At 36.3% G+C, this 144,179-nt stretch overlaps 5 protein-coding genes across 12 annotated transcripts; 1 reads left to right on the top strand and 4 right to left on the bottom strand.

Annotated features, from left to right (window-relative positions):
• Nucleotides 1-17,570: 17,570 nt before the first annotated feature.
• rtn4a (reticulon 4a) lies at nt 17,571-36,720 on the bottom strand. Of its 3 annotated transcripts, none has more exons than XM_051896584.1 (7): nt 36,120-36,720; nt 29,178-29,385; nt 25,396-25,534; nt 20,413-20,482; nt 20,252-20,298; nt 20,033-20,091; nt 17,571-18,571 (listed from the first exon to the last, which is right to left on the bottom strand). In XM_051896584.1, the coding sequence occupies exons 1-7, from the start codon at nt 36,511-36,513 to the stop codon at nt 18,529-18,531; spliced, it is 960 nt and encodes a 319-aa protein (XP_051752544.1). In that variant the 5' UTR covers nt 36,514-36,720; the 3' UTR covers nt 17,571-18,528. The 3 variants fall into 3 exon arrangements, with proteins under 3 accessions (XP_051752544.1, XP_051752545.1, XP_051752546.1); XM_051896585.1 differs by lacking the exon at nt 36,120-36,720 and adding an exon at nt 33,953-34,120; XM_051896586.1 differs by lacking the exon at nt 36,120-36,720 and adding an exon at nt 31,697-31,860.
• Nucleotides 36,721-43,126: 6,406 nt separating this feature from the next.
• Nucleotides 43,127-46,192, top strand: rps27a (ribosomal protein S27a). Its single transcript, XM_051897131.1, has 6 exons — nt 43,127-43,214; nt 43,315-43,379; nt 45,377-45,431; nt 45,511-45,596; nt 45,736-45,867; nt 45,952-46,192. The coding sequence occupies exons 2-6, from the start codon at nt 43,332-43,334 to the stop codon at nt 46,099-46,101; spliced, it is 471 nt and encodes a 156-aa protein (XP_051753091.1). The 5' UTR covers nt 43,127-43,214; nt 43,315-43,331; the 3' UTR covers nt 46,102-46,192.
• Nucleotides 46,193-47,350: 1,158 nt separating this feature from the next.
• mtif2 (mitochondrial translational initiation factor 2) lies at nt 47,351-60,630 on the bottom strand. 2 transcript variants are annotated; one of them, XM_051897129.1, is made up of 14 exons: nt 60,464-60,630; nt 59,695-59,857; nt 59,393-59,525; nt 57,779-57,950; nt 57,519-57,679; nt 57,053-57,229; nt 56,651-56,790; nt 55,871-55,995; nt 55,265-55,469; nt 53,008-53,260; nt 51,699-51,839; nt 50,520-50,684; nt 47,889-48,029; nt 47,351-47,767 (listed from the first exon to the last, which is right to left on the bottom strand). In XM_051897129.1, exons 2-14 carry the CDS (start codon nt 59,833-59,835, stop codon nt 47,595-47,597), a joined length of 2,127 nt encoding a protein of 708 aa, XP_051753089.1. In that variant the 5' UTR covers nt 59,836-59,857; nt 60,464-60,630; the 3' UTR covers nt 47,351-47,594. The 2 variants fall into 2 exon arrangements, with proteins under 2 accessions (XP_051753089.1, XP_051753090.1); XM_051897130.1 differs by having other exon boundaries at nt 59,695-59,845; nt 60,464-60,623.
• Nucleotides 60,631-61,857: 1,227 nt separating this feature from the next.
• Nucleotides 61,858-99,361, bottom strand: ccdc88aa (coiled-coil domain containing 88Aa). 4 transcript variants are annotated; one of them, XM_051898180.1, is made up of 27 exons: nt 98,815-99,361; nt 96,636-96,736; nt 93,155-93,260; nt 90,736-90,805; nt 87,460-87,518; nt 87,200-87,283; nt 86,699-86,839; nt 86,281-86,447; nt 82,862-82,943; nt 79,689-79,847; nt 79,168-79,314; nt 78,896-79,043; nt 78,044-78,648; nt 77,830-77,957; nt 77,561-77,702; nt 75,472-75,624; nt 75,095-75,256; nt 74,381-74,658; nt 72,082-72,225; nt 70,127-70,313; nt 69,738-69,883; nt 68,319-68,411; nt 67,990-68,207; nt 66,779-66,862; nt 66,332-66,511; nt 64,157-64,222; nt 61,858-64,069 (listed from the first exon to the last, which is right to left on the bottom strand). In XM_051898180.1, exons 1-27 carry the CDS (start codon nt 98,872-98,874, stop codon nt 63,378-63,380), a joined length of 4,602 nt encoding a protein of 1,533 aa, XP_051754140.1. In that variant the 5' UTR covers nt 98,875-99,361; the 3' UTR covers nt 61,858-63,377. The 4 variants fall into 4 exon arrangements, with proteins under 4 accessions (XP_051754140.1, XP_051754141.1, XP_051754142.1 ...); XM_051898181.1 differs by lacking the exon at nt 66,332-66,511 and having other exon boundaries at nt 98,815-99,359; XM_051898182.1 differs by lacking the exons at nt 66,332-66,511; nt 66,779-66,862 and having other exon boundaries at nt 98,815-99,357.
• A 3,034-nt stretch (nt 99,362-102,395) lies between these two features.
• pld5 (phospholipase D family, member 5) lies at nt 102,396-136,096 on the bottom strand. 2 transcript variants are annotated; one of them, XM_051898016.1, is made up of 10 exons: nt 135,292-136,096; nt 114,232-114,368; nt 111,933-112,110; nt 111,333-111,441; nt 110,897-111,024; nt 110,509-110,706; nt 108,875-109,026; nt 106,549-106,714; nt 106,340-106,430; nt 102,396-103,754 (listed from the first exon to the last, which is right to left on the bottom strand). In XM_051898016.1, exons 1-10 carry the CDS (start codon nt 135,457-135,459, stop codon nt 103,504-103,506), a joined length of 1,578 nt encoding a protein of 525 aa, XP_051753976.1. In that variant the 5' UTR covers nt 135,460-136,096; the 3' UTR covers nt 102,396-103,503. The 2 variants fall into 2 exon arrangements, with proteins under 2 accessions (XP_051753976.1, XP_051753977.1); XM_051898017.1 differs by lacking the exon at nt 135,292-136,096 and adding an exon at nt 121,876-122,766.
• Between the last annotated feature and the right edge of the window lie 8,083 nt (nt 136,097-144,179).

The raw sequence follows: 144,179 nt of genomic DNA, 5'->3' as shown, positions 1-144,179 counted from the left end.
TTTGCTCATATGGGACATTTAGGGTGAGGCACCGTGGCTCAAGGCCTCCTCTTGCACATTTTATACAAAAATCCTTCAATCAAACAGGGCTTCTCATGACTTTGCTCTAAGAAGGTGCATGCACACACTCAGTTAATCATCCTTCTGGTGCAACAGAAGAGGAGGAGAGAGAAGCTAGGTCATTAGGGGAGGTTGGAGAGATGCAGGATGCATCTTAACGTGACACTCACACTGCTTGGTATGCCAGCCACATGAGGGACAGTGTTTTTTATTTAACACAAGCACACACACACTCTCTCTCTCAGTGAGGGTCCACGGTAATTTGATCAAAAGCGACCTTCAACAGGCGATCCCAAAAGGTTAGGCCTCACACCAAATAAAGTCATATGAGTAATCATGCTCGCTGTATCTGTGTAAATCAAGCTCGGTTAATCTTCTGTGAAGCCGTATTTCAAAGACCATAAAATGAAGGCATAATTTCCTGGCGAGTTATACATTTAAAAGGGAGATAAGAGTTTTAAAGAGACGAGGAAGAGACAAGATGAGACAAGGAAGGAAGGAAAAATGTTGAAGAGAAGAGAAGAGATGAGGAAGAGACGAAATAAGAAGCAGCAGAAAATGAGAGGATGTATACGACACTATAAAAAGGAAGCTCAGAAGAAACAAGATGAGAAAAAGAAGAGCTTAGGAAGAGCAAAGGAAAATTGAGAGGAGGAAGTGAAAGGATCGAAAAAAACTAGACAAAATGAGACAAAGGGATGGGACAGGATGAGAAGGCACAAAGGGAAGGGAAGGGGATAAATGAAGGGAAGAGAATTTGTATCAATGATACGAAAGGAAAGATCAGAAAAGGCAAAGTGAAAAGAGAAAAGATAAGGAAGAGAAAGGGTCAAACAAAACTAGAGGAAATGAGAAGGGAAGGGAAAGGAAGGGGAAGGGAAGGGAAGGGGATAAATGAGATGAAAGGATGAGACAAGATGAGTCGATGCAGAGGAAGTGATGATAGAAGGGATGATGCAAAAGACAGAGTGAAAAGAAAAAAGAAAAGAAAAAGAAACGATAAGGAAGAGAAAGGGTCAAAAGAAACTATAGAAAATTAGACGAAGATAAGGAAGAGAAAGGGTTGAAAGGAACTAGAGGAAATGAGACAAAGGAATGGGAAAAGTCAAGATGAGAAGACAGGAAGAGATGAAGAGAATGAGAGATGAGATGAATGGAAAGGAAATTATTGAAGATAAGGGATGACGAGAGAAGAGAAGAGATGAAGAGGAGAAAGGAAGAGAGGAGACAAAAGGATTAGACAAGACGAGAAGATGCAGAAAAAGAGATGGTATAGGAAAGTGAAGAAGGGAAGAACAGAAGAGATGAAACGAGAAAAATAAGAGATAGGGAAGAAAAGAGCACATATGACATAAGGAAAAGAAAGGACTGAAAGAAACTAGATTAAATTAGACAAAGGGATGGGACAAGGCCAGAAGACTTATAGATTACTATTCATCCTGAGTTTCATTCCAGCCTTTATCCTGTTATAAAAGCTTGACCAAACAAAAGCTTAAACTTTTGGACTTTGTCTTCTTAATTGTCTCAAGCAATTGATTCATTCTCTCCTTTTTTCCTCCTTGTGGGAAAAGCAGATGAATCATCTCTTAACTAAACCTGAAGAGAGGAACACATCTCCAAAATGCATTTGGGAGAGAAAAGGAAGAAAGAAAGGCACGACCTTGAATGGGTTAGTCTATTTCTCAAAAGATGTGCGTTGACCTTGTTTTGACAGGAGTCGCTGCGTTTTAATTTCAGGGTTTTAGAAGTATGGATTTTGTTTTATGCCTTTTTAATGGAAGCCTCGCCTTCTATTTTAGACCCGGTCCCGTTGACCTTTTTTCCTCCTTCGCTCTCTTCTTCCGTGATCTTCCTCTGTCACCCCCCTCCCCTTTCCCTGCTCTGTAATTTCAGATGGAGTTTGTGGAGGCAATAAATGTAATTAGTATCGTATTTCAGATGGACTAGACACAGTGAGGGAGGGAGAGACCCTCCCTTTACCTCTTACTTGTTCTGAGCGCACTCAGTCTCTCTCTCTTTCCATTGTTGTGCCAATGTCCCCTCTGTCCTGTCCTCTTAGTGGTGACAGTGTAGTGCTGGCTTGACTCTGTCTCTCTCCATTTATCCGCTCTGTTCTCCTTGCTCCACACTGGACGGACTCAGAAAGGTCACACAGACGAGAGTTGCTTATACACCAGAGAGAGCCGGTCACTCCCTGGACTGCAGTAGAGGAGAAAAGACACGTCGGAGCAGATGAGAAATGTGTCGTACATGAGACCCACTCAGATGCTGTGATGGGAATGAATTCAGACCACATATATGGGATCAACAAAAACTTACACACACACATTCATACACACAGGCAGGCGGTTCTAACATTAATGGACAGCCCTGAGAGGACTTAACTGCATCTGTGACCTATAAACAACCTTACACATAAGGTTAAAGCTGGAGAGTATAATCTTATTCTATATATGTCAGAAGACAAGACCAGACGAGAAGAGAAGAGAAGAGAAGAGAAGAGCTTTTAAAGGAACGACCTATAGGTTCAACCAGTTAAACGCAAATAAAAATAGCTTTGACTCATCCTTCATCCCATCAAAAAAAAAACAGCATGGTCATGTTGAGGCACTCATGAAGTATCATCTGTTTTTAGTTTTTAATAATTTGATACTGGAAAAACCATTTTTCCACCATCTCAATTTGAAATGTTTCTGAGATAGAAGCATCTCACCACCATCAGAAACGTCCCTTCTTCTGAAATGGAAAAGGACCTTGTCTGTGTGCTGTATATTAGTCAAATCAACAAGAAACTAAATTAAAATGTTCACAACCAATTGAAATATTCCATATTCAATAGGGGTGTAACGATACCGTCATGTCACGATTCGATACATATCGCGATACTGAACTCGATATGATATTATTGCGATACTCACATGGACACATGGTTAAAGGTTAACAAAAAAATTTACTGTTGTTTAAAATGCTAAATTTGGTATTACATTGGGGGTGGAAATGAATAGGCTTGGACTTGCTGGTAACCCAATATACAGGACAATGGTGACACCAGAATAAAAATATTCATGATTTTGAAGCTAAAAATACAGAATTATTTTAGACAAATATGCTTGCACTCTGTCACTGACTAGAACTATTTATAATGTATAAATAATGTAGGCCACATTTTACCGGTAACATAAGACATTTGGTATTATCACGACCCACAAATATTCCCCCATTGCATTATTATACATTATATTCAACATTATATATAGTACTTTAATGTAGTACTGACACTAAAACTCTGTCTGTAAAATTGAATGTTTCCTTACACTTTGAGTGAACTATACACAATACAGATTGTCACTATCCATGATACATATTGTTGTATTTTTGTATTGCGATAAATTGTGACATGATATATTGTTACACCCCTGATACTCAATGAGGAAAAGTGGTTGGGTTGAAAACTATGAAGGCTCTGTGACATCAGCCAAAAAGGAAAGTAGTTTTAAAGGTAGAGAAAATTATTGCTAAAGAATTGTTCACAATAAAACCAGGCATGTGTATAAAGAAAGTAAATAGTGGCAATTGTGAACAAATCAATGATCTCTTCCATTGAATTCTAACAGGATAATTGAGTTTAAAATGCTGTTCAGGTTAGTCTCCATTCATGCTCTTTGCTCTATCTCGGTTCTCATCAATCTCCCAGGAAGATCTTGACATGAAGTACCATCTGCAATCCCAATATCCTTTTCATCAAACAAACCTTCCACTGGGTAATTTCTGGATATTTACAGGCATTACAAGTTTTGAAATGCTATTTAAGAATAAATTTAACCCCTGTGATGCCACAGAGACAGTAAAAGACTTTTCTCTTGTTGTGAATCTGTGACAGGAAGAGAGTACAAATGAATTTCCTGCTGTCATTGAAGGGTGGTATTAGTAACTGTACCCCAGAGGTGGTCTCCTAATTAACTCCTGCCAAGTGACACTTCCTACAAGTCTCCCCTGGATTACAAAGTCAACCTTTGATCCACATTTTAATTTCCCAAGGAAGGAGAGGCTAACAAAAAAAAAAAAAAAAAAGAAAGAATGGAAGGGGGAAAAACATCATGTCTATTTTTAATAAATGAGAAAATGACTTGGACACTGTGGGGATTGGCTGTTTAGTGAGATGCAAACAAACATCAGACAGGCTGGTGAAATATGTGATAAAATAAAAGTCAAGAAATAAAATGTCATTACTTTGACATCACAATAGTGTTATCAGAGATACAGCCCTGTTTCATTTAGGTGATGTAAAGTCGATACAAATTGCTCTCGCCCCTTACAAAAATGGTATAAAAATGGTACCATGGTATAGTTTACAATTCGAGATTTTGATACTTTGTTACTTTACTAATTTCACTGTAACAATAATGATGTTTTAGTGGAAACTGTGTTTACCTCGGCCATTTTTTGTAAGGAACAGCTGTTTGATTCACAGTTCATCTAAGTCCTTCCTATTTCTCCCACCATTTCCATTCTCTGTTCAAATAAGAGTAAATTCACTACAAATAATACTCTCATCCGTCAGCGTACCAGACTGTATTTCTCTTTTTCTTTTGTCTGTCCTCTCACCACTGCACAGATCTGAAATGACAGGGTGGACCAGAGCGATGAAGCAGACACGCTCTCTTTAGCCCGGTGCGGTGAAGTGAGGTTTTCACCTGAGGTCCAGTCCTGAGGGAGCCAAGCCAACTGCCATTCAGAAAGCCTACGGTGCCACCTGCTGGAGAGTTGGATTTTTAATATATATATATATAAATATATATATATAAAAAATAGCATGCTGGTAACAGGGTTGAGTTTTAGAGTTTAATTTAAGATTAAAGGCTCAAAAATAGTGTTCTACACACTAGTGTTTCTTAGAAAGAGAATTAAATATTGTTATTTCTACAAATATCCCATTTTCTTTTTTTTTTTTTTCTTTTCTTTTTTTTAGTTATATTTATAGGCTTTTTGTACCTTTATTTGGAGAGGACAGTAGAGAGCAGACAGGAATGTATTGGGCAGAGAGAGGGGGGAAGGATCGGCAAAGGACCTCGAGGCGGGAATCGAACTCGGGTTGCCGTGAACGCATTTGCGCCATATGTCGCGCACTAACCACTAGGCTATCGGTGCAGACCAAATATCTCATTTTCAATTGTCAATTGTTTACTATATGAAATCATGGTAATAGGGATGACATTGGAAACATGGGCATGAGAAAATGTCAAAAAACATCCTCAAAAAAAAACAATAAATCACGAAATCAATAAAAAAATTCGATCACGTGGTCAAATAATTAATGTAACAATATAACTTTTATTTATTCTAGTGCATAGTTCACTCCTGTATTGGTGAACAGAAAAGTCTTGGTAAAGTTTGATGTCTGTCTGTACAGGTGTTTGGAATTGCAGGGTAGTTAACACCCCGGGGTAGAGGTGGAGGGGGTAATATTCACTGCTGGATATGAGAGTCTGCCACACATCCAGACAGCATCTGTGAAGGGTTAGCGGGAATGAGATTACAGCCCTGGATATAAAGACAGTCATACACTGCATGCACATACAGGTAAACACAGCATATGTTCAGAAAGCTTACTGCTGAATACTGTGCAGTATAACCAGTGTTATATAAAGTATCTAATCATTGTAAAGATACCTTGAGAAAATCAGAAAAATACTTAAAGCTGCAGTCCGTAAGTTTTGCCTCTTTGTCGCCATCTCTGTTTGAAACCTGCAATTGCAGTTATTTGCGGAATTATCATCTTTACGTGGGTTGTGCATCGGCAGGGCTCCTCAGCGGGGATGAATCTAATGTTTGCCGTCAGTCACCAGATTGGTGTGGATACTGTACTTCAGAATCACAGATTCTACATCTCGGAAGTATGACCAAAATAAGAATTTTCACAAGAAAATGTAATCTGAACAAGTAACATGTCTGCCACATTTGTTCTGACCAACTGAGAAAAAAAGCATTACAATAAATCGTGCTACCAATGGTGATTAACGATCGGTCAAACCGTGCAAATCATTATTATTGTTATACTTTGTTCTCAAATTGTTAACGTTAACAACATCAGCACTGCGTGACTATGTGTAGTGTGTATTAGCTTTACCTGTAGATTTCAATTTCTGTAGCCACTCCGCAGTCCGAAGTCTTTTGCTTTTGACTACGGGTTAATCTCCAGTTGTCACTGATGATTGTCATTTGGACCTTTCTGGATTACAATCCGCCATCAAAATGATAAGTTTAATTATAGCAGCTGCTGTGAGAAAAGGCTATAAATGATCCGCCGCCTGCAGCATCCTCCACATGCCATATAGCCTACTAGCTGGGACTCCTTCTTTATGTAAACAGACGTGACGTAATGACACAAAGACGAACGACTGCATGCTCAAATTTACCGCAGAAACCCACCAGTACCACCCAAATTAGAAAACATTATTACAAGCTTACCGTTGTGAATCAGGCTAAGGTAAAGAGTTTTGAACACTGGCTGGTTATGTACTTGCTCAAAAAGTTGTTTTGTATAAAAAAGTTACAGACTGCAGCTTTAAGTATTAAAGCAAATGGTATTAAAAGGGGTCATGGGGTAAATCTTTTTGACATAAGATGTTTTTGTATCATTAAAACATCCTGCAAGTTTCATAGCTTAAAGCGTCCTCCTCATTGTAAACAAAGCATTTATTTAATCAAGCTCCAAAAATGGTTCGTTTGGATATTGTGGGATTTGTGATGTCACACAGGCAAATGCATTTGCATATGCCTGCCTCCAGAGCAAGACATTGATGAATAGTTATACATCATCCCACTATAGGCTCCGTCCACTGGCATTCAGTCGCTTAACGGCTGACCCTTGCCTACACTGGATGTGAGTGTCGCGTCAAAAAAGCAAATAGAAGCCATTACAATCGCTCACGATGTCTACATACTAGATAAAGTATACAGATGCGCATCCGCTTTCTGACGCTCTCCAGGTGCTTGTCGACAATAGGACAAATGGAAGAGTGAAAGAACGTTCGCTCTGACGTGTCCATTTTAAACAGCTCATTTGCTCATTTCTGTAAAGACTTCAGAAGGATACCAGTGTCAGGAACAAGTGAATGATTACATGTTTGTTCTGAGAATTTGACTGCAGATTGTTTGATAGATGAGGCACAGCGTAATGGAGAGTTCGCAAATAAACTTTTGTTAGATGAAGCATCTAACTGTTCTTGATCTGATAGCAGCTGCATCACAAATTGGAAGTAAACAACTTCATAATGGTTTTACATGGAAAATTTTAGCAAGTGGGCGTTGACTGTTTCCTATGTAATGACGTAGCCAAACATAACAGGAGACGTTTTACTGACAAGTCTCTTAAAAACGAGTCATTTCACCGTGGATCGGAATAAGGGTTGAAAATAATCATTTTTCCACATAGGTCTATATATTTGTGTTTTGTGTCAAAAAGAAACACTGTATTGACATTATAATTGAACCTCAAGGAACATAATAAAATAATACAAAAGAGCAATGTCATGACCCCTTTAAATCTACTTAAGTATCAAAAGTACAAGTCAATTGTATATGTTCAACCATAGACTGTAAAAAAAGATGGATGATGCACCTTCACTCTCTTCCATTGTAGTAACTGAAGCCGCCAACAGGTGTCAGTATATTACCAAATATAACTGATGATGTGCGGTAAATTTCTACTTTACTGTATTAGTTCATATTGGCCCAGATTGTACGAGTTTCGGACAGAGAGAGTCTTCTTGATCGCTTTATTTTGTGCAGTATTGTGTGCGTTAAGTAATTAACTTAACTGTTAAATGCTTGAATATGATTATTTTGCTTGAAAGTGTATCATCGTTCTGACTAGTGCATGACTCACCGCAATAGTTCGGTGTGATATTGCTTATTAAAACTAATTTTGATGTCACTGTATAGTATTCTGTTTGCACCTTATTGTGTATCTTTAAGACGCCATTTTAATCATCGCAGTTTCAGTGTTCGTTTCACTCACTCAATGTATATTGATAAGAAACATGATTTATAGCCTATGTCATTTAATTCAGTGATAGTGTGTAACCTATTTTCTACATTTCTTTGTTGGAAACAACACACATACATAAACACTCTTCCCAAACAGCATCCCAAGATTGTTTTAGCCTATATCAACTGGATTAAAGTTTTGTTTTTTGGAAATCTGGAGTATTGCACCTCTTTTTAATGGAAACTGGAGGAAGACAGTTTAATGATATCACAGCCTATCCTACATGACGAATAAAAATAACAAACACATTATGTAATTTAAAATATAATATAAAAAAAAAAAAATAGTAATCAATGGCCGTTTAGGGCTTCCGTACTACGGAAGCTCAGAGAAGCTGTCAATCTCAGCTGTCAATTATGACGTCACACCCCGTTTTTATAACATCAAATAACTAACTAAAAACAAACTTTTTTAAAGAACGAACCCTTGAACTAACACCAGTGTGATTAAAAACTGCCTAAAATTACAGAAATAAAAATATTTTAAGTGTAATTTGATTGTTTAGTTTGTCTCATGTCCTATTACATATCATGGAGAGGGCAGGGTTTATGACCTATACTGCTTCCAGCCATCTGGGGGAGATGGTAGGATTTTCCCATTGGCTTTTGGATTATCGCAAAAAATATGTTCTGTGATCAACAAAAGTTTATGATACTTACATGTTTTGTCCATAAGATAATTTTCACAGATGAACACAACTAAACTAAAACTTATGAATATTGAAGCCTAAATGTAGTTGCCAGAAGCAAAAAGACATTTTGACTAGTGTAAACGGGGCTTAAACCCATTGCAAGGTTTCCACCAGTAGTGAGCACTCGTGCAACATAAGCAATGATGATGTACATCCAAGTGAATGAGACAGAGGGAAGTTAGCGAGGGAAGGGCATAAAAAAATTGGACTTAAAGGTGCAATATGTAATATTTTTGCAGTAAAATATCCAAAAACCACTAGGCCAGTGTTATATATTTTGTTCACTTGAGTACTTACAATATCCCAAATGTTTCCAACTATTTGTAAATCGTGAGAAAATTGCAATTTTAACCAAGGCTCCGGGACGTGTGAGGAGTCGCCTGTCAATTGCGTCATACCCGCGTTAACCCTCGATTTATTTTGTAGAAACCATGGAAACACCAAAGACGCTTTAATTTTTAATAGACAAGGGAACATCTGTTTTGATATATTTATAGACAGAAAACTAATTGTTGTTATATAGCTCAACACGTTTAGTCTTATTGATTAAATCTAATTTTCTTGATTTTTTGCGAGTACCATGCTTTACCATGCCTCAGAGAAAAACACTATTTTGTCAAGTAGCTAACATAGCATAATCAGATGCAGCTTTATGTTAAGTAACAGTAATACAGCATTTTCTCCATCATACAATACGTTTTAAAATGAATTGCATGCCATTTATCAACACAAGCCATCCAGCATTTAATATGATATTCAAAATCGATCTAGCTTACTGCAGTGTGTCTCAAACAAGTGTCTCACAGCAGCCACCGAGCGAATGCACAGAGTAACATTATAACATAATTTTCAACACTCTCAAATGTATCTAATATGATAAACAGCGCTGCGTTACCTCATACTCATCACCGGAAAAGCGGAAGCGGCGCCGGCGACTGTGGCATAATAAAAGTTCCGCTGCTCGTGAGGCGTGTTGCGCAATCGCTCCAGCGGCCTCGTTCAGCTCCAACAACACTCGGTCCTGCTCTGCTTAATACTACAATAACGTTAATAATCGCATCCATAAACATGATTTCTTCCCGAGTCCTATTCCTATTCTTTTGCACCGTCCGTTGAGGTGAAGACCACATATCCCAAGATTCCACGCTCAAACTTGGCGTCATCAAGCTACGCCTTTGTTTTGAATAGGCCTCTAGCGACCTCTAGCGGACAAAATTTGTACATATTGCACCTTTAAACACAGTCATTTTGATATTCCATGCATACAGAAAAATGTCATACTTGTGCACAGTGTACGTATAGCCTAGGCCTAGTGCAGAAATAGTAAGTAGTATGCTAGTATGTTATTTCTAAATAATAAAAAAAAACACTCAAGTGTGACATCCCTTTTTCTTGAGAGCAGAGGTTCAACATGACACAAAGTGTATGTATGTGTGTGCGAGTCTATTACCTTAGCGTCATTTTCAATTATCTGTCAGCATTGTCACAGGGAAATTAAAAGAACCCAATTTCCGCTCCAAATGCACAGCCTTAATCTACTCCTCTCTCCATGCCTGTCTGAAGCCCACACATCCAGAGAGCAGTGATGTGATGTTTCTGTTCTGCGCTTATTACATGAAGCAACCTTTTTGCAAGTGTAAGCCAAGACCAAAAGAAGTGGTAAATCTGGGGGTCTGGTTTCTGAAGCCTGTGACACAAATTCATTTAATTTATGTCTTGACGTTACTAGTTTTGGACACATTTATGCAGACACTGTTATTACAAGAATTATCAGTTAGTGGGGTGACTCTACTATGAAATCTTCAGTGCCTGTGTAAATATGCCATGGTTTTGCAAACGTACACAGCAAGAGTGTGTTTGCATGTTTTTGGGGGGATGCGGGGTGAGTTGGCTGCTGTCTGTATTCGTTTTATCATATTTGGAGAGACGCTAACCGGCTCTGACAGGGCCACATACAAGGGGTCGGTAAGGTCACATATTTGGAAAAGCACTATGGAAGAATTATTCAACATCATTTTGACAATTCTCTGTCAAAATCAACTTTGACAGCACATTGCTTTGCATCCTGTTTTTCTTTTGCTTTAGTTCCATTATTATTTCTTGCCTCAGGTCATAAAAAAACATCTCAGGAAAAACACTAGAAAAGCCAGAATACAAGATTATGTCCCATTTTTATTAGTCCTATATGAATGTTCTCCTTTAGCCCTCCTGGTATTTTTCATTTGATGTAACTTTCTAATTTATCCCTGAGTAAATAGCAATCGTAATGCGAATGGAATGAAGAGCAGGCATGAGGCGTGTGCCAATGAGAGGAAAGCGGCCCTCCATGCAGCAAATTATCTTCCCAGCACGGAAGCATCTGTGCTCAGCCGAGACGAGAGAAAAACAAGGCCTCTACTCTCCTCTCCTGCTCCCTAAAAAAACCCAGCAATCAATAGAAAGTTCATTTCAGAAAGGCAGTCTGGTAATCTGTTTGGCTGCACACGCACCTGTCCCTAATGATCTTTCCAGCACAACAGGATGACCTAATCTTCATTCAAATGAATCGCTGAACAACACGGACAATACTTTATCACTCTTTCTCTCCAATGCACTCACAGTGATGGAGGCGTGAGGGCCAGAGGAAAACTGATCAGAGTGAGTTAGAAACAGTTTAAGTGAACATGAATGACTTTATTTTAGAGTTAGAAAATAGGGATTATTTATATAAAAAAGGCCTTTGCTGTTTATCACTGCTCAAACTGATTGTCACAGTGGTTATATCTTACAGGTTCCACAAACTGGTAGAAATTTTGTCAGGTATTAAAGGATTAGTTCACTTTCAAATAAAAATTTCCTGATAATTTACTCACCCCCATGTCATCCAAGATGTCCATGTCCTTCTTTCTTCAGTCGAAAAGAAATTAAGGTTTTTGATGAAAACATTCCAGGATTTTTCTCCTTATAGTGGACTTCAATGGCCTCCAAACGGTTGAAGTTTCGCTGCAGCTTCAAAGGGCTTTAAACGATACCAGACGAGGAATAAGGGTCTTATCTAGCGAAACGATTGGTCATATTCTAAAAAAAAAAAAAAAAAAAAAAAGCTTACGCTGTTTGTCCTACGCCTTCCTTATTAAACTTACGGAACGAACGCAGCGCCAGTTCCGTTTTTTCCGTAAGTTGAATAGGGAAGGCGTAGGACATTCAGCGTAAGCTTTTTGAAGAATACGGAATCGCGTACTGGTGGAATCACTTGTGATGCGATAATTTGTGCCTATAAAGCATATACATTTTGTTTTTGTTTTTTTAAAATGACCGATCGTTTCGCTAGATAAGACCCTTATTCCTCGTCTGGTATCGTTTAAATCCCTTTGAAGCTGCACTGAAACTGTAATTTTGACCTTCAACCATTTGGAGACCATTGAAGTCCATTAGCCTATAAGGAGAATAGGCCTAATCCTGGAATGTTTTCATTAAAAACCTTAATTTCTTTTCGACTGAAGAAAGAAGGACATTTACATCTTGGATGACATGGGGGTGAGTAAATTATCAGGAAATTTTTATTTGAAAGTGAACTATTCCTTTAAACGAAATCCCACGTTTTAATTTTTTGTAGTGAGAATCATAACATACCATACAATCATAATAGAAAGGTAGTTTTAAATGCATCATGTCTAATATAGCCTATGACACACACACACACACACACACACACAGTGCGTGACGCATTAAATTGATAAAAAAGACAGTATAGACATTTATAATTTCAAATAAATTATTTTTAATTTTCTATTAATCAAAGAATCATGAAAAAAATTCGAAGCAGCACAAGTGTTTTTTAACATTAATAAGAAATGTTGGTTACACTTCTAACTTTCATTCATGGGGATAACATGGATAATTTGATATAGTGTAAAAAAAAATTGCCTATCTTTTGGAAAATGCCGTTTTAAAAGTAAAAAATTAAACTTTTACCAGTAGATGACTGCAGAGCTCCACTATTTGCTATTTGACTAACTGAAAGACATCTTTTCACAAGTCTTTTTCAATTGGATTCACATCTAAATATTATGAAATCACAATTATAACAATAACATTTTTTGTACTGAAAAAAAGAAAAAAAAAATATAATGTTACATGTTGTCTCCAGAGATCCCGCTTAGAAAATGGACAAAATTCTTCTTCAAAATCAGAAACAACACAGAACACACAAAGAAAAAAATGAAGTGGCACACTTTAAAACATCCACATTGCAAAATGATCATGCTCACACACACACGCACACACAGAATCCATGTGCTTTATTTGCTCATTTGTTATTGCTGTTCAGTTCATTGCATTTTGATGTTCATGTTGTGTATTTGTACTCAATATGTAATATAACTTAATTTCTATTAATTTTTGTTCTGTTTATTTAGTAACTGAAGTGTAGATTAAATTTGTAGAATTATATGAAAAATGTGTTATCATATGATGTTTGAAATAAATTATAAACTCTAAAGACTCCAACTTTTCTCTTTGTAACATCTTGTTCAGGTTTGATTCTAATCATAACATTATTGAAAACCTGATTTTTTTTAGTACAAAAAAATGCTAAACTTTGACAAAAAGTAATTTGTGATGTAGATATATGTAGATAAGGCTATATTTGAACAAAACCAGTAACACTTGTGGCGTGGAGGGATATATGTAGATAATACATGTTCATCAAGTACTGGTTTAGCTCGAGCTGCGACATTGAAATTAAGTCAAACTGATCGACACTATTATTCAACTGCTCACCAGAGGTGAGACAGATCCCACAAATATACCAGTGATTTCAAGTAGAGGTGACATGGTCAAACGTGTAGTAAAAATTATAAATCATCAAATGTGTGTATTAACAATATTAAGGTTCAGTTATCCTCTGTTACCCTTCCTGTTTTGAAATCTCTTCAATTAAAGTTAGCTCTTTTTAATGTCCGATCATTGTCTAATAAATCTTTTCTGATTAATTGTATGCTTTTAGTTGAAACGTAGCTAAATAACACTACTGGCCCAGCAACGCTAAATGAGGCTTGCCCTCCTAATTTTAAATTTTATCATTCTGCCAGACAAAACAAGAAGGGTGGCGGGTTAGCAGTTATTTTCTCTTCGCAATTTGTATGTAATGACATTGATCTGGGTGAGTTTGAAACATTTGAATATCTTGCTCTTGAGCTCAAAGGAGAATTATCAGTGCTCATCATTGTTTTATACCGGCCACCAAAACATGCTCCAGCATTTTTCCAGGAATTAACAGAGTTGATTTCATTTGGCATTACTAGATTTGATCAAATTATTTTGAGTGGAGACTTGAATGTTCATATCAATAGAGAGGATGACTCCAAAGCTAGAGAACTCATGAATCTATTGGACAGTTTTGAACTCACCCAACATATCAATGAAGCCACTCATCTGCATGATAACACATTAGACCTTGTAATAACGACAGGACTAAGTATTGAGGATATTTTTGTGTCTCAGTTACCCATCTCAGATCATTATTGTGTGTTCTTCAGTATTAATGCAACTTTAATACAGGCTAGAGAGGAATCAATGACTCAAAAGCGAATTTTAAATTAAGAGGCTGTGGTAAAATTTACCGATATGGTAAAATTGTTTGATCCTTATAGTAATGACTGCACTGAAGGTCAAAGTAAGGTCTTCTGTTAAAATTTCCCCATGGTTAACAGTTCATTATAATATATATATAGAAGCAATGGCTGTTTACAACAAAACACTATTTTTGTCAAGAAAGGATTATTTCTCCAAGATTATTGCAGAAAACTCTGGTAATCCCAGAACATTATTCTCTGTTATTGATCAGCTAGTAAACACTGCCCCCACTCCTCAACAGTTCTCTGCATCAAAATGTGAAGAATTTGCATTGTTTTTTAATAACAAAACATCAATAAGAACTAGTATTGTCACTGATGCAAATATAGTTGATAAATCTTATGACAGAGATGTAACTTTTGGAGAATTTTCTTGCACAACATTGACCGAGCTTCGTAAGATTGTCACCACTTGTAATTCCACTACCTCATGTATTGACCCGGTACAACATTTTTTAAACGGGTGTTTGACAGTGTCCCAAGTCATGTTTTGCATATTATAAATACATCTCTCCAAACTGGCTGCTTCCCTGATGCTTTTAAAACTGCTATCGTAAAACCAGTATTGAAGAAGCCTAATTTGGATAGTAGTATCTTGGCTAATTATAGACCTATAATTAATCTCCCATTTATGAGTAAAATACTTGAAAAGGTAGTTGCAGCACAAATAAACTCCTTTTTTGAAGAAAATCACATTATGGAGGAATTTCAATCTGGCTTTAGAGCATACCATAGCACTGAAACTGCTCTTACAAAAATAATTAGTGACCTCAGAATAAATTCAGATAGGTCTCAATTCTTGTTCTTTTAGACTCAAGTGCAGCATTTGATACGATCGACCATGATATTTTAATTAATCGTTTGGAAACGCTAGTAGGTCTTTCCGACTGTGTATTAAATTGGTTTAAAACATATATTAAAGGGAGACATTTTTATGTTAAACTTGGAGACCATATGTCTGAGAAACACAAAACCCATTTTGGAGTCCCACAAGGAAGCTGTCTTGGTCCTTTATTGTTTTCAAAGTACATGCTGCCACTGGGTGACATCTTCAGAGAAAACAATGTATGTTTTCATAGCTATTCTGACGACACGCAGCTGTATATTTCTGTCGAGCCAAACGACACTACGGCTATCAATTTGATTACCTGCCTTATGGCAGTAAATGACTGGATGAGGAATAACTGTCTGAAGGATAAGACTAACATTATATTAGTTGGTCCTAAAACTAAAAGAGAAACGTTGTTTCAGAATCTGGTTAATTTTACTCCTTGGGTTCGACCAGAGGTTACAAGTCTTGGTGTTATCATAGACTCAGATTTAAGTTTTAATTCCCATATTAAGGTGACAATATCTTCATTCTTTCACCTAAGAAACATAGCTAAAATTAGACCTTTTTTAAACCAGAAGGATGCAGAAAAACTAATCCATGCTCTAATCTTAAGTAGACTTGATTACTGTAATGCACTTTTTACTGGTCTCCCACAAAAATCAATTAATAGACTTCAGCTTATCCAAAACTCAGCAGCTCGGTTACTAACCAAAACTAAAAAACAACTCCAGTTTTAGCTGCCCTGCACTGGCTTCCTATAAAAATTAGAATCGATTTTAAAGTTCTCCTCATCACAAAGCTCGTAATGGAAAAGGACCTAACTATATTAGCAGTTCTCTCGTCAATTATATTCCACCAAGAACCTTAAGATCATCTAATGCAGGTTTATTGGAGGTTCCCAGCTATAGACGAAAGAAAACCGGTAAACAAAATTATGGAATACACTACCATCAGATATTAGAGAAGCTAGTACACTTATTTTTAAAAGAAAGTTAAAAACATATTTCTTTACTCTGGCATTTAATTAATTAGTAATCTGAATTGTGCTTATGAATTGCCTCTTATATGTTTTAGCTGTTTCTATTAATGTGTTGTAATTGACTACTTTTCCTTTTTTGGTTTGTTTCTCTTATGTATTACTATTTTATTTTCTATGTGTTATTTAATCTTTTTTTTTTTTTATCCTTTTCATTATGTTTGAATGCAATGCTGTTGTTGATATTTTACTATCATTTTTATGTAAAGCACTTTGAACTGCATCTTACGCATGAAAAGTGCTATATAAATAAAGCGTATTATTATTATTATCATATAAATCCAAATGCAAAAAAACTTGTGAAAAGATGTCTTTCAGTTAGTCAAATAGCAAATAGTGGAGCTCTGTAGCCATCTACTGGATAAAGTGATAATTTTATACTTTTAAAACTGCATTTTCCAAAAGATGGGCAAAAATCTTACACTAAACCATTTAAAATTATCCATGTTGTCCCCATGAATGGAAGTTAGAAATGTGGGTCTTTTATAAAGTGTGTATAGAAATATTTAAAGATGCCCCAAATTTTGCTAACAGGGATGAAAATAAAGAAATCTTATTTAAAATATGAAAAAACAGCACATGTAAAATTTACTTTAATATAAAAAGTGAACAATTTAATGATTTTTTTTTTTTTTTTACTTATAGAATCTGACTGTTGCACTCTTATGAGGGGGTTTTCTCATTTTTTTTCTCAGGATATTTTTTCATGCACATCAAGGGCCAGTTTCACAGACAGGGCTTAGGCCAAGCCAGGATTAAGCCTTATTTCAATTAGGGTATTTAAGTAGCTTTTATAAATATACCATTTAAAAAAAAAAAAAAAAAAAAAAACATTCCTGGTGTGCATCTTGAGACAAAACAATGGCTCTGACATATTTTAAGATATGTCAGTGCAAGTTGCTTTCAGTTAAAACAGCTCAAACATGCATTTTAGTCTAGGACTAGCTTAAGCCTTGTCTGTGAAACCGGGGGCAAGTCTATCAAATCTACTTTATATGCAAGGCACAATATGTTTTTGCATACCACTTTGAATAACTGCTGTTTCCTCTAAACATCATCTTACATTTGTTTTATTACTGATATTTTATTATAATCATTTACAGTATATTTGAGACTTGAAATACAATCAACATTGTTAATGACAGGAATAAGACTGATGCTCAAAATGACAAAATCATGGAAGATTCCACACTTCCTTACAGCACCACTGGATGGCGCCAAAGTCCATGCAACAAACTGCATCGTAAATATCACAAACAAACCTTCAAATTAAGCACAAAAGCAAATAGTTTGTCTACAAGCTTTATTGGTACTTTATTGGCTTATTTTTCACAAAGCATTCCACAGACAGTCTTCAGCATATTTTCCATCAAAACTGAATTATCTTTTACAAATGACCTGCATGAAGAAACAGTGCTTGATGTTTGCAAGTTTTTAAGAGCGTGTGCCGTTTCAGGTATTCGATCCACGATGGAGACGGCAAATTCTGCAAACATGTTGGTGATTTTTGACATGACAGGAAGGTGATAGGCTGACAGCATACGTTCTAGTTCACTTTATTTTTTTTACTTTTTCACTTAACGGCTAAAAACTATGAATAGTTGGGTGCAATATGCCGTAACAGATCCCTTTGAAGACAAGTGCGAAATAAAACTGCTCTTAAACTCTGCTACAGAAGACTAGAAGCCTCTTCACCTCTAACATGATCTAATTTCATCAACTTTAACACAGTTACACCACAACACCGCTGTGTTCTATCACGCCAAGTACGAACGAAATAGGAAGAAAAAAAAAATTGCTAAAATCAAAACACTTGTGAAGGAACTTCGTAACCAAAACAATTCACTCCCTTTATCATACTGAAATGAATCAAAATGACCTTCAAAAAAGGTTAACGCGTCACTGACCGAATAGTAAACGAAAAAAATCTCATCGATTCCTGCCTTCGCTGACATGAGTTCCTCGGACTACATTCTGTAATGGTGTTATGTAGCTGCGTTTAAACATAGATCTACTCTGAAAGACAGTGATGACGACTCTTGTGAGAGAAACTGATGGGAGGTTTAAAAAGGTTTCATTCTCAGTTACACTAACATTTCAAACACTGGGGGAGGGGGGGAATAAAGTTTACATTGCATCGTCTAAGGCCTTTTTCCAAACCAAACACGATTCTGTCCGTCTTGTTCTGATTCTTGTTCCATCATCACTTCTCGTGCACAGAATTAACACACAATCTAACTTTCTTCACTCAGTCTTTGGCTTTGCTCCGGGAATCTTGGCCTGGATCCTGTTGACACATAAACAAAAGGATATGACTACAGCCCATAAGGGACATGAAAACCATAGGTTTATACTAAATTATTAAAACAAACAAGTCGTAAAAAGTCTGTCACACTGTGTGTGAGTGAAACGTCTACAATAGGATTTAAAAAAAAATAAAAAAAATAATTCAGAACACAGATACTATTGAATGGCCTTAAATGGACAAACAAAAACACAATGTGAGTATCTACTAAAGCTGCATGATTAATCGTAAAAAGATCGCGATCTCGATTCAAGCACCCACGCGATCCTACTTTATTAATGACAACGATTCTCCCGCGTCTATTAAAGCTTTGACAAAATCAAACCGGAACGTTCAAATCTGTGTTCGTGCTGCCAGAGCCAGAGAGAGCCGTTTTGAATCACACGAGTTATTTCTGTGTTACAAATATTCACATTATCACAGAAGTACTGAGATATAAGTTTTAAGTTAGTATTTAAACACCGATATCTACGATAGCGATCAAAATAGAGCAAACTACCTTTTAAAACGAACTTGGCACGTCAAATAACGGTTGTATCAATTACATCTACTTCCACTAGGTGGCGACAACTGACTGTTAAAAAATGTATTTGTCATTGAATCGTTCATTCAAAAGATTCGTTCAAAAACACTGATTCATCAAGCAATTAAACAAGTATTTATTAATGAGTCATTGAATTCATTCAAAACCATTTTTTAAATAATTCATTCAAACATTTTCTAGCAATTAGAGTCAGCAATTTATATTTTGTCAGAACCTCTAGTAAATCACATGTTATTTTGTTTGGTTGTATATTCAGAATCGTGGGAGAATCGTGATCTCTATTTGAAACCAAAAAATCATGATTCTTATTTTATCCAGAATCGTGCAGCTCTAGTACCTACTGAATTATTCTGGAGTTTACTTTTAGTTATAAACCAAAATATAGATGCCATAAAAAGCCACAAGTGTCTAATTTTTATTTTATTCTTAAACTAGCAATGCTGTATCAAATGTTCCCATCTGAACATTTACAGATTTATATAGTCAGGGTTATTATAGTTTAACTAAAACAAACTATAAAAATAAATTAAATAAATAAAAGAAAAACTTGTTTTATTTCAGCTTGTTGCCAAGAAAACATTCATTTAGGGTTTTTAACATTTTTTTTTTTTTTTTTTTTACATAATATATATTTTTTAAATTAATAAAAACACTATATAAATAAAGTAAAAACTATACAGACAGATTAAAAAAAAACTAAAAAAAAAATTACTGAAACTTTACAATTAAATGAATGGAAAATATAAAAATAAAAACTATAATAATGCCTTAATGATACTACATTAACACAGCAATTGGTCTACAATTGTGTTCATCAAAACAAAATGATCATAAAACACTATTTGTTGGTTCATTGAGTAAAGCACCAGTCGCATATTTCACCATGTAAACAGACTTACTTTCCCACAACATCTTTGATTTGCTTGTTCACCAGTCCATAGTAATGGTCAATTTGTGCCTGTATTAGGAATAAGGAAGAATAATTACAGCATTCAGATATACATTATAGATTTATTATGCCGTTTATTGACACTGAAGACTCCAATAAACACTTAATATACAACGACAGCTGCCTGAGCCAGAGGTTATCATTGCATACACATGCCAAATAGACATACCTGATGCTTTTCATAGATCACTGGCCAACTGAAAGCACCTATGAGACCTAAAGAAAGAGCACATTTTGAACATCATGCCATATTCTGACAAGCAACAATTAACTGCAACAAATTACTATGCATCAATTTAAAAATAGGACTACATTCTAAAACAGACATACCCAAAATAAGAAGGGTGAGACCATTGAACAAGGCACCAACATAGGTCAAGATCCACATGAGAACTGCAAACTGAGAAGAGAAGAGTAGACCACATGTCAACATACAACCAGAGTACAACAGGTCAGAGGAAACACTTTAGAAACGTTAGGGCTCATATTTAAAAAAAGTAAGCTTCCTTCATCTTTTGAATACGAGTTTAATGTACTACGTAGACGTACTTAAGGTTTCAGAACTCAAACCTCTTCCTGAGCCTAAAATATAAAAACAGCTAGTTACAAAATAGTGTGATGTCTGATGCCAAAAAGTAATAAAACACTCACACAATGACAGTGTTACTCATTTCACATGTGAAGAGAGCATTTACATAAGAGTATTACTAACGTTTAAAAGTTGAGTGAGCATTTGTGTGGAAAATGAATACTTTTATTCAAAACAGATACATGATTAATCCATGCAATTGGATCAAAAGTGGCAGTATAGACTTTTTCAATGTTACAAAAATGCAAAGAATAAACTGTTCTTTGATACTTTCTATTTATCAAAAATACATAAACATGGTTTCCACAAAAACCAAAAAACAGCAGCACAACCAAATTGATCATAAAATGTTTCTTGAGCAGCAAATCAGCATATTAGAATTATTTCTGATGGATTATGTGACACTGAAGACTGGAGTAATGAGGCTTAAAATTCAGCTTTGCCATCATAGGAATAAATTACATTTTTAAATATTAATACACAAAATAGTTATTTTAAAATGTAATAATCTTTATTTACTGTATTTTTGACCACATAAACAGCCTTGGGGAGAAGACTTGTAGTTTGGGTGACCAACTTTAACTCTTAGAGTCAAAAAGAGATAATGAAAAATGCCTAATAACTGACCATTTTCATAAATTGACATTGAAAACATCAAATGCATTTCACTTGAACTCCGAATAAAAGAAAAAAAGCATGTTGACCCTTCAAACAGCACAAACTGTTCAAAAGCCACCGGCACATAAACTGTCGCTCGTAACTGGACACGTCACTCAATATAGCCGTCTGACCACAGAGAGACTGAATGCTGGGAGGGAATCTATCCGCCCAGCTGTAGAAGACCTCCAGAGCTCTGAAAGGGCAGTGGGGTCTGGCTGTAACTCTATCCATAGACCATAACCACCACCCCTTCACAGGGCAGTAAATCTCCTTACACGGATGCTTCCATCCACTGGACTACCCTGCGTTTGAGACGTGGGCAAATGCAGCGCCAAGAAAAGCCATGAGGTGCTGATTTAACATTAATGTTAGTGGTGCTTTTCCATTACGCCACAAACTTTGCTTAGAACGGGGCGTCACCTTAAAATGCCAGACATTTTTACATAAGATTAAAGGGGTCATGAACAGCGTAGTTTTATTGTTTTATAATGTTTCCTGGGGTGCACGGATAATGTTAGTATGCTTTTTGCATCCAAAATGGTCAATTTAGAAATAAAAGGCATTTTTGCTACCCTGATTTTAGCTCTCTTATTTGAACTCTGTTTTAAGGAGTGTGTCTGCTGTGAGACTTCAGTGTAAACGCCCACTGCTGTGATTGGCTAACATCTTTCCATTTGAAATAGCCAAGTATTACTCTTTCTTTTAGCAAGTTTCTACTATTACAGCTCTCAAAAGTTAACTAATCATGGAAAGTGTTGCATTACATTTCGATCTATGGCATTATATTTAGATTGTGGCATGAAAGGTTGCAGTGATGAAGATTGTAGCTGATCACAGACATGTTGTTGAGTGCATGAAAGCAGTGATCTCGTCATTGTAACTCAATTTCTGTACATTAACAAATGCTTTCATCATTGCTAACAGTGCAAACGCGATATAACAAAGATTCATTGAATAAAACGTGAGTTTTGGTGCAAGTCCAGAACTCAGTCACTGATAAACTCACTCTGTTTGATTGACAGCTCCAGCGATTTCAAAGGGAGCTTTCTTTGATGGCTTTCTTTATATAATTGAATCACCGTTTAAATAAGATTTTCATCCTACTAAGAGAAACAACTGAAGGTGACTGTTAGTCACTGGTTTGATTTACTGCAGACAAATGACATCTGACTGTTCATGAAACATATCAGATCAGGCATTAGAACAGTAGGAGTAACGCAGTTACTTACATGTTGCTGCATTACTGTCGAGTCCATATCGTAAAAGTTTGTTTGCAAAGCCTGCGCTGAAATGCGATTGATTTACCAAATTAAAAAATTCATAGTGAAATACCGAATATAAATAAATAAAGCTCAACTGAGACATTCACATTGTTGCAAATAAATAACCATATTCCTAGCATTAGGATCCTTTGAAAGGTAATGTTAGTTTTGTCCTGTTTTATCGCTATTCTCTCCTCATCTCACTAACATGCCAGTGGGCGGGGCTAACGTTGCAATGATGAAGTAAGCGTTGATTTCTTCTGCGGAGGCAGCGTTTCACCTATCCATGACAGGCACATTCCTGTCAATAAAAGCTTTTATTTGACTAACAAGGAAGTTTTCATTTCTGAAACTTACAGGATATTCTTATAGTACGATGACCTCTTATATATCAAAAGCTCAAGGAAAAGTTGATTTCTCAATTCATGACCCCTTTAAAGCGCTTATCCCAGGATCCAACATGTATTTAGTACACCATACTTAGTCCAAGCTGTGCTCTTATGACCTTAGTTCTGCTGTTAAACCATTTATGGCTTATAGGCACAGAGTCAATTTTCAGAAGTAATATTAATATTTTCACAGTTTTTATTTATTTAATTTATTATTCATAGTGATGCACCGAAATTTAGGCTACCAGAATTTTTGGGTCAAAATGGTTTTAAAGGGCCGAAGTCATTGACAGAAACGGTGATGTTTAAAGGTGCAGTAAGAGATTTCTGAGAAACTCTGTTGATATTTGAAATCAACCCAAACAAACACACCCCTCCCTTCATTGATCCGCTCCCAAAATGCACAAACTCGCAATGCAAGAGTGGATGTCTCTTGATCATAGCTGAAGCGAAGCAAAATAATGCTCCGCAAAAAATAAAGCAAAGAAGACGAAAGACAAAAAAAAAAAAAAAAAAAAAAAAAAAAAGTACACATACAGTACACAAGAGTAAATATAAGCAAGAGTTCAATGTCCATATTTTTCTAGTTAGCAAGAAAGAGGAAAAAAAAAAAAAAAAAAGCAGCATTTTGCTAAATATATGCACTGTATTACATATTATATTATTACTTAACCTGTTAGTAATGTCTTTATTTTTAATGCACGTTTGAATAAATCTGTCTTACATTATTATAGCCATTGTTTAAATATTTATAATTCACCAACAAACTGGAGTAGAAACCTAATTCTATTATTAAAGTTTATATAAAAACTGCCTCATGTGCAATTTAAATATTTGTACAACTCAGTTTTATTTGAGTGCTGATTATTAAATAAACTTTTGTTTTCCGAAAAACTTAATTTCGGTGTTTAGGTAAAATTCATGAAATTAATTAAAAATATTAAAATAAGTAAAACAAACAAATAAATTTGCATCCTCAATTTTTGGTTTCCGCCCAGAATTTATATTTCAGTGCACCACTTATTATTTTAATAAATCACCCATTTTTTAATTAATTTAAAAAACAAAAACTTATTTTGTTATATTTAAATTTGTTTTATATTAAAATTATACTGTCGTATTGTAATCAATTTCAGGTTTCAGACATTTCGATATATCACTAGACTTCATACGCCACACTAGCTGAACTAAATACACAAAATGCATTTGGAGCGCATAATGAATGGCCCACTCATCAGAACTAGAATGCCCTCAACATGGCAACGCGGGCATTGGAGCAACAATGCATAAGGAACTGGAAAGTGTACTCCAGCTATTCATTCAAGATTCAGCCCTGCAGCTAACCTTGTCATGTGACAGTCATCTAAAACAGAGCATCACATGACTAAAGACTGGCATTCCTCAATGCTACATCACAGCTGATGCTTTAACCCCCCCTCCCCCTCCTAATAAAAAGAGTTGCTGGCTGTGAAGAGAGAGACAGGTTAGTCTCTTTGGCACCATTTCTATCCCATCAGAGCTCAGTCCAAATCCCCTCAGCCTGATCAACAAAGGCTGCTTTGTGGAGCCGTTTACGACCCTCTCCTGCAAAACATGACCATACACCCCAGACCTGACCACCAACCCTCTCTATTAAAAACAAATGGGAGGCCATGTCTCCATGTCTCTTAGGATACAATTAATAATATGAATTAATGTTAGCTAATGAGATGTACACTACCGTTCAAACGTTTGGGGTTGGTAAGGACTTTCTTTTTTAAAGAAATTTCTCATGCTCACCAAGACTGCATTTATTTAATCAAGAATACAGTTAAAACCATAATATTATGATATAAGATTACCATTTAAAATAATCATTTTCTTTTTGAACATTTTAAAACAATTTATTTCTGTGATGGCAAAGCTGAATTTTCAGCATCACTACTCCAGTCTTCAGTGTCACATGATCCTTCAGAAATCATTCTAATATGGTTGATTTGGTGCTCAAAAAAATATCTTATTATTATCAATGTTGAAAACAGTACTGCTTAATATTTTTGTGGAAATCATTTTTTCATGCTTGCAGAACAGAAGTATAAATTTCTTTCCTCAAAAAAACAAATAAAAAGTAAGTAAAACTCTACTGACCCTAGACTTGAACAGTAGTGTACATACTCTCAATTCAATTAAAGCAGGTTTTGAAACTGCCATGCAAGCCTTATAATCTAAAAATATTCAAATATTGGCCAGACTATAATATAAATGTGAGGATTAGATTAACAGACACACAAGCAGAGCTGTGAAAAATCTTGATATCAAGACAACAAGATTTATTTTCCAATCTTTACCCTGAGAGCAGTTATTGAGACCCAAATCAAATAAAAGAGCATAAAGCTGAGAAAGCACGATCAGGATTTCATTTTCTAGAACAAACCTTGAGTGAGTCCACCAGATCCTCCACCAGGAAGAGTCGTCGCAGCTCTTTAACGACAGCGTTGATGTGCCCCAGAGCTGTGTCACTGTACTTATGAACCATCTCCGTAGGGATTGCGATATCCTTATCCAGATACATCCTGTACAGAGAGAAAAGGTTTACCGTGAGACTAAAGCGCCGTTCCATTAACCTAGTGAGCTAGCAAGACATTGAAAATTTCATGTTATAACACAAATTATGATTAATGACATTTATGATTAATGAGCTTTAGTTAGCCATCAAGTTCTGAAGACCATGACATTTAGGTAGTTTTACAATCCTTCCCTGTCTTAAAGGTAGAGCTGCACGATTAATTGTAAAAAAAACCTGCGATCTCAATTCAAACACAGACACAAAAATTATTCCTAAATGTCAACAATTCAGCAATGCCTATTAAACCTTTGAAAAGTACGAGCACATCGAAAGATTCAAATCTGCGTTGGTACTGCTGCTGACCCAGAGAGATCAGTTGTCATGCATAGGTATAAAACTTTTCACACCGTAACATTATTTCTGTCTTAATGTAAATTATTATATCACAGAAGTGCTAAGATAAACATTTATAGTTCGGATATAAACACTGACGTCTACAGTTGCGATCATAATAGAGCAAATCACCTTTTGAAACGTGATGCTTCAAGTAAAAATTGTATCAGTTATATCTTTACACCAGTAGGTGGAGACAAGTGACTGTTTAAAAAAAAAAATAATAATGTATTTGTCATTGAATTATTCATTTAAGAGATTTGTTCAAAAACACTAATTCATTCAGTAGGTGTAATGAAACAAGTGAAATCTTAAATGACTAAGTCATTGAATCATTCATTCAAACTGATTTTTTTTTTTTTTAAACACAAATTACAACATTTTTTATAGACTTTTTTTTTTAGTTGTCTATTCAGAATTGTAGGAGAATCTTGGTCTTTTTTTTTTTTTTTTTTTTTTTAATCGTGATTCTCAATACAGAATCGAGCAGCTCTACTTATGGGTATGAGAGTAAAGAGGTTTTAAAAGCATATACATTTAACTTAAAGTCAGCATGACATGGAAATTGTGACAGTCTTTTCTTCCCTATTGTGATGTATATCCAAGTGAAACTGCTTCTCGAACAAGGGAGGAGAAAAAAAAAAAAAAAAAGGTAGGGTGGGACTTGATTTGTCCATGGGTATTTGATTGGATGGTTATGGTTTACTATTTTGATCTCATGTGAGTGACAGGTTGCCCTGCCCTTGCGCCAGTAAACATCAGGAGAAGAGAAGAGAAGAGAAGAGAAGAGAAGAGAAGAGGGGAAGTTATTTTGATTAAAGTTTACAAGGGCGCATGAATTTAAAAAAAATAAAAAAAAAAATAATAATAATAATAATAATAATAATAATAATGTGCACAGTTAAAATCATTTATAAATACTGAAATTTCATAAAATAAGAAATGTCGATTTTAATTTCATGGTGACTTTAGATCAAGTAGAAAACACTGTTCAAGTTCAATTTGTTTCCATGAATCAATTCAAACTGAATCAGGTTTAAATCAAATAACTATGTACAGTGGGTACGGAAAGTATTCAGACCCCCTTAAATTTTTCACTCTTTGTTATATTGCAGCCATTTGCTAAAATCATTTAAGTTCTTTTTTTTTCCTCATTAATGTACACACAGCACCCCATATTGACAGAAAAACACAGAATTGTTGACATTTTTGCAGATTTATTAAAAAAGAAAAACTGAAATATCACATGGTCCTAAGTATTCAGACCCTTTGCTCAGTATTTAGTAGAAGCACCCTTTTGATCTAATACAGCCATGAGTCTTTTTGGGAAAGATGCAACAAGTTTTTCACACCTGGATTTGGGGATCCTCTGCCATTCCTCCTTGCAGATCCTCTCCAGTTCTGTCAGGTTGGATGGTAAACGTTGGTGGACAGCCATTTTTAGGTCTCTCCAGAGATGCTCAATTGGGTTTAAGTCAGGGCTCTGGCTGGGCCATTCAAGAACAGTCACGGAGTTGTTGTGAAGCCACTCCTTCGTTATTTTAGCTGTGTGCTTAGGGTCATTGTCTTGTTGGAAGGTAAACCTTCGGCCCAGTCTGAGGTCCTGAGCACTCTGGAGAAGGTTTTCGTCCAGGATATCCCTGTACTTGGCCGCATTCATCTTTCCCTCGATTGCAACCAGTCGTCCTGTCCCTGCAGCTGAAAAACACCCCCACAGCATGATGCTGCCACCACCATGCTTCACTGTTGGGACTGTATTGGACAGGTGATGAGCAGTGCCTGGTTTTCTCCACACATACCGCTTAGAATTAAGGCCAAAAAGTTCTATCTTGGTCTCATCAGACCAGAGAATCTTATTTCTCACCATCTTAGCAAACTCCATGCGGGCTTTCATGTGTCTTGCACTGAGGAGAGGCTTCCGTCGGACCACTCTGCCATAAAGCCCCGACTGGTGGAGGGCTGCAGTGATGGTTGACTTTCTACAACTTTCTCCCATCTCCCGACTGCATCTCTGGAGCTCAGCCACAGTGATCTTTGGGTTCTTCTTTACCTCTCTCACCAAGGCTCTTCTCCCCCAATAGCTCAGTTTGGCCGGACGGCCAGCTCTAAGAAGGGTTCTGGTCCTCCCAAACGTCTTCCATTTAAGGATTATGGAGGCCACTGTGCTCTTAGGAACCGTAAGTGCAGCAGAAATTTTTTTGTAACCTTGGCCAGATCTGTGCCTTGCCACAATTCTGTCTCTGAGCTCTTCAGGCAGTTCCTTTGACCTCATGATTCTCATTTGCTCTGACATGCACTGTGAGCTGTAAGGTCTTATATAGACAGGTGTGTGGCTTTCCTAATCAAGTCTAATCAGTATAATCAAACACAGCTGGACTCAAATGAAGGTGTAGAACCATCTCAAGGATGATCAGAAGAAATGGACAGCACCTGAGTTAAATATATGAGTGTCACAGCAAAGGGTCTGAATACTTAGGACCATGTGATATTTCAGTTTTTCTTTTTTAATAAATCTGCAAAAGTGTCAACAATTCTGTGTTTTTCTGTCAATATGGGGTGCTGTGTGTACATTAATGAGGAAAAAAAAATGAACTTAAATGATCTTAGCAAATGGCTGCAATATAACAAAGAGTGAAAAATTTAAGGGGGTCTGAATACTTTCCGTACCCACTGTATGTACCATTAAAAACATTTAAATAGAAATGTATTTTGCCATATTATTATGTTAAGCAGTTTATTATGTTACATTTCTGCAATGAATGTGAGAATTACAAATAATTATTTTTATAATTTAGAGAAAATCTGTATAGATGGATAGAAAGTAGCTGGCTACTCAGTAAACAAACAGCAAAGCATCTCACTAGGTTTTGGAACAGAGCCTAGCAGTTTGATTGAAATTAAGTAGATGAAAATCAAATAAACTTTCTGAGATACACAGATATTGCAACCACTTCACTTCCAAAACAACTTCAAGAATCTTTTAAGTGCTCCGATTTTTGTCCTTCCACTTCTATTTTACAGCCGAGGCTTAAAAATTTTGGCAGGGAGTCAAAACCAACAGCGTGTAACACCTCATGTAAGCCCAGAAGCTAAGCTCCACAGATCTGCCTCCTTACATAAACTGGAACACAAACTGATCAAAGCAGGATTATCCTAACAGTTTTACACTCAGGCGATGCAAAGTGAACAAAACATGGCATGGAAACACGTGAGCCTGATGCAGCCACAATATGCATGCAACATGTGTGCGTTCTCACTTGAAGGGGTGCCCATCCTCTGACTTCTGAACAGCCTGTAAAATGCCTTTGTATATCCTGAAGGAGATGGTGACAGACAGCAGGGCAAGGGCCACATAGGAGAGCACGCTGATAATACTGCACACGCTGAGGGACAGCAGCAGGAACAGACTGGCTCCAAACACCACCCCCGTCCTCTGCAGATCTCGCCAATACAGCAGGTCCACCACTGCCAACAGAAAGGAAGAGTTACATCAACTCTTAACAGCCAGATGATGCAACTTTCTGGTTTATCAAAAAGAAATGAACACTTTTACAAGCACGTTCTTATAAACACGTTAAACTAATTTCCATAAGCAAGAAATTGTCTCATGACCTTCATTTTTTAGATTGTGAAAGCATGCGAATGAGAATTAAGGAGCTGAATTACTGTGTAGCACACAAAAAAACAAATAGGTTTACAATAAGGTCTCATTAGTGAAAGCATTAAATAACAATGAGCCATACATTACAATATTCACTGACCTTTAACGTTAGTAAATTAAATACAACTGTTCATTGTTAGTTCATGTAAGCGCAGGTTCATTAAATATTAACAGATACAACTTTTGATTTAAATAATAAAAGGGTAAATGTTGAAGTTCTCTTTAACCAAGATTAAGAAATGCTTTAGAAGTTTCATTAGTTCATGTTAACTAATGCAGTTAAAGGGTTAGTTCACCCAAAAAATTAAATTCTGCCATTAATTACTCACCCTCATGTCATTCCAAACCTGTAAGACTTTCGTTCATCTTCAGAACATAAAAGATTTTTTTTTTTTTTTTTTTTATATAAAATCTGAGCCAGTTCTGTACTCTCTATTGACAGCCTATGCAACTACCGCTTTGACACTTCAAAAAGTTCAGAGAGATCGTAAAACTAATCCATATGAATTGAGTAGTTTAGTCCAAATTTTCTGAAGAGACTCGATCGCTTTATATGATGAACCGATTGAATTTAGGCTTTTACTCCCATAAACATTGATCAGCAAACATACACAGAAGCTCAACCAAACTTGAATGACGCACAAGAACAAACCTCTTCCACATGAGAATGAACCTCATTGGTTACGCAGCACGTTTGAGCTTCCGGAAGAGGTTTGTTCTCGTGCGTCATTCAAGTTCAGATGAGCTTCTGTGTATGCTCAATGATCAAGGTTTTTATGCGAGTAAAAGCCTAAATAAAATCTGTTCATCATAAAAAGCGATCAAGCCACTTCAGAAAATTTGGACTAAACCGCTTGATTCATATGGATTAGTTTTACGATCTCTTTATTAACTTTTTGAAGCGTCAAAGTTCTGGTTGCAAAGGCAGTCACTGGAGGAACTGACATCTCTCAGATTTCATCAAAAAGATCTTCATTTGTGTTCTGAAGATGAATGAAAGTCTTACCGGTTTGGAATGACACGAGGGTGAGTACTTAATGACAGAATTTTCACTTTTGGGGTGAACTATCCCTTTAAGTCAAATCAAACATTTATTTTGATAATATCAAAATTGTCAAATATTGATTAATTAATTAACACACCAAAATAAAGCTCTATCAATAACTAAAACTGTACATTGTTTATTTGGCTTATAGGTTGATTAAACAAAAATTGAAGTTGATTAAACTGGTTACGATCAGTAAAACTGATCATAATCAGAAAATGTGCATGTAAACATGGCCAGTGTTTCAGAAGTTGAAGAACAGGAAATAGGATAATTAAATGGGAAATCTGCTGATGGTGGCTTTGCAGTTGAGCACGTGGAACAAATCATTTTAATATACAAATGAACTGACCACTTTAACATCAAAACTCCATTCAGACACAGGAAAAAAATAAGGCACACACACTCATCAAGGACACAATGGCCTGTTTCATGGCGTGATCACGTTCAATTCTGACTTTACAGCAAACCTAGTGTGTTCGTGCTAGAGGGAAGATAAAAATAGGACAGAAACCTCACAGTCAGTCAAGGACCCTTCAATAATTAAACCTAATCTACAATATGTGCCAACATATCTGATCAGAGTTCATGACAAACTAGCATGCACGCGCTATCTTCTCTCACTGCTCTTCTAAAGACAAACAACACCCACCCAAAAAAGCCAAAGTATTTAATCAATAACTCAGAAGCACTTGGGTTGGTTCAGCAGAACATGCTGCCCTTCCTCTTGTACTCTTGCCAACAGACCGTTGCATAAGCTTAATCAAAACTGAACAGTTCACGAAGTATTAATGTGCCACATTTTCGAAGCTTAACACAATGCATGCATATCTGCTCATAAATACTAATATTAATGTGTACTATTATAATGCATGCGTGAAAAACACTAAGTCGTGCGGCCTTATCAAGACCCCCCAGAATAAAACCTGCATTTTATCATCATTATTTCATTCTAAATATCGACAGTGCTTGTAAACACACATTGCAATATAAATGCACATAAATCAACAGTGACACGTGGAGGAGGGACGCAATTACAGACCGTTTAACTGTCTAACTCACTAACTAACCTTGTTTGGAATCCATCTCGCTCATCTGCGATCAGACAGACAGGGCCAAGAACACACGAGAAGCACGCAACTCCAATGACAAATGGTAGTTCCGGTCGAACGGGATGATTTCAAAACAAAAGTCCCTCAGGATTCCAGTAAATAAAAGTCCACGAAATCTGAGTCATACGCATTGTTGGCTCAAATAAACAAAAATAATTAAATATCAGTGTATTTATCAGGAAACAAACATGTGACAAAGCGGAAAGTTTACCCTTTTTTTTTTTTTTTTTAAATCTTTATATATATATATATATATATATATATATATATTAGTAAAAAAAAAAAAAAAAAGTAAATATTTTTTTATTGTCCAACGCTATTATATGTACACTACATTTCAAAAGTCTGAAGTCGGTAATTTTTTTTTTTTTTTTTTTTTTTTTAATGTCGGCTGCATTTATTTGATCAAAATACAGTAAACACTTTAATACTGTGAAATATCACAACTTAAATTAAATTTTCTATTTGAATATTTTTTTAAATGTATCCTGTGATGCAAAGCTGAATTTTCAGCATCATTACTCCAGTCTTCAGTGTCACATGATCCTTCAGAAATCATTCTAATAAACTGATTTGGTGCTCAACAAACATTTCTCATTATCACCAATGCTGAAGACAGTTGTGCTGTGAAATAATTTTGTAGAAAAAATAACACTTTTTTATTTGATGAATGGAACGTTCAAAAGAACAGCATCTATATGAAATTGAAATCTTTTGTAACATTATAAAATGTCTTTACTGTCGCTTTTGATCAATTTAAAGGGTTAGTTCACCCAAAAATGAAATTTCCGTCATTAAGTACTCGCCCTCATGTCGTTCCAAATCTGTAAGATCTTCGTTCATCTTCAGAACACAAATTAAGATATTTTTGATGAAATCCGAAAGCTCTCTGACTCCTCCATTAGACAGCTATTTAATTAGGCCCAGAAAGGTACTAAAGACAACGTTAAAATAGTCCACGTGACTACAGTGGTTCAACCTTAATTTTATGAAATGACGAGAATAGTTTTTGTGCGCAAAAAAAAATAAAAAAAAATAACGACTTTATTCAACAATCTCTTCTCTTCCATCTCAGTCTCCTACGCAGTTGACGTAGTGAACGCAGTACAGTGCTTCCGTGTTTTACATCAGAATGCTGACTCACTATTGGCCGGCTCCTGCATCAGCATCACACGGGTGCGCCGTGCTGCTCACGTGTACAGTGTCGGCCAATACTGAGTGAAGATATGAAGATGAACAAAGGTCTTACAAGTTTTGAATGACATGAGGGAGTAATTAATGACAGAATTTTCATTTTTGTGTGAACTAACCCTTTAATGTGTTCTTGCTGAAGTTTTTTTTTTGTTTGTTTTTGTTTTTATCTTACCGACCCATTTTTTTTTTTTTTAACAGTAATGTATATTACATGTTTATCTTTAAATGTCATTACAGCTGAAATATCTAGAAGACAAAATGGTTGAGAGCCAGTTATTTGTTTTTCACTAAAAAGTGATTTTGAAACAAAATGTACAATGCAACTGACATAAGACAGAATGACAAATCTCATTTCAAAATGGCCAAATCATATCCTGTCACCATATTTCACAGGCCCTGAAGTCAGAAACAACGTATCTATCCAGGAAACCCATCCGCAAGACAACATTCACAAGGGTTTGCAAAAGTTTAGATCAGACGTCAGTCTTCATTACATGTTCCCAGCTTGATTTCATTGTCACAATCGGTGCCAACTTGCATAAACAATTTAAATAGCACTGCAGGCCCTCCTGAACATGAGAACAGCTAGAACACAATGACAAATTATACCAACACACTAAAATTATAAATAAAACTAATCAATTGTTGCTCAAAGCAGCAGTGATACTCTTCATGTTGTGGCAAATGGCTCATTTATTCTTCAACTTCTTTTGAAATGCCCTGAATTCACAATATGCAGTCAGTACAACATTTTGTGCAGCAAACAGGCAGTTTGCCAATAGCACTCTCTGGCAGAGGGATAAATGCTTGCCGTTGCAATATGCTTTGTAATCAAGACATCCCAGACCATTTACTCAGCGCAACTAGAACATTCTCTCCCACTAGCACCTTTGCAAGCAAGACCACAAAATCAAGCAAAACTTACAGCTTTACCTAATAACATTTATGGACAAGGCAAGCATACAAAAAATGATCTTTTTAGTTCATTTTCAGGCCAATTAGGGCAAAACAAGCATATACCCTGTTCTTTCCAGTGCTTTATCTCCATCCCCAGGGTTGTCATAGAGTTCGTGTTATCTGAATTGGCGTGCATCAGTCATACATTCCAGTCAAGGGTCTGCAGAAGAGGTGGTTGGGGGTGAGGAAGGAGGTACGAGTCTCTGGCTGGGGCAGGACAGGACTGAAGGGTAGAGAGAGACGCTACGGCTCTCCTAGCAGAGCTGCCTGATCACGTTCTGCAAAGGCCAGCACTGCTAAGGTCAGCTGACCACATTCAAAGGTGTTGAACGCGGTGTACTAGTAACATGAGGTTTCAGCACAACATCAGCTGGATCATACAAAATGGCCGCCATTTGGGTTCACATATGCACATCAGAAAATGACATCCAAAACTTTCGGATGTCATTTTTGGTCTGTCCCCAGTACCTCGTTTATTGGGGCAAATACACACATTCTGATGAGTATTTTTAGATTGAAGAGTAGGGCTGGGCATTGACACAAATTTTGACATTCGATAGATTCATTTGTGATATATCAGGTACACTATGTTAATTTTTCAAGGGAAAGAAATCTCTAAAATTAACAAGCAATTTGTATAAAAATGTTTAAATTGCAAATAAGGGAGTTATTACAATAATAACATTATAATATTAAATTTTTAATGACAATTATGTTTCTACAACTCTGCATTTTTAAAAAGTAAACATTTAAATGGTGGCTGTCATGAACACTTGTTTTTATGACGGATTTATTCAAACATACATTAAATACTGAAGAACAGGTTAAGTAAAAGTATAATAAATATTTAATATAGTGCATATATTTAGCAAAATGCTCTTCTGTAGGGTTAATTTTTCTAGCTATCAAGCTATGAAAATAAATAAAAAATAAAACTAAAATAATAATCCTAAAAACAGTCATGTTAAAAAAAAAAAAAACAATAAATATGACAAAGGCACATTAACAAAATGACTAAAAATTAAACAAAATTAAAGCGAAGACAGAATAAAAATTAAAAGCTAATTCAAAATATTAAAACTATAAGAAGCACCTTTTAGTTTCATGACCTGGAAGACATAACTTTGTGCCAATGTTGGGACAAATTATTTATTAACACTTCAACGCAATATTTATCTGATTAAATGGTTCAAACTTAAAATTACAAAAAACCTTGGAAAAGGCACATTTTCATAATGACAATGCAATAAAATAATCAAGCTGCCGTGTGCAATAATCTGGTATGGGCTCAAGAGAGTCTTGGTTTAGTCATGACATTAATTTGTAGAAAAATTGTTATTTTTACTATTATAGGTAACACATTGTTATTCAGACACAATCTGTCCTTTAGACTCTAAGGTTTATGACAGGATTTCATTCAAGCATCAATGTATAATAGATGATTTATGGAGCCCATTGTGACTATGGGTCATTGCGTTTTAATCAATGTCAGTGACACTTCTGAGTAAACTCGGTCACCGAACTAAACGACTTTTGCCCAGTCTGCTGTTCACAATAGGGAGGTGAACATTAAGTATGTGATGTTTACTTAAAAACATTTTGTTTTGGATTTTCACACAGATCTTATCATAGAATATAAATTAATTTTAATACATTTTATTTCAATAGAAATAGACCAACAGACACGAAATGCCGCAGTGTGTTTCAGTTACATAAAGAATCCACAAGATGGCAGTAAAGGGATGCAATCAAGATGACGTTGAAACTTTTGAAAATTTCTCAGTTTTCATCGTATCGTAATGCTGTCCACACGGTTCATACACGCACGCAGTACGTAACGTTAAAAAAAAAAAAAAAAGGCTATTTTTAACCACATTAGATAAGTCCGTATTCTATAATAATTTTACAACAGATTGTAACCCGTTCATAAAACATTTTGGTTTTATAAGCATCATTTTACATATACTTGTGGCAAACAAATCGGAGACTTAAATTTGATCAAAACCCTCAAGCTGTGTTAGTGCAGTAGACAAAATAGGTAAAAAGTCACTCAGTCTCTTGATTAATACATGTAACGTGAATTATTTAAACGGATCTGACGTCATGTCACTTGTTCCTGGTATAACATCTTGGGTGGATAACTTGGCTTAAAAGTTGATTACATTTTTTAGTTAGTGATAACACTTAGATCCCTGATTGAAAATCAAATCCACATGCATAATGTACTTACATGAACATGAAGATTTAGATTTAGATGGGGTAACTGTTGTCTTCTCTTCTGGTTTTGTCGGTTTTGTTGTTGCATCTCCAAATGCACTGATCAGTGCTGGCTTGACAGCTTCTGGCTCTGGTTTAGAGATGGATGATGGTTCTGGTTCTGCGAAGTCTAGCAGTGGCTCTTCGGTACGTGGCAGTGTGGACTTGTGCCTCTCGAGCGCATCTTTCGCTCCTCCGGCCAGATCTAAAATATCATCATCCTCTGGAACATCAGCCACTGCCTCTCTAATCGAGAAATCAGCTGCTTCATCCTGCAGCGAGTTCACGTGTTTGTCTGCTCGGTGTTCTTCTTCTTCATCATGCTGAAAGCCATATGAAGGTGTCGTGGAGCTTATTTGATCATCCATTGTTAACAATAATTTTACACCGCTATAACAAAAAAAAAAAGTAACTTATTCAAAAATAGTACTCGCGCAAGTTCTTCTGATTTAAGAAAATGTCTTTTCAAAACTTCTTCAGCACACCAACGAGAGTGCGTCAGGTTTAACCCGGGCCTAAATCGCAAAACGGGGCAACTGTTTGACTAGAGCAAGTGGAGACGCTTAGTTAGAGGAAGTGTATGCAAATTTGGGGAATTCTTTTATTGGCTGAACAGTGAAAAGGGGCGGTTCAGTGAAGGCCAAACACATCATTATGTGCCATACAGCGCTGTTAATTAGGGGCGGAGTATGCAAGTTTGCGGGTATTTTATTGGGTGAGCGGCGAAAGAAGCGACATAGCCGCGCCCATGCTTGTCTCTTCCTTCCTGAACAGAAAAGTATGTGGAAAATGGCCGAGTGATGCATTTTAAACAGCTTTAAAATTCAGTGTTTTGAAAATGTTTTGGTTGTATGTTCTTTATGTAAATTATAGGTAGATATATGTTCTCAATATCTGTACAATGTAGCAACTATTTAATAAAATCAGTAAAACATTTGATGCCATGCTTAAGCAACAATCTTGAACCTTGACAACATTCACAATATAACACGGTATCTCTTAACTTAGCTATCTCTTACTCTTAACTTTAGTATAATTATAAGAATGTACACCTTCAGGTTGTGTCTTTTTGCCGTAAAATCTGTAATGTTTTTTATAAAGTAAACATAAGAATAACGTTTATTTGTAGTACATATTTCAGTTAGCCTGTCATTGTATTGCATTATAGATGTTTTGCCCTCCATAAAAACTAAACGAGCTTTGATCATAAAACTAACCATTTAAAAATCATCTAAGACATATTACTGGGGAATATAGTGAGACAACTGCATGTTTATTTGCATATTAAGTAGGCCTAGTCTGCTAAACTGTTAGAAAGATCTCTTTGAATTACATCAAAAGCTATGAGAATTTTACCTTACTGTTTCATCATAAAAATATCAGCAACTGCACCAAATTGCATGTTTTTACTCATTTCAGGCCTTTGAATAAAACAGATTTTTTTTCTTCTGAGTACGAGCTCCATATTTTGCTATATTAAGCATAATAGCCTGATGTAAAGGTTTGATAAACCGTTCCATTACAAGAAAAAAAAAAATCGGACTATTATTTCATATGTACATTTTTTATAGGGTTTATGGTATTTTTTTATCTGTTCTGTTATGCTCAGAGAAGTGTGAACATTGTGTACTTGGAACACGATTACATATGGAATGTAAATGTTATCTTTGTCACAGTCAAATGATCGATCAACAAAGGAATCCAGGTGGATCCAGATACTGTGACCTGAGACAGATAATAAAATGACAAGAATTACTTGCAACATGTGTACCTTTGTGTATCTATGATATCCCGGTCCTAGATTAGTCTCGGTCTCTCCTTTAGTGAAAACTGTATGTCTGATTACTTGAAAAAATTAGTGCACTTGAAACTCCCTATAAGCAAACAGCAACAGGAATAGTGATGTAAGCCTTAGCAAGCACCACTATAATTATGGCTAAAAGTTGCATAATTTATGAGCTATAAATTGATCATCAGCTGTTTTTAGCACAATAAGTTGATTTTTTAAGGTCTTCCTGCAGATTCTGGTGAGTCAGTGCATGTCTGCTGGGCAGATGTCATTGTCTGTCCTCTGTGTGAAAAGGAGACAAAGGCAGATTTGAGGGATAGTTTGTCCTCTCCAGATACTGCAGTCTCCATTGTCATCCAGATGCCAGTGGGGAAGCAAAGTACCAAACTGGTTCTGCAGGGTCTTTGTGCTGCATTGGAGTCATGCCAGCGTGGGCTGACTATCGGCCCTTTGCCTCTATATCGATCGATGTTTGATGCACATCTTCTAATCTGGGTTCTTTAGTGTGTGCCAAAAGACAAGCCATAATCCATGTTAACTTCTGTAAAAGGAAGCAGGAATATATTTTTAGATCTTGGATTAAAAACTTTTTACACTTAAAAGATTAGCTTTAATCATCTCACTCATGTTGCTGATTCATGACAGTTATCTTGAAATCTATTGTAACGATGAGTCAGTGTACTTATTTCCCAGAACACAGAGCTCTATCATCTTAGTCATACTAAGTAGGGGGAAAAGGGAGTCTCCTAGACCTTCCTTTCTTAAACATTCACAGTCATCAACAAGATCTTTGATAATCTAAGGTTTGTAATTATATATATATATATATATATATATATATATATATATATATACAGTGCTCAGTGTAAATGAGTAAACCCCCTTTGAAAAGTAACATTTTAAACAATATCTCAATGAACACAAAAACAGCAGACAGTTGACTATAAAAGGGTGTTAAAAGCCCTTCCCATTTCATGCTGTCAGCAATGGCACCACATGGAAGAGAAATGTCAAAAAGAGAAAAGACCTGAGAAAGAAAATAATTTCTTTACACCAGAAAGGTGAAGGCTACAAGAAGGCTTATCAGTCAGAATACTGTAGCAAAAGTGGTAGAAAAATTTTAAAAAGATGGAACTGCAACCATCTCACAGAGACATCCAGGTCGTCCACAGAAGTTAACACCTCGACATGAGCATCTTCTGATGAGAAGGGTTGAAGAAAATTGGCTTGCAAGTTCACTGCAGTTATCTAAAGAAGTAGAAAGCCAAACTGGGGTGACTATTTCCCGTGACACAATACGGCGTACACTGCAGAGGAATGGCATGCATGGGTGCCGTCCACGAAAGAAGCCTTTCCTAAAGCCCAGGCACAAAAAAGCCCGCCTGGAGTTTGCCAGGGCCCATGCTGACTACTGGGACTCTATACTCTGGAGTGATGAGACCAAGATAAATGTTTTTTGAACTGATGGCTTCAAAACTGTATGGTGTCGCAAAGGTGAGGAATACAAAGAAAAATGCATGGTGTCTACAGTGAAACATGGTGGTGGCAGTGTCCTTGTGGGGCTGCATGAGTGCTGCTGGTGTCGGGGAGCTGCATTTCATTGATGGCATCATGAATTCACAGATGTACTGCTCTATACTGAAAGAGAAGATGCTACCATCACTCCGTGCCCTTGGTCGTCGTGCACTTTTCCAACATGACAATGATCCTAAACACATTTCTGAAGAAGAACAGGGTGAAAGTGATTCAGTGGCCAAGTATGTCTCCTGATCTGAACCCAATCGAACACCTATGGGGAATTCTGAAGAGGCAAGTTGAGCATCACTCTCCATCCAGCATCCAGTCTCTAAAAGAGGTCATTCTTGAAGATGTTGCAAAATGTCGCCAACTTGTTCAGTCCATGCCTAGAAGACTTGGTGCTGTCATTAAAAATTATGGAGGCCATACAAAGTACTAGATGTAGTAGTTTTTGTTGTGGGGTGTACTCATTTTTGCATCACCCTAATTTGAGTAAAACTGAAAAATGTGTAATCTAAGTTACATTATTAACCTTACTTTCATGTTATAAGTTAAACAGATGTTATATTAAACTTAGTCTTGTCAACATTTTGGAAATTGTTTTTCATTGAGTTCATTGAGATATTGTTTAAAATGTTACTTTTCATAGGGGGTGTACTCATTTACGCTGAGCACTGTGTGTGTATATATATATATAATTTGTTTGTTCTAATTTGTGTATGTTCTAATTAAGCAATCAAGGTCACTTATAGGCACTCAAGCTGTTTCAATCTACAATATAGCAACAGCCTATACATTGGTGATTAGATAATAAAAATATTAATTACAAAAATTTCCATGAAAACATTCTTTTATTATGCAAATCTATTAAATTTCATGTTTACTGAAATGTAAAATAAGATAGTACAGGGAGGAGGAGACGTCCCACTCATAGAAATCTGATCAGTTCAATAGTTGCACCCTCTCTCTGTCAAGATATTTCAGGTTTGTTTGGGAGTAAAATTAGTCTTCTTCTGTTCAGTGTGTTTTGTGGGTTTGCCATTCCAAATTTGGTAGAAGAATCTGGCTGGTATTTAAAAGTGAGGTTTGCAGGTCAATGAACTGTGATCATCACAGCATTAAACTCTCAGTCTCTCACTCACAGCAGGGGTGTGGCTTCACTTGGAAAGGAAAACAATCTCTTGATATCACACTGCACAAGCTTATCTTTTAAACTCCTTCAACTATTTCAACCTAATTAAGAGTACAGACAACCCAATCATAACATTTGTAATGGCTAAGGGGATATCTCCAGTAACTGGTTTGATGACAGAAATCAGACTCATTATAATTGCTGAGATGGTACTGCAGACAGCATGAAATGTTCATGCATCATATCATAAAAATAAAGAGAATAGACTTTCACACTGAAAAGTAAACAGAGTTTTAAAAGGGGAAAAATATGATTAAAAAGGAAACACACCTCCTGCTATTAATTACCCTTTTGCAGTGTTGTTATTGTTAACTAAAATGATTAAAATAATTTTTTAAAACTGAAATAAAGCTGAAATCAAATAAATTATATAAATATTACATGAAAAACTTCTGCTGAAACAAAATTTAAGTATTGAAATGACTAAAACTAAAAATGATATAAAAATATATTTAAGCTAAATAGAAATATATATAAAAACGACTAAAAACGCAGTATTATGCTGCCAGGCCAGTAGTTGGCGATGTCACTTTGTAAAGACACACTACTTGACTATAGACTGAACACATAATATACATGCGCATGACGTCACCGTTTTCACAAATTCGCATTTTTGTAGTTTACATGGAAACAGTGTATCATTTTCAAAAACTTGCAGTTTCCGTTTTCAGGCTGTTTTGACGTGAAATGAACTGCCAAAATGCATGAAAAGTTTTCAGTTTTTAGTTGAAAATGGCGTCGCGTAAACGGCCCTAAAGATTTTTTTTTTTAAGATTTTGTGTTGTAGGCTATGTAAAAAAATGACAGCACGTGTTTCGAACAACATTAGGTTGAATAAATAATGGCAGCATTTTCTTTTTTTCTTTTGGCAAACTATTCTTTTAAAGTGGTTAAATACTCAAATGAGTGTTTAATTAAATTCTTGGTTGCACTTTATTTTACAGTACGTGCACTTACATGTACTTACAGTTTACTTACCTAAGAAAGTACTGGGTAATATAAGGTAAGTACATCGGTTAAGCTTAGGTTTAAGGGCAGGTTCAGGGTTAGTACCTAGTTATTACCCAGTTATTACAATTACTATCATAAGTACATAGTAAGTACATGGGGAATAGGACTGTAAAATAAAGTGCTACCAAATTCTTTCCCAAAGTTATTTTTTCACCCTATACGCATGCCTCCTGTCATCAGTTTCAATGCCATTTGAGAGTAGTTTGTACATTTTTATCTACACTGAAAGTATGCAATGCATTCCATCTTGCTCACTGTAACTTTTATCTTGCGTTATAATTTGACTATACTATTCACACAAGCAGAGATACCTGATCTCATGGAGGCTGACATAGTGCATGCCCTCATGCTCTCTCATGTCAAATCTACACTGCTGTTTAGATCTGGCTCTACAGCTGTGTTCTGTATCTACTTGCTCTCTCCCCCTGAGCATTTAACACAGGTGGAGACAGTCCTGTTTTTTGGAACTATACGTGTTGTGACACACATGGTTTACAAGCTGCTTTCTTCATGGCACAACTCTATAACATCATGCAGAACCCAGGTGTCAACAGTAATCACTCATGCTGGGTCAGTTGTCTTACATCTAATAGCTGTTGCATGTTTGTTTGTAAAAATAAGTAGTAATGTGGTACATTCTTTTAAATGTTGTGCTGACAAATATATGAGAACATGCTGTTCAGAAACAGACCACTCAGATCTAAGTGCACAAATACAAAGAGCTCCATTTCCTCATTCTGCTTCAGCAGAGAAAATAATAGATTTTTGGCAATGAGAGATGAAGTAAGAGCCACGTTATGCACAGGCTGTTGCCTGTGGTTACAAAAACAAGATTGCACAATATTCACAGAAGTACTGACAGAGCAATGAGCATGTGGTAAATTAGCCAATGACCATTTGCTCAAACAAGGGCTGGAAAGGATGTATTATATAATACAACAAAGAGGTAGAAAAAATTGCATGTTTGTCAGATCTGACATAAGGAGGACTTTGTTGGACATTGCAAGCCCGTGAAAGTCCTTTGAGCACACCGAATGCATCAAGTTAGTATATCACTGACTGAACTGAATCCATTTTCATTTCTGGTGAGCAAATCTTAAATCCTCTTCTTTCAAAATGTAGTGCCAACACTTGTTATAGCGCCCCTGGTGGTGGACATACATTTCTCCCACATACGCTCACATTCACAAGGTATAAATTCTAAAATCTAAAAAAAAAAAAAAAAAAAAAAAATAGTGAGTTTTTTTTTTATTAATCTATGAGGCAAAACTGAGTAAACAGTGATGTGATGTTTCAGCAAGAGAAATAATCATTTATCGAACGATATATGTTTGTATCTGCAGACACTGTAAAAAAATCGATTAATAAAATGAAAACTCAATATGTTATAGTTCATAATTATATCTTAATAGTTAAATAAACGGCGTCTATACAACTTTAAAATGTTTTGTGGACATTTTTTAACCGTCAGGCAGTTTGTCGGGCAGCCTTACAGCGCTGAAGAGCACGTTTTACCGTTTGAAGGACCCTTTTCGATTTCCGCCATCTACGAGCTGGTGGTGAGTTACTGTTACGAACGAATAATAACGAAATAAATATGATATTCGTTAATATATGTGCTTAACTTTATCCAGAAACATTCATATGTTTTATACACAGGTGGATTGAACGCCAAGATGCAGATTTTCGTGAAAACCTTAACGGGGAAAACCATCACCCTCGAGGTGAGGCGCAGAAGAGCCGCCCGAGATAGTTCGATACCTTATTATTTGAGTTTATTGCAGCGTTTGACTATGTGATGGCAATTTTCTGGCATTGTAGGAACCTTTAAATATAATAGTATAGTATACGTACTGTAATAACATAAGCAAAGGCGATTTTTTTTATTGTTATACGGAAGCCCTAAACCATGCTAATGCTATGTCGTGGCTCAGCTGCATTCGTACAGTGAGGAGACTGGAAACAAATGTAAATTGTGTCTAAAATGTGTCTACAACTTGAGGAAATAATAATATTAGGAATATTTCAATTCAGTTACGCAGTTTTTACTTTAACTGCAATTGTCCCAATTTACAGCCACATCAATGTATGGGTAACACTTTTATTGTAATATTTCATTTATTAACATTAGTTAACTTCATTATTTAAAATGAACTACCAGTGAACAATACTTAAACAGCATTTATTAATCTTAGTTAATGTTAATCTGAACATTTACTCATACATTTAGGTCAAAAGTTGTATCTGTTAATATTAATGTATTGTGAACGAACATGAACATTTTTTACTAAAATTAACAAATTCTGTAAGAATATACTGCTCATTGTTAATGTTAGTGAATTAAAGGATTAGTTCACTTCTGAATGAAAATTTCCTGATATTTTACTCCCCCATGTCATCCAAGATGTTAATTTCTGTCTGTCTTCAGTCGAAAAGAAATTAAGGTTTTTGAGGAAAACATTCCAGTATTTTTGTCTATATAGTGGACTTCAGTGGGGTTCACCGGGTGGAAGGTCCAAATTGCAGTTTCAGTGCAGCTTCAAAGAACTCTACACTCTATATTAGAGAAGTGCAAGATGAGCATTTGTGGTTAAAAAGTATATAAATATTTATTTTTTAATTAGAAAATGACCGATCGTTTTGCTAGATAAGACCCTTATTCCTCGTCTGGGATCATGTAGAGCCCTTTGAAGCTGCACTGAAACTGCAATTTGGACCTTCCACCCAGTGAACCCCACTGAAGTCCACTATATGGACAAAAATATTGGAATGTTTTCCTCAAAAACCTTAATTTCTTTTCGACTGAAGAAAGATCTTGGTTGACATGGGGGTGAGTAAATTATCAGGAAATTTTAATCCTTTAATATTAACAAATGAGAATGTATTGCAAAGCATTTCCAATATATGATAGGTGTCTATTGCAGTCTAAGCGTTTGTCTTTATTTTATTTTTTTTTTTGTAACTTAACTATTTTACCTGTAAGTTGGTAGTTATCAGTTTAAATTCAAAGAGCTTTCAACAACAACAAAAAAAAAGCCAGACTTAGGCTATGTTCAGACTGTCAGCAAAAATCAATTTTTTTTTTTTTTTTTTGCATATCCAGATGGGTATTTGAAAGTCTGGACAGCAAAAAACAAAAACAATCTTATTTATTCATTTATTTTTTTTTAAATCTGATTCAAACCACATTTGGAGGTGGTTTGAAATGTGATTCAAATCAGATTTTTGCAGATGCGCTGGCTGCTCAAATTTGGATTTCAAATTGTCTTTGCATCACTCTTAATGCGAGACACAGCGATAACGTCAAAATCGATGACGGAAACACTGCATGGCAAAGCTGTCAGTGACTACAGCACAGAACATCCCAATATATACTAGTCTCCTCCGGATGCTGCTGAGTTTTTCTTGTGCGATGGAGGAGTTCTGCACCGCAACTCGACAGGTTGCTTATTTAGAGAGAGACGACCCATGCAGAGGGGATGGTTATGTCTGGACAGACAAATCTTATTTAATCACTTACAATTAATAGTGCAGACAGTCTGCCTGAGAAGAACTGATTTGAGGAAAAAATCCAATTTGCCTACAGTCTGAAAACAGCCTTAGACATAGCATAAAAGTTACAATTGCTGTTGGTCTCCTTTTCATTTGAATTGATTGAATAGCTGTTGCTTTAAGTGCAGTTTACTGTTAAGTAATTTCAATTGGAATCAATGTTTTATAGGTTGAGCCCTCTGATACTATTGAAAATGTCAAGGCAAAGATTCAAGACAAGGAAGGTAAGTTGTGTGTGCAATGCTGTGAACTACAAAAAAACATTAAGATAAAAGATTGACCGCTAAAATGTCTTGAATGCAGGAATCCCTCCTGATCAGCAGAGATTGATCTTTGCTGGTAAACAGCTGGAGGATGGACGCACCCTGTCTGACTACAACATTCAGAAGGTCAGTAGATAATGATCCAAGCTGAGTGATCATACAGATTTGAAGATTGTTTAATCATCATCATATTGCACCGCTCAAGTTTTCCAATAATGTAATAGACTCCAAAGCATCCAAATTAACGCTGCGCACATTCATCCAGGAGTCCACACTGCATCTCGTGCTGAGACTGCGTGGTGGTGCTAAGAAGAGGAAGAAGAAGTCCTACACCACCCCCAAGAAGAACAAGCATAAGAGAAAGAAGGTCAAGCTCGCTGTGCTTAAATATTACAAGGTAGGTTACCTGTCAGGCATGTATTCTGCGTTCGGCTTCGGGAGTTGTCAGTATGATCTTTAAGTTGGCCGTCTTGATCCTCAGGTTGATGAGAACGGCAAGATCCACCGGCTGCGCCGCGAGTGTCCCGCAGATGAGTGTGGAGCCGGGGTGTTCATGGCCAGCCACTTTGACCGTCATTACTGCGGGAAGTGCTGCCTGACTTACTGCTTCAACAAACCAGAGGACAAGTGAAGTACATTCCTGACGACATGCTCTGTGCAGCATTCTGATCTTGAGTTTGTACTTTGTAAATAAAGTTATGGTGTCCACATTTAAAAATTAATCTCGTCTCTTGATTAACACCACTTCTTGGGGGTTTAGACCTGTTACACTGACACGTTGGCTAAAATTATTGGTAAATGATCATGAATAAATAGAAATTTATGATTTTTGCTAACAGGACAGAATACTTTAGTAACAAGTATATTTTAGAGGTTATATTCCTTTTTGCATTGTAATATTCAGTCCCATTTTATATTAGGTGTCTTTGGCCTGGTTTCACAGACAGGGCTTAGTTCAATTAGGGTATTTAAGTAGCTTTTATAAACATACCCTAGAAAAAAAACATTACTGGTGTGCATCTTGAGACAAAACCATGGCTCTGACATACATAAAAATGTCAAATGAATGACTGTGAAGCTGGGGTTTCAACTACTATTTATTGATTCAATGCACTTATTGTGTATGTTTTTACATTGTACTTATATTTTTTAAAAAAATACCTGCATATAATTATGCCTATAATTACATTGTTGACTCTTAAACCTACCCATACCACCAAACCTGTCCCTAACCTTACCCATGTCCCACCTCAATAGCAGCAAAAGTGTTTTGCAATACAATATGAACACACATACATTGTACTTATTTTTTGATGCAAATACATAGGAGTTAAAGACACCTAATATTCTTCCTTACCTACATTAAATATGACACTGTGTGCAGTACTGGTCAAAAGTTTTGAATAAAATGTTTTAATTTTTTCTTTTATGTTTTTGAAAAGTCTTACGTTCACCAAAGCTGAATTCATTTTATATTAGAGTGATTTCAGAAGGATCAAGTGACACTGAAGACTGTAGTAATGCTGAAAATCTAGGAATAAATTACATTTAAAAAAAATATATTTAAATAAAAAAAAGTAATTTTAAATTGTAATATATTACTGTTTTACTGTATTTGATCAAATAAATGTAGCCTTGGTGAGCACAAGAAACTTATTTAAACTTAAATTTTAATGATTTCATTACTTTGTAACTGAAATTCATAACATGTACATTGTGTACATGTTTTACATATATAGTATATATATTTTTCCATCTTGATTTGATCCTTTTTAAGTATATATTTACTGGATTAAGGTACTGTTTAATGTATTATGAAAGCTCTTATGAGATAAAGGTTAAAATATATTTGTAAAGAAAAAACACCATGAAAATCATGATACCTTTCAAAGAACAATTTTTTGAAAACATGACTCTTCTTCATTTTTATTTACAATTTAAAATACATTATGTACACTTAGTTCAGTCCTGATCTGGGGAGTCAAAATAAAGACAATCAAACTTTACTGTTTTTTTATTATCTTTTGGTGATAGTGTAGGATTGCTATAGCAAATTTTGTTACAGCTTTTGCATACGCATGTATACTACATAGCATAGTATACTGATGCGTCAATCGCAGTCCTTTAAAATCCTGGATCCCAAGATATTTTCTGTTTGATCTCAGATTCACTGTAACAAACAATTTCATCCCCGGGTTTGTACTGTAGTTCCTCATTATCTAAAGAAAGACCACATTCCATGCCTGTCTTTACGGTCTGAACATCATCCTTCAGATGTTTCAGTGTTGTCAAGGATCCTGAAGGAGGAAACAAATGCATAAAATAATAAATTCAAACAGCATGCATTTAACATGTCAAACACCCAAGCATTAAAATGCGATAATCATAGCATTGATCAGTACTGATGCATTGGTTTACCTTCCCAGAGAATGTCTCTCCCTCGAATAAGTCTATATTTCAGCTTTTTGTCCAGTAGGCCCTTCTGAACTCTACAACCAGCCACTGGGATCTTCTTTTTCCCGACTGTCACATCAAATGTGGCCAGAACTGAGGCCTCACCTGAAGAATGAAGGGGGAAAGTAACATTCAAGGGCAAGAAAGACAAACCTCAAACAACCCTGTTTGTAGGACTCGCATCTCAATTTAACACATTTTACGATATTTTAATCTCATATAACAGATCAAAATCAGTGCAAGAAAATCTCTAGATTATATCTGAGCCTGGGCATCAGGGAAAAATGACTGGTGAAGTTCACCCACAAATGTTGGCTTGGTCATTTCATGAGCTAAAGAATGAACCTTCAACTCTCTGGTTGTGTTTCGGTCATTTTGACCCAGACAGGATATATGTTATCTCATTGGACTAAAACTTACTGACTTGCTGACACAGGGTATGTGTTGAAACCACCTCTATTGTATAACAAGGCCACAAGTCAAGGTCTGGGTAGCTTAGATGGTAAGCAAACAATCATATCTTGTAGAAAACATGTTGGATGCAGGAGAAATGGGCAGGAGTAAAGACCTGAGCGACTTTGACAAGGGCCAGATTTTTATGGTCAGACGACTGGGTCAGAGTATCTCTGACATGGCAAGGCTTGTGGGTTGCTCCCGGTCAGCAGTGGTGAGAATTAACCGACAGTGATCCGAGGAGGGATAAACCACAAACCGGTCAGGTCAATGGGCTCCCAACGGCAACGAAGGCAATCCCATCTGGACCAAACTGACAGAAGGCCTTCTGTGGCACAAGTCACGCAAAACTTTAATGATGGTTATGGGAGGAATGTGTCACAACAAAAAATGCATCACACTCTGCTGCGTATGGGGCTGTGCAGCCTTAGACCAATCAGAGTGCCTATGATGACCCCTGTCCACCGTCAAAAGCGCCTACAATCCGCGAGTGTCCGACTGGACCTTGGAGCAATGGAAGAAGGTCGTCTGGTTCGATGAGACCCATTTTCTTTTATATCACATGGATGGCTGTGTAAGTGTGTGCCGTGCGCGCCGTTTACCTGGGGAAGTGATGGCACCAGGATGCACTGTGGGACGACGACAAGTCGGAGGAGGGAGTTTGATGCTCTGGGCAATGTTCTGCTGGGTCCATGTGGACATCAATTTGACATGCTACCAACCTAAACATTGTTGCAGACCAGGTCCAGTGAGCATGGTGGTTGCAGACAGTTGTATTGCCTGATGGCAGTGGCCTCTTTCAGCAGGACAATGCACCCTGCCACACTGCACACATTGTTTAGGAATGCTTTGAGGAACATGATGAAGAGTTCACGGTGTTGCCCTGGCCTCCAAATTCCTTAGATCTCAATCTGATTGAACATGTGGGATGTACTGGGCAAACAAATCTAATCCATAGAGTGGTGCAGGTATGACGGCAGAATGCGGAAGTCTAATTCACCACTGGTTCCTTCAAGATTTTCCTATTGGGTTTTATAATGGGGTTTTTCGATTTATGAGTGAAAGGAAGCCTGTGGTAAACATAATTTGACTATACTTTGACATTTTGTTCTACAATGTACACTGCACACACTCACACCCCAAGCCGTCTTATCTATGTATGCTTTCAAAAATGAACATAACTGCTTCAAAATTTGCATTTTCACCATGGGTGTGTTTAATTTACATTGTAGAACAAAACGTCAAAGTTTAGCCAAGTTATGTTTACCACAAGCTTTATTGTACACATAAATTGGAAAACCTCTTAATAAAACAACATTGGAAAGTCTTGAAGGAACCATTGGCGAATTAGACTTCTGAGTTCTGACGTCATACCCGCACCACACCACTCTATTGCGGCTCCACCTTGGACATGAAGGATCTGCTGCTAATGCCTTGGGGTGTCAGATACCACAGGACACCTTCAGGGGTCTTGTAGAGTGCATTCCATGGTGGGTCGGTGCTGTTTTGGCAGCACGCGGATGACCAACAGCATATTTGGCAGGTGGTCAAAATATATATATTTCTCCATCTTTTTTAATTCGATTATGCTTTTCGCATTGCAATGCTTCATGGGACTGTTTCATGGGACTGTAGTTCCCTCACTAAAGTACACAGTCTTGAACCTTTGTATTTTTGTCAAATTTTCAAATACAAATAAAAGTTTGTAATGTTACGATTTACCTCGTAGCTGGTTGGCTTGGTTCATGGCTTATAATGCTTTAACAAAGACATGTTTAGTATTTCTTTTTGGAACCGATTGATCGTAGGCCTCTTTTTTTTTTTTTTATGCGAATAAGCCTGAGTGAACTTTATTCACTCAAACACTGAGGTGCATAAACTCAGATCAATGAGGCATATGTTCAATCAGTTTCAAAAGGAAATACAAAGCATGTCTCAATTAAAAGAAAACAAGTTGACAAAAAGATTAAATCCAGTATTTGGTGATAATAGTATCATAATGAGAGATTTACAAGCAATTTAAAAGGCAGGTAATTTTTGATGTACCCGGTAAAATTATATAAATGATTTTCAGCACAGCACAAGGGTTTAATAGAACGAAGAGTTTAAAATCAACATGTGTGATATTAAAGTTAAACTCACCAATTATATTTTCTTCTGTGGTTGGGGACAGTTTGCTGCTCAAGTCGTCTTTGAGTTCATCTATGAGTTTGTAGATGACTCTGTGTAATCTTAAGGGAATGTCCTTCTTAGCAGCCATCTGCTGAATCGATTTATTTGCTTCAACATTGAACCCATATATGATGCCTGACCAATGATGGAGATAAAGAGAGAATGCAAGAAAATGACCAAGTCTGACACTTTGAAAAACCAAACAAAAAATTAGTGGTTCTCAACCTTTTAGACTTCAAGGCCCACCAAAGGCAATAATTTCTGGTAAATGATCTGGTAAAGATTTCTGGTAAAAGCCGCTCATTTTCTTATTGTAATATTTTATGTGGCAATATTAAAAAATAAATAAATAAATTAAAATAATTATAAATAATTAAAATCTATAAGTTCAGACGTTTCAATAACTGAATGTTCTTCGGGATTTACTATGACTAGAAAAGTGTCATTTATGACTTTTCTAGTCATTTGTGATTTTTATTTTTATTTTTTTTTAACTCACAAACAGCAATTTCTACCCAATAAAATATTTTAGAGCTTGACAACTAGAAAAATTTACATTCATAATACTAATTTCCATTACTTTTCCAGGTCTTAAAAATCACACTTTTAAAATTCTGTCATATATCCAGGTTTTTCAAGATCGTGAGAACCTTGGATCATAAATAAAAATACAGTTGTTGAGGGAATGAATTAAAATAAGAAATATTATGCCAACTCATATCTTGATTTTTAACTGTTTTAGCTTATTTTAAAGTCTAGTGGGTCCCTGGTTGAGAATCACTAGGTGCATCCAAATTCACGCACTATTCCATGACGTTTTGTGAAAATAGTGTAAATAGTGTGGGTAGTGTGTTCACACTGAAAATTCCAAAAAGAAAAAGTGCACTTTAAATACCTGGATGATGCACTAAAGTGTGGAATGTTGGACACTTCATGCACTCAGCTGTTGCCGCTTTAATTACATAGCTGAGGGGGAGGGGCTATCAGACTCCAATGTTGAATGACAAAATAACCTTATAAAATTCATAATGGTTGAGTACATAGCGCATATAGTATAGTGCGTCATTTGGGACACAACTACTATTCTAAATGAATGACAGTTTAGCGGCCATTTTTTATTCCTTTCCAGTGGCTATCGTGGATTCCTACCTGAGAACGTCTCTGCCAAGTTAATGTCTCTTTCTGAGATGTCGCCCACACCAAAATGTACCACATCCAACTGACACTGGTCATCAGCATCGTAACTTTCCAGGATGTTCAAAATAGCCTCTACTGAGCCGTCAACATCACCTAAATAATAAGAAAAAGTGCAGCTGGTCACACACTATGTGTGAATTCTGATGTCCCATTTTTAAAATAATACAGGGAGGAACTTCATTTTGTCTATCATGATATAATATTACTAGTAAAGTCACAGTGAAATAAAAATTCACCATATCGGTTTTCTAAATGTATGTTATTGATCTTACTGAAACATTTTTTCTTCTTATTATTATTAACAAAAACACAAAAAACAGATGAGTGCAGATGGTCACATGATATATTCTTAGCATTCTAATGCCCCATTCTAAATAAAATAATATAGGAAGGAACTTAATTTTGTCCATCATGATATAATATTATTGTACATTTGTATTGTACATTTCACCATGAAATGTAAATTTACTGTATCTATTTTCTAAATGCATGTTGATCTTATTGTGAACAATTCAAAATGCTTGTTTCATTTTTAAAATTTTGTTTGAGCTTGTAATTTTGGTTACACTATTTCGATAGTCCACTTTAGACATTCTACTAACTATAAGTAACTTTGCAACTACATGTCAACTAACAGAGTATTAGTAGGGTTTGGTTAGGGTTTAGGTTAGAATAAGTTGACATGTAGCTGCAAAGTTACTTATAGTCAGTACTAGAATGTATGTTGGGGAGCATCAAATAAATTGTTTGCAGATATTAAGCAGTCTACTAATACTCTAATGACTGGTAGTTGACATGTAGTTGCAAAGTTACTTATAGTTAGTAGAATGTCTAAAGTGGACTTTCGAAATAAAGTGTTACTGTAATTTTTAATCAAAATGTCATATCTTCCAGTGAAACAACATATGCCGGTCTTCTATAATCATTTAGTCCACTTAAACCCTGCTACTTTCTTGCAATCAACCTCAAGTTCACATTCAGATCTGCCTCTACCCAAACAATGAAGTAAATCCTGCCCTACATTTTTTCATTTTCAACAATCCGTTTCACTTCCCAATATGGAAGATTCGTTTCAGAGACTGAGAAAGTTATTACATTTTTTAATGGAAATAATTTAGGCAAAATATGAATTGTGCACAATAAAGGTTATTTAGAATTTTTTTTTTTAAATATATTTTTTGACTTGAATTTACATGAGACTAAAAAAGCTCAATCTCTTATTGTCAACAGCCCTGGTGAAATGAAGGAAGCATCATCTCACCTTTGATGATCACGGGCAGCGTAAGTTCCTCCATCTCAGTTTTCTCACTGGTCCTGTGGATGAGTTTGTGTTTGTTGGCCCGGTACATGGCCGCCCTCCTCTGTCTCCAGGAGAGATGGGCCGTGCTCTCCCGCTCTTTCTTGTAGCTGTCCTGATGCTGCTTCTGCTTGGCTTCGATGGCCTGCTGGTCTTCTTTCAGCTTGTCCTGCTCTTCCATGTAGCTGCGCCACTCCACCACCTCACGGGCCCTTTGCTAAGAGAAAAAACTATGTGAACTATGGCAGCATGGAGGTTAGCCAGTCACAACATATATCATTTACAATACCAGTCACAAGTTCGGAATCATTAAGATTTTTTTTTATGTTTTTGAAAGGAGAGTCTTAAGGTCACCATGGCTGCATTATTTGATTAAAAATATAGTGAAACAGTAATATTGTGAAATATTATTACAATTTAAAATAACTGTTTCTATTTTAATGTTTTAAAATGTTATTTATTTCTGTGATGGCAAAGCTGAATTTTCAGCATCATTACCCCAGTCTTCAGTGTCACATGATCCTATAGAAATCATTCTAATATACCGATTTAGTGCTCAAGAAACATTATTATCAATGTTGAGTCATGCTGCTTAATATTTTTGAAGAAACTGTGATACACTACCATTCAAAGTTGGTGTAAGTAAAAAAAATAAAATAATAATCATTAAAGTTGCAAGCAGCGATGAAAGGGCCCTCGCACCCGGGCTCACCGCCACCTGTTGGTCTTAGGAAAACAGTGAACAGTGGGCGACATGCATGTAAGCGAATAAATACAGGGGAATTTTTCAAAGAAGTCATTTCAAAGTGCCACACTTCCTGCTGCCAACAGGTGGCGCTTTGACTGTAACTGAATATTGCCATGTAGATGTCTTCAGGCCAGAATTATTATCAAACGTGAAGTTTGGAGCAGATCGGACACTGTATGCCTGAGTTACAACAACTTCCTCATGGCGTTAATCGCATACTTTAGCAATTAGCCAAGTGTTGCATGATTTAACGTTTCTAGCATGTTTGGTACTTCATGGCATATACAAATGTGTTTCAGGAAGTGAATTACAGTGCAAAGCATGCCATTCCTGTTGCCAGGAGGTTGCGCTATGACTAAATGAATATTGGCATATAGATGGCTTTAGGCCAGGACTCTTATCACACATGTGAAGTTTGGGGCAGATCAGACACTTGATGTCTGAGTTACAACAGCTTCCTCTTTCATGGCGAAACATCAAACTTTGTCAGGCCGCCACAGACACTCCCTTCAGTGAAAACTCAAGATCTTTGAAATTTATCATTGCTAAGGTCTTAAGATTAGACTGACAACATATGATGTTGATCTGGTTAAATGTCTACGAGGAGTTAATCACCGTGTAAAACATGTAATTTCCTGTTGCCCGCAGGTGGCGCTTTGACTGTAACTGAATATTGCCACGTAGAAGTCTTTAGACCAGGACTCTAATAAAACATGTGAAGTTTGGGGCAGATCGGACATTGTATGCCCGAGTTACAACAGCTTCCTCTTTCATGGCGAAACATCAAAATTTGTCAGGCCGCTACGGACACGCCCTTCAACGAAAACTCAAGATCTTTGCAATTTAATGTTGCAAAGGCCTTTAGATTACTGAGCAATTACAATAGGCTCCTCACACCATCAGTGCTCGGGCCCTAATAATAATACTTGTATTGAGCAACAATGCATTAAACTAATCAAAAGTGACAGTAAAGGCATCTTTTTGATACAAAATTTCCATTTCAAAAAATGCTGTTCTTCTGAATTTTCTATTCATCAAATAATCCTGAAAAAAATGTATCAAGGTTTCCACAAAAATATTAAGCAGCACAACTGCTTTCAACATTGATAATGATAAAAAAAATTATTTCTCGAGCAGCAAATCAGCATATTAGAATCATTTCTGAAGGATCATGTGACACTGAAGACTGGTGCTGAAAGAATGATGCTGAAAATTCAGCTTTGACACAACAGATATAAATTAAATTTTAAAATGCAGTATATTAAAATAGAAAACAGGTCTTCTAAATTGTAATAATATTTCACAATATTACTGTTTTTACTATATTTTTGATCAAATAAATGAAGCCTTAGTGAGCATAATTTCTAAAACATTAAAAAAATCTTAATGATTCCAGTAGTGTATAACATATATGATAAAAAATGCTGCAAAAACGTAGAATATATCTCTTTAAAAACATAAGCTTAAGGATACCTCTGATTCCACCTCCAGGATCTCCTCACCAGCAGAGGGAAGATCTTTCCAACCCACGATCTCCACAGCGATGCTGGGCCCGGCCTCACTCACAGCCTGATCGTGCTCATCAAACATGAAGCGCACTTTAGCCCAGCACTTTCCTGCCACCAGCGTGCAGCCCTTCCTCAGAGTGCCACGCTGGATGATGGCCGTGGTAACAGGCCTGTGAAACACAACATGTGACTCTTATCATCCAATAAGAATCATCTGACTATCTTCTTTCAGACGAACATAATCAGAGATATATTTAAAAATATCCTGGCTCTTCCAAACTTTATAATGGTAGTGAATGGGGGGTGGGGGCGCGATTTTGAAGCCCAAAAAATGCATCCATCCATCATAAAAATAATCCATGTGGCTCCAGAGGGTTAATAAAGGCCTTCTAATGGGTTTTTGTAAGGAAAATATCCATATTTAATACTTTATAAACTAAAATAACTAGCTTCCAGCAGATGACCGTACACATCATATACACCTAGGATGGCTTGAGGTTAAGTAAATCATGGGGTAATTTTCATTTTTGGGTGAACTATCCCTTTAAGGATATGTATTGTTTACACTCACCCTTTGCCTTTGTCTGTCCGGCTCTCTATGACCGTCCCTTCTACCAGGCCTGTGGGGTCACCCTTCAGCTCCAGGACCTCTGCCAGTGCCACCGTGGCTTCGGCCAGCTCTAATAAATTGTCCCCCTGCAGAGAAATTACACTCTAACTGCTGCCATATTCATATATAATAATTCCATTATCATGTGGCGAGGTACTACTGTCACAAAACTACATACGTACTAAAGAGTGGGCAAATATATACCCTGACAAATCCCTGGACACCCCAAAAATATTTATAGACACCAAAGCCTCACCAAAAAAAGTATAAACGTTATTGCATTAGATGCTAAAATATATCAAAAGTGGCATTTATTTTGAAATAAATAAAGCACAAACACAATTTTCATGCAAGATGTTTCACAAGAGGAAGTTTTTTGGTTTTTACGTGATTAAAAAAAAAATGTATTTTTTTTAAAAAATGTATTAAATGTAAAAAATTTTGGACACTTTCTGGTTGTCACATGTTATATGAACAAGTCCATAATTAATTATAAACTACACCTGTGATTACTTTGCTAGAACTAACTTAATGCATTTACTAACAATCAACTTGACAGTTAACCGTCATTTCACAAATGGCAAAAAAAAGGAGAAAATAATTCTGAGAAAAGATTTCACAGCATTTGCTTAAGATGCTGCTTGGTTTGGTATTTTGATATTATGAGACTTTTTATTCAGTGACATTAAATATTTTTTAAGTGTGGCATAAGAGTTCAAATATTAGGCAGAACCACTGTACCTTTAACGCAGACACATGGATGGCCTGTATTTCCCCACCAAACTCCTCACAGACTACATCATGGCCTACAAGCTCCTCTTTCACACGGTGGGGGTCAGCCTGAGGTTTATCACATTTATTCACAGCGACAACAATCGGCACTGCAGATAAAAACAGAATCTTCATGACACACAATGAACAAAACAACTGTAGCTGGATCTCAAAATTATAATAATAATATATAAAATACATAAAAATGTTTGTGTATATATATATATATATATATATATATATATATATATATATATATAGTAAGAATGTATTGAGTCCAAGATAAATATAAATACATTAATATAAAAATCTGATCACACTTATTTTAATTCAAACTTTAATTTCATTCATCATTTTTAAATTGTCGTCTACCTTTGGCTTTTTTGGCATGCTGTATGGACTCAATTGTCTGTTTCATCACACCGTCATCAGCTGCAACCACAAGGATGACGATATCAGTGACCATGGCTCCACGCGCCCGCATAGCAGAGAACGCTGCATGGCCAGGTGTGTCCAGAAAAGTGATCTTTTCACCTGAGGGCAGCTGAACTGAACAGGAGACAGACAAATTTTATCACAAAACTCCTTTATAATGGCAATGCATGGAAACCACCTGTTTGAAGCTCAAAAAAGTGCATCCATCATAAACGTACTCCATATTTAACAAGTTATAAAGTAAAATAACTAGCTTCCGCCAGCCCGCCTTTCCCATCTATATTTAGTGAAAATTAGGTATTATTTAATTGCTTTATACAAACATTACAATTGTGCTATGCTGGGACTCTGAGAATAATCAAAAAAATCATAAATGGCACTGAAATGTTGAGGATGTCACTACCCCGGAATGCTCCGATGTGTTGTGTGATGCCCCCCGCCTCCTGAGCAGCGATCTGACTCTTCCTTAGACTGTCCAGCAGGGTGGTCTTTCCATGGTCTACATGACCCATGATGGTCACCACTGGAGCTCGAGGGACTAACTGAGCGGGATCTGGGGGAGGTCTGACATTTCAAACATGTTTTATGAATTACAGAAATAGACAAAATTATACATGTAGAAAATTATACAAAAGTCAGCTGTATTATTAAAATCGTCCTAACTGTCTCTGGATATCTTTGTTTTCTCTGACTTTGGTTTCCACCAGTTTGGCCCATTTGTGTTTCATTCCTGATCTCTTTACTGCCTCTTTTATCCATTTCTCCTCCAGCACTGTGTCAGGCTCCAACTCATCCAGATCGACATCTGTGTTGAGCAGGGCCTCACAGACGTGATCTAAAGAGGGGGAACAATACAGATGTACACTATTGTGATCACCATTTGAGGACTTTAAACTCTGGGGATTTTTTTAAAGAAATTAATCAACTCTGCTCAGAGTCCCTCTCTATATAGTGTTAAAGTAACACTGAAGCAGAGTTAAAGTTAATGAGATAATTAAGTGATTAAGTGATGTTTGAGCATTAGTGATGAACACCTGCTGTTAACAAGCAGAATCACTGAAGAGAAATACAAGAACTACAACTGACTTCCAGCCACAGCCTAAGATGAACTCAACTAAAGACAAAAGACAATAAATCTCTCAGGATCTGATTAAACAACTCCACAAACAGCATATTATCTCATTAACTTTAACTCTGCTTCAGTGTTATTTTAACTCTATGTAGAGAGGGACCATATGTTCTCTGAGCAGAGTTGAGGGCGGGACAACCTGTCTCTCATGTGAAATCCACCAACAGCAAACCACAAACATCAAACCATCCAATTAATTCCATATGGACAAAATCGAGTCCCATCCTACATTTGTTCTTGTGCTGAGTTCACGCAATTACCATAATTTTATGATGACAACACGTGATGTTCTACTCCGAGTTGTTACTCAGACTGGGAATTATGCATTTCTATAACACTATCAACGCCTAAATGAATCTTCAGCGGTCATGTGGTACAAGTTGAAGGTCACAGAAAACTCCCAGCATACAAGTGCAATTATGAGATCTATGAGGAAAAAAGAAATCTTGTAATTACATTAAATTCAACATGCCATGAACACACCTTTTTTTCCAGAAGTTTTTTCACTTGTATTACGTCACAATAGGGAAGAAAAGACTATCACAACTTCTGTTTCATGTTGACTTTAATACTTTTATTCAGTGAGGGTGTACTAAATTGATCAAAAGTGATAGTAAAGACATTTACATTGTTACAAAATATTTCTATTTCAAATGCTGTTCTTTTGAACTTCCTAGTCATCAAAGAGTCCTGTAAAAAATGCATCATGGTTTCCACAAAAATATTAAGCAGCACAACTGTTTTCAACATTGATAATAATTTAGAATGATTTCTGAAGTAATGATGCTGAAAATTCAGCTTTGCATCACAGGAATAAAGTACATTTTAAAATATATTCAAGTAGAAAACTGTTATTTGTATTAAAATTTCAGAGTATTATATTAATATTTTTATTTATTCAAATAAATGCAGCCTTGGTGATCATTCCAAACTTTTGACCTCCAGTGTATTAAAATAGAAAACAGTTCTTATAAATTGTAATATTTCACAATATCACTGTTTTTATTGTATTTTACAGGCTTGGTGAGCATAAGAGACTTATTTCAAAAACATTGATAATGTTGTCATGATGCATATAGCATGATGTCATATAGCAAGAAGAGACAGAAACTCCATCATAAGCTCATCTCATTTAGATCAACACTCACCAATGTCTTTATTCATGGCGTTGGCGAGTTCAGACACAGTCATCCTCTGTTTGATCTCCACCTCCTGCTTCTGTTGTTTCTCTAGTTTCACTGGTTTCGATTTGAACTTCTCACCTTTGAAATGACCCTTATTCTACAGCAGGACAAACATAAAACGTTCTGCTCACCACATGCACACAAGGCATCCAAACAATCTGGTTTGTACTGTAATCTGGAATCTTGAATTAATCTTGTGATCTGCATTGGACTGTTGTGACCCTTCTGATAAGCATTAGTGAAGGATTCAACATTTTGAGACTGACCTGTTTTGCAGCCAGGTGTCGGACCTGAAGACAGATGGACGGAGGTCCAGGGGCCCAGGCAGGTAGAGGGGGAAGACGTGGGCTCCCATGATGCCAACAGGACAACCCAGTTCTGCCAATCAAGGCTGCTATCCGCTTCATTGCAGATTTTCTAATAAAAAAGCTTAACAGTTCATATATGGACAATGAATATTAAATTATATCATTAATCCAGGACAAGGTCAGTACAATGACTACAGATATACTATTGCATTACATCTTAGAAGACAAAACGCTTTTAAAATTATAAAAGAGATGTATCATGAATAGCAGTATTATTTAAATAACTTGTTTAATGCAAATGATATGATAACAAACACAAATGAATCTAGTACTAAAGTTGATTACTCCCTTTGTACTTTGATAAAAAGATACACTAATGCTATAATACCATGGTAGTTTGATAAATGCAATGGTATGCATGATTACTATATTCATTTGCCATTGTATTTACTGTACATGGTAATCGAGCCAATTCAAAGAACACCATGGTATTACCATGGTACATGGCAAAAGACATATACCACAGTATATGTTCAAATAAAATAGTATTACCGTGCAAAATGTCATCACCATAACACACCAAAACATAGTAATACCAAGGCACATTTTGTATCTTTACACACATCTATAAAGCTGACATATTACAGTAGCTCAAGACAGATTACCAGCATGATTACTTTCCTGCATGTGAAAAACATACTTAGTAAACAAGAGAAAATACACTCACCGCTGAATTCATTCAGTATACAGACTTTAAAAGCAGAGACGCGAAGAAAAAATCAGCTTTTAAAAGCAAATAATATCTGAAGTCATATGTCATTTCTGCTGTGCGGGCGCCGCCATGACATATATCCCACAATGTATTGCGCAGACTGCAGTTCAAACACACAAACACGCGGTGGCGACAAAATTCACAAAGTCCAAAACACAGTCATATAGAAATAGAATAAAAAGTGACGTGACGTGTAGCCAAGTATGGTCTCATGCTCGGAATTTGTGCTCTGCATTTCACCCATCCAAGTGTACACACACACACACAGCAGTGTGTATTGAACACACACACACCGTCAACACACACCCGGAGCAGTGGACAGCCATTTTTACTGCGGCGCCCGGGGAGCGATTGGGGGTTAGGTGCCTTGCTCAAGGGCACCTCAGTTGTGGGTAATGAGAGTGGAAGAGAGCGCTGTTCATTCACTCTCCCCCACTGTAAAACATTTTCAGCTGGTTAAACTTAGAAATGTAAGTTCACCTGCTGCCCTAAAAATGTGAGTTAACTCAACTTGAAGATAAGCTTTGTTTCAACTCAAAAATAGTCAAGATAACGCATTACTTTAAGTTAAAATTTAAACTTAAAGTAATGCATTGTCTTGATTATTTGTGAGTTGAAACAAAGATTATCTTCAAGTTGAGTTAACTTATGTTTAGTTGAGTTAACTCACATTTTTAAGGCAGCAGGTGAACTTTCATTTCTAAGTTTAACCAGCTGAAAATGTTTTACTTACATTTCCTGCCAGTAACGTTACTGAAACTCGAACCCGCGACCTTCGGATTACAAGTCAGCATAAAATTAACTGTAAACATGCATAAAATGCTCAGAAACATTTGTGGTAAAACATGTGTAATACCCAAAACAGTATTAACATCTTTTTGTACATAAATATTTTGTATATTTCATATCTTCTCTATTGTGTAAATACATCTTGTTATTTGCCTAGGTGTGTTTATATGTTTTATTTATTTTTTCTGTGTACTGGACTCTTCACCAAGACAATTTTTTGTGTGTTAGCATACTACTTGGCAATCAACCTCATTCTCATTCTGAAACCATTGTATACTTTTTTTCCCCTCTAAATTCTCTAATTTAATGTTACCATTGCTTTGGCAATGTAAAGCCTTCTACCATGCCAAAAAATCATACTTGAATCTCGAATAAGCAAGTACTTGTTACTTTTCTCAGCGCTGCTCTGGACGAACCAATCACAGTCTTGTGGGATTATTGAAGAAAAAATACTTTGCAGATGTGGATTTCTATTTGTACTTCAGATACAAACAAAATGTGTCCAATATGACGTACTGACATTTAAATGAGGATTTCTGAGCTACCAAATCACATTTGTCTCATAGTAAAGTAATTTTTATTATGTCATCAAAAAATCGTACAATCTTTTTTTTTTTTAAATTATTTATGTTTCAAACACTTCTGCTAATAAATGTAGGAAACATGAGCACAAAGCACCACAATATGAGCAAACAAAGCTGCAGTTTTCTTAAGTTAGAAGGAAAACATTTTAAAATTAGATAAAAAGCAAGATACACAGGTACTCTGATACATTTACTGGTTTTAACAAATACAGGGTGCATTTCAGCTAAAAATAAACAACAAAAAAACACTCTCTGCTCTTCTATTCTGCAAAAAAGGAAAATGACTGTAATATACAGTAGTCAGAACAAATGAACCACAGCAGTTTTGATGCTACATGCACAGAGGGACTCCTACTTTTTATTTTTACTTTCATGCATATAATTAAAAAAAAAATAAAAGGGAACATTTAACACATGAAACACAAACAATACAAAATACATTAAAAAAAGAACAGAAACAAAATAAGGATTGATAAGGGAAAAAATAAATATTTCAACCAAACCAAGACATGTCAAGATAAACTAAGGGTCGTAGTTAAGGATTGTTCAAAGTCAAGGATTGTTTCTTGGCTGCTTCCTGACTGATTATGCCTAAATACACCTCAGATGGCATAATCATAGTGCATAAATTGCTGGCATAAATAAGTCACAACTGATTTCATCAGAAGTGTTTGCATACTGAAAACCTTTCCTAACTTCCAGCTAAAAGGGCATATTCTCAGAACTTTGGCTAATGTTCCGGCAAGGTTCTCTCAAAGTTATAAACAAACGTTCTTCCAGTAAAGTTAATAGAATATTTGTTCAAAGTTATATGGTCTTTAATAACGTTCTTGAAATGTTAGCACAAAAACATTATTTATAAACCTTGTGTCCCAGAGAAACAAGCGCACAGCCATCTTAAGAATTTTGTGTTTGAACTTAAATTTTTGCGGAAGCTCTGTATATTTCAATGGCATCACTGTCGAAGAGTAATTAGCTGGTGAAGTGGATTTATTGTAGAGTTGACGAATGTTATCATGAGCATTGTAATGTTTGAAGCGGGTGTCATAACAAATGTCAGTAGACCGGGAAGATTTTAAAACTGGCGGTTCATTCATAAATCTGTAAGATCTTACCTTCATGCTGTAGAAATATAAATCGGAAGACAGAACACAACGAGTGCAGTGCTGAAAAGGGGCGGAGCTACATATAAGGCCTATACATCATTTATGAAACATTTTTTCTTAAACATTTTAATTGGATGCTCATCTAACATTTGTTTAAATGTTACTACTTGTTTCAGAATGTTCAAAAAACATCCAAAAGTATCCTATAATGTTTGCAGAATGATAAAACGGAATCCTTCCTTAACGTTCACATATCCGAGAAAAAAATGTTTTTAAAACATTTAAAAAACTGGATGTTTTGAACATTCAGAGAACAATCAGATAAATAATGTTTTCAGAACTTAATATAAACATTGGCAAAACCTTCTTAGAACATATTTTTGTATCACCTTAAGTTGACTCGCTGAAAATTGTGTTTGTAAAGACTGAATCTATGGTGAATGCTGAATCAAAAAGGTGTTCCGGTTGGCGGTTATCCTCTTCCAAGACAGGGCTTCCTTTTAAAACCTCGTCACTGTGGTCAGGATGAGTCATATGAGGATCAGCGCCATTCTTACTTGACACCGATCCCACTGACTTTACTGACATAGTGCTATGGACACTGGCACGGCGACTGTTGCCCTCTGACGTGGAGATGACACAGCTGGCGCGGGGTAAAGTGGACAGAGCCTGGCCCGTTTTGGGGCTTCTCATTGGAGTGGCAAAGCAGTTCAAACACCCTGATACAGAGGAGGACTTCCCTTGTGTCTCGAGAGCAGGTTTAGGATCAGACTCTGTACTTTGCACGCTCTGAGTTTTATACAGTCCAATGCTTGCTTTGTCCAGCTTTTGTGCTGAACGATCTCCAGCAGATCTCCCACTGCTAGACCTCCGTACCGCACTCCCTGACGAGCAGTAACCCTGCCTGAGCTCCTCGTGGTTGGGCCGGGCTGGTGAAGGGGAGTTACTGAATCGGTGCCGGTTGGACGGGAATTGATCTGGAAGGGGGCTGCCATCACTGGACCAGGCCTCGTTCTCCAGGCTCACGCTGAACTCACCACTGCTCGCACTAGGAGCACGACTCGATTTGCCATTCAGGCCAGCTGAACATGTCAATTAGAGGAAGTTATAGTTCAACAAGATCATAAAACTCTCAGAAAGCTATTTTTGGTCTACCAATATATTCTTACCATGATTTTGGCTTTCTGCGCCAATTGCAAGACTTGGTGGAATTGTGTCTCCTTGAAAATCTTTACCTGAAGGGACAAATGCGTGAACACATTTAGAGGCCAAGTTGAAAAGTGACTTTTATTTTGCAAAACAGTGAAGCACCAAAGCAGTGAAATGGTACTCGGGTATTATTGGTTGCCAAAATGTTGCCAGGGTATTGCTATGCAGTGGTTTTTAGCATGTTGCTATGTAGATGCTATGATGTTCTGGGTTGCCAATGTGTTAATATGCAGTTGCTATGGTGTTTTGAGTGGTTTTAGCATGTTGCTATGTGGTACTAGGTGTTTTGGGTGGTTGCCAGAGCACTGCTATGCAGCTTCTAAAAGTGTTTTTTAGCATGTTGCAATGTGGCTGCTTCGGTGTTTGGGTGGTTGCTAGTTCATTGCTATGCAGTTGCTAAGGTGAGTGGTTTTAGGATATTGCTAGAATGTTTTGGTGGTTACCAGGGCATTGCTATGGAGTTGCTAAGGTGTTCTGAATTTTAGCAGGGTGTTGTTGTACAGTTGCTAAAGTGTTCTAAGTTGATGTTAGCATGTTGCTTTGGGGTTGCTATGGTGTTCTGGGTTGCCAAAGTGGTGATATGCAATTGCTAACACTGCATTCACACGTGACATCGGCGTCAACGCTTGACGGAGGGCGTGTCTGAAGCTTGCACTGACGCGACCGTCATAGTACAACAGCCAATCACATTACTTTCCGGTGTTGCATGAATGCAATTGGCTAGCGTCTGTGATCTGATTGGCTGATGCCTGAAAAGTTGAGAAATCTTAAACTTCTGCCGCATGCAACGCGAGTGAAGCGACGCGACGGAACCCACAATTCAGTTCGGCAACGCATGGCGTCACCCATTCAAAGTAAATGAGAAACGTTAACGCCGACGCACCGTGTGAATGCAGCGTAAGGGGTTCTGAGTGTTTTTTGCATGTTGATATGGTTTTCTGGCTTGCCAAGATGTTGCTTTGCAGTTACTATGGTGTTTATTGTCTTTTTTTTAATGTTGCTATGTGGTTGCTATGGTGTTTTGGTTGTTTCCATGGCAATGCTATGCCGTTTCTAAAGTGTTCTAAGTGTATGGTGTTCTGGGTTGCCAAGGTGTAGCTATGTTCTGAATGGTTTTTATCAAGCGCAATGTAGTTTTTATGGTGTTTTCGGCTGCTATGCAGTTACTAAAGTAGTCTTAAATGGTTTTTAACATGCTGCTTTGTGGTTGCTATGGTGTTCTGGTCTGCCAAGGTTTTGCTATGCTTTTGTTAAGCTGTTCTGAATGGTTTTTAGAAGGACTGCCAACTTTTGAGTTTAGTGAGAGTTATGGATAAGCTTGCCATTCAATTCTGATCTTGATTAAACATCGATTCATTTGGCTAAATATCAGGTACACAGAGCCTACATGTTAATTTTTCTCAAGGAAACAAATCTCTCTCAACTAATGCTGTAAACATAAAGGGAAACCTGTCAGCTGGTATTATTAAAGGTTAAAATTAACTCATTCTTACAATTAAAATAATGCTATTTTTATAATAATGTTATAACATTTTTTGAATAATATGAGTAAAACTATTATAAATATGTAATAAAGTGCATATATTTAGCAAAATGGTCCTCTCTAGAGTTCATTTTTCTAGCTAACATGGTCATTGAATGGCTTTACGTGACATATTGTTCACAAGCTGTTTTATTCACGTCTTTCCACGGTTGAAACAATCATTGAACGATTACATAAGACATGATACAATTCAGTAAGCTGTACTGTATCTTTCAACATACCTTATGATGTTCATTCATGTTTGTTTGGTGCTATAACTAGTAATAAAGAGGAACACAGATCCATTCATGTGCCAATTGAACTGAGGTGCTACAGCGATTGGACGGTCACGCCACACTGAAGAGCGCCAAAACGATATTTGTTTAAAATAAAATTGACAGGATTTGAAAGCTGAGACTTTGTTTCATATCAAAAGTAACCTGCTCTGTCTTGTCTGTCGGCGCATTGCCAGTCCTCTTTGCTCCGTGATATTTTTTCACCGTGTGAGAAAATGGTATGAGTATAGCAATATTAATAGTGATGCTTGTTACAAACACCATTAATGACAGATGAACTGCAAATATCTGTGATATGTACAGTTTTGACTTACTACCTTGATTACAGATTGCTGTATGATTGTCTATGGAAGAGTAGGGTTGAAATGATGATGATGATGTGGAGTGTTTTTTTGAAATGGCAATGGTATGCTGCATAATTTGCTCTTCTAGCTGATCTTCTTGCTGCCTGGAGTCCTCATCCAAACATCCCTCTGACTGCAGCAGGTCATTCATTGCTGAGATGAAACATGACAAGAGATGACGATGACATGAGATGACGTTTATGGGGCTGAATTCGAGGCAGCATTTGTCTTAAAGGGAGTCAAAGCATTTATCTTGCATTATCCTTTTCTCATTCTCTGAAGAATAAAAGGCCTTGATTTACTTTTAAAAGGCTTTGCTCATAGGCAAGCTATTATGATGTAAAGCATCATGTATAAAAAAAAAAAGCAATGACAGGGAAGGCACAGCCATTACAGGAAAGACACGATGTGAGGTCTTACACAGAGATCGGCGGAAGAGAGAGTTGACTTTGTCTTTATCCTTTGGTTTGTTACGCTTAACATGAAACATTTTCAGGGCGCAGACTTGATCACCACAACGGAAAACATAAAGACAAAAAACGAGGGAGGAAAAACATGACAATACAAATGTTTGTGAATGCTTTCATAGGAAAGAAGGAAATTATTTGAAATCACATAACCACAGACACATACCTACTTGGAATGTTAAGACATTTTGTTAAATACTCTGTGATTTTATGATTTTACGACATCTTTTCTTTCTTTCTTGTTTTAAAGAGGTAATTTCAATATTAAATTTTTTTTATTATACAATATTTCCACTTATGAAATTAGTTTTTTAATTGGAGCTTATTGACCTGCATTGTTTGGACAAAAACACTTCTTAAAACATCTTCATTTCTGTTCTACAGAAGAAAGAAACTCATACAGTTTTAGAACAACATGAGGGTGAGTAAATGACAGAATTTTATCCCTGGAAACATCCCTAATGGTTCAGGTTCTGACGTCAGAATTTTGAGTTCTTAAAATTAAAGTACATTATGTTCTCTCTCTTTTATCTCAAGCAACATTTAATTCCTCATGATATGACCCCCTTAAAAACACAAGAAATATTGGTAACACTTTACAATAAGGTTTTTTTTATTAACAGTACTTAACTACATTACAAGATCTAAAATGGTACGAGTTAACATTAGTGCACTGTAAACAAAATTTTTATTAACTAACATAATAAAGGTTAATAAATGCTGTAACTCATCACTGTTAGTTCATATTAGTGCATTAGCTAATGTTAATAAATGAGACATTATTGTAAAGTGTTACAGAAATATTTGTGTTGAACAGTGTGGAAAAGAATGGAGGACCAAAGACGTGACCCACAGACTTGAAATAAATCAGGAAACATACATCAAATAACTGCATAAATATTTAATTAGAGTAGCTGAACTCCTCTTGAAGTGCTCTGTGGCGCCAAGGGCTTGGGGAGCAGAAGTTGACGAGTTTTCTAATCAGCGGATTCTGGGGTGAGTTACTACACTTTACTTGGCTGCTCCATGCTATTCTGTTCTCACTCTCCTGACCTGGGGATGTTGGGATGAAGGGTTTGCGGTTTATTAAATGGCTTGTTTCTGGATGTTCCTGGCTGGAATGATTGGACTCTGACAATTTCATGTAACTGAGGTGATACTCACTGCTGCTCCTCTTGGGGGACAGGGTGTCACCATTAAGGGAGTTGGGAGCAGATTCCTCTGAGCCCTGAGAACCCACGAAGGAGCCGTTGTCATGGCAGCGCAGGTCATCCAGACCCTCGCATGACTCGGAGCGGAGAGTTGGAGAATGGACGTGCTCCTGATCACGAGCCCTCGTCTTCATCAACTTCCTCATCTTCAGGGTTATCCAGTTGCCTCGTCTTCATTGAGTAACAATTTGAGGAAAGACAGAAAACATGATAAATAAAAACATAATCTTGATTTTATTAATATATACAAGAAGCCTCTCTTAACATCACATTAGACAGTACCTGCGTGGAGGCGATGGGTCATAGAACTTGTACTGATCCATGATTTTCTCTTCCAGCTTTTCCTTCTGCCTTCTGAGTTCATTCAGTTTGTCTCTGTCAAAAATACAGTACAGTTAGTACAGCGCTTACATGCCATAAACTTCTGTACTGTGCTCTAAAGCAGTGCTTCTTAACCATTTTTGACTTTTGACACCTATTGTCCACAACAATATTCAATGGCCCTGTGAATTTTCCAGATTTTATTACTTTACATGACTATCCAAGGTCTACAAATCACACTTTTAAAATTGGGCTTGCTCATATATACAGGTTGTCCATGAATGTGAGAATCGGTGTTATTTTAGTATTACTATTATACTATTATATTTTTTAGACACTATTATAGTTTTTATTCATATTTTGTATTAGTTTTTATTTTATATTTTCTGTTTACATTTAAATTTTTTGTAAGTTTTAGTAATTTTGTTTTTTGTCATTTTTATTAGCTTTTTTTTTTTTTTATAAAGAATATGTCTACATAGTTTTCATTAATTTTTTATTTCAGTTTTAGTCATTTTATTACATCAACAAACTAAATGAAAATGAGAAATGTTCCCTTGGCAACTATCTGAAATCAAATGAGTTTTATTTCAGTTAAAGTTTATTATTATTTACAGTTTTAGTTTTGTTAACTAAAATAACGCTGGTTACCCAGCTGTTGATGGGTAAAAAGTAAAATAAGAAATATCTTGATTTTTAGTTGTTTTAACTTATTTTAATGCTTGTTTTGTTTTATTTTAAGTCATCCTGAGCCCTCTAATGGGCCCCAGTCCCCTGGTTGAGAACTGCTGCTCTAAAGTGATGGTTCCTAATAGGTTTTTCTTAAGTTCTCAGATTTTACATTTATGTTGTTTATTTAAGAAAAAGAATAATCAAATGTTTTTAAAACACTGCAATGTATTAATATCAGACCATGAACCATCAACATGGCATATGCTGAATAGGAATATTTACAATACTAGTTGCTAAATGTCTGTTAAATTTCGATGGGTTCATGCTCTTGGTAATTCACTGCACAAAATATATAGTGTTCATCACAAACCATGTTTATCTGCAAGTCAACCCATATTTATTGTCATCTGGGTTGTATTTTTTGACCTTGCATATTTTTGTTTATGGTTTTCTAGGATGAGGGAATGCCAAACAACCTTCCCATATTGGCATCTGCGTAATTTGGCTTCAACCAAGCGACAGACGAATTTGCGCTAAAATGCCAAAGACTTATATGTCAACAACAAAAATATGGGAATTGATTTGTCTTCGCATTAAAAAATTATTGGGTTATCCTAAGCATAAATAACTTTGGCCATTTGAGAATGACTGCTTGGCAGATTTGCACAGTTTTGTCTTTTACTCTTTTACTAAATAAATGTTTCTCACATATATTGCCTCTGTTCAACATGGAACAGGTCCTTGCTCTCCATAGTCTGATCTAGCAGGGTCCGGTTCTGCAGCATCAGGCTCTGGATCTGGTCCAGCAAGTGGCGGTTCTCTTCCTCCAAGTTCCCCTTCAGCTGGGTCAGCAACTGAACAGACACACAAAAGGAGGTGATTCATCATGGACTTAAAGTATTTAATAAGTAGCTTTGTTTAAGAAGCAACAAAGTTAGGGTGATGGCAAGACTTTGTCCAGTTGCTACTGGCACTAACCAGCATAAACCAGCCTGGACAATGATATGCTCTGCAGGTATGTAAAAATCTTTAGAAGTAAAATCTTCTAAAAACATTCTGCTCTGTTTGAATGACAATGCCTAAAGGGTGTTATATACCTCACACTGGTTGGTCAGTTTAATAGTGGCGATCTCCAGCTGCTGGTTCTGCTCTTTGAGTTTGGACAGCTCTGACTCCAGCTGTGTCTGCTCCAGTTTGCTTGAGTTCAACTGGCTCTTTATGCTCTTGTGCTCAACCTGAAGTCCCTCATTCTCTGCCAACAGCTTCTGGTAGATCTGATTCAGCCTGGGTAGAGGACAAAGCACAATGTTTGGTGCAAATAATAAAAGAAGACATGAATCTTCATTTATCACTACACGACCAGGGCTGGTGGAGTTTTCCAAAATGATAAAGCCATGTCACCATTGTCACGTTTTCATACGGTTTCTGTTCTTTTTTTTTAGTTTGTATGTTCTTGTTTCCTGAGTTTAGCTTCAGTTTCTTCTGTTACCTTGAGTGGGTCTCAATCAGCTCCCTATGCATATATGAATTCGAGCACTGGTAAGGACCCTGACACACTGGGACACTGATGGCTCTATTTCTGGCAACATCCTCGATGTACAACATCACTACTGGTATTTTATGAGCAACAGCAGAACTGATATCTTTCTGATGTTAATTATTTATGTTATTCAAAAGTATATTATGATAAATACTTTGATTTCTACATATCTCTGCAACATTTCAGCCATAACTTTATTATAAATGTTAGCTAAATTGTTCATTACCTGTCTAACGATGTATGTTTATGCCAAACTATGGTTTGTTTTTTAAAAAACATCTTGCGTGTCATTATGTGTGGTGAGTTGGCTTCAAAACTTCTGGTAAGGGAACACAGTGAGCATCGATGCTCTTTTCATTAAATATCTCTGGAATATTGGATGCTGATTTGTAAACTGCAGCATACTGCACTATTTTTTATTAATATATATATATATATATATATATATATATATACACACTATATTGTCAAAAGTATTGGGACACCCCTCCAAATCATTGAATTCAGGTGTTCCAATCACTTCCATGGCCACAGGTGTATAAAATCAAGAACCTAGGCATGCAGACTGCTTCTACAAACATTTGTGAAAGAATGGGTCACTCTCAGGAGCTCAGTGAATTCAAGCTTGGTACCGTGATAGGTTGCCACCTGTGCAATAAGTCCATTCATGAAATTTCCTCACTACTAAATATTCCACGGTCAACTGTCATAACAAAGTGGAAGCAATTGGGAACAACAGCAACTCAGCTACGAAGTGGTAGTCCATGTAAAATCACAGAGCGCATGCTGAGGAGCACAGTGCGCAGAAGTCGCCAATTTTCTGCAGAGTTAATAGCTACAGACCTCCAAACTTCGTGTGGCCTTCAGATTAGCTCAAGAACAGTGCGTAGAGAGCTTCATGAAATGGGTTTCCATGGCCGAGCAGCTGCATCCAAGCCTGCATCCAAGTGGTGTAAAGCACGCCGCCACTGGACTCTAGAGCAGTGGAGATGTGTTCTCTGGAGTGACAAATCACGCTTCTCTGTCTGGCAATCCGATGGACGAGTCTGGGTTTGGCGGTTGCCAGGAGAACGGTACTTGCCTGACTGCATTGTGCCAAGTGTAAAGTTTGGTGGAGGGGGGATTATGGTGTGGGGTTGTTTTTCAGGGGTTGGGCTTGGCCCCTTAGGTCCAGTGAAAGGAACTCTTAATGCTTCAGCATACCAAGTCATTTTGGACAATTTCAAATTAAGAATGGGATGTCATTAAAGTTCATGTGCACGTAAAGGCAGGTGTCCCAAAACCTTTGGCAATATATATATATATATATATAATTTTAACATTTATACATTTAAGCTAATTTTATAACTGTAGATTAACACTAATCTACTAAAATATAATGTTTGCCATTTTACATTTATTGTGACAGCTTTTTTCTGAACTTGGTGTACACCAAGGAACCAAGGAAACACACACACACACACACACACACACACACACACACACACACACACACACACACACAGCACTGACCAGTCTTTCTCGTCTCTGAGTCTTTGGCACTCTGTTGTTGTGTTCCTGTTTGTGCATATTTCATTCTGCATCTTCTGCTGTTCTTCTCTGAGAGCTCTCTCTAACCCCTCCAGCTGAGCACGCTGTTGAAGTAGCGTGTTATACCTGTAAATGTAAACATGTCATAATTTGATGGTGACTGGCACTTGCTTATCTAAAGCATACATATATACATATATATATATATATATATATATATACACACCACAAAAAGGGTTTGTCATGTACAAAAGTTTAATGCAGCACAGAGGCAATAATAATTGTATTAAATGCTTTTGTGTTATTATCCTCCTTATTTTGCAACATAGAACTAGAAGAGACTTTTGATTCATTAGCAGCTATAGGTACCCAGTTAACAAAAATATGTTCTAAGAATGTTTTGCTAAAGTTGCTAAAGAAAACGTTATTCCTTAGTGTTCTTCTTTGAACGTTCAAAATGTCATGTTTTTAAAAAAAATTTTCTTGGTTATTGCAAACGTTAAGGGAACATTTAATTTGATCATTTTACAAACATTATGGAAACATTACTTTTAAATGTTCTCTAAACATTCTTAAACAAGTAGTATCATTTAAATATGATGAACCTCTATCTAAAACAAACGTCTATCTAAAAAAAAAAAAAACGTTCCATGAACAATGCATAAATAATGTTTTTGCAATCTAGTTTTCCCAGGTAGTCTTCCTTCCAGGTACTGACCAGATTCATTCCTGCTTAGCTTCAGTGGGCAATCAGTCTTGGGTTACAGGGGGATATGGCTGTGATAATATCAAGCAGCATAATGGACTGTTTTTGTGTCTAAAATACCTGGAAGCAGTTGACACTGGAAACCTCGCACATTCAAGTTATCTTTATGCAGAATTTTGAGCCTTGTGAAAAAGAAGTTTATTCAAGTGTGCTATTAGTATACTTCTTTTAAACTAAAAATAAGAAAGTAACCTTTCAGTCTACTTTTTATATATTTCTCAGAAATATACTTTATGTACTTCTGAGAAATATACTTAAAATTGCACTTAAGTATACTTGACTTATACTGACAGAAAAGTCTAAGTATATTTGGCCTTACTTGGACTCAGTCTTTTGATCGAGATATACTTAAAAGTATATTTATAAAAGTATAGTATAAAAGTACATTGTTTGAAAATATTGATTTATAAAGAAAACAGATATATTCCTAATTCTGAATATCTGAATTTTTGTGTAGGCTAGTCCAATGGTAGTGTACATAGGAATTTACTTCAAATCTACTTCACTCTTTTCTCGCCATTGACTGAATTTTCAGGCTGTACGGTAGGGGGCGCTGTTACGCATCTTCTGAAAGAGTACAGAATCTCCAGATCAAAATGCAGGAGAAGAAGCTGAAACAAGCGATAGAAAACTCACGCAAATGTAAAATAAAGCGATCATCAAACATTAAACAGCATATAAATCAAAACTGCCTAATGTTACTGAATGAGGACTATGAAGCTTTGGGGGTGTTTATGGACTTGATCTACTCCACCTGTGTTTGATCATCGTTCTGAATTCCATCCGCACATAGTCTTTGACAAAAATGCAATTTTCTCAGCTTTTTGTTTAAAATGTTTCCTTTTTTAAAAAAATAAAACTTACCCACATTTAAGTGTTGATTTAAAAAAAAGCATTCATGAAGCTAGAATAAAATGTTTTTAAAATGGAAAGAGTTAAAGTACAGTTAAATGTATTTCAAGTATAAATAATACCTAAATAGGAACATAGTAGTATACTTAAAGTGCAAAAATAATATATAAAAAGTAAACTATAAGTGTAATGCCATGTTCACTTAAAGAAAACTAGTATACTAAACTGCACTAAACTAGTAGTTTACTGAGAGTATATTTCAAAGTGTACTTTCATATACTAAAAATGTACTACTAGTATTAACTTATAAGTAACTAGTATACTTATAAGTTCACTTGTAGTACAGATGCAGTACAAATGAGAAACGTAGCTGTGAACTAGTTGCGTACTTAAAGTTTACTACTGTTACACTTACAGTACACTTAAATGTATACTTCATTTGGGCCAATTTAGTCCCAAGCGGTATTAAAATAGTACACTTACAAGTTTACTACTAGTACATTGATACTAGTATACTTTCTACATAAAGTATACTTAAAAAATATACTTGAACTTTACTTAAGTATACTTGATAAAATAAACTTGAAGTATACTTCTTTTTCGTAAGGGGAATCAGTATCACAACCTGGCATTGTAAAGACAGCTTATGTTATGTGTACTAACCTGTCCTCCAGTGATCTGTGCTCTATCTCCAGTGTTCGGTGACTGTTCTCCATTGTTGAGTACCTGTGGGAGAGCACCTCCAACTCTGCTGCCTGTCTCTCATGCAGGACGCTCAATCTCTCGTGGTCCCGGAGAAGAAGTTCATTAACGGTGCGCAGGTCTTCTCTCTCCCGTACTGCACCCTCCCTCTCAGCCTCAGAACTCTGCCGTTCCCGCTGTAGCCGTTCATTATGGGCCATGAGAGAGGAATTCTGGGAAGATAAAGTGGACTTCTCTACCTAGGAGAGATTGAGGAGGACAAAGATAGGCCAATGACTGATTTGATCTAAAATGGTTTCCACTTAAACCAAAATACAATAAAGACAGTAATATTTTGAACTATTATTACAATTTAAAATAACTTTGTTTTTTATTTTAATATATTTTAAAATGTAATTTATTCCTGTGATGGCAAAGCTGTATTTTCAGCATCATTACTCCAGTCTTCAGTGTCACATAATCCTTCAGAAATTATTCTTGTATGCTGATTTGGTGATCAAGAAACATTTCTTATCATTATTCTTATTGCATTTCTTATTTATGCTGAAAACAATTGTGCTGCTTAATATTTTTGTGGAAACAGTGATCAATTTTTTCAGCAGTCTTTGATGAACAGAAAGTTTTATAATACCTATATTGCATATAAGGCAGGATTCCTAATTTAATGTGACTTACCTGCAGTTGTGCATTGTGTGTCTGCAGTGCTGTGTTGTTCTCCTGCAGGGAAGCCGTCTGCTGTTGCAATGCAATTATTTGTGCCTGCAACCCATCTGACTGCACCTGCAAGGTCTGCAGTTGTGTTTGCAATGCCTGTTTCTCAGCCTGTAATGTTGCATTCTGTACAAGACAAACCAAGGGAACATGTGTCCAGTTCCTGTAGCTCACCCAGTATAGCCTGATGCTTACAACAGCAATGTTGTGTGTTTGATTGTACTTAGCATCTTTAGGAATTAAACATTATTTCATGCTAAAATCCCCCCTCAAGTATTCAAACAGGTTGACTATGGGTCTGAGTTTGGTTTGGTGGACACTGCCTCCTTCATGAGACTCACATTTCTCTCCACCTCAATGAGTCGATCTTTGACCTTGAGCAATGCCCACGTGGCCTCCTGACTGTCTCTGTGCCATGCCCTCTCTGGTGGAGAGCATTGTCCTGCCTTTTCCTCCTCCTCCCTCTGAAGCAATGCCTCATAGTTCTGTTTGACCTGCAACAGTTCATCAGTCACAAATAATATTAGTGGAGACAGAATGTCTTGTTAAGTTCACCCAAAAATGAAAATTTGCTGTTAATTTACTCGCCCTCAGGCCATCCAAGATGTAAGTGTCTATTTTTCTTCAGTAGAACAGTAAAGAAGATTTTTAGCTGAAACCGTGGTCCTTGGTGATTCATATAACGCAAGTCAATGGCTACAGAGTCAAAAAAACATATACAGGCAAAACAAAATTATACCGTGGCTCCTGGCGATTCATTGAGGTCTTATGAAGCGAAGTGATCGGTCTGTGCAAGAAACTGAACATTATTTACAACATTATTGCTTGTAATCCACAGCCTCGGTAAACGGTCCTGAGCGCGTTCACAACAGTCTGCAGCGCGAGCTTTCTGTCGCATAGTGACGTGAAAATCTGTGAAAAGTCAATCTTCCTGATTGAGATTGCGCAAGCGAACTTAATCTTAATTTTTATATAGGTTGCAGCATCCAGGATAAGCATGAATAAGTACTGTTTGATGAACAATACAACCCATGCGTCTTCCCTTACGTCATTATGCGTCAGGAAGCTTGCACTGTAGACTGTCGTGAACATGCTTGGGACCGTTTGCTGAGGCTGTGAATTACAGGTAATAATGTTGTAAATAATGTTCAGTTTTGTATAGACCGATCGTTTCACTTCATAAGACCTCAATGTATCATCAGAAGCCACTGGTATTAATTTTGTTTTGCCTGTATGTTTTTTTGACTCTGAAAGTGACAGTATGGTAGCCATTGACCTGCATTATATGAATCACCAAGGACCACAATTTTAGCCTAAATTCTTCTTTACATTTCTACTTAAGAAAAAAAGACACCTACATCTTAGATGGCCTGAGGGTGAGTAAATTAACTGCAAATTTTCATTTTTGGGTAAACTATCCTTTTAAGGTGCGGTCACATTAGAGAAATTGGCAAAATGTGTGTGACCAACTTGAACCAGTTGTGAAATATGCATCTGGAAATCTTTCGCCTTGAGAAGGAGTTACTGATAGGATGGATTCCTATTAAAATTACTCTATTTCTCCCACAAAAAAATTTGCTGAACAATGGTAAATGTGACCTCAACTTTAGAGACAGATCAAACATGCATTCATGAGCTCAACATGGCGGTTTTTAGTTAGAGTCATAGCTTAGCAGTTAGCGCCCATGCTCTGACATGCTGCAATGCTAATATATTGGTTGAATGCAATGTAACGCTTTGGATAAAAATTAAAAGAGCCAATGACCATATTGGACCAACTTGAAAAAAAAAAATTTCTAGCCTGATTTAAGAGACCATTTTGGTCAGATTTGAATTGGTTTTAAATTTTGAATTGGTTTTAAAATATTTATTTTTATTTGTTTTAAAATAAGTGAAACATGAGTTTGGTAAATGGGTTTGGACTTTCCCAGCTAACAAAAATATGTTCTAAGAACGCTTTGCTAATGTTCCATTAAGTTATGAAAACATTATTTCTGAATGTTCCCTGAATGTTCAAAATGTCCAGTTTTTTAAATGTTTTGAAACAATTTTTTTTCTTGGTTATGTGAACAACAGGGGACATTCCATTTTGTAAACATCATGGGGATCTTACTGTTGAGTGTTCCCTGAACATTCTGAATCAAGTAGTAAAATTTAAAAATGTTAGTTGTCTATTAAAAAATAAAATGATTCAGAAAAAAAGTTTCATTAACGATGTATAGACAATGTTTTTGTGCTAATGTTTTGAGAACATTATTAAAGGCCAGATAACTTTGAACAAAGGTTTTATAAAAATTACTGGAAGAATGTTTGTTCATAACATTGCCAGACCGTTAGCCAAAGTTCTGAGAATGTTGCCTATTAGCTGGGTTCCCCATTCAAAATGGCTACCAAGTAAACTGTCTTGCTTTGGACTTGGCTTCGACTCACAGTTTTGAGATCCTGTCGTAGTTGCTGGTTTATCTTGGCCGATTCTTGCAGACGGGCCTCCAGGGCAGCCATTCTCTCTTTTTTAATCTTCAGGGATTTCATTAGAGAAGACTCCAGCTCTGACTCCAACTGCTTACACTGACTGAGAGTGGAAGAGAGAGTGATGGAGACAAAGACAAAGTTGGCCATTAGATATGTCTAAAAAGGAATCTGACATTTAAAAGTATTACCTTGGGTTTGACTGAATACATAAGTGAATGTCTGGATACCCCTGGTCTACAGCCTCGTGATCTCCCATTCGTTTCTCCTGGTTTAACTTCATCCTCTCCAGCTCATAATTCAATTTCTCAAGATCAGATTCTTTCTGTTGCAATTTCAGCCTCTGGTCCAGCAGTTCCTAGAGCAGAAAATAGAAAAATAAAGAAAAATAAGAAAACATTGACAAAGCATAATAATCAACAAAGCATTCATTGCAGTGGTAACCTCTCTTAATGTCATCAGCATCCTCTTGTCTACTCCAGCCTGTTGAATCAGCTCCTGGTTTTCCTTCTCCAGTTCTTTGTTCTTGGCACAGGCCTCACTTAGATAGGTAATCTTTTTAACCAGGGTACGGTTCTCCTTCTCTAGAACTGCCAACTTCAAACTGCTACTATTCAACGAGGCCTCCTGGATCTTCACTTGCTGCTGCAATCTCCGATTCGCCTTCTCCAGACAACTCCTATCTTGTCCCAGATGTCCATTTTCATGCACTAGACCTTTGTTTTCTATATCTACTTGACCTTGGTTTTGGTTTAAATTGACTTGAAGACTCTGGTTCTTCATCTCCAATTCATGGAGCTCTACTTCAAGACAATGAAGATTGCCGTTAGTATTTTCCAAGGATGCATGCAGATGTTCTGTGTCAAGGGACTGATTGTTGGTCCTCCCATTTTCCTCAATATGTTTAGATTTAGAAATAAACTCATCCAATGGGTGACTGGTTCCTTGAAGTTCTTCCAGGGACTTCAACAACCTCTGGTTCTCCTTCTCCAGTTTCAGCAACCTGCTACATGTCTTTTCAGTTACCTCCTGGCCCAAAGACTTCAGCTCTAAAACCATAAACACATTTTAGGTTTATTCATGTTTAAGTTTATTTATTACCTGTCAAATGATCAATGAGATGGTAGTGAAACCCATTTTTTCTACCATATGCGTCTATGTTTCTATCAAGATGTTGGTTTCAAAGCAAAGCTTGGAGTAACTTAGGGTGTCTTATTCAATGGAACAATGGTCCACGAGCATCACATTTTAATATGCCTTGATATGTTAAATTGCAGTGTTAATATATACATATACCTGTTCCTGTATTCTGTTGAGGATTCTTGGCGAGTTCTAGCTCCCAGCCCAAGCGTTGTGATTCCTCCAAACTACTTTTCTGAGAGAACTCCAATATAATGTTCCTTTCCAGCAGCTCCTCTATTTGTCTCCTGTCCACAGTTCTTTCCTAAAACAGATAAGACAGCCAAGTCGAGCAGATAAGAAAACAATTTGGAGTTTCAAAAAGAGAAAATGGTACATAGTAATATTGCAGCAGATCCTTTTAATGGGTACCATTTACTTTTCCTCACCTCTTCCATGTCATGAAGTTTTGCCTCTAGTAGGAGGTTGTGTTTCTCCAGGTGGTGCAGTTTGTCAGATCGTAATTTAATGCTCTGTAGCTGTTCCTCCAGCATGGCCTTACTTTCCATCAACACCTGATTATCTTCCTTTAGCTCCTGTCATTGCCAAAGAGAAAGTTAAGCTGATATTTCTCACTCATGCATATAACGCTACTGTTCAAAACAATTTTCAGTAAGATTTTAAATAAATGGTGTTCTTTTGAACTTAACATTCATTAAAGAATCCTGGAAAATCATTCATAATAATTTATGTGTTTTGAACACCAAATCAGCATGTATCAATAATTCAAAGATTTCTGAATTATTGATACTGAAGACTGGAGTAATTACTGCTGAAAATTCAGCCTTGCCATAGGAATAAATTACATTTTAAAATATATAAAAAATAAATTAAAAAAAAGTTATTTTCACAATATAACTGTTTTCAATGTATTTTTGATCAAATAAATGCACCCTTCTTCTATACACACCTCCAGTTTGGTTTTGTAAAAGTTCATGTTGTGAAGTTTATCTTTGTAGCGAGCCACTTCACTTTCCAGTTTGTCTGCTCTGATGGCTCTCTCTTTCATCGCATCTAGCTCGTCACGGTACATCCTGGCTGCTCGTGCATCTGTTAACAGCTGCATGTTCTGTCACAGAACAAAAGTAGACAGGATAGAGGCAGCAAGGGAAAAAAAAACGAACGTTAAAATAACGACCTTAGCAATATATAAACAAATATAGCACAACTAAATTGGACATTTTTTTTTATCTTATGAAATAAAAAAGTTTGGTGTACTAGAGTCTGCCCAGAGAATTATTATCAATTATAGTTTGCCAACTGTAAGTGACATTTACATCACCAGATGCAGAAGGAAGGAAACCTGTATTTTGAGGGACCTTGCCCAAACAGAAAATGGTTTGTTATTTACAGGCCTCCAAAATACTCTCCAGCCTTTGCTCAGAACCGTTATCAACAATTTCCTCAGAGTTTGATTGTTTTGCTATTACTGGGGCCTTAAATATCCACATAGATAAGGCAGAAATCAATATGGCAAAAGAAATCATAACTGTTTTGAATACTTTTGATCCAACTCAGCATGTACATGGACCCACAAACAATCGTGGACACTCTCTAGATTTACTTATCAGTAAGGGTCTAGACATATCATCCATTATTATTAAGGATGTAGCGCTATCTGATCATTTCAGTATTTCCTTTGATATATTGATCTCTCTGACTGTTGAAGCTAGATCTATCTCGGTCAAAAAGCGATGCTTAAATGAGAACACTAGTGTGTTGTTTATGAAGGCTATATCTTCACCACCAAGTATACCTGCAGACTCTTTTGATTTTCTCCTTGATTCTTTTAACTCAAAAGTCAAGAATTTTATTGATTACATTGCTCCTGTGAAAGTCGCCTTGGAGAAACTCAACAGCAGTGCAAAATGTGAAAAGACAGTGCTGAAAAGCTGAGCGCATGTGGTGAAAGACAAAACTTGAAATCCACTATAACATCTATAAAGATATCCTTCTTGCTTTCAATGTGGAATTAGGCAAAGTTAGACAGACCTTCTTCTCAAATATTATAAACAGCAACTTAAACAACAACCCCACTCTTTTTGCTACTGTAGAGAGACTAACAAACCCCCCAAGTCAGATTCCCAGTGAAATGCCAGACAGCAAATGCAGTGAGTTTGCTTCCTTCTTCTCTGAGAAAATCAATAATATCAGACAGGTGATCAGCACATCCTTGAGCTGCATTGGGGTCAAACAGAACACAAACTCAGAAAGTAGTTATTATGTCTGATTTCGAAGCAATTGATGGTAAAATTTTGGAACAAACAGTACAGCACCTTAAAAACATCATCATGTGCCCTTGACATACTTTGTGTGTTTAACTGTTTAGAAGCAGAATTCCTAGAAGTGGTAAACGCCTCACTTCTTTCTGGGACTTTTCCACACTCCCTGAAAACTGCAGTGGTTAAAGGATTAGTTCACTTCTGAATTAAAATTTCCTGATAATTTACTTACCCCCATGTCATCCAAGATGTTCATGTCTTTCTTTCTTCAGTCGAAAAGAAATTAAGGTTTTTGAGGAAAACATTCCAGTATTTTTATCCATATAGTGGACTTTAGTGGGGTTCACTGAGTGGAAGGTCCAAATTGCAGTTTCAGTGCAGCTACAAAGGGCTCGACACGATCCCGACGAGGAATAAGGGTCTTATCTAGCAAAATGATCAGTAATTTAAAAAAAAAAAAAAAAAAAAATTATATACTTTTTAATCACAAATGCTTGTCTTGCACTGCTCTGCAATGTGCCACACATTACATTGAAAGTTCCCACGTGACCTAGGTGGAAGTACTACGGTAGGGCGAAAAACATCATCTAATTTTCTCCTCCAACTTCAAAATTGTCCGATATCGTTGTTTTACCTTTTTTTGTAAAGGGTGTTTGGCTTAATCTTTGCACGTTCGCTTTGTAGACACTGAATCGGTACTTCTGCCTACATCACCCATGACCTTTGTAACGTGATTACATCATGCGTGCGGATCACAGAGCAGTGCAAGACAAGCATTTGTGGTTAAAAGGTATATACATTTTTACATTTTTATTTTTTTCTAGAAAATGGCCGATCGTTTTGCTAGATAAGACCTTAATCCTCGTCTGGGATCACGTAGAGCTCTTTGAAGCTGCACTGAAACTTGGAGAAGAATCCTGGTATGTTTTTCTCAAAAACTTAAATTTCTTTTCGACTGAAGAAATTATCAGGAAATTTTCATTCTGAAGTGAACTAATCCTTTAAGCCCCTCCTAAAAAGAGCAATCTAGATAGCACCATACTGAGCAACTACAGACCAATTTCAAATCTTCCTTTCATAGGCAAGATCATTGAAAAAGTTGTTTTCAGTCAGCTGAACAATTTCTTAAGCTCGAATGAATACTTCGACAGCTTTCAATCTGGTTTCCGACCGCATCACAGCACAGAGACAGCGCTCATAATGATAATAAATGATATTCACGTAAATACAGATACAAGTAAAATATCAGTGCTGGTACTACTTGATCTCAGTGCTGCATTTGACACTGTCGATCACAACATACTTCTTGACAGGCTGGAAAACTGGGTTGGGCTTTCTGGGATTGTCCTTAAATGGTTCAGGTCATACTTAGAAGGGAGAGGTTATTATGTGAGTATCGGTGACCATAAGTCTGAGTGGACATCCAAGACATGCGGGGTCCCTCAAGGCTCAATTCTTGCACCGCTCCTGTTCAACCCATACATGCTGCCACTGAGCCAAATAATGAGAAAGAACCAAATTGCATATCACAGCTATGCAGATGACACCCAGATTTACCTTGCCCTATCACCTAACGACAACAGCTCCATTGACTCCCTGTGCCAATGCATTGATAAAATTAAAAATTGGATGTCCCAAAACTACCTTCAGTTAAACAAAGACAAAACTGAAGCCATTGCATTTGGAAACAAAGATGAAGTTCTCAAAGTGAACGCATACCTTCACTCTAGGGGTCAAACAACTAAAAATGAAGTCAGGAATCTTGGTGTGATTTTGGAGTCAGACCTGAGTTTCAGTAGTCATGTAAAAGCAATAACTAAAAGTTCCTAATAGGAGCCTGAGATCATTTTCTTTTCAATACCTCTTGTTGGAGTCTTTTAAGCTCCGCCTCCACATTGTCCAGGTCCTGCCTGCAGTCTAAGAGCTGTTCACTTTTCTCCTCTCTGTTGGGACACAGGAAACAGATGTTTGAGAGATTTAAAGATTCAATACTCATACAGGTTCAGAGGAGTGATTAACATGTAAGAACTTAATCAGAGAAGAAAAAGGATGCACACAACCACACAACCAAATATGTGTGCACGTAAGCATTAGTACTCTTGCAAATATAACCACATGCAAGTGTGTACACAAATGCACATCTACTACAAGTACACCCCAGCCAACAAAGAGGCACAGCCATCCTATGATATATATATATATATATATATATATATATATATATATATATATATATATATATACACACACACACACACACACACATATATATATACTTATATATTTATATATATATGTATATATATATATATATATACATACATATACTGTATATACACACACACTCACTGGCCACTTTATTAGGTACAATTGCTTGTTAATGGCATGGCTGTTGATGCCAGACGGGCTGGTCTGAGTATTTCAGAAACTGCTGATCTACTGGGATTTTCACGCACAATCATCTCTAGGGTTTACAAAGAATGGTCAGAAAAAGAGAAAATATCCAGTGAGCAGCAGTTTTGTAGGCAAAAATGCCTTGTTGATGTCAGAGGACAACATGTCCAACCTTGAAGCAGATGGGCTACAGCAGCAGAAGACACACTGGGTGCCACTCCTGTCAGCTAAGAACAGGAAACCGAGGCTACAATTTGCACAGGCTCACCAAAATTGGACAATAGAAGACAGGAGAAATGTCTGACGGGTCTCGATTTCTGCTGCAACATTCAGATGAGTCAGAATTTGGCATAAACTACATGAAAAAATGGATCCATCCAGGATCCTTTTCTTAGCACACTTTGGGCCCCTTAGTACCTACTGAGCATCGTTTATATGCCACAGCCTATGCCTGAGTATTGTTGCTGACCATGTCTATCCCTTTATGACCACAGTGTACCAATCTTCTGATGGCTACTTCCAGCAGGATAACGTGCCATGTCACAAAGCTCAAACTGGTTTCTTGAACAGGATGATGAGTTCACTTTACTCAAATGGCCTCCACAATTACCAGATCTCAATCCAATAGAGCACCTTTGGGATGTGGTGGAACGGGAGATTCGCATCATGGATGTGCAGCCATCAAATCCGCAGCAACTGCGTGATGCTATCATGTCAATATGGACCAAAATCTCTGAGGAATGTTTCCAGCACCTCGTTGAATCTATGCCACAAAAAAATTAAGGCAGGTCTGAAGGCAAAAGGGCATAGCAAGAACCTAATGAAGTGGTCGCTAAGTGTGTGTATTTGCTACTTTAAGAAATCCAAAAACAGAAATTGAAAAACAGCACAATGTGATACTGAAAATACTTTTTGCACATATGCATTTGCATTTTCACAATAAAATATAGCCCTCATGAATACTGGTTCATTAATAAATAGCATTTCCCACTCTCGAACAGACTGCACACATGCATTTTTCTGTGCCATACATTTTTTACAGACAGTAGGGGTGTAAAAATGTATTGTTGATTAAAATGCTAAATTTGGTATTACATTGGAGGTGGAAATGTATAGGCTTGGACTTGGTGCTGGTAACCCAATGCACAGGACAATGGTGACAACTGAATAAAAATATTCATGATTCTAATGCTGAAACACAGATTTATTTTAGATGAATATGTTTGCACTCTGTCACTGACTATATATATTTAAAATAATGTAGGCCACTTTTTACTGGTGACATAAGACATTTGCCGTTATCAGGACCCACAAATATTCCCCCATTGCGTTATTATACATTATATTCAACATTATATATAATAGTTTAATGTAGTACTGACACTAAAACTCTGTAAACTTGAATTTTTTGCTGTACTGAACTATACACAATACAGATTGTCACTATCCATGATACGATATTGTGCATTTTTGTATTGCGATATAACATGACATTATATATTGTTACACCCCTAACAGACAGTGAGAGACAACTTACATCTCACGTTAACCAATTTAGGTTTGACGTGCTTTTAATAGCCACCGGAAATTAGTTATATTAAAATCATTGTGCTTTGTTTTATTTTTATATTAAAAAAAAAAAAAAAATTATATTATTTTGTTAGATAGATAGTCTGTCCATGTTGTGTCAGATGTCAATACTGCATTCATCACTAATGGAAGCATAAATATAGGTCTCCTCTCATGCTTATTGTGTAGATTATCTGAATATGTTCCTCTTAAACTTTGTTAAATAAACATCATATAATATTTGTAGCCTATATTATTGTAAGGTCACACTAAAAATGTAGTATAATCACCTAAAAATGATTATTTAATGAAAGTCTATCATTATTCCATAGCCCAGTGTGTCCAGAATTTTCATTTCAGGGCATGACTAAAAAAGATGTTGCATCAAAACATGAAATTGATCACTGTTGCTAAAATGAAGTTCACTTCCTTTGAATGGTGAATGAAACATCATATCTTCACTTTAAAACACTGATAAAGCTGTGCTGCTTTTTCCCATACATTAACACTCAAGTGCTGCTCCAGGATATACTCCAAAATAGAAGCTTAAGAATGCAGCAGTATTGTACACTGGGTTTGTGATGGATGGAAAACATTGATGGATAGAAGGACGGATGGGTGGAAATGAGGGGGGTTGACTGTCTGTAGCATTACACTAAGAGGATCAAAGTGGGTCAGCAGAATAAGGACGGACCCTGCACTGTGCCAGGGTATTTTTAATCTGCGGCAAGCTTCCTACAGACATCTTACCATAACCACAGAACCAGTTACTATAGATTAATCAGCGGACCTTTACTATCACATAAGTGAATCATAAAAGATAATGCAGGATTACCTTTAACTGGAACTTCGGGATAGTGCAAATGATGCATAATTGCATTAAAAGATCTATAACTATAAGAAATATAGTTATATTGTTGTGGACATCGAAAACTAATATTATAGGCTTTCAATATTACTTGAAACTTTTAAAATATATTTAAAATATAAAAAAAACTCCAAATCATAATAAAAATACACAAAAATAAACGAAATGTTGACCGATGCAGATATGGGTGCCAATATAGTGTCTATCACTAAGACCCCAGCAAATGGCTTGATAAGTGCAGCTTTTCAGTTTTCATGTGTTGACATATTTCCTATTGAAACAGGAAGTGACAGCCATGAACCATGATTTTCTACTTGCTAAAGGGATTACAATCATATACCCCCCATAAACATACAAGTCACTCTGGATTTGTTTCAGTCAACATGTTTGATGATTTGTCATGTCTGTGCATGTGTAGGTCAGTTTTGTGTGTGTGTGCATATGCTCACAGCTCCTGTCTGAGGCGTTTGATCTTGGCTTTAGCGTCCGTCAGCTCTAGTGCCAGATGCTGCTGGGATAAAGGGAGATGGCTGCTGGCGGACTCTGTGAGAGAGGAGTCATCACCAAACACTACAGACTTCATCGTCTCTTTCCCCTGCATCAGCTCCACGATGACCTACCAGCAGGATGAGAGGGGTCAGATGAGAGAATGAACTAGTTAACCGACTAAACTGCTCAGGCTTCACCTAATAGGCATTTAAAGTCACATGCATTGACTGGTTATCATTTTAAGCAACCAGCTACAAGTTATTTTCCTTCGTACTGCAGCCAACAAGCACAATAAACCTCTTTAAATTGAACTATTATCTTCCAGAAAGGTGGGGAGGGGAATGAATTTGGTTATTTCTAAATGACTTTTGAAGATACCTCAAATTGCCGGTCTCGCTGGTCCACTAACATTTTGAGATTAATATTCATACTTCTGCAGAGATTTTCCCATTCATCTGGACACACATCCTCCATCTCCAACCAATGCAGATCAAACACATTCTCCTGACAATGAGTCACCTGGAGTGCAACAACAAAAAAAAAAAAATTATACTATTTGCTGTTATATACATTATAACATTTTGTAGCATTTACCTACTGCTTAATTCAAAACACCCTTCTGGAAAGAAGGTGCATAATAGATAATAGAACTTGCATGTCATTCACAATATGAAAACAAAAGGGGTTCTGATGTATTATCTTCTTAAGATATTAAGACACACATTGTGCCTATAGGTGGCTTATTTCAGGCAGAGATTATTTAAATTAGTTCTCCCTGAGAAGTCCAATCAAATATAATTACTACATAATTATATAGATAATCAGCCATATGTGCCATATTTGCCAAGCAATAGTGTCTCATGTAGTATATTCCAGTACCTCTTGGATATGAGCTGCGATTGATGCTTTTGTGTCAAAATCAAGACATTGTATCTTCTCGATATACTCCTCTTTTCTTTCGCACTGTAAAACAACAACAGACAGTTTTAGGTCTACATACTGCTTTATTTTGATTATAAACTACTTTTTTGATTAAAATGACAGTCAATTTGACAGTCAGTTTGTACAATGAAAAGTTAACTGAATATTCAAGTGCTTGGTTTAATATAATCTATGTAGTGCACACAGTTACTTATTACCTGCACAGCACAGCCAAGCAACAGCAGCAGCAACTTCCTGATCTCTTCTAGACCTTCCTCTAGAAAAAAAGGTTTCATTTAAAACAGGAGTATCAAACTCAGCTCCTGTTTAGCTTCAACCTTAAAGGGTTAGTTCACCCAAAAATGAAAATTCTGTTATTAATTACTCACCCTCATGTTGTTCCACACCCATAAGACCTTTGTTCATCTTCGGAACACAAATTAAATTTTTTTTCATTAAATCTGATGGCTTAGTGAGGCCTGCATTGCCAGCAAAACAATTAACACTTTCAATGCCCAGAAAGCTACTAAAGATTTATTTAAAACCTTAATGTTATGAAGTGACGAGAATACTTTTTGTGTGCCAAAAAAACAAAACAAATAACGACTTTATTCAACAATATCTAGTGATGGGCGATTTCAAAACACTGCTTCATGAAGCTTCGAAGCTTTACGAATCTTTTGTTTCGAATCAGTGGTTTGAAGCGTGTATCAAACTGCCAAAGTCACGTGATTTCAGTAAATGAGGCTTCGTTACATCATAAGTGTTTCGAAATTTCAATGGTTCACCACTGGGGGGCGTGACTTCAGCAGTTTGATGCATTCTCCGAACCACTGATTCGAAACAAAAGATTCGTAAAGCTTCGAAGCTTCATGAAGCAGTGTTTTAAAATCACCCATCACTAGATATTGTTGAATAAAGTCGTTATTTGTTTTGTTTTTTTTGGCGCACAAAAAGCATTCTCGTCACTTCATTTCAAAACACTGCTTCATGAAGCTTCAAAGCTTTATGAATCTTTTGTCGAATCGGTGGTTCGGAGAATGCATCAAACTGCCGAAGTCACGCACCCCAGTGGTGAACCATTCAAATTTCGAAACACTCATTAACTGAAATCACGTGACTTTGGCAGTTTAATACATGCTCCGAACCACTGATTCGAAACAAAAGATTTGTAAAGCTTTGAAGCCCATCACTAGATATTGTTGAATAAAGTCGTTATTTGTTTTTTGGTGCACAAAAAGTATTCTCGTCACTTCATAACATTAAGGTTGAACCACTGTAGTCACACGAACTGTTTTAAATACGTCTTTAGTAGCTTTCTGGGCATCTGAAAGTGTTAATTATCTTGCTGGCAATGCAGGCCTCACTGAGCCATCGGATTTTATGAAAAAAATCTTAATTTTTTGTTCCGAAGATGAACGAAGGTCTTACGGGTGTGGAACGACATGAGGGTGAGTAATTAATGACAGAATTTTCATTTTTGGGTGAACTAACCCTTTAATTAAATGCACTTGATCCAGCTAATCAAGTCCTTTAGGCTTATTTGAAAACTACAGGGTATGTAGGTTGAAACTAAACTCTGCAGGACTGTGGCTCTCCAGGAACTGAGTTTGACACCCCTGATTTAAAACAATTAAGTGCTTTACAATGGAATGCAAATGAACCTGAATCTTGTGTACTCCAAGATGTACACTACCATTTCAAATGTTTTTAATTCGCTTAGAATCACTAAGGCTGCATTCATTACATCAAAAATACAGTAAAATAACTGTTTTCTATTTTAATATAGCTGCAAGCAGCGATTACGGGCCCAAGCCCCGGCGCCACCGCCACCCCGGTGGCTTTAAGGCAACTGTGCATGGTGGGCAATGTGCATTTAAAACGGGTAAATGTAAAAGAACTACGTCAAAATCATTTGAATATGCCACATTTGCTGCAGCCAGCCTGTGCCACTATGACCACGAACCACAACAGCCACATCCATGAGATCATTTAAATTTAGATGAATATCTTGTCATAGGATGTTATAGGTCACTTTCAAATGAGTGAGAAGTTATAATTTGCAGCTCAAAAGTCCATAATTATTTTTTTATATTTTCATTAACCTTATTATTACCTTATAATTAAACTAATTATATAAAACTGTGTTGTCAGTGCACTACAAATAAACTGGTTCTTGCATTTATTTTTCCATTCAAACTAATAGAATTCTTTTTTTTGCTTTAATGCAGGCAAAAGCACACAGCAATGAAAGGGTTAAACTTAGTCTATCCCCTTAAGGGATAGTTCTTAAAGGGATATTCAAATATATCCTTGGTCTCCAGGGGGTTAATAAAGGACTTCTGAAGCGAGGTGATGGGTTTTTGTAAGAAAAATATCAATATTTAAAACTTTATAATCTAAAATAACTAGCTTCCGTCAGACGACCGTACGCATACTGCGCAAGTCGACTTGCGCCAAATGAGTAACCCGTGACGCGATGTTTGACGCAGGATGTAGGAGTAGCTTAGACGCCTCTCGTGGTTCAAACAAATAGGGCTGTGCAACAAACTGAAGCTCCTCTTCTCTTATATCAAAATCCTCCGACATTTCTTTTTAAAATGCCTAGTTTTAGACTTCTAATTCGTGACCGGTGTTTTGTTTTGCTCTATCCTCTGAAGAGCCAGGATATTTTTTAAATATATCTCTGATTGTGTTCATCTGAAAGAAGATAGTCATATACACCTAGGATGGCTTGAGGGTGAGTAAATCATTGGATGATTTTCATTTTTGGGTGAACTAACCCTTTAACCATCAAGAGTGTAACTGACTTCTGTGATGGCAAAGCTGAATTTTCAGCATCATTACTCCAGTCTTTAGTGTCACCTGATCCATCAGAAATCATTCTAATATTCTGATTTGCTGCTCAAGAAACGTTTATTATTATTATGTATTATGTTGAAAACGGTTGTGCTGCTTAATATTTTTTTTGGAAATTGTGATACATTTTTTGCAGGTGTCTTTGATGACTAGAAAGTTCAAAAGAACAGCATTTATTTGAAATAAAAAAATCTTTTGTAGTATTATAAATGTTTTTACTGTCACTTTTGATCAATGTAATGCCACTTTGCTGGATAAAACTATACATTTATTTCTGGAATAAAAAACAATCTTACTGACCCCAAACTTTTGAAAGTGTAGTGTACTTAGATGAGGGAAATATTTGTCAATCAAAATGAATGCCTTCTGCTACCCACTATGTACACATATTACTCTGAACAAAGATATCATGGATCAAGATATTATATTATAATAACAACTTCTGAAACTATAAGTGTGAACAGGGGGACATGAAGGCGGTACTGGAAAGGGGAAAGTAAAACTAAAATTACACACAGTAGCTTTATGATTTATGTAAGAGTTCCTGATGTATTGTCCGTGTGTGCGTCATTAGATTCAAGCCTCTGGAACTATTCAGCACATTTTCAGAATCTGTTGTTCAACAGCTGACGTACCACAGAGCGGGTTCTTGCCCAGCAGCAGCACATTGGGAGGAGACATCATAATCAGCTGATGCAAGGTCTCCTACAGTAAATAGAATGCAAAATCAGAAACAGGAGACAGGAGAGATGAGATACATAGAATCTTGTTCAAAAATCAGCAGCTTTCAGTTTCATTAAAGAGCAAAAACAGACCCAGCTGCTATCAGTTTCATTGCATTCAACCGTTTTAAGCTGTAAATTACAGGCAGGACTGGGGTAATTGTTCAGAGACGTCTCAAAGAGTTCAGGAAACTTGTGTGCAGGCCCATGGGGGATGGTTTAAATCAAGACAATTATTAAACTTTGATGTGGTGCTTCAGATGAACTTAATTGTTGTGGTCACCCTTTTCTGCAATCTTATTCATGTCTAAAAAAAACACATTACAGGACCAATGCAGAGGTAATTCAAGAAGTTAGGTTGCACAGTACTCACTAAAAGACTTATTAGACCTTCTTAAAAAGCCACACAACCGGGGGGACCATTCATTACAGAGCATTTAAACTTAAATTAGCATGACAATATGTATTATTAATTATTAAACAGCTTTAACTAATAATGTCTCCTTGTGGCTAGCAGATGCCCCAGAATATCCAGGGCTTTTCGATGTGACAACACAAATCAACAAAAGTATGGTTGGGCTTTTCACTTTTCCATATGGGAATTTGTTAATGCAGATTCTTCTTGAGCTAGATCGTTTTAAGTTTCGCTGAATAAGCTAGATCAATGATTAAATGCTCTGAATTGCCTCAGGCTAGCAAAACTTAAGGGAAGTCAATGAAGTAAATCCCAACGATTCCAGAGTGCTTTTCATGAATGCTGCTGAGTATGAACAGCTCTGCTACATGTCACACTATTTTAAATGCGCTATGCACATTTATTTTCTCAGCTATGCTTTGCATTTAGATTTGCATTTCTTGAGCACTGAAAATGTGACAACTTAAGACAACACATGGTTCAACAAAGCCATAATCTCACTGACCAATTGAAAACCAGTGACAATTAAGCAACAGGAAATAATTCCGTTATTTGGCTTGTCTACATTTCAGGGTACTTTCATTACTTTGACCGCTTTACCCGGCACCATGAGAGACAGGTCTCATGGGATGTAAAATGGGTCATTTTCCAGCTTTGCTCCAGGCCACTGCTGTTTCCTAGCTACTGATTACACAGATGTTGGCTTGGCATGCTGATATCTAGGCCAGTCTCTTTGAGAGGAGCTTGTAGGTCTGGTGGCGAGACTATTTCCACATGGACAGATGTGCAGGATGAAGGGTGGGCTCTCTGTGAGGGGAAGGGGGTAGCAGGAACTTTAGGGTATGACTTCAAATCCTGCCCTTCCACCCAAAGGGCCTCAGTTTGGGAATATGCAGAATCCAGTAAAGAGGAACTTAACATTGAACTTATGCATGCAGCACAAAACATATGTGAAATAAGGACTTTGGTTATATATTAACTTTTTCAAAGAAGACAAGGCAGAAAAATGGGCATAGAGAGCAACTGTACTGCCCACTTTTTATTGGCCTTGGTTTGAGTAGTGTTTCTCTCATTCATTTTCTCAAAAGGAATACAATCATTTTTAAATATACAGCCTGTAACAAATCCAATCAGCTCAGAGATTCCAAGCAACAATGTAGCCTATTTGAAAAAAAGGTACAAGGCTGTGTATTATCTGACTGTGTTTTTATCTCTTTTATTGGCTGTATTCATTGATTGCAAGTATACAATACAATATGTTTGATGTTTATTGCAAAAAATTTACACAAATACAAACATAACTTATTTTTCATTGTAATGGCAACTTATCCTGATTTATCTTCAGTGATTATGGTTAGTGTAGTTCTTCACTAGAAATTCAGCAATAACAAAAAAAGGTAACACTTTACAATAAGGTTCATTAGTTAATGTTAGTTAACTACATTAGTTAACATGAACTAATAATGAACTGCACTTCTACAGCATTTATTAATCTTTGTTAATGTTACTTTCAACATTTACTAATACATTATTAAAATCTTGTTAGCATTAGTTAATGCACTGTGAACATGAACAAACAATGAACAACTGTATTTTCATTAACTAATGTTAACGAAGAGTATACAGTAACAAATGTATTGTTCATGGTTAGTTCTTGTTAGTTAATACATTAATGTTTAACCAATGAACCTTATTGTAAAGCGTTACCCCAAAAAAGATATATATTTTTTAATAATTTATTTTTTATGAACTTTTTATTATGTTTATTTGTATTTTTCTATTAAATTAATATGTTTGTGCATTATCAGTAAAATGTAATTTTTCCATAGGGAAAATGAATGTGATTTTTACTTCTGAAAACACTGTTGGGGTCTGTTTTTACTCCAAAAGCTACTTACATTTTTCTCTGTGCCTTACCTGGTAGTATGATTTGATGTGGTAAATGAGAACAGACAGGTTTTGAGCTCTCTGGCCGACATCATTGTACACTTTGTTTAAAACTTGAACAGTCCCTTTGGGATTTCTGCGGGGAAAAAGACAAACTTATTCCTGTAACATAAAATCAACTCAAGCAAGAAGCATCTAAAACGTCATGTTTCTGAAGAAGACCTGTTTAGTATATTAACCTAGACTAAGAGTAATAATAGCAACGACACACAATCCGTTCATTCATTCTGTTTTTTTTTTCTGTTATTTTTCACATGACTTCATTCCTCATCTAGCCAGCATTAAGGCAGACACAAACAGAGCCAAAGAGCAGCAGACTTCATTTCAGGTCAAGTCTTGACTGAGACTTTAACTCTCTAATTTCAGCAGCTCAAGGTTCGAGTACTGACACAGTGACCTGAAATGCTGCTGTCCCATGATGCACTTCTGTCTGGGATGTGGTCCACCATCCAAATAAAAAAAAAAAGTCTACAATCAAGCTTTAATCCATCATCCTCCCTGAATCCGTGGGATTACATTTTTCAGCTTCATACTGTACTGTTTACTACCACAGCATCTTTACAGATTAGTTTGCTTTTGAAAATACAAGGTCTTTGAATTAAAGGGTTAGTTCACCCAAAATTCTGTCATTAATTACTCACTCTCATGTTGTTCCACACCTGTAAGACCTTCGTTCATCTTCAGAACACAAATTGAGATATTTTTGATGAAATCCGAGATAGGGGTGTAATAAAATATCGATACACATGAATATCGCGATATTATGTTTGGCGATACTATATCGATTCTCAAAAACACTGTATCGATATTTATTTATTTACATCCAAGATTCGTGTCTTTGTGTTCAGTTTAAACCACAGACTGTATAAAACCCAACCGCTAGATGTCAGCGTTATCTCAGAACGTAAACTGACGCATAGCCGGAGAAGCGCAAGGTGCATCACTAGCGTTAGCATTAGCAAACCAAGCTCACAAGACGATAGAATTATTCCGCTCCCGCGGCATACAGAGCTGAAGTGTGTGGACTCATTTTGGCTTTAACTATAAAGAACCCACTAAGGAGATCGAGAAGAGTCAGTTGTTTGCAAAATAGGCCATGTTAAAATCCAAAACTCGGGAAACGCATTGAATCTGCCGATGCCATCCGCGCTGTTGAGAAAGGCGTTCGATAGAATATGTGATATGTACTGCACGTTTTCCTCTCAGTAACAAAATAAACACACAACAAAAAATGACAGCGGTGACAGCATAAAGAAAGCATCTGATCATAGCGATGTGGATATGGTTGCACCAGCTCTGTTCAGCACTTCAGTGAAGGCACGTTTATTTAAATAGCACTTTATACAATAGACTGCTTTAAAGCAAGCAGCTTTACAGTATTAAATATAAAACAAACAGACATTCAGTCATGAAATGGACTATGCACTAGTTGTTAAATAGTTTAGAAATTAAAAACTGCTATACTGTGAACCTTTAAAACATATACACCTAAAGAATCCTGCAGTCACTTTACTATTTTCGCTTAGATTGCACAAAATAGTGATTAGTGATATAAATGCAAATGATACTGTATTGATTAAATAAAATAAAGTTGTTTGTAAGGTTTTATGCATATGGTGGTGTGTTCTTTATGACCGTTTTTTTTTCTAAAATTACATCCTTTTTCTAAAAAACAAACAAGAAATATCGCAATATATCACCTTTCTTACAGTATTGCAATATATCACAATATATCGTATCGTAACCCCTGTATCGTGATACGTATCTTATCGCCAGATTCTTGGCAATACACAGCCCTAATCCGAGAGGTATATGAATCGTCTATAGACAGCAACATAATCAACACTTTCAAGGTCCAGAAAGGTACTAAAGACTGTTAAAACAGTTGACGTGACTATAGTGGTTCAGCCTTAATTTTATGAAGCGACGAGAATACTTTTTGTGCGGAAAAGTAAAACAAAAAATAACAACTTTATTCAACAATATCTTCTCTTCTGTGTCATTCTCATGCGTTGTTTATGTTCAGAACATCGACTTATTATTGGCCGGCTCCTGTGTCAGCATCACGCGCATGCGTCGTGCTGATTACGTGATCAGCTTTGGCCAATTCTGAGCCGGCATTCGGACATAAACACGGAAGCCTTCACTGTTTTTAATGCGTCACCTGCATAAGGATAATGATGAGGAAAAGAAGAGATTGTTGAATAAAGTCGTTATTTTTGTTTTGTTTTTGTGCACAAAAAGTATTCCTCGTCGCTTCATAAAATTAAGGTTGAACCACTGCAGTCACGTCGATTGTTTTCTTTAGTACCTTTCTGGACCTTGAAAGTGTTGATTATATTGCTGTCTAAGGACGAGTCACATACCTCTCGGATTTCATCAAAAATATCTTAATTTGTGTTTCGAAGATGAACAAAGGTCTTACGGGTGTGGAACGACATGAGGATGAATAATAAATGACAGAATTTTCATTTTTTGGGTAAACTAACCCTTTAACTATCTTTTAAATGGCAATGAGATATGCACGTTACCCTACAATGGCATGGATGGGTTTTAAACATTTAAATACAGCTATGGGTTTTTGTCTGAGAGATGAAAATAGAATTTGGGGCAAAAACAACTCACCCATATGCACCCATCCAAATTCTGTCCAGCTGAACAGTCTGAACGACTGACTACAAAGTGTTCCTTCATTGCCATGACAAAGCATACAGTGTTTTAGGTCTCCTGCATGGAATGAGTCATTTAAAAGCTGAAACACATGCCGTCTGCAATAAATGCCCGATATATTACACGCAAACAACACCAAAGGGTGGTGGTAACTTCACGTCTGGAAAGGGAGCACGAATTTGATCACAGACAACAGACAACCTGTGAACTGAAAAGTCACTGAGACCCCTTTCAACAATATGCCTTTAAGCAAAGCACTTAACTAAGTGTTTAATTGCTTTGGATGAATAATTTAGACTCAATAGCTGATTGAACGTGTGCTAAAAGTTTCCTTTGATGTACATACACTATCGTTTAAAGGTTTTGGGTCAGCAAGATTTTTCAAGATATTTTCATTGTGTTCATTGTTAGTTCATGTTAGTTAATACATTAACTAATGTTAACTAATGAAACCTTTTTATTGTAAAGTGTTACCAAATTCTCTTATACTCACCAAGGCTGCATTTATTTGTTCAAAAGTACAGTAATATTTATTTATAATATGTTTTCTATTCGATAAAAATAGATACTTTTGATCAATTAAATTCATCCTTTCTGAATAAACGTATTAATTTCTTTAAAAAAATATATATATTTATTGACCCCAACTTTTGACTTCTTTTTTTAAATAAGAAATTGAGATCAATAAAAACCTCAACTACATTCAAATGGAATGCTTACTACTGAGTTAAGTGCTCGGATAATATAACTGTGTGCAGATTTATGACATACACATACTTACATTTGATTCATGACCTTGTTCAAGAATATTCCATCCACTAATTCAGTGTATTCAGAGAGCATGTTCCCCTCTTTGTCACCTAGTTGACCAAATGTCTTAACCTTTGAAACAGACATAAATGGGTAGTTAAAGTGACGTCATGAAGTGCCAGCAGTGTCCTGAAGGGAGACATTCTCTATAAATGACAATTATCTAATTATACATCCAGTTTTGTGGCAGTCAAATTGAGAAATTACATGGTATATTTGTACTTTTAAACACACATTAGTCACACTGCAGGCCAGGGCAATTTAAGCAAACTGCAAAAATACAATAATCAGTGAAACCCATGGCTAGTTGTTACACTTCACTCCAGTGAATATTTCTCAGAGCATGTTTATGATCTATAATGAAAAGACCAGTGGTACAGACAGGTTAGTTCACCAAAAAATGAAAATTTTGTCAAACTTGTTCCAAACCTGTATGAGTTTATTTCTTCTGTGGAACACAAAATAAGATATTTTGAAGAATGTTGGCAATCAAACAGTTGACGGTAGCCATTGACTTCCATGGTAGGAAAAAAAAAGATAGTATGGAAGTCAATGACTACCGTCAAATGTCTGGTTACCAACATTCTTCAAAATATCTTATTTTGTGTTCAACAGAAGAAAGAACCTCATACATGTTTGGAATAACATGAGGGTGAGTAAATGATGACAAAATTTTCATTTTTGGGTGAACTATCCCTTTAAAGTCTTTGCTACACAAAAATGCCTATTATTAAACAGTATTCACTTTTTGTGACAACATGCCCCCATATAGGAGAGGAAGTTGTTCATAGTATATCGGGTAAGCTGTCACAATGGAACCTTCCACTGAACAGACTACTATTGCCTTTTTAGATACATTTAAAAATTATTATGAAAGACAAAGCAATTAATTAAACCACAAAATGTAAATATAGAACATATAGAAAGAGATACACTTATAAAAATACATAACAAAACAAATATATAGAACAAGATAACAATATATAGGCATTAGGCACACACACACACACATATGGGTCATTGACGAATAAGGTTTGTAAAAGTGTAAAAAAACATAATGGAGATATAATTTTGAAGTTTTATTAAGTGTTAACAATAAGATTATGTGGTTTTTATAATCAATTAAAACTGCTTTTGTCATTTTTTACAAGATGGACAAAATTTGTCACCAAAAAAGTCATTTGGTTAAACCAAAATTTCAGTTTTACCGAATGACACTTTTGGTTATACCGAATTATATTTTCAAACAATGCTAACAGGCTGATATCTAGCTAGCTAGTTAGTTAGCTTGCTAGCTAGCTAGCAAAAGGACAATCAAACATTTTATATTTAGTACAAGTTTGGCCTGATGTTTCGGGACATGTGTATGAGCAAGTGAAAAAATGAATTTTTCAAATAAGTTAAAAGAGAGTTAGTTAGGCCCTACTTTGCTTTATGACCATGTGGTCCTTTGCAGGTGTCTGAATGATGTCACCTCCTGTTACATGATATTGACCCCATGACTTGATCCAAAATGGTCCCTTTATATTGGTTACTCCGAATGACATCAATGAAATTCATTTCTTTCCGGATATTCTTTCTCATAAAAAAGCAACAGCTTCTACACAAAATTTTAATACCATTTTAATACCAATCACGCCAGAATAATATATATATATATATATATATATACATTTATCACATTTTAAGGTATTTTAATCACAATTGAAATGACTGTATTGGCTTTTGTATGGTTAAACCGAATGACATTTTGACACCTCAAAATCTTTAAAATACCTTTATATGTAGCAAAATATAATTAAAACCTTTTGGATTCAATAAAAGAGATCTAGTTGTACTACCTTACATACTTTGGATGTCATATCTTTGTTTTTTTTATTTTTATTATTAAGGCCTTTGGACAAAAAAAAAATGACGTCTTTGACCCATATATATTTTAAACATTTATAATACAAGCTCAACTCCACAAAATATTGTTGTTAGTTCACGTCCATTTTTGTCAGTCTATCAGAGTTTGTCAGTTGTCATAATGACAAACATACAGTTGATCTTCCACAGAGATAATTGTTATTACACAGATGCTCTGATAATCTAATACATTGTTTGCTATGTTTTGCACGTAACAAACAGGAAAAAAAACTGCAACTTACCCAAGTGACAAGAGAGCTGCTCATGAACTGCTCTAACATGACTGGAATGTCACCCTCCATATTAATATTACACGATCAGACAGATTTACTAGTCAGAAAAACACTTGGAAGACACATATAAAGCAATATAAATCCTGCAGGGATGGTTTAACCCACTCCATAGGCAGCTGAGCGGAGGAAATGTAGGTACATCATTGAACAGGAGAAAAAAAAATCTGCAATTCACACGGCTGCGACGCACGACTTCATATTCATGTAGCTCATTCCTCGTCAACAAACTGCTATCTGTTATTAGATTAAAAATAAACGCAGAATGTTGCCGTTTAAACGTTCCATCAGGACTGCAGCATCTTCCGGACCCACTCAGACATCAAGCCGAAACTGCAGTGCGCGTGAGGGGTGTTGACTACTGGAGGTCTAGCACTAGTGCATGTGAAGTTATCAAGTAAAGACCACCAGCAATTACAATCCAGATAACATAGGGTTTTAATAACTAAATTAAGTGTGAGACATCCAGAGTCATTTTATGCCTCCTTCAACAAAAAATCAAGCAGGTCTAAGTGAAAAAGTTTTAGTGGGTGTTTATGTTATTTTCCGTCCCAGCAGCATCAGTCTGATCTGGACAGCAGTAATTCCATGGCAACAGTGGTTTAGTACATCTCTGACCTTAATCTGTTACCATAACAACAGCCGTCAACCCCCAATCACCACCAGTTAAAATATCATAACAGGCTTATTGGGTGTAATCTCTCTTGGTCTGTGCTTGAACTCATCATTATGAAGCATAAAATGGCTATAATGACCACATTAACAAGTTCTGCGGAGGGGTGGAGTCAATTAAACTGTACTCGCAGAGCTATTTTAATTACCTGGAAAGGTAAGGTTCATTTGAATATATTTAGTTAGTCTGAGTCAATATCTCATAATATGAATGTAAAACCATTTTACTGGGCAATTTTTCATTAAATTATGTAATGCAAGGTTTTGGCGCCTTCTTGCGGAAGAGTTTTGAATTCCACTTTAGACTGCACACTGCAGATTCTTGACTAAATCAGCGGCTCCACTTGCACTAAAGAGGTGCTGTAAAGTAAGCGATGTTGTTAACCGACTTTAGCCACGCCTCCTCTTTCTATAACCTCGAGGGTTTTTGGCGTAATCACGGTAACTTAACTTAACTTCTCAGGCAAAAGTAAAGCAAGCTCGCATCTGTTTCAATCGCTTTGAGCTCTCAGCTCCCTCCAGCGATGAAAGACGTTATCGATTTGTCGCCTTGCTTCTTTTTGGTCCTCTCGCTTTTAGTCTATTTATTCTCCTCTGTCTTATTCTTTTTAGGCCGTTTGGCTTCGTAAAACGTTGACAGATAAAAATGATGAACATTTCACTGATTCTTATATGGGACAAAACTTGTTTTAGGAGTTAGTTTTTATTATTTAATAATACATTAGTTTTTAAACTGATATATTTATAGATAAAGGTCGCAGCTAATGAACCATGAACAGGTTTTTCTGAAAATGGTTTTTTTTTTTTTTTTTCTAAAAATGGACATTTATTCACTTCAACTCCGTCAGACGCATTAAAAAGCAAGCTATTTTAATTTGATCAATCCAACAACATTGTAAAGTCTTCAATTACGTGATAATGGTGTTCAGTGAAGGAGCTAAGTGAAAAAAATAAATTCTCTAAAAATGTTTCTTGGGTTATTATGAACAATCCAGTTCCTAAATTCCTTAATTCTCTACCCTCTTTTTTAATATTAAACATACATAACCAATGTTCTTAGGTAAATCATACATGATATCATGTAGTTCAGTTGATGTTTTAATATTTTAACACACACACAAAAAAAAAATTCTTTCAAAATTAACAAAAACCTTCACCTGACGGTTTTAAATACTGATGGATTTGACAAATACTGAAGGTGTTGACAAAGGTCCAGCTGGGGCCAAATATACAGTATGTAAATAGAATTGAAACAATATTAGAAGAATTCCCCATATGCAAAAAAACATTAAATCACATTAGACTTTTTGAGAGCACTTTGCCAACCAGACATAAAACCTGACGGAGTGGAAAACTGGACCTTTTCCACCTTAACCACGTGTTGTACGGTGGAGCAATTTTGTTTTCTTTCTCAGTTGTAGCTGTGTTAATAAACATATCAAAAATGCCAAGATTTATCACAACTATTTACAAAAACTATTACACCGGGATGACGGAGTTGACATGTTAAAGCTGTGACCTCAGAGACTTCAACATTGTTTGTATAAAATATAAAAAAATATAAAACTTCCAGGACTATGTGTCCTACTGTGAGATCCACAATGAGCAGCAAAAAGGAAAGGGGTCCTCAGAGTTGAAGATGACCATGACATTGACTGATTTATTCAGAATTATAAAAAATTCTGACGGAGTTGACTCAAAGTGAGGACACAACTTTGATAGGCATTTTTTTATATGGAAAATATAATTCAAGGCTTACTTTTTGTATTGTCTGATGTATTACAGATCTCTGCGTTTCAATTTAAATGTATATTTTTTCAATTTGTTGCATTTTTAAACACTTTATTTGGCAATTTTACAGTGTGACCTCATGCTGAGGGCTAAATTACATGTATTTTCCAAGTATAGAGCATGTATTTAAAATAATACTAACAAAATGATTTAAAAATAAAAGCAATGAATGTCCTGAGTATCCAGAATTCCTTTAGATGTAACTTTTTAAGTATTTTTATTTTGATTAATTTATTTATTTTTAACATAAAGAGGGCTTTTGTGTATAGTTTTGTCCCTTATCTCAAGAATCAGTGATTTCACACCCTCCAAACTCACCTAGCTCATCCTGCTTTAAGCTTCTGGTTTCCCTTATATGGACTGCCTACCGTGGACAGGCAAAATGATTGACAGACAGACAGCGCCTACAAATCATGCTGGGTAAATAGTGTAAAATGGTGTATCTCTTTTCAGGATGATTTTTTTTTTTTTTAACGGTTTACAGATTCTAGTGCTTTCAGAGATCGACCTACTATATCACGATGACAGCTATTTCAGGGAAATCTTTCAGAGAGCAGGACGATTTTCTACAATTCCATAAAAATGTCTTAATTATTTGTTATATAGGCCTATTGAATTTTAATTGCGTTAAAACAACCTATTGTATCACATAGCTTTCAGCATCTTCAGCTCTACCGGATCAATCTCAGCCCCACAAGTGATTTTTTTTCAGTATTATGTTGCAAAATTGAGATCAATTTTGGAACAATTAATTTTTTTCTATTGTAATTGACATCCCGTTTCTCATTAAAAATGTGTATGATTTGTATTCTTTATAGATTATGTTTAAAAAGAGCATGAACATTTGTCTGTGAGATTTCATGTGTGCACTGAGATGTACAGTATGAGAAGTATGAATGAATTCAAACAATCTGTTACTGCTTTGGCTGTGCCAAACAAATTTCTCCCCTGAGAGAGGCTTTAAATTGATTTGGTTCTGAGAAAGGTTTGTTGACAGTCTGACACAAATTACTAAACATCAACACAGTGAGAAATCAATGGGACATATGTTGCCTATTTACAACTGGCAGTCAATTTTTAATTAACTCTTTAATATTTAATTATAACAGTCGGTTAAGGTGCTATACATTTAATCACATCATAAATTGTTCATTCCATGTAAAAAAAAAACAGTATCTTATGCACATGGGACTATAATTTATTTCAATATATGACCCATGCTGCAGCAAGCAGTTTTATTATATATGTCTATATGTATACAGTATATCATAAGATGCATCATAAGAGGTAGTCATCCAGAAAGCAACAGCAGCTACAGTTTATGGCAGCATATATAAGGCAAAACATGCTAAAGCATCAGGCCACAAACTACTGAGAAATCAATGCAACATATATAGCCTGTATTATAAGATCAACAATCATGACTGTTTCATAAAAACATTACTGTTCCATTAAACAGTCAATTAAAGGATAATACAGTATATAAAGCTACATATAAAAGCTACTCTATAAAGCTACATTTAAAGGGTGTAAGCTTAACTTAGTATTCAATAAGAAAAACAGTCTCTTCTTGTGCGTACGATTGTACATTTCTTCAAGGCTGTGCATGCTGCATCATGTAAACATTTTGTATATATACACAGTGTAAGATGTGCCATAGTATCTAGTGGACCAGAAAGCAATGACAGTATGAGGCTGCGTATGTAATCAGCACACGTGTTGGCATATATGCAGATTTTTTCAAAATTTCTTTTACTAAAAATGTGCTTGATTTTAAAAAAAGATGGCTGATGAACATCTTGAGAAAAACACAATTAAAAAATTTTGTTAATGTCCTTTCTTGACAGTTTTCCATGAGCCTCGGAATATTTTGGTTTAAAATAAGAAAAGTTTGAATATTGGAGTAAATAATTTCAACAGTTCTGCTCATCTAAATAGGCATGCATTATATAAAGATTTAGTGAAAGAGTAATCTGTTTCTCACTGAAAGTGCTGTACTGTATAATGTTAAAAAGAAAGCACACAAAAATCTTTTCCTTCACAGAAGTCCTTCAGAGATTATAATTCAGTTCCATTGACAGCATTTGAAAACTCAAATGTTAAGAGTCATGGCGCAGATGTTCTGAGGCACAAAGTCCTTGGCTTATTGGTCCCGCTTCAGAGAGAAATTCCCGCCGCTCACTCATGCTCTCTGCTCTCTGCTTTTGTCTTCAGAGATTGCAGTTTCTGCCTCCCATGTTGGCTCTCCTGAAGGGTTGTGCTGCCAGATAGCAGGCTTATTGTGTAGGGTGAAAACCAGTCTCTTTCAAAAGCAGCAGTCAGCTGCTCTACAATTGAGTCCTGCCCTTTCCGCTGGTTCTCTGATTCCTGAATCACCAGCCCGGCTCCTGCGTTGAAGGCAAACTCACTGCCAACCCAGTCCAGATTCCCTTTTTTAAAGAAAGTTTGAATATTAATGTGAATACGCTAAATTGTATATGAAGTAAAGAGGACCTATTATGCCCTTTTACAATGTCTTGATTTTGTTTTTGGGGTCTACTAGAACAAGTATTCGTGCTTGAATGTTCAAAAAACACTGTACATTGTTGCAGCTCCTCTCTTCCCAGTCTGTCAGTAACGCTCTGTTTAGTTCCTGTTTCTATGAAGCCCCTCTTTCTGAAAAGCACAGTGTGCTCTGATTGGATGGATGGATCAGTGTGCTGTGATTGGTCAACCACTTTGTGCGTGTTTCGGAAATGTCACGCCCCTTACCATAACCATGTTTTCTGGGGTGGAAAAAACAGCATGTCTTGGACATGGCGACAACACACCACTAACGCAACTCAACCAGGCCCCACCCCTTTAATTTGCATATGCTTTGGCAGGAATTATTTAAATGAGGAATATTGTGACGTGTTCGTTCCTGGAAGAAAACTCAAGACTACAATTGAGGCATTTCAAGGAGTTCAGAAACAGTGTGCACTAATATAGAGAATAACTAATATAGAGATTAACAATTAGTTAACATGCACTAACAATGAACAATACTTCTACAGCATTTAATAATCTTTGTTAATGTTTTTTTGTTGTATCTGTTAATATCCCTTAAAGCACTGTGAACTAACATGAACAGACAAAGAATAGTGTTTTAATTAACCAGCATTAACAAAGATTAATAGATGCAGTAAAACTCATAGTTCAATGTTAGTTCATGTTAGCTAAACCTTACAAGTATATTTCAAGTTCATTTTATTAAAGTATACTTGAGTAAAGTTCAAGTATATTTTTAAGTATACTTCATGTAGTAAATAATATCAATGTACTAGAAGTATACTTGAAAGTGTACTGTTTCAATACTACTTGGACTAAATATTATACACTTTTTCAGTGTATAAACATACTTTTAAGTATACTTTAATTGTAACAGTATAAACTTTGAGTACACAACTAGTTTACAACTAAGTTTTTCATTTGTACTGCAACTATACTACAAGTGAATTTATAGGTATACTGATAGTTTACTAGTCAAATACTTGTAGCACATTTTTTAGTTTATGAAAGTACACTTTGATTTATAGTCTCAGTAAACTACTAGTTTAGTAGCTTTATACTGCAAGTATACTAAATTTTTCTTTAAGTGAACATAACATCATACTTATAGTTCACTAAGTATAGTTTCATGTTCCTATTTTGGTATTTTTATACTTGAAATATACCTTTAACAGTACTTTAACTCTTTCCTTTTAAAAATCATTTTATTCTAGCTCCATGCATCCTTTTTTATCAACACTTGAATGTGGGTAAATAAAAAGCAACATTTTAAACAAAAAGCTGAGAAAATCGCATTGTCAAAGACTACATCCAGATCAGATTCAGAATGATGATCAAAACATAGATGGAGTAGATCACGTCCATCAACACCCCAAAGCTTCACAGTGGTTAACGCTTCCTGGGTCGACATTTTGTTCGGTAACGTTAGAAAGTTTTGAACTTATATGCTGTTTAATGTTTGATGATCGTGTTATTTTACATTTGCGTAAGCAATCTTCTATCACTTGTTTCTGCTTCTTCACCTGTGTTTTGATCCAGAAATTCTGTACTATTTCAAAAGATGCATAATAGTGCCTCCTACTACCGTATAACAGTGAAAACATGGATAGCTGGAAAAATTCAGTCAATGGCAGAGAAAGAGTACAGTAGATTTGAAGTAAATTCCTATGTACACTACCAGTGGACTAGCCTACACAAAAATACAGATACTCAGAATTAGGAACATATCTGTTTTCTTTATAAATTAATATTTTCAAACAATGTAAGTTCATAAGACATTATGTAAAACTATGTGAAAAAGTATTTAATAGGCTACTCAATCAAAAAAGTAAACACAACTAAGCCAAGTATATTTAGAATACTTAATTATACTTTTAAATATATCTCGATCAAAAGATTGAGTACAAGTATATAGGCCAAATATACTTAGACTTTTCTGTCAGTATAAGTCAAGTATACTTAAGTGCAATTTTAAGTATTTTTCTGAGAAGTAGGGAATGCATTAACTAATGTTAACAAATGACACCCTACTGTAAAGTGTTACTGTTTATTTTATTTGGTAATAGGTCTTTTTTTACCCATTTGAACCTTTGTTATTTTACTTATTAATACTTACAGGCCTGGTTTCACAGACAGGGCTTAGCCTAAGCCAGGATTAGGCCTCAGTTCAATTAGGATATAAGAATCTTTTATAAACTTACACTAGAAAAACACATTACTGGTGTACATCTTAAGACAAAACAATGGCACTGACATATTTTAATATATGTCAGTATAAGTTGCATTCAGTTAAAACAGCTCAAACATGCATTTTAGTCTAGGACTATCTTAAGCCTTGTCTGTGAAACTGGGGGATAGTTATTTTATTTTACTTATTTTAAACTGCTTCTGCAATGTACAATATCTGTGAGTTTATGTCATGCCAGTAAACCACACTAAATTTAGTGTGTGTGTGTGTGTGTATGAGAGAGAGAGAGAGTCTTACCAATGTATCCTGCGTTGTCTGTCACCATAAATTTATTCTCATTTATTCTGTGCTGAAATCCTCCCATCTGCTCCTTGCCTCTGTAAAATCTCTGAATCAAAACAAACACGCATATATAAAATACAGCCTATTGTAAAATAGATTTAAATATATGTTTGGGTGTATGCGCATGTATATCAACAGATCAATAAAGTAGATTCTTTCCTCACCACCTCTATAGAGCAGACTGGCAGTCCTGTGCATAGAGCTTGCATTGATGTCATAAAGTTAAAGGTCAGTGGATGTGTACGTGTCCAGAGACTGATTAAGAGACGAACTTTGACCTCTCTCAATACTACAGCCTCCCTGAGCATCTCGTCTATTGGCGACCAGTATCTGAACCAAAAAATAATAAAAGTTATAAATTTTCAAAATAACATTTTTGTCCATTTATAAATAGCTCTGAAGAGTTACACTTCAAAAAATCTATTCTTAGTATCCTTGTTTTGTTTTCCAGTGAAAATACCTAAACATCCTTCAAGACAAATTCACCTGAGAAGCAAAAAGAACCTTTCTTGAGATAAATTATATCTTTCTTGATAAAATCTTTATTATTTAGATAAATAAACTTCACAAAAAAAAAAAAAAAAAAAAAAATTCAGTATCTCAATATTTAATTTTCTTGAGGGGGGGATTTTAAATAATTCATATTTTTTTTAAAAATAGAGCAAGACTTGATTTAGGCAACTTGAAATGTGGTCATTTGATTAAAATTTCACATTGAATATCAAATTAAATGATCAATTTTTGTAAAATGGCAAAAAGACAGACATAATTACAATAAACATGTTGCTCATCTTCATGCTGATTTTAAATTTTAAAAATAAAAAAAATAAAAAGTTGATTAATATAAAATTATAGGTAAAAATACAAAAATTAAAAGCATAAAATATAACATGAATATCTTAGCTTAACACTACACACACAAAAAATTAAAAGTTAAACCTTTCAGAGATTTTCTAAATAATTTCAATGTCTTTATTTTGAAATGTGTATTGTCTTAAAGGTGCAACATGTAGAATTTTCTGTCCGCTAGAGGTTGCTAGAGGCCTATTCAAAACAAAGGCGTAGCTTGATGAAGCCAAGTTTGAGTGCGGAATCTTGGGACATGTGGTCTTCACCTCACAGCCGGTTGAAAAGAATCAGGATAGGACTCAGGAAGAAATCATGTTCATGGATGCGATTGTTGAGGATTAAATGATGTTATAACGTTACTCTGTGCGTTCGCTCGGCGGCTGCTGTGAGACACTTGTTGCACACTGCAGTAAGATAGATCGATTTTAGAATATCATATTAAATGCTGGATGGCTTGTGTTGATAAATGGCATGCGATTAATTTTAAAACAAATTATATGATGGAGAAAATTCTGTATTACTGTTACTAAAAATAAAGCTGCATCTGATTATGCTATGTTAGCTACTTGACAAAATAGTGTTTTTCTCTGAGGCATGGTAAAGCATGGTACTCACAAAAAAAAATCAAGAAAATTAGAATAAGACTAAACGTGTTGAGCTATAAAACAATAATTAGTTTTCTGTCTATAAATATATCAAAACAGTTGTTCCGAGGATAACGCGGGTATGACGCAATTGACAGGCGACTCCTCACACGTCCCGGAGCCTTGGTTAAAATTGCAATTTTCTCACGATTTACAAATAGTTGCAAACATTTGGGATATTGTAAGTACTCAAGTGAACAAAATATATAACACTGGCCTAGTGATTTTTGGATATTTTGCTGCAAAATGCTTACATATTGCACCTTTAAGTTATGCCCCTTTTTACAAGATGTAATATAAGTCTCAGGTGTCCAAAGAATGTGTCTGTGAAGTTTCTGCTCAAAATACCCCACAGATCATTTATGATACCATGTTGTAAATATCATGTTGTACATTTTTTTTTGTGCATGTATCTTTAAATGCAAATGAGCTGCTGCTCCCCGAGAAATGTTGAGAAATGGCCACTGTTTCATATTTATGGGGAAAATAACAAATAGAGTAAATGGATTTTTACTACAATAGGGTGGTTGTGTACACACACTGCGGACACATAATTATGTTCAAAAACAATATAAAGGTGAATTTTGCTCCCCTTTAAGAAATGGGTTTTTCATTTGGCAGGTTTTTTTTAACTTATTTTATCAATATACATTATATTTTCCTAGTGTTAGTCCCGCTCATTTGCAGGGTCCGCTACATCAGAATCATCCGCACACGCACATTGGATCTGGCAAAGGTTTTACACCGGATGCCCTTCCCACACTCACACATACTCCTACAGCCAATTTGGCATATCCAGTCCACCTAACGTGCATGTCTTTGGACTGTGTGGAGGAAACCAGAGCACCCGGAGGAAACCCACGCTGACACAGGGGGAACATGCAAACTCCTCGAACTGAGGACCTACTTGCTGTGAGGTGACAGTGCTATTCACAGAGTCACATGTCCTTTTAAACAGATGTTGTTAGTGCTGAAATGTAAAAATGACCAGCATTACCTTATAATTGGTGATCCTCTGAAGCTGCGGTTGACTAAGGGCAGGTAATCAGTTACAGAGATGTAGATGAATCTCTTTGCTTCTCGAATCACATGTCGTATAGCATCTATATCTCTGCTTCGACCCTTGGGGCAAAACAGATCTGGAGACGTCTATGAAGAAAAATAGGGGGGAAAAGATAAAACAGCAGTTTTCTTTTTAAATTTTTTTTTCAGCTTTAATTCGTCTGGCCGGCACACCAGAGCAAGGTAATGAGATGGCCGTCTGTGTACATACATCACTGTCAGGAGAATGTTATCACTGAGCTAGAAATGTCTCCCTACAGCCTATAACATTACAGCACTATTCATTTGAATAGGATGATGGATTTCTCAAACGTGTCGAGTAAACATCCTGTTGCTGGAAGGGAGTCAAGATTCATTACACTCAAATTAGAATCCAATGACCAGTGTCCTCACATGTGATGCAGCTGGGTGTGGAATAAAGTGTGGGATAAATTACCTGCAGAGTGAGTGATCTTTCCTTAATCAGATAATATACAGTGAAACCAATGAAAGAACAGTTTACATGCAAATCTTTGTAATTAGAATGGACATAGATGAAAAAATATTACAAACTGCATGGAACTGGGGAATTGATCATGACATGTTTGTGCAGTAAAATGTCAAATGTATTAGTAAGTCTTGTCATTAAAATGTTTCTGAATTTTTAAAAAAACATCACTTTATATGATGTATAAGCTGTTTTCTTCATGGAGATCAAAAAATGCCCCCACATGGACAAGGATTTTGGATATTGCCATCTTTGTGGGGACATTTTGTCTGCATAATGTAGGGTTTACCTAGACCACACACCAACACAGTCACACACGTTTACTTAGCTATATAAATGGGGACATTACATAGACTTCTACTGCTTTTTATGGAGCTAGTTTTAAATACTATAAGTAACCCTATGACAGTGTTATGTTTAGTTTCATTGTGTTTTTGTTCATGTGTTTTGGTTTCCTGTATATCCTTTCAGTTTAGAGTTCTCCTCTCCCTTGTTAGATTCCTTGGTTTCTCATGAGTTAATAATTACTTTCACCTGTTGTCTAATTAGGTACCTTGTTATCTCTGTGTATAATGCTGCCTTCACATGCTCTCAGAATTATCTTAAATACAAGTTTCCTAGGTAAAAATTGCACATGAACGCCCTCTGATGTCGTGTTTACCACTGGGAAGTTCGCTGCTCAAACTTCAAAAGCTTGGTCAGCACTTGCTGTAGCAGTTGCAGTGTGCACCTTCCTTCCACCTTCCCCAGCTCCACCTGTATAGATCTGTATGCTATTTTGTACAGCAGCAGCATGTCTTACTTGCTCACATTGGCAGTATAAGTCCCATAATTGCTCTGCAGCAGCAGCAGCAGCAATGTAGCAGATCTGTTCAAATATATCAACACTGTCATATCCATTACCATGCCATTGATGCCAAACACTCCGACAGCTGTCATAAGAGAAATGAGTTTCAGGATATTGAAGATAACAGAGTAAAATGCGTGGCAACTAGCCCCTTCTTTCCTTTGTACTTTAAAAATAGATGTACACTGGCAGATCACAGAGTCAGACAAAGAAGTGAGATATGTATTGATCTCACCGACACATAGGCAGAAGCGTCTGTATCGTTGAGTCTGAGCTGGAGTGGCTGGTCTCTGCTGAACACGGCCGTGACTCTTTTGGACCAGATTGAAGGGATGTAGTCTCTGTACTGCAGCTGCCAGTAGAAAGAAAAGATCCTGTGCAGGTCCAGAGCCAGACAACTACAGTCATACACTATCACCCCAAGCTCCTTCAGCTGAAACAAACAAAACAGGAACAAGAATCACAATATCTCTACATGAAATGTGAAATGTTCTACTTGTAAAGTGTGCTGGTGCTGTTTCTTCAAACTAAATGCTCCTAGGTTTCATATTTTGTTGTTTTGCAATAACATTCATACATCATCCAAGTGCTTTTCGAGGCCACTGTAAATCAAAATTCTTTACCTTGGACAGAGCCTTCCAGTTCATGCCAGCACTGCCAATGTAAATGTGCTTCCTGTCCACTACCCAAAAGCAGGAAAGCAGTCTACCTCTGGTGAGGGCCGTCATGTTGACATAGCGGACTTCTGCATCTGGGAGAGACAGACAGGGCAGTGTTTGGGGAACAGTTAAGCGCTCAACCTTGACGAGAGATCTGTCTGTCATTCAACTCTGGCATAAACAATATTGCACATTCGTGATGTTTTGACCTTGTGCGTAGCCTTGGGGGACTGGAGCTGAGAAAAGCCCAAGGAGCTATGCCAGGTTATGACAGATGGATGCCTGTGTGTGTGATCTTACAGCGTTTGCCTCGAGAGAACTGCTTTAGTACTTTATTCAGCACTTCAGCAGACAGAAATCAATGCATCACTAAACATAAGAGAGATTTGAGTTCACTTACAGCGGTCAGACATGCTTTTTAGCTCAATGGAGTTGGGCTGGTCACTGACAATCTTTAATTTGACACCTCGAGACTTCAGGTTTAATAATCTCTGAAACAAATACTGACCCTGGAAAACAGGAAAAGATTTTATAATATTAGTACCATACGCAATATATGCCAATGACAATAAATCTGACTTTTTAGACGTAGAATTTACCAGTACATGATCATAAGTTGGAAGTATATGCACAATATATCTGTACTACATTGGTTATATTATTGTTATTTAAATTTTTTTATTTCTGATAATTTGTGCATACTTATTTCCTCACTTATGATGGTAAAAATTTTGAGATGACAAAAAAAAATAATAATTTCAATGTTTTTGCATTCTCTCACAAAAGTATTACATTCCCCTGAGAAACTTTGCATTCTTTCGCATAATTTTTGCATTCCCCTGAGAAATGTTTTGTGTTCCCAGAGAAACAGCATTTAATCACAAAAGCTCTCTTCCAAAATGATTGCGCTTCCCCGAAAAATATATTTTTTCCTCCCATCTCATTTTTTTTTACCATCACCATGTCCTTTTATGGGCTCCATAAATGCAGGCTAACTAACCTGATAGGCAGAATAAAGCCGTGACCCCTGATCGGTGGAGGTCAGAGCCCAGTATGGGGACACTATCTCAACTGACAGTTTTGCTTGGTCCAAAAGGTGGTTGAGACCCACAGAAAGAGGGACATGGGTTGAACTATTGAATGACAGCTCCCCTGGGATGTTTTCCACAAGGACAATGCTAAAAGCACATTGATGTAAGAGATGTTAGTTTGCTGGATATATTCATAGTTTTATTATATAACTGTTATAACTGTTATATAACTGTTGGGCAAGCAGTTAAAGGGTTAGTTCACCCAAAAATGAAAATTATCCCATGATTTACTAACCCTCAAGCCATCCTAGGTGTATATGACTTTCTTCTTTCAGACGAACACAATCAGAGATATATTTAAAAATATCCTTAGTCCTCCAAGGTTTATAATAGTTGTGAATGGCAGCCCAAATTTTGAAGACAAAAAAATGCATCCATCTATAAAAAAAAAATGAATCGATATGACTCCAGGGGGTTAATAAAGGCCTTGTGAAGCAAATCGATGCGTTTGTGTACGACAAATATCCTTATTTAAAACTTTATAAAGTAAAATAATGAGCTTCCGGCGGGACAGGACAGCCATATGCATTCGACGTACTTCCAAAAAGTGAACTTCCGCGACGTAGTACACGATGACATGACGTTCTACACTGTGCCATGACGTACTACGCTAGTACGTCATGTCATTGTGTACTACGTCGTGGGAGTTAACGCTTTTTGGTCGTACGTCGAATGCGTATGGCTGTCCCGTCAGAAGCTCGTTATTTTACAAAACTATTTTATAATAGTTTTATATAATTTTATAAAACTTAATAAAGTTTTAAATAAGGATATTTGTCTTAAACGCATCGATTTACTTCAGATGGCCTTTATTAACCCCCTGGAGAAGTATGGATTCATTTTTTTTTTTATGGATGGATGCATTTTTTGTATTCGTATTCGTATTATATTTTTATTTGTAAATTTGGGCTGCCATTCACAACCATTATAAACCTTGGAGAACTAAGGATATTTTTTAAATATATCTCTAACTGTGTTCTTCTGAAAGAAGATAGTCATATACACCTAGGATGGCTCGAGGGTGAGTAAATCATGGGATAATTTTCATTTTTGGGTGAACTATCCCTTTAAGTGTTGAAGGAATGATAATGATTTACTCATCTACATCACATTGCAATTAGTCATTTAGCAGTTCTAAACCCATTTGAATTCCTTTCTACCATGAAACACTAAAGGTGAATTCTGGCAACTCTTTTTAATATTCATTATAGAAAATCAATGAGGAATGGGGCTGTTAAATTCCAAAATTACACAAAAAGCATCATAAAGCTAGTCCTCACGACAATATTTCAAGTCCTGCGTGAGGAACAGACCAAAACTGAACTTGATATTTAATGAAAATCTGCCCTATCTCTCCTTGGGATGTTCATGAGGGAAGCAGCGATGGCCAATTCATTAAAAAATTATTACTTTTAGTCAGATCTTTTCTTTCAATTGATCATTTCAGTTCACAATGGTCTAAATGATTTAATTATGGTCAACAGCTCACTGGAGGGCAGGGTTATTATTGTTAACTAAAAATAAACTGAAATAAGTTTAAGTTAAAAATCATTAACTGGAAATAATTAAAAACTAAAACTAAACAAAAACTGAAATAAAAATTAAACCTAAATAGCATTACTAAATAATAATAAGCACATAATGAAATTTCTAAAAATTAAAGTAAAATTAACATGAAAACTAAAAATATTAAAATAAAAGCTAATCCAAAATATTAATAAAACTATAATATAAATAAAATAAAAAGTAAAATAACACTGCTCGAAGGAACTTGAATTAAATTTCAGTCTGTTCCTCACACAAAGCTACTGTAGCAAGTCATATATATTTACTTGTATGATCATTTTATGAAAATGCTGTGCCCTTTTTTGAAGCTTGAAAGTTTGCACCTGCATCAAAAAGTGTGGTGTTGGCCTATAGTATGTTATTCAGAATTTCTTTTGTTCTATGGAATAAAAAAGTCATATGGGTTTGGAACAACATGAGGGTGAGTAAATGATGACAGAATTTTGTGTGAACTATACTTTTAAGTCAGCTGTAAAGTTTAAAACTGTTCCAAATGAAGATACACTGCCAAGATGCAATTAACTAGCTCATGTTGGCTGAAGATACAAAACACAGAAATTAATATGGTATACTTTTTGGGTCTTTTTAAATACTGCAGCAAATAACATCATCAGGGTATGATCTCTGAGGACTGCTTCTTACCGACAATTTTTGCTGCAGTTCTCCTCAGTGACACCATCCTCATCCTCTCCCCAGACATCCACAGCAGAGAAAATTAGAGCCACCAGAACAGCAAAGCAGCAAACCAGTGCAAACACAGCAATACACTTCTGCTGGGACTGAAGAAGAGATACAGAGAGAAGGTCTGCCAGTCACATCTTTCAGATATAAGGTTTATGATAAGGCAGAGGCTATTTGCACTAAGTATAAATAGCATCTAACAACTTTTTACACTTAGTGCAAAGAAAATACTGCTGTTTTTAATTTAGTGTAAATAGCATTGATTGCTATTTGTGCTTAGTGCATATAGCCTCTGCCTTACTGTATCTTAGTGTAAAGCATCTATCACTAAAAATACTGATATTTGCAGTTACTGTAAATAGTACTTAATGCTATTTGTACTTAGTGCAAATAGTGGTAGTAGATAGTATTTGCACCTCACTGTATTGTAGTACATTATAATGCAATAATGACGACATATTCAGTGTATATGATTACATTTATTAAAATCATAAATAAATGCCGCCTCAATGAGACATTACTTGTCCCTGTCCCTAAAGCCCACCCCTAACCCTACCCGTTAAACACTTTATTCCCACTATTTCTATACCTGTTAGTCACTTTATTTCTTTTTTTACATATCAGAAATCTTTATTCGATGATTTACTCACCCTCAAGCCACCCTAGGTGTATGACTATCTTCTTTCAGACGGGGGTCAAAGCATTTTGAAGACAAAAATAATGCATCCATCCATAAAAAAAGTAATACATACAAAAAGTGAAACGCGCAATATGGCGGAATAAGTCCTGCCTGCTTAATAAGAGCCAATCGCCGACTGGTAAAGTCACGCGTCACTGCAGCGGCCGTTAGAAGCACCGGTTTCTATAGAAACAGTCAGACGCGCGCCTCCGAAATGAGGCACAGGAGACGCGCATTTACGTCTGCGCATGCGCATTAGCTTGAGCCAGCCTAAAAAATACAGTTTTGTTTGTCATGATTCGAGCATTTGGAAAAAATTTATGAGACAGTTGTTATATTTGATTGGTGACTACAAATATGAAATTTAATCGAAAGCTTGGCAAACAGCTTTGGAGAATTTGATGTTTCCCCATTCAAAGAGATAGGAGTTGCACTTGCATGCCCGAGAGGCGTTTCAAAGATGGCCGCCGAGTGAAATGACTTGTCTTAAAGGGACTTTGACATTACTTGTCCCTGTCCCTAAAGCCCACCCCTAACCCTAACCATTAATAATAATAATAATAATAATACATTTATTTTGTATAGCGCCTTTAAATGTTGCTTTCTCAAAGCACTTTACAACTCAAGCAAACACAACAATGTAAAACACAAAATACAGCAACCCAAAAAAGGAAACAAAAAATAACACTGAATAAAATCGATCCTGAAATAAAAGGTTTTAGGATGTGATTTAAAGATGACTAATGAATTTGCTTCCCTGATGTCAGATGGGAGAGAATTCCACAATTTGGGGGCATAAGATGAGAAAGCCCTGTCACCCCTAGAGCGGAGTCGTGTCTAATAGCCCACTCTGAGAAGAACTCAGGTTGCGACTAGGTGTGTAAGGGGTTAAAAGCTCTGCCAAGTACTGAGGAGCCAGACCATGCAAGGCCTTACATGTTAACAAGAATTTTAAAATCAACACGGAATCTTACTGGTAGCCAATGCAACGATGCCAAAACAGGGGTTATATGGTCAACAGTCCTAGCCCCAGACAAAATTCTAGCTGCCGAGTTTTGCAAATATTGTAGTTTGTTAATACAAGTTTTGGAAACTCCAACAAGAAGGGCATTACAATAGTCTAACCATGAGAAAACGAATTAATTAATCAATCTTTCAGCAATAGAAAAAGACAGCATGGAACGTAGACGTGCAATATTTCTGAAATGAAAGAACAAGGTCTTAACAGTGTTCTGCACAAAAGGCTCAAACGACAAACTGGCATCAAAAATAACTCCAAGATTTTTTAATTTATTAAACACTTTATTCCCACTATTTGCTAGTCACTTTATTTCCACTTTTTTTAATATTTTCTTCAATTTTATTTAAAATAAATGCCTTTCCGAGCTGATATGCGAGAGAAGAGCTGATGAGAGAAGAAAGAGTTTGGAAAAAAGTGGATTCGAACTCAGGTTGGTCGCGTCAAAAGCTAATGCCGCCCACCTTATTCTTTACACTACTGCTGTTATCAGATGGGTTTCGTTTGCAATTTTGTCTAGCTCAACCAGGCATTGGTGGGCAGAGTTAGTGTAAATATCCTCTGCCGGCACTTGGTGTAAAAAAACACTCTGTTAAGATAACTTTGTCTTGACTTAAGTTATTAATATATGGTTTCTGATTTCAGGTAGTGACAGTTCAAATTTGCAGGGTCAAGATTTATGATATTTAAAATTCTACTTCTCTGCTCTGGAATCTGTTCCCAGTTATAATATTTTATGACTGAGAGAGAATGATAGAGCATCTCTGTCAAAATTTCCACCTGAATTCTATTATACAGAAGGATGGCTTTTTTAAAGAGAGCTTTCCTTGCATGCTTGGTGGATTTTTCTAAGGTATTAAGGTATTAATGTTAGTGAGTGTTCTCTCTATGCAGCATTCTCTCCAAACCACTGCTGTAAACAAGCATCAGCATGAAACCGAGGAAAGTGTCTATAAATATTGATGTGGTCAGTGGATAACGTGGTGTACTGTAGGGCGGTATTTTCATCTGGTGGGTTGCTGATGGTCATGGATAGCAGGGAAAGAACAATATGATTTTTTTTTTTATTTGAAAGAAATGAATACTTTTATTCGGCAAGGACGCATTCAATTGATCAAACATGACAGTAGAAACATTTATAATGTTACAAAAGATAGCAGTTTCAAATAAATGCTGTTCTTTTGAACTTTCTATTCATCAAAGCATCCTGGAAAAGTCACTGTTTTCACAAAAATATTAAAGGAGTCATGACATGGATTTTTTTTATATTATTTTAATATGTTCCTGGAGGTTCGCTTATAATGTTAATAAAGTTTTTGCACAAAAAACAAATGTGTCAGAAAAATGGCTGTTTTTATGATGATCATTTACAGACAAAGCATTATAAAATCATTTACTTATGGTTTTGTGATGCAGCTGCTGTCAGATCCAACACAGCTAACTGTTTCATTTGTCAACAAAAATTTCTTTGCAAACTCTCCATTACACTGTGCCTCGTTTACAAAACAATCTGCAGTCAAATTCTCTGAACAAACATATAATCCACCGTCGCGATCCAGGACATTAAAAATAAACCATCCACTTGTTCCTGATGCTGATATCCTTCTGACGTCTCCACAGAAATGAACAAATGAGCTGGTTAAACATGACATGCCAAAGCGAACATTCCTTTATGCATCTATTTACTCCTCCATTTGTCCTCTGTCAGTAGACCTAAGTGCGTGGAGTTAAGTGAATGGACTGCATTCTGTATACAGTGTAGACAGCATCAGTGATTATAATGGGTTCTATTTGCCATGACTCTCGCATCTGGTGTAGGCAAGTGTTAGACGTTAAAGGGATAGTTCACCCAAAAATGAAAATTATCCCATGATTTACTCACCCTCAAGCCATCCTTGGTGTATATGACTATTTTCTTTTAGATGAACACAATCGGAGATATATTTAAAAATATCCTTAGCCCTCCAAGGTTTATAATGGTTGTGAATGGGGGGCCGCGTTTTGAAGACAAAAATAATGCATCCATCCATAAAAAAAAAGTAATCCATACGTCTCCAGTGGGTTAATAAAGATCTTCTTAAGTGAAGCGATGTGTTTTTGTAAGAAAAATATTCATATTTAAAACTTTATAAATTCAAATAACTAGCTTCCGGCGGACGACCATACGCAGAATGTGCAAGTCGATTTGCGGCGGAAGAGTATCCTTTGACCTGACGCACAACGTAATGATGAACGGAGAGGCGCAGAAGATAGAACAAAACAAATCACTGGTCATGGATTATAAGTCTAAAATGATTTTTTTTAAAAGAGAAATGTTAGAGGATTTCGATAGAAGAGGAGCTTAAATTTGTTGCACAGCCCTTTTTGGGTGTCTAAGCTTACAATACTCCTACATCCTGCGTCATACATCGCGTCAGAGGATTACTCATTTGGCGCAATTTGACTTGCACATTCTGCGTACGGTCATCTGCCAGAAGCTACTTATTTGAATTTATAAAGTTGTAAATATGGATATTTTTCTTACAAAAATGCATCGCTTCACTTCAGAAGGCCTTTATTAACCCCCCGGAGTCATATGGATTCATTTTTTATGGATGGATGCATTATTTTTGTCTTCAAAACGCGGCCCCCCTATTCTCAACCATTATCAACCTCGGAGGACTAAGGATATTTTTTAAATATATCTCCGATTGTGTTCATCTGAAAGAAGATATTCATATACACCTAGGATGGCTTGAGGGTGAGTAAATCAAGGGATAATTTTCATTTTTAGGTGAACTATCCCTTTAAGTATGGCAAGCAGTTTTAGCCTCAAATACCTCTAGCTGTACTAGTCATAATTTAGTTGTGAATATTCAAAATTCCAATTCCAGACATCTATTCTTCAATTTTGACTCATCATAATTGGAATTAAGATATCTACAATGTTATTTTGACTAGTCATATTCTTCCATTGAGAGAGAAATTGTAGAAATTGTAGTAGAAATTGTAATTAAAGATATCTGTAATTGATTTGGTACTAAGCATAATTCTAATTAGAGATATCTCAAATTGAATTTCTTGCTAGTGCAGTTATAATTGCAGATATCTTTAATTATCATTCTGACTAGTCAAATTATAATTATGACTCGTCGAAATACATTTGTACCTATCTAAAATATATTTATGGATGGTCAAACCAAAGTTTTATATGCTAAAATGGCTTGCGATAATATGGCATCTGAATGCCAGTGGGTGAGGCCTATGGTGTGATGATGTAAAACTATTTGTCGATGTCTTGCTCCAGAGGCAGGCATATGCAAATACATTTACCTGTGTGATGCCACAAGTCCCCCAAACGAGTCATTTTTGGAGCTTGATTAAATGCTTTGTTTGTAAGAAGGATGTTTTAAGCTCTGAAACTTGCAGGGTGTTTTAATGGTACAAAAACCACTTGCATGTCATGACCCCTTTAAGCAGCACAACTGTTCACAACATTGATAGTAAGAAATTATTCTTGAGCTTATCCCCGTCCTCAGAAACAACGCAATGTAATAGAAAATATGACCTAGACTACACAAATACAGAACCTATAAAAACAGGTTGACTATTTTAAGTCATATTCAGTTATATGGACATTTTATATTCAGAAACATAACTACATTTCAATATTGTGTATTAAGGACATTTTTGATTACTTTTGTACAATAAAGAATTTTGGTACTGTGTTGTAAAATATGGATCCTGAAGCAATACTATTTGAGAACAACTGCTGTAATGAACACAGAACTTTTAATTTTCCCTCCACACTAGTGCACACTAGATTTTTGCTTAGCGCAGCACTTCCCTGAACATTTCTTCCCTGAGAGAGATTGTCTCCCTTCCCATCTGTTGGCCTCCATCAGAGTACCGGCTTTACAGCTGTCTGCTGAATGACATATACATCATATATCATTTTCCTCTGAAGGAGACATGCAAAGTGAAGTTTAATTAAAGAGCAGGGAGTACACCGCAAGTATTAACCTTCTTGCCGTCAAAGTGGATTTGGTCAATTAGTGTCCCTTTTTTACCCTTACACACTCAAGTACAGCCATGATTGACTTTACTTTATGTTTGGATTCCCACAGACCAAATGTTAGAACTTGGAGGAAATAAATAAATAAATAAAATTGACATTTAAGATGTTATTGAAGCTGTATCCTTTTTTCTCAAGGGTTTGAATATCAAGTTTGAATATCAAGTGGTTTAAAATCAGATCAGAAAAACATGTAACATGATTTTGCCAGGTAAGACATGTTCCAACATTCCTGTTCGAAAATTTAGTCCTAACCATATCCCTATGCTTAAACCTAAGCCTAACCATAAGTTATCCCTAAAATCAGAGGGAAATGATTGAATAACGAAGCGTAAACTTGACATAAACTGTAAACTTGTTCCTCAAATCTGATTGGTTGACTGGAATGTTGTACTTGGTGAAATCACATTCACCTACACTGAAGTGTCTAGTATGTTTTGCAAGACATGTTGAGCCATTCAAAAGCTCTTGGGGTCTCTCAGACCATAAGAGAATGTGATATTTTGAAATTAAATCAATCAGGAGTCAATTAGTGTTACAGTATTTAGATGCTAAGAGCATATACTGCAGTAATCAAAAGATATGTCAGATTTCTGCCACTGTAATAAAAATGAAATCCGTGTCTTGCCAGTGGCGATGGAAGGATTAAAGTTGTCTGTAAACAGAGTCTTTCTCTGCCTGAAGGGAAATCCTGTCAAATTACTGCTGTGTTTGCACTGAGCTGTCTGTGCTGACATTTTTGATTGACATGACGATGTGCTGCTCCTTCCAACCTTATCTGCTACTTTTCAGAGTTCAGTCTTGCCGAGTTAAGCGTTCTGACATACAATCAAAAATGCCTGACATGCAGCTTAGTCAGAATACTGTAAACCATGCTGTTGCGAATCAACGTGTGAGAGGAAAATGAATTTTTACAAAACATTTTCTCACAAAATTTAATTACACACATTGCATTTTCATATGTATTTAAAAAATGCATACAATGCCATCACTGAGGGTGGTAAAAAAAAAAAATATTTACATTAACATTTATTCATTTTGTAGATGCTTTTATCCAAATACAGCATTTGTCGTAAAGAGGCAAATAAACACAAGAGGTGCTCATGATACAAAGTTTCAGACATTGTTTAGAGTAGCATAAACTGGAATATGGAGGAATTAAGGGAAAGTGAAAGCATATCATTTTTCTATGATGAGGTTAAGTGCTCACAGAACAGACAAGATTTCAGCTGTCTTTTGAATATATTTATTAATATTATATTATATATATTTATTATTATCATTATTACCTGCTATTCATTCTATGTATCTGGTAATTATGAGTAATTGGGTAATTCTCACAAATAAATGTCCAGGTCATATTTCACATTATTATATTATATATTATTATATTACAAAAACTATTATAAAGAGCATTTTTACAGTTCTGCATTTTGACATTATTTTCATAAAACTAAGCATATTATCCCAAAAAATTGCCATTACTGTAACACAAATATCTCATTGTGTGTGCGTGCGTGCTTGCACATACATATATATGTACGTATATATATATATATATATATATATATATATATATATATATATACACTGGACGTTTATTAGTGAGAATTATTATTACTCATAATTACCAGATACGTAGTAAGATTAGCAGATTATAATAAGAATATATATATATTTGTTTTCGCCATTATTTTCTTTGGCAATTGATTGTGTATGAATATGCATATATATGTATAGAAAACAGAGAATATCTATACAAAATATCATTTAATTTCAATTTAAAACGCAGACACTTTCTACGGGAAAATTCTGATGGGGTTTTAAGAGCCTGAAGAGAAAGTTAACCCTCACCTTCATGATGTTCTCCTGAGTGGCAGAGCCTGGCATAACAGCATTTAAGTTCCTTCAGACTTCAGGAAACATGGAAAACGAGACGCTAGTGCATTTCATCATTGTAGTCTCCTTGGTAACGTGTCCCGCTCAGCCTCTCTCTTACGCTCATCACTGTAATGGAAGTGCATGTCCCCAGAATGATATAGTGGGTGATAGATAGTGTGCCTTTTGTTTTAGCACCCTGAGCTCATGCATGCTTCCACTGGCTGTGTGGTTTCCTCGCCTGAACTCCATAGTGATGGAGACAGAGAAAGAGAGAGGAGGAGAGAGAAAGACATGGTCCACTCCCTCTCTCGAAACATCCAATGCTGGGCTAACACAGAACAATCCCCCTCCCCTCTGCATCTTTCTCACCTGCCCTGTGAAGCAAAACTCTCCTGGCAGAGTGCAAATGGATTTGGCATCAGCAGAAGAAAGACCAGGGGAAAAAAAGACATGTTATAAAACACAACCTTCTGACTCCAAGTATCTCTAAGGTATTGTCTCTTTTCCTTCCAGCACGGCAGAGGGGAAGTTCAGCGCAAGCATAAATGAGCTTGACACGTTCCCTATAAATAATTCAGCATCGTTGCAACTGGCTGGTCGGCTCGTGAACTAATCTATCGAGTAAGTTGTTTATTAGAGTCACCGGTATGCGACTCAGGCAATCTGAGAATCTGAATAACCTTCCCTTAGGAAAGAAAAACCCCAGAGGAGATCTCTTTAATATCTGTCTTCTCTCAGACAGCAAATTACATTAAATGGAAAGCAAATGGAGACTTTTGCTTAAGTCTCCGGCTTCTCAGATTGTTCTCATGAGAAAAAGATCCCAGTGATCTCACAAGTCTCCAGAATTGTTCTAAAGCTGTGCTTAGGTTTGCCAAAGCACAAAAGTCTGCAATCAAAAGCACATTTGAACTCACATATTTCTCATTAAAGACCAACTATCCAGAGTCTACTTTCATTTTATAGCTCTATACTCATGCTGTAATGTCTCATTTGTGTCTAATGCCTGGCAAGCTTTTGAACTAATCGATCAAATTAAACTAGTAGGCTATATGAGATTCACCGGAATGCAACTGTTTCTTAGAAACAGAAAATTAGAACAATTTGGATAGGTTTCCTACTGATCTGAAAAGACTCTGCTTTACTTTCAGAAGAGATCTCAACAATGTCTCAAACTGTGCTCAGATTTACTGAGATCAAGTGAAAATGACATGACATGTAACCAAGTATGGTGTCCCATACTTGGAATTTGTGCTCTTCATTTTACCCATCCAAGTGTGCACACACACAGCAGTGAGTATTGAACACACACTCCGTGAACACACGCCCAGAGCAGTGGGCAGCCATTTTTCGCTGCGGCGCCTGAGGAGTGATTGGGGGTTAGGTGTTTTGCTCAAGGGCACCTCAGTTGTGGGTAATGAGAGTGGAAGAAAGTGCTGTTCATTCACTCCCCCCACATACATTTCCTGCTGGTACTGAGATGCGAACCCACGACCTCTGGGTTACAAGTCCGACTCTCTAACCATTAGGCCACAACTGCCTATTCAACTCAATATTATCTGAACTATGTTATCCACAATAATTGTAGCTCTAATACTCTATTTCAAAAATTGTCTAATTTTAGCAGAAAATGTTTGAGAAAGTGTTATTTTACTATTACCTATATATTACTATTAGGGGTGTAACGGTACACAAAAATGACGGTTCGGTACATACCTCGGTATTTTAGTCACGGTTCAGTACGGATTCGGTACAGCAAGAGGGAGAAAACTAAACATAAAATTGCTTTTTTCTTTTTTTATTAAACAGTAGTTTAACACATTGTGTCTGTCTTTAAATAAATTCAATCATTAAAACTCTGCTAATGCTGCGAACTACATATAGGGAGCACTTTCTTGCATATTATTATAATATTAAAGGTTACAATTAATAACAGAGCCCAAATTCTTAAATTAAGTTGCTATTTATTTTTAGATATAATAATCAACACACATTAAAACATGCATATAAGGCAGTTTTTGCATTAAACAGTTAGTTCACCCAAAAATGAAAATAATGTAATTTATTACTCACCCTCATGTCGTTCTACACCCGTACGACCTTCATTCATCTTTGGAACTCAAATTAAGATATTTTTGATTAAATCTGATGGCTCAGTGAGGCCTGCATTCACAGCAATGACATTTCCTCTCTCAAGATCCATAAAGGTACTAAAAACATATTTAAAACAGTTCATGCGAGTTCAGTAGTTCTACCTCAATATTATAAAGTGACGAGAATACTTTTGTGCGCCAAAAAAACAAAATAACGACTTTTCAACAATATAGCGATGGGCTAATTTCAAAACACTGCTTCGGAGCTTTGCGAATCGAATTAGTGACTCGGAGCAAAGTCACGTGATTTCAGCAGTTTAGCCATTTGATAGGAGATCCGAATCACTGATTCAATTCGTAAAGCTCCGAAGCAGTGTTTTGCAATCGGCCCATTGAATGCTTTGAATGCAGGCCTCACTGAGCCATCGGATTTAATCAAAAATATCTTAATTTGTGTTCCGAAGATGAATGAAGGTCTTACGGGTGTAGAACGACATGAGGGTGAGTAATTAATGACATTATTTTCATTTTTGGGTGAACTAACCCTTTAACTTCTAAATCTGTTTCTACTCCAGTCCAATTCAATGTTTAAATATATTCATTTACAAAGTGGCCGTCATAAATTGTTTTCATGACAGATTTATTTAAACATACATTTAACATATACATTAAATAATGAAGAAAGGTTAAAGGAACACTCCACTTTTTTTGAAAATAGGCTCATTTTCCAACTCCCCTAGAGTTAAACAGTTGAGTTTTACCGTTTTCGAATCCATTCAGCTGATCTCCGGGTCTGGCGGTACCACTTTTAGCATAGCTTAGCATAGTTCATTGAATCGGATTAGACCGTTAGCATCTCCTTAAAAAATGACCAAAGAGTTTCAATATTTTTCCTATTTAAAACTTGACTCTTCTGTAGTTATATCGTGTACTAAGACATTTGTGAGAGGCGCTGCGTAATATCATTGCGCCTGCTGCAGCCATGGTACGACAGCAAATTTCCTTGATTATTACGCCGGAATGAGAGTATAGTTCCTAGTCATATTGGCCTAGAAAATCGCAGCTTTTCATTTTCCGTCGGTCTTAGTACACGATGTAAATACAAAAGAGTCAAGTTTTAAATAGGAAAAATATCGAAACTCTTTGGTCATTTTTGAGCGAGATGCTAACGGTCTAATCAGATTCAATGAACTATGCTAAGCTATGCTAAAAGTGGTACCGCCAGACCCGGAGATCAGCTGAATGGATTCGAAAACGGTAAAACTCAACTGTTTAACTCTAGGGGAGTTGGAAAATGAGCCTATTTTCAAAAAAAGTGGAGTGTTCCTTTAAGTAAAATATAATGAATAAATAGGCTAATATAGTGCATATATGTAGCGAAAGAGTTAATTTCTTTAGCGAGCTAACAAGCTGTGCTGAATGGCATTCCTGAGGTAAATAATGCTACGTACCATAATCGTTTACAAGCTGTTTCATTGATGTCTTTCCGCGGTTGAAACACTGATTGAGCGATTACACGAGATACGTTTCAGTAAGTTGTGCTGTATCTTTCAACATACCTTCAGATGTTCATTTAAGTTTAGTCTGTAATTAAGTGGAAGAGATGATCGCGTTCACCCGCGCTCCGCGCTGCCGCTTTCAATGACGTGCCTGTACATCTGTCAAACCATATCAAAGAGCGACAAAACGGCATTTATTGTTTGAATTTCGTGATAAAATGGACAGAATTTGTTTCTTATCGAAAGTAACAAAACAGAGCTTATTGCGATTATTGGTGGTTAATGGTGGTTAAAAGTGGTTAATGGGCTATACAACTCTGTATTCGTCGGCACACATGTGTAAAAGACGCGAATGCTTATAATTTAATAATATTATAATTATACACAATTATTATATTTTGCATGCTGAGACAGCATGGGAAGAGGGAGTGCTGGTGGACCAGCTAAACCCAGCTCAGTTTTGTTGGAGAAAAGTATGACTATGCTGGATCACCAGGTAGAGCAGTACATACCAGTTCTAACCAGCATAAACCAGCCTGGACCAACAAGGTATTCATACTGGGTTTTGCTAGATTTTTCAATAGGATAGTTAGCTGGTTGGCTCACGTGGTGCATGATGTAAAATGGGCAAGTGCTTGAATTAATAAGTGCTTGAAGTTTTCTCTGGAATCGCTCCGCAGATGTTCCTGGCACACTATAGCCATGGAATGGAGCATATGCTGCATACAGCGGGAGACTCCTGCTGAATCTCACCTCACTTATGCTCTGTTAATTACTGTCTATACTCGTGAGATACAGACGACCTCCTTCACTGGGATTTGTATCATTGCTTAATGAGATTCTTCTCAGTTCTGTGATTACAGAGTGGAGTTTGTGGAGTAAGCGTATTTAAAAGCCTTCGTATTTTTCCCCTTCTTGACCACTTTAGAGACAGCAAAAGCCATCTGAATAAACGTGATGTTGACAGACCACGAGACTTGATCACATTTAAAGCATTTAATACATTGAGGAGAACTGGCAGGACATTGGACAGGAGATATATACACCTGTGTTTTGGGACATCCGTTGCATAACTTTTCAGTGAAGGAAAAAGAGAGCGAAACGAAATGGGAGTGAACCTTCCCATATACCCATAAGTTGGAATAGAGGTCACTGTCAGCATGACGTCTATTAGTTACAGCTGAGCCCTCACCTCAAAACGCCAAGCGCTCCATCACTGCACAGCAGCTGAACTTACATACAGTAGAACACAGAAGTACAGTGTTTGTTATGTTTTTGTTATTCAATAAGATAATATGGATGATGAATTATTAAATATTATTAAAAGGGGAGAGTTAGGCATTTTGTAGAAGTGTTGAGTGCTGCTGATGGGGTGCAAAAGAAGGTCAAATGGAAAGGAGAGGGGAAAAGAAAGAGAGATTGTTTGCATCTCTATTACTATAGCTTATACACTCTTAAAAATAAAGGTTTCTTATTGGCATCTATGGCTCCATAAAGAACTTTTTAACATCAGTGGAACCTTTCCATTCCACAAAAGCTACTTTATAGTGGAAAAAGGTTCTTTAGATTATTAAAATGTTCTTACTAAGAAAAAAGAAAAAACCTTTATTTTTAAGAGTCTACTTAGTGTTACAGATTTCAACAAACCCTCTACCCTAAATATTCAAATTCAACACGCAACACGTCCTGCACCATTTCTGCAATGGACCAAAAAAAAATAAATACTCATATACTGAAGGCAAAGGCCCATCTAAAGACCTGAAATTCATTGACATTAGGATTTTTTGACTTGGAACATTAAGCAACTCCCTAACAACCACCCAGAACACCTTAGCAACTGCATAGCACAAGCCTGGCAACCAGCACCAACACTTTAGTATTGTGGTGAAGCGTTTTACACAGGCTAATAGCAAAGAAAATGTAAAGAATATATTTAATAACTTTTCCTGTGTTAATTAAATACTTGTGGAAAAAATTTTTGAGCGATAAAATGTACTGGAAAACTGAGAGAGAAAAAAAAGAAAGAAAAAAAGGAGGCTGATGGCCCAGACAATGCTAGGTGAGTCATTTCTCCAGGGAGTGGTGGCGCAGACAGGATGTAATATATAAGAGAAACTTGACTGTCCTTCTCTGACAGAGGACCCTTATGGCCAGGAGGAAAACTTATTTTAGGACTTGGCACTGTATGAAATACTACACAAAAACAATACCCTTTCTCTAATAGTTTTTGAACCTAGCAGAAAGATCCACACATTTCTGAAGATCTGTCAAAATTGTAATCAAATTAATTTAATTAAATGCAATGAATCAAATATATCGATATTTTCTGAGAAAAGCCCCAAAATAGCCTAAAGACAATTCGAAGGCATTCCAATATTGTGGAAACTAAATTCACTTTTACACATTTACGCAACGCCTTGCATACTATGTAGTTGTTTCTGGCTTATAAATTGCAATAAGTGAGGTAAGTGTGTTTTGGAGAGATGTGTTGCTGTGTCTGCTCTAAATTCAAAACATGAATCTGATACTTACTCGCAAGAAGAAGAAGGTGGTAATTCACCACCAAAACACAAACACTACAACAAAGTCATAGCAGAACTGTCGCGCATCTTACACACACTCAGTGTTGAGCGAATGCTTCAGTTTCACTTGTTCAGTTCCTGAAAGAATCAGCTCTTTGAACAAATCGGTTGAATAGATGATTCAGTCTCACTCATCAAGACAACGGGCCCTATCATACACCCGGTGCAATGCGGCGCCAGGCACGCCGCAAGTGTTTTTTGCTAGTTTCAGCCTAACGCAGTTATCATTTTCGCGTCCAGTGCCACGTTGTTTAAATAGCGAATGCATTTGCGCCCATCTGTTCGCCCATGGGTGTGCTGGTCTGAAAACGAGGTGCATTGTTGGCGCGTTGCTATTTTGAGGAACTGAAATAGACTGCGCCATTGACCAACTGAAATCTGGCCTTAAGTCAATGTCGCAATATGTTTTTTGTTATTTAAAGAGTGCGTTAGTAATATGCGCCTACATGCAGGTGTACAACGTTCGTACACTCCACTTATTACACACACAGGGATGTGCAGCAGCACACAAACATGCCAAATATTAAAAATAAAAGGATTACAATGTAAAAGATTATTATTGTGTGCATAAAGATAAAAAATGCTTTGGTGGAATCCGGCTTTTCCCGTAGATGGTCTGCTTGCATGCTTTAACCTCGCGCACGAGCAGATCCATTTTCTCACTAGAGAAGCATTCAGTTTTTCCGCTTGCAAATTCCCCCACGTAAATAGCGAATCCGCCATACCATGAGTGCAACTGGCTTTTAAAGGGAATGGGAGATGAGACTCTGATTGGTTTATTGCACGTTACGCCCAAAACACACCCATTACTCATTAAGAGAATAAGGACAACCCTTTTAGACCATTTTTTTCCGTCGTTTAACTATCAAAAGGATTCAGACACGCCCTAAGTGCACTTGCGCCGTGCGCTTTAGACCATGCGCTTAGATTGTTAAAATAGGGCCCAATCACTTGGTGCCACCTACTGGCGGAACTTGCATAAAGAGTCACTGGAAAAATCGTCATCACTAATGCACAGACTGACAGTTTGCCTAGAAACAAACACACAAATATATATATATATATACATATTCAAATATACATACATACATATGGGCCTATATTTTTGTGTGTTTTATAGCATATAGTGCTGTTTATAATGCTTCAACAGCACATATATTTCTGTCATGACAACTCTCTGAGTGTTTGGCATGGTAATGGGTATGGCAATGTTGATATGTTTGGTCTTGGCAGAATGGATCTGCTATGCTGCTGCTGTTGGAGAACAAGGACAGGACTTACTACAGCCAATACATACACAACACATTGCTATGAGCAAGACATGCTGCTGCTTTACAATATAGCACACATGAATTACCCATAGTAGATCTATGCAGTTGGAGCTGTGGAAGGTGGTGTGTTTCTGAATGTGTGCTGCACTGCTAAGGCAAATGCTAACCAAGTATTTGAAGGTTGAGCAAGCGAGCTCATTGGCTACTGATACGGCAGGAACCATAACTTAGTTAAGGATCTATCAGCCTGTGCCATCTAGAGTTTCATGACAGAACTTTTTATGTGTTTCTACAGCGTTTTCACGATTCGCTATAGGCTATATAAGGATTTAAAGGATTTATATAAAGATGAGGATGAAGATTCCAAAATCTTTAATTCAACACAAGCAATTCAAACAGAGGGTAGCTTCAGCGTAACACAGACGAGACCGGACAACTTGAAATCACAGGAACTTAAATACACGCAAACGAGGTGACACAGCTGAACATGATGGCAAATCAAATCAGTAATCAAAGTGACTAACAAAGAAAGGGGAATGGTGCAAACGCAAACATCCTCCATCCACCGGTTTTTAGCATTTGTAAATGTCACGCTTAAAGACGCCGCTGTCGGCCGCTTCAGAGTTCCGAAAGTCTTCCTACTGCCGGTGCGAATGCAACCAGGAACATGGCCTGGGGGAGAAATTAGTTCTCGGGAACTATCCTAGTGGCTAGTTCCTATAACTGAGTTCCTAGAACTATTCAGTGCGAAAGCCCCTAAAGTCCAAACTGAACTGAAACTGTGACAAGAGTGCCTGATTACAAGGATAGTCCACCTGAAGTAACCTTGCGTTAAGCAACAATCCAATTAGCAGCCCTGAGCTTTAACCACTATCACACCATTATATAGTTTCCTCAACAGAGACCGTTTTTAAGATAACACCATCTTTCCCAATGAAAGCAGCTGTCAAAATCCAGGCAGGTCATATCCTCAGCATCCTTAGAATTTATCCAGGACAAAATCTTGGAGCTGAAGTATATAATCCACAGCAACACCTCTGGCAAAAGAGCATAATTAGGGGACAGAACTTAGACAATATTTCTCCCATAAGACTCATTAGGACATTTTACCTGCTCCAGTGACTGACCTCTCTGTCCACTGTGAGATGAGAGCTCCCACTGCATGATACTCAGTGTTCAGAAACCTGATCAGACTACAACAACACATGTTTCCATGCAATATGTACATTGGCTGTGATTTTCATAAGGGCCATTTTTGGGTGTCAGAAACACTCCTGTTCATATTCCTGACTCATTCACTCCTGCTGTGCATCTGTGTGCTTTAAGGTCAGTGAATGTGTGTGGGCGTCACACATACTGAGGGCCACATCAGTGTTTAGTGTGTATGCTGTGCTTCTGTCTGCAGGATATCACACTTTAAACCCCGGCGAACAGCACACTCAGGTTGACTTTGATGAAAGGGCAGAATTCACCCAGTAAGTTGCACAGGAAGATTTAGAATGAGCAAAAATTGATATAAATGGGGGGTTCCACATGAGAGACTCATAAAATCACTGTGCCTGTATTAAAAAAACAGACCCAGCTGAACAAGGTCTCATTATTTTTATATAAAAAACAGCTGGAACCTTTTCTTGGGTTATTTGGAGAGGGCAAGCAAGTACGTTTATTGCATCTTAGCTGGAAGATCTATTATTTTCTTTTTCTTTTTTATTGGATCATGATTTTGCTTTTAAGGAATATATTTGGCATACATGAATCACTAATGTTTCATTGGTTCTTGTTTTTATTAAACTTTGAAATCGGATTGAATGATCTGTTGTAAAGCTGTTGTAAAATGCTGATAAACATAAAGGGGAAGAAATGGAAAATTTTTGAAAATATTTATTTATTTATATGATTTATGTCATGTCAGCATCTAAGGCTATTTTCACAGCAATAACAGGGTCAATTCTATCTATCTATCTATCTATCTATCTATCTATCTATCTATCTAAAAGCATCATGTAATTTGCAATCAGTAACTGACTACAATTTGTAAGTAATCTACCCAGCACCCAGTTTGTTTTTGTGAATTGTGGGGACATTCCATAGGCGTAATGGTTTTTATACTACCGTATTTTCTATCGCCCTACACTACCCCTACGCCTTAACCTACCCATCACAGGAAACTGTGCACATTTTTACTTTCTCAAAAAAACTCATTCTGTATGATTTATAAGCCTTTTGAAAAATGGGGACATGGGGTAATGTCCTCATAAGTCACCCTCTCCTTGTAATACCTATGTCATATGTTATTATACAAATTTGTGTCCTGATATGTCACAAAAACGTACACCTAAAGGTACACCTATAGATTTCTAGATACAGATTCTATAGATATAGGTATAGGTATATACTTTGTTTGCAATTTCCGTTATGGAAAAGCAAAAGTAATTAATTCTTTTTACATTATAAGCGATTTATCTTAGATTATAGCCACTATGTTCAAAGTGTGTGTGTGTGTATGAGAGAGAGAGAGAGAGAGAGAGAGAGAGAGCGATCAGGCTGTGTAAGGACAAGATGTCCCTCCAGAGCAGAATACTTAAAACATCCAAAGCTTTATCTAAAAGATTTCAGTCTGAACCCAAAGGCTAAACAGAGCTCATTTAAACAGGAAGATCTATAGAGCCAGGAATGAAACCACTGCTTTGATCAAGCAGCACTACATTTTTACAACAGGCATAAGTGCTTAATTCACAGGTATAGTGGCCTGGTTATGTAACTGGCTTTTAAGGTTGAAGGAGAAGTCAAAGATTTGGCACATAGAGCATGATTTATATTTATGTGAGAGAAACACAGGGACAGTGGCAGAACAGAGAAGGTAATCAATTCTTATCGGGTAAGGCAGAGCACAGCACACTTCCCTCCCCACAACTCCCGAGTGGCTCATTTCACCAAGAAAGAGAAAGACATAGAGTGATAGAGAGAGACCCAGCAAGCCAAATGAGACTACCTGCTACAATACACAGTAACAGAGAACATGAAGAAATGCTGGCTTTCTGCAGGCTGGAAGCATCATCTAGATATATGTCAATCTCACAAAAACATGTTCAGGCCACATTTCACCCCAAATTCAAAAGTAAAAAAAAAAGAAAAAGAAAAAAGCCTATTTTTAGGACCATTCAGATTATTATTTTTTTTGATTCTCAGCAAATTCTAAGAAGATCCTCATTACAGTAATATAGTAAATCTGCATATTTTACAATTTAAATTAAAAACATTTAATGACTTTGTTTACAAGATCAGAGAAAAGTATAATGTTTTGACATTTTAAATTTGAGATAAATCAGAATAAAATGAGGATACCAAAATGGCACAGATGTACCCAAACCATTATCATCTTGACAAATCTCATTTCAGCACATTGATTGAATGGCTGTTTCATCTATACATCAACATGTATGACATTTGTTCTAACTGAACAGTATTGATGTTAAATGTTCAGAAATAATAAATAATTAATAATAATAAAAGCTGCAGAGTTTTGCCTCTTTGTCGCCATCTCTGTTTGAGGCCTGCATTTGCAGTTATTTGCGGAATTATCATCTTTGCGTGGTTTGTGCCTCGGCACGGCTCCTCAGCGCAGATGAATCTAATTTTTGCTGTCAGTCACCACATCAGTGTGGATACTGTACTTCGGAATCACAGATTGTAGTCTTGAAGTATGACCAAAGTAAGAATTTTCATCGGAAAATCTCATCTGAACAAGTAAGTAACATGTCTGCCACTTTTGTTCAACTGAGGGGGAAAAAAGCATTAGGCCTACAATAAATTGCACTGCCAATGGTGATTAAATCTAACGAATGCTTAGCTCGGATCATGCCAAACCATTCAAATTATTATTATTCTAAGGCTATACTTTGTTATCAAATTGTAAATGTTAACATTGTATCATGACTATGTGTATTTAGTGTGTATTAGCATTACCTGTAGATTTCAATTTCTGTACAGTCTAATTTCTAATGTTAATTTGTCATACCATACAATCCGCCATCTAAATGATGTTTAATTATTGCAGCTGCTGTGAGAAAAGGCTATAAATGATCCGACTCACATGCAATATAGCCTACTAGCTGGGACTCGTTCTTTATGTAAACAGATGTGACATAATAACGCAAAGACAAATGGCGACATGCTCGAATTTCCTGCGAAAACCATGGCGAAAACCCACCAGTACCACTCAAATTATAAAACATTATTACAAGCTTACCGTTGTGAATCGGGCTAAGGTAAGGAGACAGTTTTGAACACTGGCTGGTTATGTACTTCGTTATGTACTAATTTTTAACCACAAAAAGTTACGGACAGCAGCTTTAAAATCTAAATTATATATATTTTAGATCAGTAATATTTTTCTCTTTAGCTCACCAAAACAGAAATATTGTGAAATATTTTTAACAATTTAAAATAACTGGTTTCTCTTTTAAAATGTAGTTTATTCCTGTGATCAAAGCTGAATTTTCAGCATCATTACTCCAGTCTTCAGAAATCATTCTAATATGCTGATTTGATGCTTAAGAAACATTTATTATTATTATCAGTGTTTAAAACATTTGTGTAGTTTTTTTTTCAAGCTTTTTTAACATTATAAATGTCTTTACTGTCAATTTAATGCATCCTTTCTAAATAAAAGTATTAATTTCTTTAATTTCCTTCCAAAAAAAAAAAAAAAAAAAAAAAAAATTCTTACTGACCCCAAACTTTTGTACGGTAGTGTATAATGTTACAAGAGCTTTCTATTCATTCGATTTCACCACAAAAACATATTGTTTTTACTTAAAAGAAGATCATCACTGGCATATTGTTTTGTATGTTTGCAGGTATAAGTATGGATTAATTTTATAATTAATACAGTTCAATTGTTATTGATAATGCAGTTAGATTACACTTATATACTTTGTTACCTGTCAACTGAGTGGAATCATTCAATCTGAATTGCCATGATCATCTTTCAGATCTTTCATGATTTTATTTTTCAGGTCTGTTTCCTTTGAACGGTATTTTCTTGTTTGATTTGTCAAACTAAACTGACAAAATACATTTTTTTTTTCTTTATTACAATAATTTACAATAAATGTACAATAATTACACACACACACATGCACATATATACCTAAATATAGATACCCTAAGATACCAACATACCCTAAATATAGATACTATATCTATAAAATCTATATATAGAGAGAGAAAGAGATTTTATAGATCAATCTCATTAGACTCCCTAGAGTCTCAAGAACATTTGGCTAATTCTTCACCCTAAATCACCTTATATATTTGTGTGTGTGTGTGTGTGTATGTGCGTGTTTTTGTGACATATCAGGACACAAATTTGTATAATGACATGGGTATGACATAGGTATTACAAGGAGAGGGTGACTTATGAGGACATTACCTCATGTCCCCATTTTTCAAAAAGCTTATAAATCATACAGAATGAGTTTTTTTGAGAAAGTAAAAATGTGCACAGTTTTCTGTAATGGGTAGGTTTAGGGGTAGTGTAGGGCGATAGAAAATACGGTTTGTACAGTATAAAAACCATTATGCCTATGGAATGTCCCTACAATTCACAAAAACAAACGTGTGTGTGTGTGTTCTTCAGATTCTAAAGAGTCTAGTGAGAATGATCACTCATGTTCCAGGCTGCATCACTACAGTCTGAACATGAACATGTTCTCTCAGCTCATCTTCAATTAGAAACTTAAAACTGCTTCTGTTAATCAAAAAAAAAAAAACATGATACAATCAGCACACGGACACACAGACTGCCCACTCCACCCTATTCAGGACAGTGTGCACTGTGCCTTCATGGTTACAGGTGGATGGTTTCTGTGCTGAGGGGAAAAGGGTAGCAGTCAGCAGTTACTGTTAATATCAGCGGTCAGTCGTTAAAGGTCAGCCTTACCCGTTCCAATCTATCCCTTCTTTTGAGCCAGATCATGGCGGAGTAGTCCTGCTGCTGGACGGTGCTGAAGATGGTGCTACCCGGCCGGGCGAGAGGTGCAGAGAAGAACCCAGTTTCGGGCGGAGGCTTCAGCCCTGGACCCTCAGAAACAAACCTCCTATCTTGCATTTTTCCAACGCATCAAGTATCCAATACTTTATCTCCAAGAGATGTTCACCCACAGGTAGCTCGTCACAGTTCAGTCTTCGAGGGAAAGCCTCTAAGCCAGTCCCAGCAGCAAGCACTGTTGGAGTCTGTGCTAGACTGAGCCGTGTCTTGCAGAGTGCCTGATTTCTTTGGATTTCATCCACACACTGGCAGAAAGGGGTCTCTCTGCTCTGCTGGGAGGGGCTGGCAAAGTCTGAGTGGGCACAGTGACTAAGAAAGTGTGTGGGAGTGGATGCATAGACCCCACATCCTGCACCTGGAACCCTCCCCTCCGCTGAGTGTGTTCGTGGTGCTCTGATGCATGACTGCCAACACACTCACACACACGTAGGCATCAGTGCATATTAACTCAGAAGTGCTGCGGGCAAACTCAATAAAGTATTCATTTGACATCACCCAGAAGTTCACAGCCGTCTGCCTGCACACTGCACACTCTTTCAAAAACAAATACCCATCTGTATTATTAGGTGATGAGAGGAAATGATTTTGTAATAAAACTCTACATAGGAGGAAGCAGTTGTGATTGCTTTTGATTGCCTCATATTTCCTCGTTTGCATTGCGCCGCATTTCTCTGAAGTACTTCAATCTGTTATGATCTTGGAGATAAGCAATATGTCAATGCAATACTGATGAATCTCATAACATAAGCTGGAGCCATGTTGAGATAAACCATAAGTCTTTCAATATGAACAGATGAACTAGACCACCAGTCTATTGGAAGACTCAGAAACGACCAAGATTTCTTGTCGATTGAAGTATAACATAAAAACATGAAATTTAATAATACTTCTCATTTCACACTTTAAAGTCAACAAACTGCATTCGCAACCTATTTTACTTCTGTGTGTGGTGTATTTCTGTGTAAAATGGGAAATTCAACAAGAAAATAAGTATGGTGGCAGAATGAGATGTTTATTAGAAAATAAATGGCAACACTTTATAATAAGGTCTCATTAGGTGATTGCAGTTGATGCATTAAAGGGTTAGTTCACCCAAAAATGAAAATTCTGTCATTAAGTACTCACCCTTGTGTCGTTCCACACCTCTAAGACCTTCTTTCATCTTCGGAACACAAATTAAGATATTTTTCATAAAATCCGATGGTTCAGTGAGGCCCATCAACAGCAAGTCAACACTTACATTGCCCAGAAACTACTAAAGACGTATTTAAAACAGTTCATGTGACAACAGTGGTTCAATCTTTTGATTCGAATCAGTGGTTCGGAGCGTGAAAGTCACGTGATTTCAGTAAACGAGGCTTCGTTACGTCATAACTGTTTTGAGTTTCAATGGTTCATGTGACTTTGGCAGTTTGATTCACGCTCCAAACCACTGATTTGAAACAAAAGATTCGTAAAGCTTTGAATATCTTAATTTGTGTTACGAAGATGAACGAAAGTCTTACGGGTGTGAAACGACATAAGGGTGAGTAATTAATGACAGAATTTTCATTTTTGGGTGAACTAACATTAACTAACAATGAGCAATACATTTGTTACAATATTTGTTAATCTCTGTTAACTATAATGCATAAAAATATTACTATTCATTGTATGTTAGCTCAAGTCCAACTTTTGATTTTAGTAATGTAATTAACATTAACTAAGTTTCATAAATGCGTTAGAAGTACAGTATTTTTTGTTGTTAGTTTATGTTAACTAATGCAACAAAATTGTAAAGTGTTATCAAATAAATAGCAGTCCAGTTTTCATTTCATGTTGACTTAAAAGATAAGATCAGAGCTTATTCTGGAGTATATTTTCTGTGATCTTTATACTTTAATTTCTCCAGATTGTGGTCTTTCCCACATGCTCTTCCACGAATACTAATTCCTCCTCCCTCGGTCCGTTAGCATAATTAAACCAATGACTCAGCAGTTTTTTCCACTCCCTGTTCTCCTGAAATACACTAAGACCCTCAGCAATAACTGCCCATCGACTACATGTACAGAATATGTAAATGTGCTGTCCCCTGTGTTACCAAAATCCTCCTGGAAGACATGTGTCTTACTGAGCAGCCGTTTGACTGATTGGTCGTGATTATCAAACACTGCGGAAAATCTGTTATGTAACAAACAAAAAAACATGCTCTGCACAGTCCATTTACACACACATTCCTCTCTCTTTATATACAGCAAGGCTAGGAGCTACAATACGAAGGGTAATGCTTTGCTGTGAGATTAGTCAAAAAAAGTTATCCTTTTTTTGCTCCAGTACTTTCCTGTTTAATGCAGGGCTAGTATAGAACAAAAGAGAGGATTAAGGAGTGCTATATATCAGGAATGCTTTACCTGAACTAAAGCCTCATGGGATTTTAAACTTAATTTATTTTAATAGCCTTCATAGAGAATGATGTACAAATCAGTCTTGCCTCATCCTTGAAGTGTATGTGTGTGTGTTTAAAGTGTATAGGGATAAAGAGGGCAAGCAGATTTATTTGCGGTCACTTCTCTCTTATTCAAATGTTAGTTTTTAAATGTAAAGAGAAGATAATTTTCACACACAGTTTCAGCCAATCTCATGTTAATCTTGAGTACATATAGAGTAATACTGCATCCTTCATATCTCCGAAAAGTCTTTAGTTTTATCATATTTATAAAAGATAGATTCGCTGTACCGAGTCTTTCCGAAAAAAGCCAAGCTCATGGAGGTGTGCCTGCCGTCAGTGCCGGTGGCGGAGCTAAGGAGTCACGAGCGTCTGCTAGCTGCGACATCATTATAAATAAAAAGGGAACAAAAACGTTTGTGTTGTTTACATTATATGCACTTGGGCGCCGATTGCCAACAAAACACAGACATCTGATGCGGGCTTTACTCACCACCCGCGATCTGCAAATCCAGCGCTGAACTGGGACTTGTTTACAAAGTATTCATCACTGAAATCCCAGGAACAAACAAACATACGTGCACAACTCTGTTGCTGCCCCGGAAAAACAAACTTCATCCACTGTTCCCTTAACGCTGGGTTCTTCGGGAAGCTGAAAAAGGTAATCTTTCCCTCACAACCAAAAACACACTCCTTTGTTGACAGGAGCTGCGTCTCATTTCGGAGGCTGCGTCCTCCGGAGATCACATTTGAAGGCTGCATACGTCATCAAAGATGTCATATTTAAGAAAAGTAACCGTAATAAAATTGACAGATATTTATTGTGAGGTGTAAAATACTGTCATTTCTTTCTTACTTTGCAATCTAACGATTTTTCTTAAATGAGACTGCCTCGTCGATGATGTACTCAGCTTTCAAAGGGTGCAGCCCCTGAATTAGGACACAGCCATTGTTGAAAAATCTCTCGACTTCCGTATCCCAAACGAAGCGCGCTGATGGGTGATGCTCTGGGTGATGTGTGTGTGCACGCTTATCAGGGAGAAGTGCCTATACAAGGAATTCCGCCAGGCTTTATTACACACAGTGCGTTCCAAACGGGATATATCGCCCTCCGAAGGGCACTTCGGAGTGAAAACAAACATGGCCGCCATATTGAAGGGTCGTTCCAAACCGAAGTGCTCAAAACTGGCCACTTCAAAGGGCCCTTCGGATTTCGAAGGGTACAACTGATGGACACTTCGGGCCCCCATGATCCTTTGCACAGGGAAGTTGTTTGACATCAGAGAATAGGTACAGGAGTTTAGGAGTTTGATTTTACCTATAAATGTATGTATAGTATTTTTCTATACTACTGTAATATTTAAACTAGTTAAATTTGGTACATTATTATGGTCAAAATTACATTGTACTTAAAAAAAAATACTTTACAGCTCCTTTTATCTGTCCATTCAAATGATTCAAATACATAGACACATTATACGTAAAAGATCGGCGGTAGCTTATAATGTTACTACAGTAAATGAATGCGTATTAATACAAAGAGTAAACCAGGGGGAAAAAGACGAAGGCGCCTCCTTGATTGTCTCCTTAAGATGACGCTGAAGTGTGTTCCAAAAAAATAGTTTTTTTGACCCCTACACCCTTCATCCCTTCGAAGCTCTCACTCCGGAGGGTAAACCCTTTGAAGGGATGAGGGCATAGGGATGAGCCCTTCCGAATGGAACGCAGGGATGATAAAGGCCATACTCAAAAAAAAAAAAAAAAAAGAAAAATCGGCAAAACATGTCCACAACCGGAAGTAGTATATTTGGCACAGAAACACTCCGTCATACGTCCAACTCCATGTTTAGCATGAGAATGCAACTCTTTAACAGTCTAAATAAGTCAGAATGCATGAAATAGCATTACACCCCCCTTTAATGAGTGAATGCACAAAAGTTTTAAAGTTTTGAATGTTACTTCATTTACCCACTTTTTATTAATTAAAAAATGGAGAAATTCTTTGAAATTTCTAATTTTTCAAGAACTACAGTAAAAGCCAGTGGGATGCAAGAACAGATATATTTTTTTATCAATATTTATTAGAAATTTTATTTGAATATATCAATACCATCCAGCTCATCCAACATGAGCTGCAGAGTCATACGTAGTGCAACAGGAATCAGAGTTCACTGATCAAGTGACAAGAGTAAATGACGAGATGACTGACAAGACCATGGCGGAGGATTCGTTGCACAACAGAGCCTACGCATCTGACAAATGTCTTATCTTGTAGAATACACGTTCGGCACCACCACTCCCTATTCACAGAGTATGTGCAATTGCGAAAGTAAAACGCGAGCGAGCATTCAAACACGATTTCAATACCCCGCATTTTGAGAGCTACAGTCTCACACATGACCTTGCGTTACTTCCTTATCACTTCTCGCATGTGTTTGGTTGTGAAACGTAGTTTGCAGACCAGACAGAGGTGTCGGCAATTCTTGTAAAGTCATGCAATGTGAAACCCCCTGTCGCCGATCTGTCGTGCAATGTGCAGACAGCAGCAACTGAATGCTACCCCAGATAATCGTGCAGTGTGAAAAGAACAATGATCTGACGACTTTGAAAATCGTGCAGTGTGAACTCGGCATTAGGCTGGGCTGTGTAGTTGTAACCATCTCTCATCTCTCATCTATCATGCTTGAAGAAAAAACTGGTCTATTTGCACTTTGAATATTGAGAGACTAAGTGAAAACTGTTACTCATTTTTATTTATACTGTTTTTCTTTTTATGATCAATTTGTGGAAAGGAGTTCAGTTAGGAGGCCAAAAGTTGTAGAAGCTCATAAATCAGGTACAATTCTAAGGTCTGAAGAGACTCATGGGAAATCATACAGGAGAGAAGCCAGTCAGTTGAGTTTGTGGCAAAACCTTTTACAGTGCTTGAGTACTGTTGTCTTTTACTGCATATAATTCATACTCAGAAAGTAGAACTGAAATGACATTCATTACAAGGTTAGTTAAAACATTTCAAATATACCTGCAGACTATTTTTTTATTTGGTCATTGAGGATTTCTTAAAAATACGGTGTAAAAAAATCTCGTCTCGTTCTCGTGAACTCAATCTAATGCAGTGTTAAGTAAGTTACTTCAAAAAAGTAATTCATTACTAATTACTAATTACATCATCAATATTGTATTTAAAATACTTTTCTAATTACTCTGTCTGAAAAGTAATTTAATTACCTTAATAATTAATTTAACTCGTTACTAATTAATTCTTAAAATCCCTATAAACCTTGACCGGATAGACAATAGAAGGGAAACTCTTTTAATAATTTAAATATGAGTCAAACATGGAATAGTTTAGCCTTTTATAGCTTTTTAAAACATTTTAACTTTATTAAAACATACTATAATACTTTTTAGTAACAAATAAGGATGTCATGATACCAAAAATCTAGTAGTCAGTACCGATACCACCAAAAGTGCACAATACTCGATACCAAAGTCGATACCGTGGTAAAAATATTTAAAGATACAAATAAAACAATGCTATAGGCCTATATTTTTTCAGGTAGGTCTAATAGTAGTAAGTAAAAATACCACAGAAATTGAATAATCAAATATAAAATAAATCTGCATAGTCATAACTGTATAAATTAAATATAGATTAATCTTTATTAAAGCTTTTCTTTTGTTGTTTGATTGCCATTTATAATACAGCCAATAGTAGACAGTAGCATGTTTTAAAGGCTGCTGTCACTAAGACCTAATGGACGGAGACCATAACCAACGCAAATATACGCCAATACGGACATTTTGACATAACTGTGTGTGTATTTGAACATTTATGTATAATTTACCGTACAGACTGAACACCATCTCTCAGAGAGCGCGCACCGTTTTTTTCTCCCTAGGACATATATAGCTTACATTTTACCGTAATGTTCTTCCCTACCTGTGTCAAAAAAGTGAAGTAATTGGAATATTTCCATTCTGAAAAACAGCCACTCGCTTCTGCCGACATCTTCAGACGGCAACTACACAGCCAACTGGTGCGAAATTGCGAACTCACGCGCAACTGCACTACATAACGATTTTAAAGAGGCAGTGTTCACTTTTACCTTTAGACGACAAATTTAGATTTTAAATTCAATATTGATTTATGCAGTAATGTTGAACTAATTTACAGTATGTAACGCAAGTGCATTATAACTGTAATTAAATTACCCAAAAATGAACAGTAATCCCTTACTTTACTTTTTCAGTGGATAAGTAATTTAATTACAGTAACGCGTTACTTAGTAACTCGTTACACCCAACACTGATCTCATGTCTTGCCTCGTGAGCATCTCGTCACACCCCTACTGTTCACTTTCCGGTCAAAATGGACCCAAACGCAAAAGGTGTAGGCTATCAATTTAGTTTAAATGGTTATGTCTCACAGTTTTTTGTTAAAAAAAAATAGGCCTAACTAAAATTTTTATATTTTTTTATAATATAGACACAGATTCAGCATCACACAAAAATAAACGTTTTCAGTCCCCAAAGCCATTGTTGAAATGCTCTATTGTAAGCCTATCTCAGCCATGATTAAATTATGTGAAATTGTCCAATAGCAGTGAATAGTATTCAGCTAGTGATCTCAGTATGTCGGCCTCCATGAGGCAACCTGTGCCATGTAAAATAAACAAATGTGCATGATTTATTATTACATATTACATAAATTGATTATGACACCAAGCATCCAGGGATATGAAAGTTCTTTATTAAATCAGTTTTAGTTTTACATTCATGTGTAAACACCACTGGTATGAGGCAGACGGAAGATAAGAGGAGAGAAAATTGACCATGCTACCTACCTAACCAGATGGCCTGCAAAGACAATTTACATAAAATGAGCCATTTTTCAATCTGTCAAAAGTACCTAGTTCACAACACTCATTCGAACAGCTTGATACATTGGCATGTGCAAAATAACATGATGCTTAATGTCTACATCATCAGATAATGACCTTGATAATGGGCACTTTGTGACATAACAAGCTTGATAAACATTTTGGTAAATCCAGGCCCTTCTATTGGCTATCACATGGCAGAGACAACTTGAATATTCCAAATTGGTTATTACATATGCCCATATATGAAAAGGGTATTGATGGAACATGGCAACTGTTATAGAACTACAGGTACACAGCAATATTATAATCTTAGGTAATGCAAGGTACTTGCAGAGGAATGTTTTACAATAAATTTACAAAAGATGATCAAAGTGCTACAGATCAAATTAAAGGACTGGGTCAAAAAACAATGCTTGATTCTTACACTTTACATATTAGGTTATTTCTAAGAGCCAAAGAAGAAACATTAAACAATTGTTTATGTTTAATATAAAGGCCAGTGTAATACACAGTTTAGCTTTGTCTTGACATATCAGACTTCTCATAAATCACAAATTCACTGCATCAAAACTACTGCGATATTGTCTTTTTAGATAATCATTTTCAGTTAGTAAACCCTAATGTCTAAAGATTTAGTTACACAGTAGGCACATTTAATATTTGGCAGAGACTGGCTTTAAATATTTTTATTAAAATATGTTCACTGCTGTGTAAACAGGGTCCAAAATAAAATTTTGATCACACCTGCTTATGATAAAATAAAAAATGTAAACTGTAATATTACCAGCCATTAAACTGTTTGCATTATTTTTATTCAAATATACACTACACTGTTCAAAAGTTTGGGGTCAGTTAGAGTTTTTTAAAGAAATTTATACTTTTATTCAGCAAGAATTACATTTTAAAATATATTAAAATAGAAAAGTTATTTTAAATTGTAATAATATTTCACAGTATTACTGTTTTTACTGTATTTTTGATAAAATTTAATGAAAAAGAGAGCATAAGAGACTTATTTCAAAAATATTAAAATCTCACTGACCTCAAATTTTTGAACGGTATAGTGTGATAGTGTGTGTATATATATATATATATGTATATATATATATATATATATATAGATATATATATATATACATATATATATATAGTCGCACGAGTATATTTGTAGCAATAGCCAACAATACATTGTATGAGTCAAAATTATCGATTATTCTTTTATGCCAAAAATAATTAGGATATTAAAGATCATGTTCCATGAAGATATTTTGTAAATTTCCTACCGTAAATATATAAAAAAATGTGTTTTTGTGAGTGGATATGCATTGCTAAGGACTTCATTTGACAACTTTAAAGGCGATTTTCTCAACATTTTCATATTTTGCACCCTCAGATTCCAGATTTTCAAATAGTTGTATCTCAGCCAAATATAGTCCTATCCTAACCATACATCAATGGAAAGCTTATTT

This window comes from Ctenopharyngodon idella, chromosome 6, assembly GCF_019924925.1.
Source record: "Ctenopharyngodon idella isolate HZGC_01 chromosome 6, HZGC01, whole genome shotgun sequence".
In the NCBI taxonomy this organism is placed as follows: domain Eukaryota; kingdom Metazoa; phylum Chordata; class Actinopteri; order Cypriniformes; family Xenocyprididae; genus Ctenopharyngodon; species Ctenopharyngodon idella.
Note: the sequence above shows the minus strand (reverse complement) of the source record. Positions and strands in the feature narration are given on the sequence as shown.

Excerpts from the sequence above, each read along its gene's own strand:
- rps27a (XM_051897131.1), top strand. The coding sequence starts at position 43,332 with ATGCAGATTTTCGTGAAAACCTTAACGGGGAAAACCATCACCCTCGAG. Across the intron at positions 43,380-45,376 it reads GGAAAACCATCACCCTCGAG|GTTGAGCCCTCTGATACTAT; the intron begins GTGAGGCGCAGA and ends AATGTTTTATAG. Across the intron at positions 45,597-45,735 it reads CTGACTACAACATTCAGAAG|GAGTCCACACTGCATCTCGT; the intron begins GTCAGTAGATAA and ends ACATTCATCCAG.
- rtn4a (XM_051896584.1), bottom strand. The coding sequence starts at position 36,513 with ATGGATGATCAAATAAGCTCCACGACACCTTCATATGGCTTTCAGCAT. Across the intron at positions 25,535-29,177 it reads GAGGATGGGCACCCCTTCAA|GATGTATCTGGATAAGGATA; the intron begins GTGAGAACGCAC and ends CTCTCTGTACAG. Across the intron at positions 20,299-20,412 it reads TCTCACCCTTCTTATTTTGG|GTCTCATAGGTGCTTTCAGT; the intron begins GTATGTCTGTTT and ends CTCTTTCTTTAG.
- mtif2 (XM_051897129.1), bottom strand. The coding sequence starts at position 59,835 with ATGAAGCGGATAGCAGCCTTGATTGGCAGAACTGGGTTGTCCTGTTGG. Across the intron at positions 59,526-59,694 it reads GACACCTGGCTGCAAAACAG|AATAAGGGTCATTTCAAAGG; the intron begins GTCAGTCTCAAA and ends GTCCTGCTGTAG. Across the intron at positions 56,791-57,052 it reads GCATGCCAAAAAAGCCAAAG|TGCCGATTGTTGTCGCTGTG; the intron begins GTAGACGACAAT and ends TTTTATCTGCAG.
- ccdc88aa (XM_051898180.1), bottom strand. The coding sequence starts at position 98,874 with ATGGAGGGTGACATTCCAGTCATGTTAGAGCAGTTCATGAGCAGCTCT. Across the intron at positions 86,448-86,698 it reads AGCGAGACCGGCAATTTGAG|GTCATCGTGGAGCTGATGCA; the intron begins GTATCTTCAAAA and ends TCCTGCTGGTAG. Across the intron at positions 68,412-69,737 it reads GTTGAACAGAGGCAATATAT|AGACAAACTGAATGAACTCA; the intron begins GTGAGAAACATT and ends TATTTTTGACAG.
- pld5 (XM_051898016.1), bottom strand. The coding sequence starts at position 135,459 with ATGCAAGATAGGAGGTTTGTTTCTGAGGGTCCAGGGCTGAAGCCTCCG. Across the intron at positions 114,369-135,291 it reads GAAGGGATAGATTGGAACGG|TCCCAGCAGAAGTGTATTGC; the intron begins GTAAGGCTGACC and ends TCTCTTCTTCAG. Across the intron at positions 110,707-110,896 it reads ACTGGAAGGCTCTGTCCAAG|CTGAAGGAGCTTGGGGTGAT; the intron begins GTAAAGAATTTT and ends TGTTTGTTTCAG.